The sequence below is a fragment of the Camelus dromedarius genome, chromosome 23 (assembly GCF_036321535.1).
Source record: "Camelus dromedarius isolate mCamDro1 chromosome 23, mCamDro1.pat, whole genome shotgun sequence".
Lineage (NCBI taxonomy): Eukaryota > Metazoa > Chordata > Mammalia > Artiodactyla > Camelidae > Camelus > Camelus dromedarius.
The window spans coordinates 2424749-2547667 of record NC_087458.1 but is presented as its reverse complement, the minus strand read 5'-3'; the positions used below and the strand labels follow the sequence as shown (position 1 = coordinate 2547667).

Below are 122919 nucleotides of genomic sequence, written 5' to 3'. Positions count from 1 at the left end.
CAGAAGAGACGAAGAGGAGGAGCCTACGAGACTGTGAGAAGGAAGAGCGCAGTGTCCCTGAGCCAGATGAAGAGGAATTTCAAAAAGAAATGATGGTGTCAAATGCAGCTGAGAGGAGGGGTAGAGACAGTGGTGGTCATCAACGACCTTGGCAAGAACGATTTCTGTATACTGGAGTGGGTTTTAAAAAGAGAACAAGAGGAAAGAACGTGGAGACAAATGTCTCACACCTTCTTCAGAGCGTTTCACTGCAAAAGGGGACAGAAAACTGGGAGCAGTTAGGAGGGGAAACAGGGTCAAGGGGAGCGGGGCTTTGTTTTCAGATGGGTGGTATTAGAGCATATTGAAAGCTCCTGGGAACGGTCCAGTAGAGAGAAGAGCTGATGCTGCAGGCGTGGTGTCCTTGAGTGAGAGGAGAGGGGACCCGGTGCACAGAAGCGGGGTTGGCCTAGACAGGAGCATGGACACACGGCGCAGTGTAAGCGCAGGCGTGGTGGTGAGAGCGTGCGGATCTCTTCCAATTCTGTTGCTTATGCGGAATAAGAAAGAGGGTCATCAGATGAGCTTGAGGAAGGGGAAAGGGGCTTAGAGGTTTGAGGAGGGAAAGGTGTGAAAGAGTGGTCTGGGGACGTGGGAGAGTGAATTGACTGGAGAAATGCGATAGCCAAGCAGGAGCTCGGGACACTGGTGGTTTATGGTTGTGAGACCCGTCAGCATAGCGCATGTTGGGTACGGGTGAGGGATAAGTATGGGCAGAGAATCGGCTTTTACTAGGCTGGATTTTTGCCAGGTGAGTACTATAGAGAGTGATTATACGGGCCGTATCCCCAGTGTTTAGAGTGGCGGTGAACAAGGCAGAAAATGTCCCTGCACTTACAGCGCTCAGATTCCAGTGAAGGAGACATATAGACAAAATGGGGGAGGGGGTAAAAGCCATCAGGCAGTATCTGTGCTGATGAGACAGGGATGAGATGAAGGGCAGGCTGGGGAGCAGTTCTGTGTAGGAACAGCTGAAGAGCATGTCACTAACAAGATGACATTTGAGCTAATACCTGGCTGACGAGAAACCAGCTATGTGAAATCAGGAAGAAGAGTGTTCGAAGCAGAGAGACCACAAGGGCAAAGACATTGAGGCCAGGTTAGCAAGGGAGCAATGGACTCCCCAAGCTGGTGAGGCTATGCTTGAGAGGGCCTGGTCATCGATTGGGATATGGGGCTGAGGGAAAGAGAAGCACTGAGGCTGCCTCCCAGGGATCCCTGGCATGGACGACTGAGCGGGTGTTGCGGGGAGGGCGCAGCTCAGTGGTAGAGCGTGTGCTTGGCATGCACAAGGTCCTGGGTTCAATCCCATTTAAATAAATAAATAAAATAAATACCTAGTTACCCATCCCCCCAAAAAAGAAAAAGCTTGGTGAGTGGATGCTGATGCCAGAGAGTACAGGAGATAAAAAAGCTGGTCTTGACGCTGGAAAACAGACATGGGGTGTGAGGAGGGCCGAGTCCCAGGTCTCGGCTGAGCCCCTGGGACGTGCCCCATCAAGTGTGGGTCCTTGGCTTCACACAGGATAGAACTCAAGAGCAAGCCACCATTGAGTTAAGGTAGATTTATTTAGAGATACATACTGCATAGAGTATAAGGCAAGAGAAAGGCAAGGAAAGAGGTGTGGGAACTGGGTGCTCAGGTTGAAGTGAAAGTAGGTACACACTCCATGGACAGAGTGCAGGCGTCTCCAAAGGAGAGAGAGTGCAAAGGGCCACTAGGCGTGGTGGTGTCACTTTTTATGGTCTCAGTAGCTTCATACGCCTACAGGTGGGATCAATCCAACTGCCCTGGGGAAAGGGCTGGGATTACCAGGAATTGGGCCCCGTCCATTCTTTGCCTTTCTCGGTCAGCCTTGGGGCTGTCATGGCGCCTGCGGGCATGTCATTTGATCACGCTGTTACGATGAGCATTTGAAGAAGTGCAAGGTCTGCTAGAAGTTAAACCTCTTAATCCTTAAGGCCCACGAGGAGGTGAACCTTCCACCATTTTGGTGTTAACTGCTGTCCTTCCCTGAGTGGCTGCGCCCTGCCCCCCTCCCTCCTGTCTCAGTCTGAGGAAGGGAAGAGAGCGATTTCACTTTTAGGATACGTTGAATTTGTACCTAGAACACTGCCTGACACACAACAGGTATTGTTGAATGTTTGAAGGAGTTGTCTGTAGAACAATTCTAAAGTCCAGGACCTATGGTGGTTGTAATCTTGAGGCACAGAAAAGATATTTCCCAGGTGAGGAGACTAAGGCTTACCTACCTGAAGTGTGGGCAATCTGTCCAACGTTTTCTAGTGAATCCGTGGTAACTGCCAGAATAAAATATAACCCCAACTCCTTTTTCATTCTTGCTCAGGTTAAATAATCGTGGCGTCATGTTAATTTGTTTTATTGCTCCACAGGGAGGGCACACACTCTGACAGCAGCAACCAGTAAGGTTAATGGTAACCAAGTCATGCCATTGACGGGCCTTGGCATCTGCCAAGCGTGACTGAGCACAGGCTAGTAAACAAATCGTGTTTGCTGTCCTTTGGGTAACTGCTCTGTTGGGTAACAGATATGGATCTTGAGCAAAAGTTGTGACCACGGGGGGAACCTCTTTTCGGGTACATGGACTTAGACCTTTGGGCTCAGGTTAGGATCGGGTCAGTGCCCCAGAACAGAAAATCACTGTACCGAGAGGAAAGGGACTGGGTTTTCTTTCTCCCAAGAAAGGAAAAACTGTATTTTTCCTTTTGATACAATTATACATCTTTGGCATCAAATAACATGTAATAGATTTAAAACCCAGAAAGCCGAGGTGGGTCAGGAATTACATCAAAGAGAGTTCACATTTTAGAATATCAACGAAGTGAGTCTGCTTTACAGGATTCTTGCCCAGTCATTTCAGAAATCTCTACTAGCCGTTAACAGCAAAGGTAGCTTGACTATTAGCAAGTAAATCTTTGAGGACAAAGTTCAAAGACCGAAGATGTGCCTCCATGCACCCAAACTTCCCCACAGACCTCTTGTTCGACAAGACTGTGTTTGTTTTCCCTTTTAATTGCACACCTTTGGACTGTCAGTGACTTGTCATCCAATTAGTCACATGCAACTTCACTCTCTGTTCTCCCCCCAGCAGTGTAACGGTTATGCAATCCGTCTAGCTAATCTCAAAAACTTCTCGAGTTTCCTAACTCTGAAATTTAACTTTTGTGACCTATTTCCACAGAAGGAACAAGACATCTCAATAATAAAATCATGAAACCCAGATATTCTCCATGACTCAGCCTTACACTGAGATATCTTTAGACCACGTGAACGTGCTGTCAGGGACCTAACCCTGAGCATTTGCTCCTGCCGCGGCTGACAAAAGCCCAAAGCCGTTCTGTGACCGACCCCTGCAAAGTCTTAGGCTTGAAGAACGAGCACGCCTGTTGTACACGTGTCTGTATTCCTGGGGCACTACTACAACTCTGATGCAAGGGAGCTCTCCTACCTCCATCCCCACAAACTGCTCCAAATTGGCATGCACAATTAATCTTTGTAATCAAAGAGTTAAAACAATATGAGTGTTTCTGGAAGGCCTATGATGCACAGTCATTTATAATGAGGATAAAACAGCTACTGTAGAGTGATGTTGTGAAAATTAAATGAAATAGTTTTTTATGAGGAACTAAACACAAATTTGAATGTCCAGAGGACTGTGAAGGACCAAGACACTTAAGATGGGAGTGAACCTGGTGACACCCAAGTGTCTGTATCTTCCCAGTGGAGACGCAAGAAATCAGGAGTTAGCCCTCACTGTCAAGGTTCCATCGTCACCTCATTTGCTCAGGAAATCCACAGGCACCGTTCCGTAGTGTTGTCCTCATATGTGTGGCCCACAGAGATGGGTTCTGGAAGTAAACAGAAAACGCATGCACACAGAGCGTGGGATATCCACTCAGCCTTCTCGGTGACTGGGTTGTGACAGCCAGCTTTAGTAGACTGCACTCCTGTTCCCAGCTCTTCCCTGTCTCCCTATAAGATGGTTGTACACCCATGCTCTTGGCTGTATGACTCCAGTGTCTGCCAACAAGCAGAGTCTGTATCAGTTGCTTTAGTCAACGGAATGCAAGTGGAGGTGATGTAGTGTAGAACGTGGGCTAAAGCTTTAACGTGCTGGCTTAGACTGTTCCTCCCCTTTGCCACGAGAACTATACAAACCAAACAGGCTGTGCTGGTTAAAATCTTTCCTCATCTTTCCATGTCAGTATAAATTCATCTAATTAAAAATGAATTTTTAAAACCTTTAAATACATGTATGTTAGCCCACAGTGTGATGTTCCACAAGAGTGTCCTTCCCCATCTTAATGAGCATTTGTGACATTATTTCAAATTTTTCACTATTAACGTCAGCTAACACTTGAACTGTGTACCAGACCACGTGCAAGCACTTTACATCTATTATCTCCTTAGTTCCTCACAACAACGTCATAGGGTAGATCATAGTCTATTCCTCATTTTACAAATGAGAAAACTGAGCCACAAAAATGTTAACTTCCCTAGGGTGAGGAAAACAGTTACTGGTGGAGTCCACATCGTCTGGCTCCCACACCTAAGCTGTGCCCCAAACAACTCTGCAATCACATTTTTGTGACTATGCACAACTATTTCTGGAGGAAATCCTGCAAGGGAATTGGTGGTAAAAGGGACTTACAATTTTGGTAAAACTGTTGCACATGAAGGCTTCCTCAACTTACCTTCCACCCACAGGGGGTGAGCGTGCCCATTTCCATTACTTCTCCAGTCCTGAATGTGACCAATTTTTCTGTCTTGTCTTGTTTTCCGATCTGATGAGGAAAACGGATATCACATTGCCTAAAATATCTTTGGTTAGGTGTCTTACTGAAGATTACTTCATCGGCTAATTGGCCAGTTTTTAATTCCTTCTTTTTTAAATGGCTGTTCATGCCTTTTGCTTATTTTTCTATTGTCTTATCTTTTTGTAATAGTCATATGAAGCTCTTCACATTTTGAACTTTAATCTTTTGTTGAATTCCTAGTTTTGAATTCTTTATATAAAAAAGTTTTGAACTTGCATGTGTAAAATTCTCCTTCACTGTTCTTGGATTTTGTAGACTTATAGATGCCTTCCATTTCTCCCAGATTATACAAATATTTTCCCACATTATCTTCTAGTATTTTCTAGTTTTCTTTTTTACATTTATCTCTGAAACTTGTTCTTCCGTACAGTGCAGTCAGGACCTAACTTCGGCTTTTTCCCCTAAATCAATAACATCATTTATCAATAGCTCATACTTTCTTCCAATGATTTGTCTACTTATTTTTTATTTGGGGTTAGGAGGTAATTAGGTTTATTTTGTTTGTTTGTTTGTTTATGATGAAGGTACTGGGGATTGAACCCAGGACTTTGTGCATGCTAAGCTTGTGCTCTGCCACTGAGCTAGGCCCATCCCCTCCTTCCAATGATCTGAAATAGGATCTTTATTGCAAACTAAATTCCTTCGTATATACAGGCTATCTTTTTACCCAGTACCACGGTGTTTCAATCACTATAATGTTACAGTTTGTCTTGAACATTTCTTTTAAATTTTTGTCTCCGTTTTAATTTTTTTCACATATTTTCTTTTCCAGTATTCACTATAAATTTGAGAATCAAGTCATTAAGGTCCATAAAAAATTCAACCAGAATTTTGATTGGATTGCCTTGACATCACTGGTGCTGGGAGACTGGGAGAGTCGATACTTTTACAACACGAAGGCTCCCTGTCTGGGAAGAAGGTATTTATTCAAGTCATATTTTAGGTCTTTCAGTCAGGTTTTATTGCTTTCCTTAAATAGGTCCTACATATTACTTTTTTGTTTACTCTTAGGAAATGTTTAATTTTTTCCTGCTGTTGTTAGTGGGCTCTTTGATTCTATAACTTCTTCTAATCGGTATATAGGAAAACCACTGGTATACAGGGAAACCGCTGGTATACAGGAAAACCACGGGTATACAGGGAAACCGTTGGTATACAGGAAAACCGCTGGTATACAGGGAAACCGTTGGTATACATGGAAACCGTTGGTATACAGGAAAACCGCTGGTATGCAGGGAAACCGTTGGTATGCAGGGAAACCTTTGGTATACAGGGAAACCGCTGGTATACAGGGAAACCGCTGGTACACAGGGAAACCGCTGGTACGCAGGAAAACCGCTGGTATGCAGGGAAACCATTGGTATGCAGGGAAACCATTGGTATGCAGGGAAACCGCTAGTATACAGGAAAACCGCTGGTACACAGGGAAACCATTGGTATACAGGAAAACCATTGATATATAGGAAAAACATTGGTATATAGGAAAAACATTGATTTGTATATGTTGATCTTTTATTCTGCCTCTTTATTGAACTCTCTTTTTAGTACAGCTACTCAGTTGATTCTTTTGGAGTTTTTAAATTTCCACCCATGAAAAAATGTTACTTCATGTTACTGTGATCTTTATCACATGGTTTAAAAAGGTAAAAAAAAAATGTGTTTTCAGAGTGAGAATGAGTCAGTTATGCCAGCACAACCATGAATAATCATTAAAAGATACCGGCATACGTGGGGCCAGAGAGGAAAAAGAGCAAACATCTTGTTTTATGGCCCTACTAGCCATAAAACTGTGGATTCAGTGAACTTCTAATTTGACCCAAGATGATGAGGAGTCCAACCTCTAATATATGTCAACTGATTTATTTACTATTTTAAAGTTTACATATAGCAAATTTACTTTTTTTGGTTTACTATTTTATGAGATTTAATACTGCACAGATTCTTATAACCACCAACACCACAAAGAGGATAAAGAACAATTCTAACCCTCTTAATGGGTCTCTCAACCCATCCCTAACCTCCTAGAAACCACTGATCTGTTCACCAGCACTACCGTTTTGTCTTTCCCACAACATTACAGAAATGGAAATACACAGTATGTGACCTTTGAGACACTGCTTTCACTTAGCATAATGCATTTCATGTTCATCCATGCTGCTTGTGTATTAATAGTTTATTCCTTTTTGCCAATGCGTAGCACTCCCGTGTATGGATACGCCACAGCTGTTTTATCTGTTCATCCACTGAAGGACATTTTGGGTCGTTTGCAGGTTTTGACAGTCGTGAATAGCACTGCTATGACCCTTTGTGTGCAAGTCTTTATGTGGACATGTGCTTTCATTTCTCTACAAGAAGTAGGATTTTACATTGTAGGCATTTGTTTAACTTTATTAAAATTTACCAAACAGTTTTCCAGAATGACTAGTCCATTTTGCATCCTCACAAGCTGTGTAAGAGCTCTGGTGGTGCCAGGCCCTTACCAGCACTGGATAGTGGCGTTATTTTTTATTTTAGCCATTCTAGTAGGTGTGTCCCAGTTTCCCATTTGGTTTTAATTTTCATATCCCTGCTGACCGTTGGGCTCATCACGTGGCTTCTGCCATCCATGTATCCCCTCTGAAGTGTCTGTTCAAATCTTTTGCCCACTTTTTAAAAATAGGGCTTTTATTTTCAAGTTTTAAGAGTTCTCTATGTATTCTAGATGAAAGTTTTCTGTCAGGTATATGATTAAGTCAACTTCTTCCCAGCTAAGGCTGTCTTTTTATTCTCTTAAAGTCTTTTGAGAAGAAAAAGTTTTAACAAAGCCTAACTTATCAATTTGTTCTTCTGTGGATTATGCTTTTGTATCCAAGAAATGTTTGCCCTACCCAGTCATGAAGATTTTCTCCTATATTTTCTTATAATAGTTCTATAGTTGTACATTTTACACTTAGGTCTATTACCCATTGTAAATTAACTTTCTATATGGTGTAAGATATAGGTCAAGTTTCACCTTTTTTTTTTTTTTTTTTTGCCTTGGATTTCGAATTTTTCCAGGATCATTTGTGCAAAAAGACTGTCCTTTCTTCATTGAATTGCCTCTGTACCTTCATTAAAAATCAATAGACTGAATTTATGAAGGTCTAATTCTGGAGTTTATTCTATTCCACTGATACAAACAGAAATTAGAAAATATTTTGAAAGTAATAGTAATGAAAGTACAGCATGCTGAAATTTCTAGGATGCAGCTACAGTAGTTCTTAAATGGAAATTTAATGAATTAAGTAGCTATCTCAACAAGCTACAAAAAAAAAGAGAAGGTAGAGAGAGACAGACATAAAATCAGACATTAACGAAACAGAAAATAGAGAACAGAGAAAGTCAACGAAGCCAAAGACGGTTGGTTAAAAAGATTAATAAAATTGACAGAATTGATTAAGGAAAAAAAAGAGAACAACAAAGAGGCAACATCACCATAGACGGTACACACACTAAAAAAAATAGTATGAGGATTCATGAATACGTCACATCACGACAGTCATTCTACCTCCAAACCATATACCAAATCATCTACTCATGATCTCCATGGTCCCCACCCTAGGCCCAGTCTTGATGGTCTCTGATGTGCATGCCAGAAGAAGGACCCCTTGCCCGAGGAGTGAGTGGGAGGACAAGGACCCGCAGACATCCATCAGATCTGAGCGTTCTTCTCTACATGAGTGAGGTGGAGCCACTACCACAAAACTTCCGTCCCCTACTGATCCAGGATTTTACCTGGTTTTCTTTTGTGCTATTTTAAGGATTCAATAGGGTTTTACATTTCCAGTGCCTTAGCCACGGAAAATGACGTTGTTTCTATGGGAAAATGTATTTTGATGTTCAACAATTGATTAAAATTGTTAAAATTGATTAACTTTGGAACCCAATCATTTCTTCACTGGAGATTTTCCTCTTGCTTTTTATGGTGCTTTAAGTATCTTTAAATCTTTTTAATGGGTTTGTAGTCTGTGTTCCCAATCATGTTTGAAAATCAGGAAGGGCAGGGTCTTTCCTTGCTTGTTGTTGTGTGTGAGCGTGGCAGGCAGCACTGGATCCACAGGAACATAACCAGCAGGGCTGCTTGACTGACATTTCATCGTAAATAAACTGATTCACAGAAGGTGTCTTTCAGGTTCGTTTGCTTTTGAACAAGTCCCTGTATCCTCATCTTGTGCAAGTGTTTATCCTCTCTGAATGGGTTTCTTACAGCTGCTCTAACAAATCACCACAAACTTAGTGGCTTAAAGCAATGTAAATGTATTCTCTTACGTTCCTGGAGACCTGAAGTCCAAAATAGGTCTCTCTGGGTCAAAATTAGTGTCCACAGGGCTGTGCTCCCTCAGAGTTTCTAGGGGTGAGTCTTGTTTCCTTACGGGTTTTGGCTTCTAGAGCTGAATTCCTTGTATTCCTTGGTTCCTGAACCCTTCCTCCATTTTCAAAGCCAACAGGATAGCATCTTGCGTCATTGTTCAAATGTCCTCCCTCAACACTCAAATCTCTCTCACTCTCCCTTTTATAAGGATGCTTGTGATTACATTAGGTCCATCTGGATAACCTCCCCATCTGAAGACCTCCATTTCATCACGTCTACAAAGCCCCTTTGGCCGTAATAAGGTGATGGTCGCAGGTTCTTTGCACTAGGAGATGGATCTCTTTGAGGGCCGTGTTTTCAGCCTGCCATAGTGTCCATGATTTGCTTCCTCTTTCTCTTCAATGTGAGTTTTCCCCTTCCCTCCTCTGTGCCCAGCAGTAACACCTAGCACATAGCAGGCCTGGAAGAGAATCCACACTGTGGGTGGCTCCTGCACGGTCAGGTCTGACTGATGCAGCCTTCACTACTGTAACAAGCACGTCCTCAGATGTTAATTCAACAGAAGCGTAGTTCTCACTCACGCCACGCACGGTGCACGTCAGGCAGCCTTCCTTGGCAGCTCTCCTTCAAACAAGTTTCAAGCTCATTCTCTTATAAACCCGCCATCTTAAAAAAAGGGGGGGGGGAATATTTATTGAATTAATTTTTATTTATTTATTTGTTTGTTTGTTTTAGGCGAAAGGCAGACTTAACAGAAAGAATTAGGAAGCAGGAGAACCCCTGAGCAGAGGTGAGCCTGTGCTGCTCAAAAGCCCCTCCTGGTATGGACCTTTGCAGAAACTCATCCATAAACACAATTAGACATGCCTGTACACTTTGCACGCACGCACACGCGTGCGCACGCACACACACACACACACCCCTTCGAAAGTCTCATATCTACTTCCCTGGAATCAGCCCTCATCATCTGTCGTTTGTCTTAACTGCTCCTCCCCAGTCGCACGAGCAGCTTAGCGGGGTCTGTGTAGTGATTTGTGTGCGCTGTGACAGCCCCATGAAGAAATGACTCACTTGCAAATTTGCAGTTAGCCTAGACAGAGAGAAACTTTGAGTCAAGGCTGCAAACATTTTACAAGTAATCTAAAAACAAAACAAAACATATTTGCCAGATTTAAAAGTAATTAATTATAAAACACAATTAAAGTAGTAGAGCATTAGAATAAAGTGACATTTTGAAAGATGGTTTTAAAAGTGATTCTCGTATTGTTCTGAAACTGTAAACCTGATTCCGCAGGGAGAGGCGAACATTCAGGTTACAAAAGTATTTGTCAGTTTTCCTATAACTAGGCATCTCTAGTACATTCAAAATGATCCAATTCACACATAATTCATTTATAGGTTAAACTTCCAGTACGTAAGATGGTTGCATTGAAACTCTGTTCAGAATTTTACTTTTAAAACATACTATTATAGTATAAGTTCACATTTACGACTGAAAGCTTTTATGAAAGACATCAGCCTTAAAAAAGGTACAGGCCCAAAGAATATTGATACTAATAGTAATTAGAGTTGCCTAAACAGCTGTAGAAAGCAAAATTTAAAATTTAATAGCACCGCAAATAGCAGTTTACTTACCTCTAATACAACAGTCCAAGATTAATAGACCCAGAGGAGAAGATCTAGTCATTTAGGGCCCCAACCTGATGGCAGACCTACCTCTTCAATAGAGTTTCCAAAGGTCTTCTGATTATCATCAGTCTAGGCTACAGGAAAGCAGAATGAGCAGAGGTCTAGGGCAAACCATTGCCTTTTAAATAGGTGAGGCAGAACTTGCCTACTCACCTCTTCTTAGATTCCATGATGAGAACGTAGTCACTTACGTGGCCACGTGTAGCTGCAAGAGAAACTGGAAAATACAGTTACTATTGTAGCCACAGCTACAGTCCAATCATGTTGTAACAGGAGGAAAACAGATTTTAATGAAGAGTCAGCAGTGTCTGACACCCCTCTAGCCTCTGAAATTCCAGTTTCTTCATTCTCCTGATGCGCTCATCCCCACCCCAAGGGAGACAGCTCCAAACCCCGCCCAGGTGCTGCCCACAGCTCAGATTCTGGGGTCTCTGGGCGGCTTGTGATCGTCTTCCTTAGCCGCAGATTGGCTTCTTGCGGCCCAGCAGCTCATTAACTCAAACGAAGTCACCCAGTAAGCCATGGTCTAATAGAAACAGGGTGATTGTGTGAGATGTTCTTGTTCTTTAGTATCCAGTGGCCTTCCTACTACCATAAGTTTTGGTGAGGAATAAGATGAGAAGTTAGTATTTTTGAGGGAGATGCATTTAGGTAACTGAAAAAAAAAACAAAACCTGCTCTTACTTTCTAGGAGAGAGTAGCATTGGACAGGAGGAAAGACATTTGGCAATAAAAGACATTCTCTTTCATGGTATTTGGTGGTGAGGACACTAGTTAAATAAGGGGTTCTGGAGCAAAGGGAGAAGAGAATCCAGAACAAAAGTATTTAGTAGCTTTTTAAAAAAAAGAAAGAACTTTTTTGTTAGACCATCTTGATGTCACTACTGAAAGAGTAATGACACTTTGACAAAGAAGAACCACATCAAAACACTGTTTAAAAAATCGCTGAGAAATTTATAACTCCATCCTTTAGCTTTTTCCCTTTTATTCTCCCATTAGTCTATGTTGATGTTGTGTGTTCCCCACTGTGTGTGTGTGTGTGTGTGTGCGTGTTCATGTAATTCAGATCATATATCGAGCAGTAATCTTCCTGAGGTACCTGAATGATTCCCCTAACCAAAGATCTATTTTTAAACATATTTTGAGATAGTGGTAGAAATAAGGCAAGCTACACTCAGCTAAAATTAGTTCAACCAAAGTGTAAACTGTAAAGGCAGGAGTTAGGCAAAGAAAAGAGATGCAATAGCGGGAGGAGGGTATAGCTCAGTGGCAGAGTGCGTGCCTAGCATGCACCAGGTCCTGGGTTCAACCCCCAGTACCTCCATTAAAAACTAAATGAAATAAATAAGCCTAGTTATCACTTACCCCACCAAAAAAAAAAAAAAAAAAAGATACAATAGAGAGATGGGAAACGGACGAATGACTTGTGGCTAAACAAGATGTAAAAATATCCTCATAAAGGAGCAGTATGTATAGTGATCGGACGCCCAGGTCTGAAGCCAAATTGCCTGGGTTACCTCCCTGCCTTTTCACTTATTTGCAAAATCACTAGTACTTTCTTCACAGGGTTGCTGAGAAGACTGTGTCTATTCCAATGAAGTCTTGCACCATACAAGATAAACTCTTGAGAAGTAACCATTGGCCTGAGGGGTGGGGAGATACTTTTCGGGAGAGGTAAGTCAGTCAAAACCCACGGCTGGTATTCTTGGCATCAGGTCACCTTCAGCGAAGTTGCCTGAGGAGTTCCAGTAGGAGGTGGCAGAAGATGCATGACATGTCACAACCTACCTCTTAAAGAACCCCTTGTTTCTGTCAAAATGCACTTCTGGGTTGGACGCGCCCTGCGTCTGACCCAGTATGTGAAATCCTATATCCATTATATCGGTCTTTTCTGCAGGATATTTGAAAAAAATTGTTACATTTTAAAAGTGGATATTTTTTGCTCCTGATTACACACGTAACTGTGAGAGAAAGCACTTTCTAAAAGTATTTTTATTTCATTGAAATTATCAGTTTGTGTTTGGTCTTCACTGAACTATAACCTCCTCTGAGTAGGAAATTTAATCCATTCCTCACTATCCCCCAGCACCCAGCTCAGGGCACCGGTATTTTAAAGTAAATTTCTACCAGTAGCACAGAACCAAAGATCTGATTTCTGAGGCGGGGATGGGGGTCGAGAGGTGGATGAGGGGGCCAGGATCTGTTTTAACAGAGCTCTTAAAAGGTAAGTGTACTCCACTTTAAGCTTTTGGAGCAAGACTTGCTTTGGGGTTATTGACAGTGCCCCTTCGTCGGCAGGAGTTTGTCACTTTAAGGCAAAAACACACCAGGAAGTTTTAAGTGGATGGGAGGGGCTGGCGACGGAGTGACGGGTTTGCTCTCCGGAGAAAAACAGTTTCGAGTTCGGAGAACTGCAGCGGAAAAAAGTTAAGTTTTTTGCCGGAAGCAGGCTTCCGCCCACGTTTTATTCCTACTGTGCGGGGAGCGGGAGCCGCCCAGTGGGCGGGGCGCTGGCTGAAAGGGGGCGGAGCCGAGCAGCCCAGCCCAATTGGCTGTTGCTGTTGTTTGCACTTTGTGGCTTTATATTTCACCGAAGAGGGCCTAAGGTGCTGCGTGGCCTCCAGATCGCAGCTGAAGGATCTGCAGGTGTCGCCGGGAAGGCGGTAAGGTCCGGCACCCCAGCAGACCTCTCAGCTCTGGGTCTTGCAGGCGTGGGGTTCCCCCATCCAAGGTGTAGTCATTCCCCGTAGCCAAGAGGACACTGGAATCTGACACTGGAATTTGGATGCCATGGCCAAGGTCTTCCCTGAAAGGTGTTAAATGATATGTGTTCTCTGTCTTTTGTCACCTCTTCTTTAGGACGGGTTACACTGACACAGTCGGGTGAAGATCTCCGGAGACCATGACCAACAAAAGAGTTGCGGTGATTGGGTCAGGTGCGAGCGGACTCACGTCCATCAAGTGCTGCCTGGAAGAAGGCTTGGAGCCCGTCTGCTTTGAAAGGTCGGATGACATCGGAGGGCTCTGGAGGTTCCAGGTAAATCTCCTGGTTCCTTAATATTTGGAACCCTCGATGTAACTAGGTGCATGAGATATTCTATCTCGTGTCAGGAAATATGATGGGCTTGACTGTGATTAAACCTCTTAGATTTCAGTCTGCTGACAGCAGCAGCCAATACCTTGCAACACCATGCAGGTTCCTCTTTCCCTAGGCTGGCAGCAAAATGAAACACAGGTATCACTTGTTTTTTCCCTTTATTGATGCCTGTGAAAATGGCACAGAGATCACCTTCATTTACAGAGCTTCCTCAATTTACATTTTGGTAAGCCTATCATAAACTTAAAATATTCTAAGGTGAAAATGCACTTAATACACCTAACCTACCTAACGCTATAGCGAAGCCTCACCTACCTTAAACGTGCTCAAAACACTTAATTAGTCTACAGTCAGGCAAAATCATCTCACACAAAGCCTAGTTTATAATAAAGTGTTGACTATCTCATGTAATTTATTGAATACTGTACTGAAAGTGAAGAACAGAATGTCTGGGTACAGAGTGGTTGTGAGTGTATGGGTTGTTTACCCTCCTGGTGGTGTGGCTGACTGGGAGCTGCTGCTGCCAGGCATCACCAGACTATGGTAACAAATATTGCTAACCCCGCAAAAGATCAAAATTCAAAAGTCTGGGGTGGTGCCAAGAGCCTACAGTTCTAATAAGCCCCAGGTGATGCCAATACTGACCTGATAACTGCACTTCAAGTAGTAAAGTTCTCCAGTGTGTATGTGATACAAAGATACCGTAAGGATACAATATAATGTAAAATGAGGCATGTTGGGTAAGTGTTCATTTAAAATATAAAATTAACTAATAATCACCCTTAAATGAAGAGGTTTTTTAAAAATTCTTATATATATTAATCCCCCCCACCCAAAAACAAAACAACTGAATGGATGCAAAAACACTTAAAAGAGGGTAACTGTAGAGCCATGGCTGTCAGCTTTGGCTGCACCCCTGAAGAATCATCTGAGGAACTTTAACAGACGCTGGTATCAGTCCATCCTGATTCTGGCTTTACTGGCCTGGGACGCCAATAAAGCTGTGCACTAGTTATTTGTAACAGGATGTGCACATGGAAACCCTTGCCCTTTAGCTTTTACCCCAGCTGTCCCAGGTGATAAATGAGGATGACACTGCATCTTTGAAACAAAACCAATAATATTTTATTGAACACACATTTCTGGACCTCAGACTATTAGATATTATATAACCTCCAGCCACCGCCCTCAGTCATTCTGCAGTTTAGCTAAGGATGTGTGGAGAAAGGACTTTGAGTGGACGGGATAAACTCTGGTGCCCTGAGCTTTCTGGGGCCAGCACACTACCTCTTACCAGCAGATCCCAACCTTGTCTACCATTAGATAAGGAGCAATTAAAACAAGGTCTCTGGGAGCAGAGAGCAAGCATTAGTATTTTCTAGAGTTCCCCATTGATTCCATTGTGCAGACAACGTTGAGAACAACCATCCTAAGACAGCTTCTGTCCCGTGGGGTGCTGAGAGTCTGTCAAGGAACAGAAGACCCACACTGTCCTCACTGCTCCCACTGAAGGGGAGTCATGCTTCTCCTTCCTTCTGCCCTCACCACGGCTGCAACCTCTTCAGCTCCAATTACACCACCCTAGGTCCCCTCTTTTATTATATGAACTTCCTACTCTAATGCGAGAGTCGCGTGTTTAAGCAGGAAATACAGCCAAGGCACGTCTGTAGAGGGCAGATTTCTTCACTGACGATAGGAAGTATTCAAATGCAGGAGCAGAAGCTTCTTTTCCCACCCACTTACCCAGTGCTGCCCGGCTCTCGCTCTCGCTCTCTTTCATACAGCAGTGGGTTGACCGTGATAAACCCTATCTCTGATCCAATCAGGTGTTTAGAAGGGCTTGAAGGATCTTGCTGACCCGTGATAACACTTTGTTGTGTTCGTTACTTGGAAAAGAATACAAATATATGAGTATTGTCAGAGGGGTAAGATCTGTGATTCATTTAGCTCAGTGGACCCAGCAGACCTGCCGCGGAAAGCGTGGCTCTACTCCTTGTCTACACTTTGAACCCTGAAAAACCAGGGACAGAGTTGTATTTTTTTAGCATTTAATATAGTTGGTTTTTTTTATTATTATTATTACAGAGGTACTTTGGAGATGTCTGCTGAACAAATAAAGTCAAATTTAGAAGTTAGGAGTGTGTCGACCCCTGCCCCCACAAACAGCTTAATTTCAAAATGACCCTGCCACTCGTTCATTTATTTTAATTAAAAAAAAAGCCATGTACAAACATTTTATTATTTATATATATATACATATACACATGTGTGTATATATATCCTTTTTTCCTTTTTTTAATACAACGGATACTATTGATTTTTATTTTTTTTACTTTACTTTTTTGTGGGGGGAGATAATTAGGTTTATTTATTTTTCAGAGGAGGTACTGGGGATTGAACCCAGGACCTTGTGTGTGCTAAGCATGTGCTCTACCATTTGAACTATACCCTCCCTCTAAACAACATGTTTAAATAACCTTTTAATTGAAGAACAGCATTAGATTTACAGAATTATTAGGAAGACAGTAGAGTTCCCGCATAATCCACGCCCAGTGTGCTCTATTATTCACAACTTACATCACTATAATACATTCGTCATAATTAATGAGCCAATATTGATACATTATTATTGTTGCCGAAAAGCCAGCCTCTGTACCCTGATCGCCGGACTGAGAGTTGGAGGAAGAGTTCTGGGAGGAGAGAAAAGAACAGCTTTATTGCTTTGCCAGGTAAAGGGGGACCCAGCAGGCCGGCGCCTTAGAGACCGCGAGCCCGTCGTGGGGTTGGGGTCTTGAGGTTTCCTAGAAAAGTGATAAGAATCAGGGTGTTTTACAGGGGCTACATTCCTCTTCACCTCAGTGAATCTTCAGCAGGAACTTGGAGGTCTGTACACTCTTCTGAGATTATCGGCCTATTATCTCTGTGCTGGAGCACAGCCTCGGGGTTAAAGTCATTCTCAGTAAACAATCAGTCCGCAGGTAGTTTTAGCATCAGGGAAGTCAGTGTGTTAGTTTTGTTTACACTCCTTCGTTATTAACTGAAGTCCACACTTCATTCAGATTTACTGTTTTTTCCCTAATGGCCTTGACCTGTTCCAGGTGTTCCCATCCAGGACCCCACATTGCATTTAGTTGTCTTGTCTCCTTAGGCTCCTCTTGGCTGTGACAATTTCTCAGACTTCCCTTGTTTTTGATGGCCTTGACAGTATTGAGGATTACTGGTTAGGTATTTTATAGAATGTCCTTCAGTGGGGATTTGTCTGATTTTGTTTTTTAAATCATGGTTAGACTGGGGTGATGAATTTGGGGGAAGAAGACCTTAGCGATAAAGTGCCATTCTTGTCACATTATATCAGTGTTAAAGCTTATCACAATGATGTTAACCTTGATGACTTGGCTGAAGACGGTGTTTGTCAGGGTTGCCACTGTAAAGTTACTCTTTTTTTCCTCCCCTGTCATACTGTACTCTTTGGAAGAAAGTTACTACGCACAGTCGACACTTAAGGACAAAGTTGGCTATTCTAGGTCTTTCGTCTTTCCACATAAATTTTAGAATCAGTTTGTCCACAAAATAGCTAGCTGGGATGTTGATTGGGGTTGCATCGAATCTATAGATCAAGTTGGGAAAACTGACATCTTAACGCTATTGAGTCTTTCAATCTATGAGCACAGAATACCCTTCCCTTTGTTTAGATCTTTGATTTTCTTTATCTGTGTTTTATAGTGTCTCCATGTAAGTCTCCTACATACTTTGTTAGGTTTTTACCTAACCATTTAATTTGGGGGGATGATTATAAATGGGGCTTTTTTTTTTTAATTTCAGAATCCAATTTTTCACTTCTGGTATATTGGAAAGTAACTGACTTTTGTATACTAACCTTGTGTCCTGCAACCCTGCTATAATTGCTTATTAGTTCCAGATTTTTTTTTTTTAATTCTTTGGGATTTTCTACACAGACAGTCATATCATCTGTGAATAAAAATACTTTTATTTATTCCTTCCCAGTCCGGGTACTTTTATTTCCATTTATTATCTTATTACACTAGCTAGGATTTCTAGTAGTCCTGGGTGGAAGTGGTGAGAGAGGATGTCCCAGTCTTGGAAGCCCTTCAGTACCATCCCAGCTGCGTGCTGTTGGTCAGAAGCAAGCCATAAAGACAACTCAGATTTAAGGGGAAGAGACCACGCGAGGGCGCAGATACTGGGAGATGTGAAGGGGTGTGTGTTTGTGTGTGTGTGTCACTTTTTTAAAATTGGTATTTCTTTCAGGAAACTTGTTCAAATGTTTATGGGCTGTTTATAAACCGTGACCTTAATTCTCAAATGGCTATGCAAGCTTTCTATTTACCGCAGGAAAACCCAGAAGAAGGAAGGGCCAGCATTTACAAGTCTGTGATCATTAACACTTCTAAGGAGATGATGTGCTTCAGTGACTACCCCATCCCAGACAGCTACCCTAACTTCATGCACAACTCCCAAGTCCTGGCGTACTTCAGGATGTATGCCAAAGAATTCGACCTTCTAAAGTACATTCGGTTCAAGGTAGGGGATTTTGTGGTTATCTTTGTGTTTGAAGTTGTTTGTCAAGTAAGTGAATGATGTGGCTTCATTTGCCAGTGCTTGCAGGTAGGCTGGCATGCACATGTGTCTGTCCCACCCGGACAGGCTCCACGCCATGTCTTCTCTGTGAAGGAAAAATCTTCATGGAAAGGTCTCTCTTCTATATATTCTGGCTGCAGATCCAGGAAGCTACCTTCATCTCATGGCCTTCACTCTATGTCATTTGATTGCAATAAAACAAATGGGGGGAACTGACAGCGATGGGAGCTTTAAAACCTTCTAGTTCCACAACTTGTCTGCTACCGCTGAGCCCGTTCATGCTTCCTGAAGCACTTTTCAGTGCATTATTTTATGTGATCACAATGATCCCGTGAAGCAGTTACTGAAAAGTTATTGAGGAAGCAAAGAAGATAACTCTGGTGTAGAGAGAAGAACGCTGAATTGGGGAACAAACACTTGAGTTCTAGTCTCTAGTCTTTGCTCTACCACTAGTCAACTTGTGACTGCAGACAACCAAGCTCCTCAGCTTTGCTGTGTCTTAATTTTCTGGTTTGTAAAACAAGATGATTATCGTGGATCACTTCAGTGGTTCTTTCCTGCTGTAAAGTCTTTCGTGATATTTCTATCATTTTAAACCACGACCATAAAAGAATATATATTTCTGACAGCTGGCAAAAAGCCCAAATCTTCTTCTACCTTCTGATCATTCTACTAAATCATGCCTTTTTCTACTTAACAACAGAAATAAAACGGCAATATCCAGTGACGGCTCCCAGAGTCTGTCACGTACAGCCCAGCGGTGCTTCTCTTACTTGTTTAAACGCTTACTGAACAGACTTGTTACCATACCAAGTGGTGAAGAGACAAAGACAAAAAAAAAAAAAAATCTGTGATTTCACAGTCTAGTTAAGGAGATAGAAAAATGAAGCAAATTTCCACTGTAAACATAATCAATAAAAATAGTTACAGGGTGAGAAATATCATAGCGCTGTACACACTGCGGCTCAGAAGAGGGGTGCTAGCCCACCCAGGCACGAGGCATCAGGCACTAGGGACGTTTGCTTAGAGGAGGGAAAACCGAATTAAACGTTGAAGGTTGAGCATCTCTAAATGAAGAAGGTGTAAAAGCGTGACCCAGGCAGAAGCACCAGCCGAGATCCTGACGGAGAGGAACTATGAGCAGTCCAGGATGGCTTGGTCTACCAAGACAGTGTGGTCGTAAACCCTAGAGGCACACAGGGACACATTATTAATGTTTCCTCAGGCTGTAGAGTAACCCATATTTACTATTACTTTTAAAAGCTAAAAATTGTACCACTGACTATCCCATCTCATGCCTTCTTTCTTTATAGTCACTTGTCAAATGGACATTTATAGGTGTCAAAGGGGCTCATTTACATAAAATGGGAGCCACTGAGATGCTTTTCTCCTCTACTGGGAAACGGAGCCCTGTGGCTCCATCACGTGTTTAAGGCTGAGCAGTGAGCGCAGGAGCGGGGGGCAAGAAGACATCAGAGAGTCTCAGGGTGTCTGGGGGTCTGGAGAGGAATAAGCATGTAGTGCGTGGAGTGTCTTAGAGGCACTAGAAAAGCCCAAACTTTGTTCAAGTATCGTGTTGCCTTGGGGTATGGGCCAAGAGAACTGGTCATTTGCGCTCTAGAAGCAGAGGAGAGTGCCACTTCAGCCCACCAAGTCTGCTATATTTAGCTTGCCTCATGAAAGTTTTCTCACTCTGACCACAGCCCCGATCAAAAAAGTTCTTATCTGTGGAGTGCAAAAGTCAAGCATCCTTGTGAGAGCCCTGCGACGCGGCGTCCGTCCTCTGGGTGACGCTCCGCAAGGAGAGTCGTGTCAGGGAAGACATCTGCTGCACGGGCTGTGGCTGCAGTCCCCCATGGCTGTCCCTTTTTTCCTTAGACCACTGTGTGCAGTGTGAAGAGGCAGCCTGATTTCTCCACTTCAGGCCAATGGAAGGTGGTCACGGAGTCTGAGGGGCAAACGGAGACAAACATCTTCGATGCGGTCATGGTTTGCACTGGCCATCACACCGATGCTCACTTACCCTTGGAAAGCTTCCCTGGTGAGTAGCCTACCAGGAAGGAAGGCCCCGATCCCTGCCCGTGACCTGATCCCTGAGGAGTGGGAGGACCGCAGTCCGAGTGGTTCCCTGAGGAGTGGGAGGACCGCAGTCCGAGTGGTTCCCTGAGGAGTGGGGGGACCGCAGTCCGAGTGGTTCCGAGGAGTGGGAGAACCGCGGTCCGAGTGGTTCCGAGGAGTGGGAGGACCGCGGTCCGAGTGGTTCCCTGAGGAGTGGGAGGACCGCAGTCCGAGTGGTTCCCTGAGGAGTGGGAGGACCGCGGTCCGTGTGGTTCCTGCCTTGGGATTAAACAAGGCTTCTATCCCAACTCTGCACACTCCCCTGAACGATGCTGGGGACCTTGTATGACTGCTGTCTGGGAGCAGAGATGACGGTAATTTGGGGGACTAGAGGAAAATTAGAAGGCTCTGTATTTAGTCTCACCATGACCTTGGTTTTTCTAAGAATCAAAAGAAGGAATGTGGAGTTGCTGCATTAGGTTGAATGAGGGCTTTTTTAGCAACTGAGGAAACAAACAGAACTATTAGGTTTCTATAGAAGAAAATAAAGCTTAAAGAAAGTTTAATTATAGTCTTTGGCCTGGATTTTCATTTTGAGGGAAAAAAGCACTCTATACTCTAGATCATAGAAAAACATATATGCTCCAACTAAAATGGAAGTAGGGATTTACAGACGATGCAAGAGAGGGGTGGGGGGTGGGCAAAGTAGGTGAAAGGGATTAAGAGGTACAAACTACCAGCTATGAAATAAATCTGTCACAGGGATGTAATGTACGGCCCAAGGAATGTAGTCAAAATGTTGTAATAACTTTGTTGCATAGTCTATGAAAATGGGCAAGGTATAGCTCAGTGGTAGAGCATGTGCTTAGCGTGCATGAAGCCCTGGGTTCAGTCCCCAGTACCTCCATAAAATAAGTAAATAAATAAACCTAATTACGTCCTCCCTACCAAGTCACTTCAGATGTCGTACATTTGAAACTAATATGATCAGTCAACTCCACTTCAACGTGAAAAAATAAAGACGATGAAGAGACAGAAGAGAATGGAGGTCTTCTGAAGCAGTTTGGACTTATGAGTTCACACGTCCAAAATACAAACAGATCCTGATTTAAGCAGACAGCTTATGATAAGGAAATCACAAGGTTCTAGTCTGAGGCTGTGGGAAAAGAAAGCAGGCAAAAATAACCAGAAAGGCAAGAGTGAGCGCAGCTGAATAAAGGGGGAACATACGGAGAACATGTGCATAAACTCCGCACACTGCAAAACAAGGAAGGATTTAACAAGTGATGTCAGGTGAACCATCGCCCAATAAGCACTTTCCCTTCTCCTGCAGGAATTGAAAAGTTCAAAGGACAATACTTTCACAGCCGAGACTATAAGAATCCAGAGAGTTTCGCCGACAAGAGAGTCATTGTAATTGGCATTGGGAATTCTGGAGGGGATCTGGCTGTGGAACTCAGCCACACGGCTAAGCAGGTTTGAATTAGTAAATTATTTACTTTGCTTCACCAAGGAAGCTGCAGGTAGACCCAACAGAGTGTATGGATGCCTTCACATAGCCCATCAGTGCCAATGGCAAAAGTAGGGCTTGGTTTCACTGCCTCAGTTGGCAACATTGTAACTGATGATGCCATGGAGCTAAGGTTACCAGTTAGAGTCCCATCATTCATCTGGCCTCACACCAAGGATTTGGTCGTGATCACAGGCTGTGCTCATAATCTCACTCAGCTGTCTCTTCAGAGTGTGCCTCTGGCTTTGAAGAAGACCAGGCGATTGCTGAGAGAACTTGTTGGAAGGCAGCATTCGGAGCGTGGACCATCTGCTGGCCAGCAGAACTAACATCGATGCTCTGCTGTGAAGGAAAGCCTACTGTGTCATCGACAGCTTTTCACACATAGGCTGGTGGGGGGGCTTTTCCTCTTCACTCCTTACCACTCCCCAGATGGAAAAAAGAGGCAATGCAATCTTTCCAAAGACAACACACGAGTCAGTGTGAAAAGCGTTCACACCACAGCACACACAGTCACCTCTCCTCAGCCTCTGTGTACAATTAGGTGACACGGAGTGACATTCACTCTAGAGCAGTCTTTATGTCCTTGAGGTTTTTTGTTTGTTTGTTTTGTTTTTAATATCTTAGATTTTGAACTGAGAAGAAAGTATCTTCATTATAAATTCCTAGAAAAGGGATCATTGATATATTTTGCTATTCATGTCTTTATTGAATCATAACTTTGTGGCAATATGTAAATGCCTGGTTGTTCTTCAGTGACTTTAAGTTGCGCTCCTCCACAAATATATTTTAAATTATCTTAAAAAAATAGAAGTTTATTGCCACAACTTTGTTACATGACCTTAGCCAAGAAACCCATTCAAAACCACATCTTCGCAGTACTATCCACATCTATCACCACAAAACTGATTTAATATGTTACTCTGTGAATTAATTCAACAAGCATATATTAGGAAATAAGTATATAAAGAAGAAAGGGTCAAAGTGTGTGTGGGTGTTATGATAAAAGAATGTACAAGGTATGTGGTGGAAACCAAGGCCTGAGCCTTCTTTAATATCAGTGGCTTGTTAAATGGTCAGTTACAGAGGAGCTGGGCCTTACAAGCACTGAGGAGTTGGAGACTGCCAGGGAACAAAGCGGTGAGAAAGGGTGGAGGAGAGGAAGCGGCTGTGTCTGAGGAAGCCTTGTGCTGTGTTTTACTGCCACGACTCTATCCACGGAGAACTTTCAAACTGAGGCTCTGCGCATCTATAATATTCACACACGTACATAACGGAAGCTGTGCAGACTACGCCCAAAGGCCATCTGGTTCCTAGAACCATGCATGCTGTTTCAGCTGTGACATGCAGGAGTCAGCGCTTAAGGTCGCCGCCAGTGAGAGGCACGGACGAAGCACGTGACCATCCTGCGCGGACAGGTCACCTTCTACTGTAAGCGCTTAGACTAAAGCCCACAGAGCAACGTGCTCATGTACCTTGCAACTCCAAGAACCATCTCCAGAGAGTTTTATAATGCAGCTGAAGTGATGCTTTTGCCAGGGAATTGAATATTAAACTTTGATCGGCTCTGAACGTGGACTTCAGCCAGCGGAGGAGCAGCTCCCTGTCGTCCTACTGGCAATCTTCAGTTCTTCCACTAAATCAGTGACGAAACGTTTCTCAAGTACAGACTGTGGAGCTAATCAGACCTAGGCTGGAAATTCAGCTCTACCAGTTAGTGCCTGTGTGCTCTCAGGCAAGTCATTCATACTCTCCGCGCCCCTCATCCATAAAGTGGGCACAACGATAACTTCCTCAACAGGTGGTCGTATTGATTAAATAAAAATATAGAAAAAGGACCTCGTACCGTGGCAGGTTATAATTCTTAATAAATGGAAGTGATGATGATGATGATGATGTGCTGGGGAGACTAAAAGATGTGCTATACCTCCGCCCTTGGAGAAAGCACATTTGGAGAGACAGAAATAAAGAAAAGGAAAGGAAAGGAAAGAAAAGGAAAGAAAAGAAAAAGAGCGTATAGTGTTAAATATCAATATAAATGATTGATAAGTTTTCTTTTTGTATAATAATGCAAATAATGTCAAAGGCAAAAAAAAAATACTGAAGGTTTTGGATTAAATGATCTCCAGTTGCTTTCAAATGTACTGTCCCATGATATTAAGTGAGCTGGAGAGGTGGTAACTGCTAGGGGACTTCAGAAGACGGAGAGGAAATTACCAGCCAGAAAGGTCCGTGGCGCCTTCATGAAGGAGGTAGACTTGATCTAGATTTTAAAAATGAACAGGCTTTGGAGAGTTCAGAGGATAAGAGCTTTTCAGGGAAGCGTCATGACATTAAACAGAAATGCAGTGGTGGTTCAGAGTAAGACATATTCTTGGTCAATGAATAAGTCAATTTAATTGTAAGCTTAAGTGTTTGAGAAGAAAATGGCAGGAAAAAAAAAAGCCAGACTAATGAGTTTGAACTTCACCTTGAAGAAAATGGGGTCCCATTAAAGAACTATGAGCCAGAGCATGACAAAAGCACACGATTTCCCCCCCCCCCCCCCGTGCTCCAGGTTTTCCTCAGCACCAGGAGAGGGGCTTGGATCTTAAATCGTGTAGGAGACTACGGCTATCCCTTTGATGTGGTGCTCTCTTCCCGACTTAAACATTTTCTGCAGAAGATTTTTGGTCAATCAGCAACAAATACATTTTTGGAAAAACAGATGAACCAAAGGTTTGACCATGAAATGTTTGGCCTGAAGCCTAAACACAGGTATGTTCCCAGGATGGGCGCTGGGCAGTAACGGCCAAGGCAAAGAATAAGGACTGTTCACGTAGGCTGGTAGTGGAGCTCCCTCTGCATGTAACATTGAGCAAGTACACGGGATCTGAAGTCAGATTTCTCCTTTGCCCCCAGGGAAGTCCAAGATCTACTATCTATAATTTTCAGCCTGTAATTCTCCTTGGCATTAACCATTTTATCAGTCCCCATCTTTTTACATGATGCCCAACAGCAACAACAAAATGCTAGTAGATGGCAGCACATCATCCATCCATTCATCCAGCAAACACCAAGCATCCTTATGAGCCAGGCATTACACTGGCACGTGAATGCACAGGCTGAAGACCCAACAGTAGCATAACACAAATAATGACAGCCTGCCTTTCTGGGGACTTAGTGCAAGAGAAGTCCTCCGCTGAGTGAGTTACATGCACTATCTCATTTAATCCTCACAACAGCGCTAGGAGGGCACTGTTTTTATCTCCATTTTGCAAATACAAAACCGTTCTTCCCCCACTTCTCTAACATCTTCCTTTCAGTGCCATCCAGGGTCCAGTTTCTACTCTGAGATCCTTATCTGTATCAAGCTGGTATACGTTAGACCTTTCCCAAATTTCATGAAGAGACGAAAAGGGAGACCACTGACATATTGTTTAACCATGTCAATCAAAGCAGAATTTTACTTACATGGTAATGATCTCTCTCTCTCCACCTCCACCCCCCGCCCTCCTTCCCCTCTACCCCATGATCTCTCTTGTTTCTCCTTCTTCACCGTCACTCACAGAGCTCTGAGTCAGCATCCAACGGTAAATGATGATTTGCCAAACCGTATCATTTCTGGCATGGTGAAGGTGAAAACGAACGTGAAGGAGTTCACAGAGACAGCTGCCATATTTGAGGATGGCTCGAGGGAGGAAGACATCGATGCTGTTATCTTTGCTACAGGCTACAGCTTTGACTTTCCTTTTCTGGAAGATTCTGTCAAAGTAGTTAAAAACAAGATATCCCTTTATAAAAAGGTCTTCCCTCCTAACCTAGAAAAGCCAACTCTTGCAATCATAGGCTTGATCCAACCCTTGGGTGCCATTATGCCCGTTTCAGAGCTCCAAGGACGCTGGGCCACTCAAGTATTTAAAGGTAAGTGACCATGCAAATTGACTACCTAATTACTTAGTGGTATGTTTAATTATGTTTATGTTCTTGCTTATAGATAGCCGAGACAGTATGTATGACTGTAACAGTGCCTGGCACAAAATTAGTACTCAAAAATTAATTTGTGAGTGAATATGAAGTAGTAATTTATAACCATGGACATATATCAAAATCTCCTGGGAAATTTTCCCCAAATAGGCATGCTTTGCCTGGTGGTGTGTATTTAATAAGTCTAGGCTGGGGCAGACATAAGATCGTTGTGAAAATGTTCCCCAGGTGATTCCAACATGCACTCCAGATTAGAACCCACTTATCCAGATTTTAGACAACTGATACTATTTGTGAAGCAAAAGAATTGAATCTTCTTGCATTAGAGTTAGAAAAAAGTCAAACAGAGAAATGCTGTGATTTGATTTCAGCCAAAAATTAAGACCTGGTTGAAGATTAGTGCAGAACGTAGATTTAACCACTCAAATTCTCACCTTCCCCCTGTTATATTCCCTCTTTCAGAAGGTTTTGGCTAGGAAAGCATGAGGAGAAACTGTGGGGTTTTGGATAGTAGGCTCAATATGAACCAGCAGAATGACGTAGCTTCCAGAAGACTTAACTCTATCTAGCATCGTTGAGAAACTACAATGTCCTGGAATTTACAACCATTCCTCTCTAAGCTGGGTCAGACTACACCCAATGATATTTTAAAAAGTGAAACTGGAATACATTAAAAGGAGAGGGGCAAGAATGGTTAAGGGATTTGAAAATGAGCCATGTGAAAGTACAATTTAAGCAGCTGGACAGGTTTAGTCTGGAGGAGATAAGATTCAAGTGAGATAGGAAAGTTCCTTTCAGTTATCTGAAGAGATGTCCCATGGCAGAAGGGTTTTATTTGCATAGTATCACTTCCGAGGGTTGAAGCAGAACCAAGGAGTGAAACTTTGAGGGTTGCACAGTATCAGCTTAACATTAAAAACAAACAAGCTTTGGCCAGGCTGGTATGGAGTAGATACAAGCCTCAGAATAGGGAGAAATCAGATGACCTTTAAGGTTCCTTCTAACAAAGAAATTCCTTGATTCTATGCTTGTTATAATAAAATTTGCTACCGTTACTAATGCTTAATTAAAACTATTCAAAGTTCTTGTTCAAATTACAGCTTCCTCTTCCTAGTGAAGATCCTCATGGTAGCAGAGAAAAGAAAAAAAAAAAAGAAGCAATGGTGTTAGAGTTGATAGATAAAAAAACCTTTACAAATTTCCCCAAAGTTCTATCATTTCTTAATTCCTTTTAATTCTGTTCAGTAGATCATGTACTCCTTGAGCACTGGACAGCAATCAAATGCAAGTAACCCGATAAACTGGCTTAATTCCAGCCATATTAAGTGGATCTTTTAATTGGGTCAGTTAAGTAAGAGGGGAAAGTTGCATTTAAATAGGCCACAGCATTTTAGTGTACTTTAAACTACTGAGACTCTTTTCTAGGACCAAGTGAACTATTGAGAGGATAAGAGAAAAATGAGTGTTAGGAAGATTCTGCATCATGGCTGTGGGATTGGGGGATTTTAGGGGGAGTGCACAAAAAAGCCCGGCTTCCTGCGCTAACAAAGCTTAGTGCCAATTCCTCTAGCTTTCTTCTGACACTTGGAAGGAATCATCAGGAGAGTCCCTATAACTTTATCAAACGTCCAACAGGAACCCTGAGGTTTTTGTTCTACTCAGAGCCCTACTGTCTGCCTACCACATTCTTGCCTTTCTCATCTCTGAATTCTACCCTCACTGTGCCAATTTTAAGCTCTTAGGATCAGCTAGTTTCCCCCATTCTTTCACACCCGCCCAACTCAGCCTTTCCTCTTCCCTGGCCTGTCCTTTCCCTGCCAAGCCCCGCTTCCCTTCTTCCTCTGTTCTCCGGAATCACTGTTCTCTTGTCGAGAAAATATTCTATCCTTTTCTAGCACGCTGAGCCCACTTGCTTGCCTTGACTGAAATCTAGTTTTCTTTTATCTTTGCTTCTTTTGTTGCCCTGTAAAGAGCCCTTACAAGTGTTCCACTTTCATTCAGCACTTTCCCAAATTCTATCAATTCTCTGGTTCTCAAGAAGGCATTATGTCACAGCACGGCATTCAAGTTCCTTCACAAATTGGATTCCGGCTGCTTTTCTAGACCTACCTTTTACTAGTCTTCACATAATCCTACCATCTTCTAGATGCACTGAATGACTTACCCACTAAGCGGCCGGCACAGAAGGTACACGTGTAACCCATGCCTTTGCTGTTCTCTCTCCTTGGCATGCCTCCCCTTTACTCCTTTTCTGTGCAGAAAAGGCCTAAGTTTATCTCCTCCCTCCCTTAGTAGTACGGTGAAAGCTCTTTAAATGAAAGATTCATGTTTATTCGCCTTCGTGTTCTGAGGCTAGACCGGTGCCTAGTACACGGGGCGCATCTAATAACTCTCTATTCAATGAATGCAAGTTTACCTTCGGAGGTTTTCTAAACTCTACAGTAGAAACTTCTTATCTGAGGATCTCAGCTTGTGAGCTACCTTCCCAATTTCCAGTGTTGACTGAAATAAAATGTACAACCTAGAAGTTGAGAGTTATGTTTTATTTGATGGACTTCCTGAGGACTTGAGCCTGGGAGGCAGCCTCTCAGATCACTACCAAGAGATTGTTCCAAAGTGGCAAGGTAGAAGGCAGGATATGTAAGTTTTTGCAGCAAAGATCAGATGGTTGGAACATCAAAAAATTACTGTTAACTAAAGGAAACCAGACATCTCAAGTTAAAGAATTCAGTGCTTAGAATCCTAAGCATGGGAAGGTGCAAAGGTAGGGCTCATTGAAAGCATTCCTTTGACAAGCACCTAGTTTTCTAGGGCCAGTATAATGCTCTCCCACATCCTGAGCTGCCTCAGGGTGCACAGTTGGGGGCGGCTGCAGAGGCCAGGCTGCCTGCCTGTCTGCTTCCCAAGTCCCCTCTGCTCAAGCAGAATGGCAGCCACATCTCTTTTCTCTTGTAACATTATCTTTACATTAAAATGTGCAGGGACAAGTCAGAATTACATGAGTACAACCTGCCTGAGGCCTAAGAGCAGAGGGAAGCAGGCTCACCTCTTCTGAACCTTGTCTTGAGACCCTTAGAGAATCTCTGCACTTCAGCTCCTCCCTGTTCTTCAACAACATTCTTCAGCCAGCATTTACTGGTATCAGTGCATGCGAGGCCCTCTGCTAGGTGCTGGAGATGCAACTGTGACCAAACAGAAAATTCCTATCTTTATGGCACTCAGAGTCAAGCAAGGAAGACAGACAAGTAAACAGAGATTTAATGTGTTAATTGTTAATAGGATTATTGTTCCTACTGAGGTAATTTTACATTTAAAATTTTGATTTTTCTCTTTAGGACTAAAGACATTGCCTTCACAAAGTGAAATGGTAAGAGAAATAGCTGAGGCTCAAGAGAAAATTGAAAAAAGGTAAGAAATTCTTCCAGGAAGATATGTAGTCAACCTTTCCACTTAGTTCTTAATAAGAGCAACGTTGTACTGCATTTATTTCCCTCATGTTCGTTTAAGGTTTTAGATTATATTTGGAAGGAAAAGCAAATAATAGTTAATGACAATAGAATGGAAAAGTACCACCAAGTGGTTTGAATATGGATGGAGAAAGAAAGAAAAGCTTATGTTGAGCGCCTACAAGAAAAGTCAAGGATGAGGAAAAATCACATGGAGAGAAAGCCAGGTATATTGTTTTTGCAAGGATTACTTGAAGGGCTAGGAAAGCTGCCAGAGAAAGGAACGGCGACAGTGAATTCATGAGAGCTTAAGTACGGTTGAATCACAGATCTGTGGGTAGATGTAAAACCTGCAGAGGCCCCTCTGTTGGCTGTCATGTGAGGGCATGCGCAGGGCCCAGTGGCTCGTGGTGTGAGTGGGCTGTGTGACCTGGGAGGGTGGGGCTGTCAGCCAGCGGCCGCAGTTACTTAGCAAGCTGAATTTCAGAACCTGAGCTTGTTCACTAGGTGGCTTATTGGACAAAGTCGACATTGATGAAGTTCCCGAATTTCTGTGGAAAAGTCAGAGGCACAATGGTCCCGTGCCCAGAGATGTGGCTTTCTTCAGGTGATTACACCTGCACACCTCTCCCTTCTGGGAGGGGGAGAGAGCAAGTTTTCATTTAACCCTGACACCCTCTCCAGGTGGTTTCCTATTTCCCCTCTTCCCTTCACTGCCAAACTTCTACAATGAATCTTCTACGTTATATGCTCTAAGTTAGCACCCTTCCTCCCTCCACTGTGACTTCTATTCTTACTCCTGCAACTGCTCTCTTAAAAGTCACCCACGACTGACTTGATTTTCCCTCCTCTCACTGCTGCATTTGGTGCTTTTAAACATCTCATCTTCTGGGAGTGCTTCCCTCCTTGCTTTTCTGGCACGAAACTATCCCATTTCAACTTGCCTCCTCTCTTTCCTTTGACTTATTTTCGTCTAGTCATCTTCCCAAGGATACAATTTAACCTCTATTGAGGGTCAACTTTGCATAAATACTGAGTGCTTTATGTGCATGAGTTTATTTAATCCTCAAAACAACCCTACAAGGCAGGCACTCGTGAATCTCTTTGTGAAAACTTCATGAAACCACGGCTCTGGACCCACGACGACAGCACAAATGCTGTAAACCCTCGAGCCAGCATGACATCCATAAGGGAAAGCTCTCAAATTCTTCCGTCTTACCATCTTCTCTTGTAAACTTTAGTTCCACTTCAATAAATTCCTATTTGACCATCTGTCAGTTCCTCTGGAATTCCATCTCACCAGTTGTACCTCCAATTTATTTTCTATCATTTTTTTCCTATCCTTCTTTTTGGATTCCTCTAGTAAACCCATCTAATCTCAGTTAGCTTGACTTGGCTTTTCTCTTATTCCCTTTCTGTCCCACTGTTCTTTCTTTTATTTTCATTGTAGAAAGCAAAACGAGAAAGTCACCAGTCAGCTCTTTAAATCCCGATCCTTCCACGCAGGTATTACATTGTTCCCGTATTTTCCCTCTGACAAGTCCTTTTAGCTCTGTCAGGCCTGCACTTGGGACAGTCGGTCCATCCAGCTCCATCCTCCTCCCTTCAGGGTTCCAAACTAACACTGGCCCTGGGAAGTCCTGCTCCTAGGACCCCACCCCCACTGCCCGCATAAGGCAGGTGAGGATCCCAAACTCGAGAATTTTTGTGGTGGGTTCTCTCTTTCTGGTAACATCAGAATCCTCTGTGTGGGGTCCGCCGTGCTTGCCTTCTTATACCCGTCCTTGTCTTCCGCAGCGCCCTCTGCGGGAGGGAGGCCGTGCCCCCCGGGGCTCCGGACGCTGCGGGTCCCAGGCTTGTCATACTTTCCGCTTTCTTCTCAGCTCGTCTATTTCTTCCACATCCTTCCAGGGCTTATTACAGCTCTATTTTAACTACCCTTTTCTACATTTACTATTTAGCAATCTAAAACCACATGATTTTACCCAAAGTCTTCCATTCTCCTCCGTTTCACGTGTATCTATCTTATCTACTCCAGCAGGTTATAAGGCCTTAAGGACAGAGACAGTGTCTTTTCTTCCTTTTCTATTTTCTACAGCTCCTAGCCCAACCCGGAGCCAACACCCTGTACTCAGAGAGCACTGCTTAACTGACTGATTGTCTGAACTGTTAAGAGGCCACAGCTTCTGTCTTTGCTGCAGGTATGTGGGCAGCCCGCGCCACACCATCCAGGGGGACTACGTGAACACCATGGAAGAGCTCGCTGAGCTGGTGGGCGTCAGGCCCAACCTGCTGTCTCTGGCCTTCACCGACCCCAAGCTGGCACTGAAGTTGTTATGGGGACCCTGCACCCCAATCCACTATCGTCTCCAAGGCCCCGGGAAGTGGGATGGAGCTCGGAAAGCCATCCTCAGCACGGAGGAGCGCATCAGGAAGCCGCTGATGACCAGGGCAGTGGCGGGGGGTGACTCCACGGTGTCGGTGGCCACAGTGACCAAGTGTGTGCTGGCCGTTGCTTTCTTTGCTATGATCATGGCCTATTTTTAGCTGTCCCATTGTCACTGCCCCAGTGTTCTTTGGAAGCTGGATCTAGAGATGCCTTCTAGAAACCCGACGAGATTAAGCACTGCTCAGCTCCAAGTTGCCTAGAGATCTGCTTTTATTTCTCTTTCCAAAGCATTCATCCTCTTTCTTCTTTTCCCTACAGAGAAATCACGGCTTTTCACTTGTGTTGGCTTACCTCCCTTCCTCTCACGCCCCATTGCTTTTTCCTCCCAGTAATCCCCAGACCGGTGAGCTCAGATGCCCTTTTAGTCATTTTGTATGTCCCTAGCACACTTCTTGACAGGTGGAAGGTGCTTAGTGTTTGCTGTCATTTATCAGATATTATGGTGGGGAGCAGAAGCCAATATTTGTATGAGAAAGGGGTGATCAATGTAACTGTGCTTCTGGCAGGATTTGGTTTTCTACTAGAGGTTCACTCTTTTGTTTGTTTTCAATATTGTAACTAAATGTATTTTTCCTGAGAGGTAAGAGAAATGATGGTCTTATAACAGTTGGAGAGACCTAAGACAAGATACATGGGTACTTAAGCATTTTGTTTCACTAGCTATTCACTCGTGTCTCCAATACCTGGTCATTTTCTCTTTCCCCCTAAGCAACATGTCTTTATTTTTTTAACTGCCTTCAAATTTCTAGGCTCATGGATCATTCTCACAGTCTAGCAGCTGCCAATAGGTTCAACCTGGTTGAAAAAATGGGGATTATAAATTAGCCGTCCAGTCTTTTTTTCTCTCTTCGTTCCCGTATTAGGACACAGCAAGACTTCATGCCAGGAACTGTGACAATTAGCCGTGCACCGCTGCAGTGGGGCCTATAAGTGTGACTGGGTTTTCTCCCCCACTGCTACTGTCTCTCCTCCACCCCCTCCCACACAGAGAGCCTAAGGAATAAGTATTTGAAGAGGTCATTTATGTAATTAATTAGGACTGGTAATCACTAAACATAGGGGGTACTCCATGTGTAACAGTTCTTTTTATGTCATACGCTGTAGTTATGAAAAACAAAGCAAATGAGATGAAAACCAGGGCCGCCAGTTTCTGTCCAGCGCTGCTGTTGACTGTTTTCTCATCTGTAGATGTTTTGCTCTGTTCTTGTCTCTCAGAGAAGTTAACTAAGAGTTAGCTGTCAGGGACACTGAGTTCCATGAAGAAAGGTCCTGGATGGGCCAGCTAGGTGTGTACTCATAAATGAGCTGCTGTGCAAGACATTTTGGGATTGTTGACAAAAGAATATATTTGCATAATGGAAAGAACACCCTTCGAAATGATTATCTTTCCTGGTATAAACAAGAGAACCAGAAATGTGAGGACTGCAGCTGCCTTCCGTCACATAAGTGTTTGCACCATCCCCCGCTCTTTGGCAGAGTTTCCCTGGGGAAGTGCCTTTTGAGAATTAGGTCTTGGACTTCTTCCTTCCATAATCCTTGTGCTACTGTGATTTATCCTCTGCTAAAATGGATCTAGTATCTTTTAATCTACATATTACTCTAGTTAAAAAGTAAATTGAAAGCCACTTCTTTTTCATTTCCTTCTTTTAACGTACAGGTTTGCCTCTTTTAGCATACAAATTTGTTGAATTAACAGTCCTTTGACAATATAATTCATAGCTATCAGTTATAAGTATACCAGTTTCCTCTTTAAATAAAAAGTATGTAATTCTAAATTCATGGACTCTCTTATTCTACTTATAATATGCAAGGTTACAAAAAATATCATTGATTAAATTCCAAACCAAGCTAAAAGTAAGATGTGCAAAGGAAAGTAAACTCAAAATAACTCAAGATACAAAGGCCAAGTTACCGATGAATGTGTATTAATATTCATCAATTTATCATATCTTGCCTTTGTAATTATATTAAAAGGTTATATCATTTTCCCAATTATATTATACAAAAAAAAAAAAAAAGCTTTCCTGTAGTGCCAGAAAGTAAGGAAGTGCTCAAAAAGCAAACTGGGGGACACAGGGACCAACTGAAAGTGGCCCCAGCGGCCAAGGATGCAACAATTTGCGCAACGGTATAAATGACTTAGTATCGGATTACAATATAAAGTATAAAAAATACCCATGAATCCATACTGATATAAGTAAGTGACTGAGTAATAAGAATTCCATACAGAAGAATTCCAAACAATTTATTTACATAAGTACTCTGTCCTCAAGGAGTTGGAGCATAACTCCCCACTCCTTAAGTGTAGGCTGCAAAGAGTGACTTCCTTCCCCCAAAAAACAGCATGGAAAGGGGGAAAAATAGCTTCACAGTGGAGAAATCTGGCAAATATTATCTCAGCTGGGTGATCAAGATTAACATCAAGAGTGAGGTCACGCTGACAGTAAGTACTCTTAATATAAGGTGATGAGAAGGACACTTTACCTCTGGGGTCTTCCTCCCAAAAACCATAACCCAGTCTAACTGGAACTGAGCAGAACCCTGCAGCTATTCACCCCACCCCCCGCCCCCAGCCAAGTACAAAACTAAGCAGTTAATGATGAGGACAACAGAGTCAGAGACGCAGTCAGTGTCCGACGCACATTCCTGAGTTGTTTTACAGATACTATAGCTACCACCAGAGGGGAAAAAAGCTAACTGCGTGATGACCAGCCTGCAGCCATGACATAAGCTGCTCCACCTTGAACAGTACTCAGTCTATGACTAGCACAATTCCAAGAACTGGCCTCAAATGAATGGTATTAACATTATCGCTCATAATAACTTATATCTCTTTGGGCATCAAAATAATTGTAGTCTTCTTTGCCTGTGTATGTAAGGGGGCAACTAAAATTGTCAGCAAAGAGATGCTACAGACCCATGTCAGTATCTTCCACTCTGAGAATATGGCACCCTATGTCAGCATGAAGAAGTTACAGAAGATGGGCCTTTGCCCCTAATCCAGTAGAAATGGAATGACGTTTAACAGTGGGGAACTGAAAGCAGCTTTTTTGCCCCTTTCCTGTTCTCCCACTTCTGTTCCCCTCTAACCTGGAGGGAACCTAATTATAGGAATGAGACCACTAAGCAGTTTAAAGTAACTCCTGGCTTGTGCTCTCCCAAATGCACATCACACCTCGTCTAACCTGCTGATTCTTTTCCTAGATCAAAAGAAGTAAGAAGGACGAATCAAGTAGTTAAAGAGCGATTAGCTCTGTACCCTCAGCGCCCCCTTAACAACCCTGCAGCAGGTCACACAGGCGAGATAACGTCTGAAGAGTCAGCCAGTCTGCACACAACGGAGAACGACTCAGAACCCAAACCCCTGCCTCCACAATTCACTGAGATTCTTCATCTCCCCACCCAACCCCTCTTCCCCTTTAAAAACTGTCATGGACTAAAGCAGAATCTTTGGAGGTGCTCTCTGGACACAAGTCCACCTTCTCTTCAGATTGCCATCTTTTCTGATTAAAGTACCTTTCCTTTCTATTGACACTTGCTTCTTGGTCACTGGCCATGAGTGGCCAGCAGCCAAGTGTGAGTTCAGTAACGTAACCACGAGGAAAACATCAGACAGACCCACATTTAGGCATCTCTTACAAAATACCTGACCATCTCAGACGGTCAAGATCATCAAAAGCAAGGGAAGTCCGAGACATTGTAATAGTATAGAGGAGCCTTTGGAGACCTGATGTCTAAATGTAATGCATCTTGGATAGGACCTGGAATGTAAAGAGGATATTAAGGAAAACTTGAAGAAATGTTCATAAAGTGGGTTAGTAACAATGTACCAATTGGCTTATTAGCTGTGACAAATGCACGACAGGAATGTACGGCATTAACAACCAAGGAACTTGGGGGTGGGATATACAGGGACTCCTGTACTGTCTCTGCAAGTTTTCTTAAATCTAAAACTATTCTAAAATTTAAGATTTTTTTTTTTAAAGATGTATTCTTGTGGTTCAGGATTTGACCCACAGGGGATAGTCTAGTGGGATTTTCTCAGAGGAGGAAGAATATTGGATAACCATTCACTTAAATTACTATCTTTTCCCTTGATTCCTCTACAGGTTAAGTTGTTCTAATAAAGCATCCTGTAACTTCCTGTAGCAATTTTGTTCCTTTGCTGAGTAAGTACAGACTACAATTGTAGATGGGGAGAAAGTGGTAATTTAAGGCTAAAGACACATCTTCTTAAAACACTTAGGCAAGTTCTTTCTTGTATCTGAGCCAATAGTCTTCACAAGCAAAATGTATGGTATATTAATGACAAGTGTATTCGTGAATGAGATCGTTTTACTCAATACTGGGTCTGTGCCTGGTTACTTTTGTCAATAGTAATATAATATATAACACTATGTAAACATTTTCCGCACTGCCTACTTGAAATTTCCCAAAGGGCTGTTTCTCCATGCATATTCTCCATGAACATTCACATTCTCATGCTGCACCCTCCTCTTGGCTTATTTTTCATTTGCCCAAGATCTGGCCCCACCCAACAGCCTATATGCTTAAGTGCTGGGAAGCCTCCCTCCATACAACGTACTGGGTGGGAACACAGCCCCACCCATCAGCAGACTTCCTAAGCCCACAGCTGCCTCTAGACATGCCCCTACGCATGCTCACCAGAGGGCCAGGACCCAGCTCCAGCCAGCAGTGGGCAGGCACCAACCCCTCCTGCCAGGAAACCTGCGTAAGACTCTAGTCCAGCCTCACCCACCAGGGGGCAGATACCAGAAGTAAGAAAACAACAGTCCTACAGCCTGAGGAAGGAGTCTGTGAAGGCAGGCCAGACTTTGCCCTGGGACCAGCTGGGCCCTGGCTTTTGGGTCAGCAGAGGAGAGTGCACTGCTGTGATGTATAAGACATCTCGTGCAAAGGGCCACTTCTCCAAGGCTGAGAAATGTAACTAACATATAACAATACAGATAAAAATTTAGCCAAAATGAGGTGAGAGAGGAACATGTTCCAGGCAAAGGCACAAGATAAAACCCTAGAAGAAGAAATAAGTGATGAGGAGACAGGCAATCTACCTAAGAAAAGAGTTCACAGTAATGACTGAGAAGATAATCAGAGAACCTTGGAGGAGAATAGATGCACAGAGTGAAGTTTTCAGCAAAGAGTTAGAAAATATAACGAACACCCAAGTAGAGTTGAAGAATACAATCACCAAAATGAACAATACACTAGAAGGAACCAAGAATAGACTAAATGAGGCAGAAGACTGGATCAGTGAACTCGAAGACAGATCAGTGGAAATCACTACCACAGAATAGAAAAAAGAATGTAAAGAAATAAGGAAAGTTAGAGGCCTCTGGGACAACATGAAGCACACTAATATTCTCCTCATAGGGGTCCCAGAAAGGGAAGATAGAAAGGACCTGAGAAAACATTCAGAGAGATAATAGCTGAAAACTTCCCTAACTCGGGAAAGGAAACAGTCACCCAAGTCCAGGAAGCAGAGAGAGTTCCATTCAGGATTAACCCAAAGAGGAGCACACTGAGGCACAAAGTCATCAAGTTGACAAAAATTAAACATAAGGAGAAAATATGAAAACCAGCAAGAGAAAAGCAACAAGTAACATATAAGGGAACTCCCATAAGGTTGTCAGCTAATTTTTCAGCAGAAACTCCACAGGCCAGAAGAGGGTGGCACAACATACTTAAAGTGCTGAAAAGGAAAACCCACAGCCAAGAATACTCCACCCAGCAGGACTCTCGTCCAGATGGGATGGAGAAGGCAAAAGCTTCATAGGTGAGCAAAAGCTACAAGAACTCAGAACCGCCAAGTCAGCTCTACAGCAAACGTTAAAGGAACGCCTCTAGGTAGAAAAGGAAAAGGTACAACTAGAAACAAGAAAAGTAATAGTGAGAGGAGGAGGGTATGAATGCAGGGCATCTAAAATGCATTTGAAATTAAGAGATCAGCAACTTGAAACAATCATGTGCATAGACAGACTTCCACACCAAAACCTCATGGTAACCACAAACCAAAAAGCTGTAATAGATATACACATAAAAAAGAAAGAGGAATCCAAACGTAACTCTATAGTCATCAAACCACAAAAGAAGAGAAAAACAGAATAGAAAAAGGCCTAAAAAACCAAACCCATAACAGTTAACAAAATGGCACTTGTCAATTTGTTCAACTCTTTGCAGAGCAAGATAGCACTGTGAATCACAAAAATATAGGTGCACCTACCCTTTGACCCAGCAGTTCCACTCAGGAATTTATCCTACAGACTCACCCATGTACACAAAGATGTTTGCACTTGAGTATTTACAGTAGTATGTTTGTAGAAGCAAAAAACTGCATCACCCTATCTGCTGTCAATATATTAAATAAAGGGTGTTACGGGTATTACTAAGTCTATGGTGTGAAATTGTGTGTTAGTGTGAAAAAGAAGTGGGGGGATGTATACGCTTATACGTACACAGGATATCCTGGAAACATGCAAGGGAGAGGTCTGTAACTTAAGTTTTTAAACCATGTACCCATTTTTAAATACATAAAAATTAAAAATAAATGAGATGACTCAATAAAACAATTGGCAAAACACTTGAACAGGTAGTTCACAAAAGAATATCCAACACATGAAAGAGGGCTCATTTTCATGAGTCATCAGGGAAATGCAAACTTAAACCACAATGAAATACTCTTGACACACCCACCAGAATGACTCCCATGAAAAAACACCAAGGGTTGGCAAGTTTACGGAGTAACTAGGATTTCCATTCCCTGCTTCGCCGGTGGTGGGAATGTGACTGTTAGACCGCCACGGACAACTGTGAGGAGTATCTGCTGGACCAAAAGACTTGGGCTAGAATGTTCACACGGTATTACCCACAACAGCCCCACCCTGCAAACAACCTAAATCTCCACGAACAGCAGAATGAACAGTGGTGCACCCATTCAATGAAACACTGTGCGGGAGGAACGAACGTGCTCCACACAACAGAACAAATAAATCTCACAAATGTGATGTTGGGTGAAAGAAGACACAAAGGTACACACTATATGATTTTATTAATAAAATGCTCAAAATTGGGCAAAACTGATCTTTGGTGCAGGAAGACAGGGCGGGGCAGTGGTTAGCACAGAGTGGGGATGTTAGGGTCCTAGTAACAGTCTACTTCTTGATCTGGGTGCTGGTTGTACTGTGTTCACTTGGTAAAAATTCATCCAGCCATGTCCACTTGTGATCTGTAGGCTCTACTTCAAGTAAACAGTGGGTGAAAAAGAGACACTTCCAAGGGTTGCACAATGGAAAATGCGAAATTCCTTCAGAAGGGAGTTTGGGTTGTTTCTTGTTTTTTTCCCCACCAAGTTTGAGGTGTCAACTGCATCAGCCAGGGAGGAAAGCCACCAGGCTGCAAAGCCACACCCCAAAGCTGAATGATGTGTGCCTGAATTCCTTTGCACTGGGCCACCTCACCTCCAGCTGTGGGGAAGGGTCTGCTGGGGCCACGGGGCCGTGCTTGGCGGGGAGAGTGCATGGCTAGGGGACATGTCTGGAGCTTCAGTGAGTGCAGAGCTCTGGGCGTGGTGCCTGCATCCCCTGGGTATCCCAAGCTTGCTCCCGTGTCCTTCTTGTCTCGGATACATCTCCCTCCCTGGCCCCCTGTCTAAAATTTCTCCCTCTCTCCCATTCCTGCAACATTTCACTTCCCCCTCTCTGCTTTGTTCCTTGTCCCAGCTCATCCTCTGTCTTTCACCTACTTATCCTATCGTTTATCCCTCACTGCAGTGCAAGCCTCAGGAAAGGCAGGGAGTTTTGCTGGTCTTGTTCCCTGGCGAGATGTAGGCACTCGATGACTACTCATTGAATGTGTGAATGAACACGCTCTGGTCGGCCCCATTCTCAGAGGAAGAAACGGGCCCAAGGGGTTTCAGTAGTGCGCGGCAGGTCACACAGCTGGGGGTGGGTGCCTCACAGACTCGCTTCGCCCTCCCGTCCCTGTGACAGTGGCATGATACTTTTGTACAGCTGAGAAAAGAGGCTCAGAGTAAAGTGATCGCCCCAAAGAAGCAGAGCACAGCCAGCCTCCAGACCTCACTCTGCCTGGTTCTGAAGATCCTGCTTTTTGTCCTTAACACCCTCACTCTCTAAGGAGCCAGAGGCCATCCCCTCTACCATCCCAGCTCTCTACCAAGTCCCGAAGGCAGGCTGGGATGTGACTCCCCTGCTTCTGCTGCCAGGACCCGATCCACCGAGTGGCCTGGAAGCAAGTCCCTGCCCATTTGCGCTCTGACTCCAATAACTCAGTCCTCTTCTTGTCCTCCACTCTCCCCTCCATCCTTATCTTAAACCTATATTGGTTCATTCAACAAGTATTTAATGATTACTCTCGGCTTGGCACCATGTTAGGTGCTGCAAACATAAGTGAGCAAAACCAGACAAAGTTCTCTGCCTGTTACGGAGCTCAGAGCTTAACTGAACAAATACGTGTACAGTTACAAACTGGGGTGCTCCTCTAAAGGGGAAGGACGTGTGCGGTGAGGGAGTATACCTGGGAATCTGACCTGGTCTACGGGTCAGACAGAAGGCTTCCCTTAGGATGTGATATGTGAAGGACACGTGGGGATTTGATGAGTAAGGAATGCAGGGGATGAAGGACGAGAGTTCCAGACAAAGGGGTGGGTGGGGAGGCCCTATGGTGGAAAGCAGCATGGACTGTTTGAAGTTCCGTAAGGAGCCCAGTGCAGTGGGCGTCGGGGGAGTGGCTGGAGACCAGGCTGGAGACCAGCGTGGAAGGGTTCAGGTCATGGAAGTTCCCAACAACCATAAGAGGGAGTCTGGCCACATCTGATGGCAGTGGGAAACCACTGGAGAGTCTGATCACATTTGTGGTTTTAGAAGGTCATTCCAGCTGCTTACTAGAGAACAGACTGGAGAAGGGCAAGGATAAATGCAGGGAAATGTCAGCTAATAAATGCTGATGGAGGAACCGAATTACAACACTCAACATTTTGCAAACATCATCGCATTATCATTAATGGATGCTAAACCACTGGGTGAAAGTTCATTGGAAAATAGGATATTTACATAATCTTGAAGCATCTTCCCCACAGATAACTGATTACTTCCAAAGGGAAAGAAGTACCTTTGCAATGGAGAAACATATCACCATCTCAACCTTTGGTTAAATAAAGTGTCAGGAATAATGAGACAAACTGATGTTTGTGCCTCATGGTAGGATGCACGGAGGACACACATCTGTTACACGGCACCGCTACCCAAAATATGTGACCTGATTCTACACAGGAGCAGGCTGAAAAACATAACTGAGACACACAACACCAGCCTGGACTCTAAATACATGTCCATGTCTTGAAGGACGAAAAAGCTGAAAACTACTCCAGATTAAAGGACACTTACTTTGAAGTTGAAGGAAGAGATCTCAAGCCAAGGAAAAGGCAGTCTCTAGAAGCTGGAAAAGGCAAGGAAATCATTCTGTCCTGAATGTTTCCCAGGCCCAAAGTCAAGTTCACTGCTCTGTGGTTTGCAGAACTTACTTTCTTCTTTTTAAAAATGGCCATGTCATCTGCCTCTCTCCAACGATTTGGCAAGTTCAGTAGATCTGTTATGAGATATGGAGAGACAGCATCCATAGGACTCTCTTGAAGAGAAATGGTATTTCCCCCAGTGGAGTCTTGCCCTGAATGAGCTCTCATTTTCCAGTTTTCCTGAGTAGCTGGTATCACCAGAGTCAGAGTAAGGCTGCAAGACTCCATGCCTGGAACCAACTTCACTTGCTGAACCGAGGGAGGATTTCCTCCAGCTGCAGATGCAATTCTTTGTCCCTGTAAAATCTTCAGGATGGGCTTTTATTCTGCTGGACACAGGGCATAACTTCACTTCACAGGGACCAAGGGCATGCCCACCTGTCTGTAGTGCCCACAGAAGGAAATGAACACCACGTTCACTCCTTCCCTTCCTGAGTTCCCACCAACCTTGAAACACCGAGAGATCCAGTTGCTCACACATGATGGCTACACCAAGCTGGTCAAGCGAATCTGGAATGGACCAGAAGCAGCTGTGGTTTTGAAGGCCCCATGACTCTCATGGAACTGCACTCCCAGCTTTTCCCTTCAGGTTGTTCCCTTAAACTTTTCCAAACAAGTCTAAAGTGCAATAGGCCATCTCCCCAGGGACAAGCAGCTCCATGCTTGGGGCACAGGAAAGACACTCGATCATCAGTCCATATGTCATCTTTTCTCCTAAGTTGCAGGATGCCAGTTCCTCCTACATAACTCCTAGGACTTCAGAGAACCCCGTTTTCTAAAATTGACACTCTGCCCTAGTTCAGATACCAGGGCATTTATTTAAAGGTAGACCTTTATTATTTCATACAGGCAACCACCAGAAGGAACACTATAGCTCTGCAGTGTTGCTCTGAAAATGTCTTTAAATAATCAGTTCTCTATTTTGCTAGGTGCTGGAACCAAGTTCGCCATAACCCTAAAATTATTGGGAGAGAGTGTGTGTCACTTTATGTTCCTATACTTGCTCTAAAACTGAAAAAGCTTTCATAGGAGACACATATTTTTCACCTTTTGTGGGGTTTTTTTTTTTTGCTTGTTTTTTAAAGAAAAACCGAAACCGGATGGCCTGAATGTTGTGTTTATTGCATTTGGTGAAAAGATGCTGACTGGCCTAGAACTTTTGGAGCAGAAAGTGGACTCTATCAGCTTTTAAGACGCCCCCTTTCAAAAAAGCATGTTGCCCTTCTGTTCCGTATATCCTTGCCTGCCTTGTTTTACAGGTATTTTCGTTAATGTCAAGACTTCATCCTAACTCTGGAGGAGGCGAGCAGGAAATGTGAAACGGCATCCTTGTTCTAAAGGTGCGGACACCTGGGCGGGGACGCAATCAGAATCAGGCTGTATTTCCTGGCTCCTTGCAGGGGCTCCCCACACCTTCCCACCCAAATCACCGAACCACTCACTCATGTGCTCGCGGAACGGCCTGCCCCACCCAGCTCTTCCCTGCCCGGGAGAACACCCTCGTTTTGAGCAGATCCAGGAAACGGGTTCCCGGGACCTTCTGCTACAGCAACCCACCAGAAGTCCCCACGCGTGCTCCTGGGGGCTGGGGGCCGGGGGCCGAGGGCCGAGACATCCCGCCGAGGGGCGGCCCTCGCGCGGGGGAACCCGGGCCCTAGCAGAGACCGCCGGAAACGAGCGGCCGCCCCGCCCCTTCACGTGACGCGACTCCCGGGCCGCCCTGCGCCTGCGCAGACGGGGCCGTGTTTGGGGGCCGGGCACGGCTGCTGACTGACAGCTCGCGCGGGCCGGCGCCTCTGAAGGACCCGGCTCTGGGGCCGGCGCAGTGGCCGCGCCACCGAGCCCGACCGCGTCGGTTCGCTCCCCGGTCCCCGCGGCCGGCCGGCCCCCGCCGCGGTGAGAAGGGTCCCGCCGGCCCCCGTGAGGGGAGGGCGTGTCCAGGTTCTCCTGGCCGCGCGAGGGCTCTCCGAGGGGCGACAGCTGGAGCGCCCGGAGACCGGCGGGTGAGGGGCCGTGGAGTGGGTGGGGGTCGGGAGATCAGGGCTTTCTGCGGGGCCCGCGCGTGCCGGGGCTGAGGAGATGGGAAGGGGGGCCCGGAGCCCACGGTGTGGGGAGCAGCGCGATGCCTGAGTGGCGGGGCTGGACAAGGTGTCCCCAACCCCCGGTGGCTGACTATGTCGCCAGGTGGCTTTGGGATGGAGCTGGTTCCTCAGTTTGGGGGAGGAAGAACCCCCCCTCCCCCGACTCCTGGAGGGCATGCCGGGGAGGGGTGCCTGGGACTGGGCGGGGAGAGACGTTTGCCAAGTTGTGCTGTGTGTCGCGTTTTAAGTTTGCTGCCTCTCTGCTCCTGGGGTGGCAGCGGGTGGGGGGGAAGGTGTGGGGACCAGGGAGAAGGGGCGCTGCCTGTGCCTTCCCAGGGCCCCCTCCACCCACGATCAGGAAGGAAGCGGAGCTTTGCAGAGCGGACAGCGGTACAAACGCAGGGTTAGAATCTGTTTAGGGTGGCCTGGACCGTCCAGAGTCTTTGAATGGACAAGATGTGGTCTCCCTGGAGCCGGGTGTGCGTCTTCTCTTGGGTGAGGTTTGTACTTCCCTAGGTTGCTCGTTGATTAGATTTGAGGAGAACAAGACTTGGCAGCGGGCGCTGGCCAGCTCCTCTAACTCTGGTTAAGTGTGAGGTGAGGGTGGCAGCCTGCAGACTGGGCAGGAACTCGCCTCTGAGCTGGCACAGGTAAGGCGCCCTGATGTGGAGGTTGTTGCGAATCAGTGTTAGAGGCAATTTGACAGCTGTCAGGGACCAGGCTGCTGTAGCCAGGCTGCCTTCCAGACCACTGTCACCTACTGCTAAGGTTTCAGTTCATTTGACTAGAGGCACCCCCTCCCTAATGCTAAACCACAGCAGCCAAGATGCCTAACACTGAATTAAGCAAAGAAAAAAAAATTCAGTTGTATTAATACGTGAGCGCTTCCTCCTGTCGTTTCACATTTCTAAGTGTATGTTCCCCCATTGTTCAGTCTCTGCCTTCGGCTGTCACCGTTTTTATTTCCACTTTGTTCAGAAATAGGACTGCTTATGCATTTGAAGCTCAGGGCGATAGGCTATTGAGATCAGCTCACAATTGAAAAGTTGACTCATGAGATCCTCTTTTTCCATGGAAGAAACAAAGATCCTGAGGACACAGGCAGGGGCACTATATCTCTAGCCTCTCATTTGGTTTGGAGTACATTCCCATGGTTTGTTCGTTTGGTGTTTTGTTTTTTGGGGGTTTTTTGCAGTGTTTTTCTTTTGTATGGCATGTGCCTGTTAATGTGAGGATAGTTTGTGTGATCTGAGGACAGTGAAAAGCTCCCAGGTGATGTGAGTAAATCATGAACCTTAAATAACTTGCTATGGAATTCCAGAGAGTGGAGAATAGCCGTAGGTATTAGATGTGGTCCTTTTTTTCATGACAATAGCTTTGGTTCTTCGGAGGCAAATTGCTTTACGGTGACTCCACATGGCTCTGAGGGCACTTCTTTTAGGACAGTCTTTAGGAAAGGTTTAGGGTGGGATGAGTCATGCCTCTGTCTCTCTCCCTCCCGCCTCCCTCAAAAAAGAAAATAATTGGGTTAAAAGAAACATCAAAGGTGGCCTGGGGAGACAAAAAGTCAGGAAAAGTCAACTAGCAGCAGGAAGGACATGCAAAGGGGAGAGTAAAAATTCTTATCACCAGTGATAACCGCTCAGTTTTACATGACAGAGTAATTTGCAAAGGGCTTCACACACAAAATCTTAATTGATGTTCCCAATAAACGTGGAGTGTAGGCAGTGTTGTCATTCCCATGTCACAGATGAGGAAACTGAGGCTGACTTGCTCAAAGCCACTTAGATACTAGAGGCCAGAGCCAAGTGGTAAGCCTCACTGTCTGACCCCAGATGCAGCAGCCCATCACCCATCTGGAGAATGGGATGTGGGAAGGATGTGGGTGGATTACACACACACCACAGGGCCCTAGTGCTTTCCCAGCATCCTTCTCTCCCACTGCTTCCTCCACCTAAGTCAGCATAGCGTGCAGGTGTAGACTCGCCTTCACCATTTCCCCTACCCCAGGCTTGAGAGAGGCTGTGACAACTCAGATTTGTTTATAAGACTTTGAGAAATCTAGGAAGTGTGATTGCAGGGAGTGTCTTTTTGCTCAAGCACTCAGGGTTTCCTAATAGTCTAAGTGTCTTCAGCTGTGTGATGCAAGCGGCCAAGGCAGTGCTAGGGAAACTTGCCATAATAACTTTCCTTGTTCTCCACCCGGAAGAGAAATGTAGTGGTTGTGAAACCTAAGGAGTTGACCCAGTAGTTTTGTTTTATCCAGTTTTTCATACATGGCATTGTTTGGATTATGGTGACACTTTTTTAAAAAAAAAGAAAAAACAGGGCACAGCTGTTCTCATTAGGGAGAAACAAGCTTTAATCCTGTTTTCTAGATCTGAGCATCTAGGTCTGAAAAAGGACATCAGGGGAAGTTGGCTGAGATGTGTTTCAGCAGGTCCATGGTGCAAAACAGAATTAAAAGCCAAGGCAGTCCTGGCACACATCAGTACATGTATAGATCTGGAATGAGAAAGTGAAAGTTCCAGTCTATTTCGTGCTTGGAAGATGGAGTTCATTTTCTGGGCATTGTGTTTGATGAAGAACACAGAAAAAAATCAAGCATATTTGTTGAAAATTGCTACAATGGGGAATGAGTTAGAGCTGGTGAGCCTGAGAATCTTGGGAGCCATGATTCCAGAAGGTTCAGGAATGTCGTTGATTAAACTTGTCCTGTGGAGGCGTAGGAGCCCAAGAATGAAAGGACAAATGTAATACTTAGAAAGATTTCGGTTTTAAGAACTTGACTGTGCCAGAGTGACCTTTTAAAACCTACAGATCAAATCATGTCTCTCCCCAGTGACTTCTCAGTAGTCTTGGGATCAGAGTCAAACATCTTACTTGGGTCTCCTCTGTGAGTACTGGCCAACCTTCCTCGTTTCTTCAGCTTTATCGGTGACCATTCTCTCACGAAAACCTCTCCTTCTTTCTGTGCCTGGAGTGTGTCTAACTTGCTCTGCCTCAGAGCCTTTGCACTGGCTGTTCCTCCTACCAGATTTTCCCATGGCTGAATCCCTGTCACTCAAGTCACTGATCCAGTATCACACGCTTAGTGGGACCTTCCCTAACAATCTAAATGATGTCTTCCTGGTCCCCAGCACGCTCACGCATATCACATTGTCTTGCTTTCTTCATCACGGTGTCAGAAACGGCCTTGCTTGTGAATGCCTTTATGGTCCGCTCCCCTTTTACCATTGTATCAGCAGTGCCCCAGGCAGTGCCTAGCATACAGTAGGTGCTCAATAAATATTCGTTGAATGAATGATTGTTAGGACAGACGTGTTCAAAGATGGGAGGGATTGCTCCATTGGCAGATACCAAGTGAGTCGTCTTTTACTACAGACAGTCATGCAGAGGCTGGCTCGCCGACCATCGGGCAAGAGAATTCAAGCATCAGACGGTAAAGCCAGGTGACTTTCTGTATTAGCTTCCTAAGGCTGCTATAACAAAGCACCACAACCTGGGAGGCTCAAAACAACAGATTTTTATTCTCTTACAGTTCTGGAGATCAGACATGCAAAACCAAGGTGTCGGCCGGGTTGGTTCCGACCTGGGGGCTTGGAGGGAGAATCTGTGCGTGCCCCCTCTCACATCTGGGGCTTTGCAGCCATCCTTGCTGTTCCTCGGCTTGTAGCTGCATCCCTCCCCTCCCCACCCCCAAGGTCACATGGCCGCCCCGTGTGCATGTGTTTTCTCATTATTGTCCCTCTGCGTGTGTCTCTCCGTCTCTCACAAGGACTCCAGTCAAAGTGGATTTGGGGCCCACCCCCATTCCACTATGACTTTATCTTAGCTAACTGCATCTGCAGCCACCTTGTTTCCAAATAAGGTCCCATTCTCAGGTTCCAGGGCTTAGAACTTCACCGTATCTGTTTCAGTGTTCACTTCAATGCATAACACCTTCTAACTGCAAGGTCCAGTGACATTTTAAAGGGAAAAACTGGCAGGAGAGGCTGGATTGTTTTTAGACATAATGCCATGGATTTGGATGTTTGTGCCTAAAGCACCTGTGATCCTTACAACTTGCAGGGTAAGTGGGGATCTGTATGTGTTCCAGGTGAGGAGAGTGAGGGTCCGAGTGACTGAGTGACATGCCCAAGGTCGGGCAGGACCAGACGAGCCTCCTGACTGTGACTGCAGAGCGCACGGCCTCTCCACCCCTCCCCTGCCTGCTAGTGGACAGGTCTTCCTCGTGGCTCAAACCCAGGGCAGGACGCGGGGTTTCTCCGACAGTCCTGTGGGGCCCTGGAGGGGTTGTCTCCTTCCCCAGCATCTTGCCTTATGCTGTCCTCGTGGTGGAGGGGCCATGGCGCAGCCCTTGTAGCTGACGTCCGCCAGTGACATAAACAGTGCAGCTGGGCGCGAGGTTCCAGCGTCAGACCTCGCGCGGCCAGCTTTGACCCGGGGCCACAGAATTAGAGAAGTTGCATTTTCCCTTCGTTGGGCTTTTCCAGTGATTCCAAAGAGCTTTTAAGTAAGGTTTTGAGACTTCTGAGTTTCAATGTCTCAGATTTTGACCCTGAAAAAGTACTGCTGATGTTCCAGGAGTGAGCCGTGCAGGAGTTCGTAGAGAAACTTTCCTGATTTAGGGGTGGCAGGGTGAGAGCAGGGCAGGCTGCCGGCCAGATAGCCAATGTGACTTACTCCTTCGCCTTTAGGGACCTTTTTATTTCTGGCTCTGTCTCACCCAGGTCCCCCTTATCCCCCCATCTCCTCCAGTTTCTCATGTCTCCTTCCAGAGACCTGGTGTCCTTGAATGTCCTCTGGATGCCAGCCCCCACGGGCTGTGCTTCCGTCCCTGCTTTCCATTCTTCCTTCCTCCTGCCTTTTCAGACCCTTTTCTGGGAGGACCTGATAGGCTGGTCTGTTCCCAGGTCCTCAGAGCTGATGACAACACCTCTGCCAAGGGCTTTATATTTAGAAGGAAGGTGCTCGGAAGAAATGAGTCTATAATGGTGAAATGTGGGGCTTTGAGGCTAGGGTGTGGGGAAAGCTTTTATTTATGGCCTGATTTTCAGGTCAGGTTCCTTAAACTTCAGGGTTAGCCGTGATAAGGAGGCGAAGACAGAGCGCTCAGGGAAGAAAGGCGGCAGGGACAGTAGATGTTGTGTTCCTGAGGGCATCAAGGTGGTGGTGTTGCAGCTCCTGTTTATTGTGTGAGGTGCTCTGAGGGGGTTGTCACTAGCCCTCACAAGAACAGTGATGGGGTTGCTACTGTTGCCCTCCCCATTTCACAGATGAGAAAGCCGAGGCAGGGAGAGGCTGAGAGACATGCCTCCTGTCCCAGCTTGTAAGGGCAGGGCTGGCGCACAGACCCAGGCAGATCCAGTCCAGGTACCACGCTGTACTCCCGTGCCGTCTCCCCACCTCCTGATCCAGGACGGCTCTCATCCTTCCTTGTTTCATGTGTGGTTTGGTGGCATCTTCGTAGCTCTCAAAAGGCAGCGTGATCCCAGTGCCCAGTGTGGGGCGCTGGGGATGCTCCACGTTGTACGAGAGAGAAGAACCTCATGGAAGAAAAGCCTTCAACCCTGGGGCTCCCTGGGCTCCTTCCCCTGCCTTTCAGGGTCCAAACAAAGGACCCAGACATTCCACCAAAGGAATCATCTCCAACAGAAGCTGAGAGAAATGGTAGGCTTGGAGGGGAAAGAAGCGGAGAGCAGGGGATTATTTTTCCTCCTCATCACCGAATCCACATGGGGAAGCCTGTGAGTGTCCCCCTTAGTGACAGCCTTTTGTAGACCAGGTGTGCGCTGAGGCGTCATCCTGGCCTTTGCATCACAGCCAGGCATGACTCAGAGCCAGTGACTCACCAGTGACAAAAATGACCAGTGAGCTGGGGGAAAATGAGACTCTAGAAACAGCAGAGCAAACGGAAAATGCCAGAGTAAATGAGCTGGGAGGGCTGCTGTTCCGCTGACGTCCTTGAGTGAGTGAGGGGCTTGGGGGCGGGGGCGAGCTGGGAAACTAAGATACAAAAACAGGGCCCAAGAAAAGTGAGTGAAAACCTCACGAGAGAAGAAAACTGAACTGGGAGTTGATAGTAAATACCAAGAATGAAGTAAAAGAATTAAATGGGAACAGAACAGCGACAAACCTCAGGCCCCTGCCCCCTGATTTTAAACTTAATTTGGGCGGTTGTACAAAGGAAATAGGAAGCCAGTTAATGGAGGAAAGCTGCTCTGACCCCCTGAACTTGATCAGGCAGCAGAATCACTCAGCATCCTGAGGCCCGATTTGGGTAATCAAAAAAAATACTTACCTGCCCTCGTGGGGGAAAGAGGTCTTCTACATAATCAAAGTGTAACGTAAGGGGAACTGACGAGGCTCCCATACCCCACGGGGAAAGGCAGCATCTCGGACTTCACCTCTGAGGACACCTGGAGTGGCTGACAGCTGAGGGGTCCCTCAGGGCTGACGCCTCCTGCCCAGGGGTCCTGCTCTGTCCGTGCCTGCATGCCTGCCTTCTCTCCAGACAGCCACCAGAGCGCAGCATCTCTGTAAAGTCTAAGTCTGGTCATGGTGTTCCCATGATGCAGACCCTCCGGTGCTCTCCCAGTTGCTCCTGGGAAGAAATCTCAACTCCTTAACTTGGCCTCCAAGCCCCTGCTTAGTGCACAGCCCTCAGCCCTGCCGTCCTCAGCTGGGCCGAGTTCATTCCCACCGCAGAGCCCGGGAACTTGCCATTTCCCCGGGGCCGGGCGCTGGTGGTGGAGGTCTCTCAGGACGAGGGAACAGGAGGACGGGCTGAGCCACGTGCATGGGCTGAAGCTTCTAGCAGCCACAGTGAATGAGTAAGCAGGCCCAATGATCAGTATAAACATGGTTCACGAGGCAGCTTACTTTCTCCTTCTGCACCAAGTCTGGGATTGTGGTCAGCACGTTGCCATTTGGATGAGCCACGTTTCCTGGCTCAGTAGGCACACGGGGCGGGTGGCTATGGAGGGACAGCGCAGCGCTAACCCGCACGTGCCGTGGCTTCACTCAGAGCCTCTACGACAGACTGCAGCGATGTCCGCTTTCCTCTGTTCTCCGACGAGAACACACACTCCCTGGAGCCTGGACTTCTGTTTGTCCTGTTCACCAGGCGCAGCGCCTGACACACTGTATATCCAGAATATTTGCTGGGTGATCACACGAACATCTCACCAAACAAACGAAACGCACCTCCATCCTCTCCACGTCCTGGAGACAGCTGAGTACTAGTGCCGTTTGGAGCGTCCTCTCATCAAGGGAATTCCATGCACAAGGTTCCCTGTTTCCTGTAGGTCCCTAACTCTCTCACATCGGGACTCGTGTGTTGTCAGAGACCCATTGTGACTATTCTTTTTTGGGCTTCTTTTGGGAGGTAGCAGCAATACTAGCAAGAAGGATTTTCAAAAGGAAGCAGTTAGCAGGATTGAGATGCTGGTGGTGGTACTGCTCGAAGCTAATCCAGATCAGGGATTTTCAACCGGGAGCACCATCTAGGGACAGTTTGGGGTCACGACTGGGAGGTGCTTCCCGCCTCTGTGCTGCTAACCGAGCTGCAGTTGGCACGCGGGACAGCCCTCCCTGCAGAGAAGCATCAGCCCCGCCGTGGGTCTGCCTGACTCACGTTGGCAGCTAGCTGCCTTTCTGATCTGCCTCTGGTAACGTCAGGGAGCTTGTTAGTTTCCGGAAACTTGACAGGTTCTGTGTCGGCCCCATCTTTTCATTCCCTTCTCTCTGTCCTGTAAACCTGCTCCTACTTACCATTTCCTCTCCTCAAAGAATGGGCCAAACAGGGGCTGCCTCTGGCTGAGCATTTGAGATGAAAGAAAATCAGCTCCGCTTTCACACCGTAGATTAGAATTCTGCAGAGAAGCCATCTGGAGCAGCCGGCACCTGAGAGCCGTGGGGCGGTACACCTGAAGCAGCCCTGGGACGCTGTTCAGATGCCTTTGAAGCAAAGCAACAGCAGAAACCCATTTCTCTTCACTTACATTCAGGTAAACATCTGTCAGCTACGCTTTTTAAAAAACCACGTATTTATACTAAAAAGCAGGATTGGAGTGAAGAATTACATATTTCAATCCTTGTTAAATATTAACCCCCTGCCCCAAGTATTAGAGAATTCAGCTCCCATTTTATTGAGGGTAGAAAAGGGACTGGTTTTGTGTTTTAGTTTTAGGGTTTTAGGGACTACTTTCAAATACAAAGCGAAGTTGTGCGCAACTTGGCACTGTTTTTTTTTATCCTTCCCAACCTTCCACCGAGGTCAGAATAGGCCTGAACTAGCTGGACTAGGGTCGGGGGTGTCGACCGCCTCTTGCCTGCTGCTTCATGCCGTTTTCTCCAGAATAGCTCCCCCTTGTCTGACTGGCAGGCTCCTACCAGATTTGACCCAAACCAGGCAATCTTTAAAGTTTCCCCAGGCAGGACTGAGTACTCCTACTTCTGGGCTCCCGTTAGCATCTGCATCCTGGAATTACAGCACTTGTCACTTGCTATAATCATTTACTTGTGTCTGTCTCTTAGATGGTGTTTGGGAAAGGAAGGCCTGGCTCCTATTTATCTTTGTGTCCCCAGGACTTAATCACAGTTCCCAGGACACAGTAGTGGCTCAATAAATGTTTGTCAAATGAGTGACCTGAACTCTACAAAATAACACCTTTTATCTGTCCACGTCAGCACAGCCTCCTTCAGAGAAGGAAAGAGAGGCAGCAGCTCCGTTCTTTGGCCTTGGAGTGGTAAAATGCTAGGCCTTGGCACTGAGCGGAGAGAGGACTAACCAGTCCAGGGGCAGGAGTGGTCCTGCATTGTCCCTGGTTCTCCGGTTTGCTCATTGTGGGCAGGAAGTGTGGGTTCCAGGCGAGGTTCTGTATGAACCAACGTGCGGCTTTGCAGACACGCCACCCCTGTCACTTCTCTGCTCTGGGTCTCAGTTTCTCATCTCAGATCTCCTTCCGTGAGTCTGTGCCTTTCCCCTGAGCTCCTTGTCTGCTTCCCCTGGCCCTTTCTTGTCTACCTTCTGGCCCGCACCGTCTTCTGGACCCTGACATCTTGGGATTTTACTCGAGTAAAACAAAGTCTAGAATTATTTAGTGTGTAACAGTTTTGTTCCCATTCCTGGGCAGACATCTCCTTTACTCTTTTGTTATTATTTTAAAATCATTCCTTTTTCCCTTAAGGGAAATATTATATTTTATATTACTGAAAAAGTAATATAAAAACCTAGCATTTGTGAGTTAAAAGGGCTCAGCCCTCCCTGTTTGTCTGTCTCTACCAAAACAGAAATTAGGAAACATCTTTAAATGCTTTGGAATAAATGTCAGGTGGCTAAAGCAGACCTTGCTTGCATCACTTCCAAACAGGAAGACCTATAGACTGCTGTCTGCAGTAGGGAAGTGTTCATCGACTCCAGTCTTTGGCAGCTCTTGGAGCATCCTTCTCCGGGCCCGAATGAGCACGGTCAGCTCCTTACATCACAGCGAGGCTGCGCGGTCAGACTGCGTGAGCTTATCTAGTCCGTTCATTTAGCTCCGTGGTTTAGACAGCTATGTAAAACTCTCTCTCTAAAAAGCTACTTAAAGAGCTTTTCTAAGCCTTAATATTTCTTCAGCCATAAAATGGAGATGATGATGACCTAGCTCCTGTGTTACGAGAATTAAATCAGGTTATCAGCATGGAGTGCTAGTGCAGTGCCTGGTGTGTGGTGAGCATACAGTGAGTGTTGGTTGTAATTATCATTTAATTATTCAAAAGTACTAAATCATGGAAATAGTTAACCTTATGGAAAAGAACAGCCCAGACCAGCCCAGCTCTCTCCCAGGATTGTTGTTGGCTGAAGCAGCAGTAGGGAGCGGTGGCTTTGACCTTCTAAAGAGCACGTCATACCAGGAACCACGGCCACGCTCAGGGGTGGCAGAAGGCCTCAGGCGAGTATGTGGGAGGAGGGAGCAGTGACTGTTTTGAGATGTTTGAAAATGTCATCCTTGTATTCAAATCCAAATTTGTAAGGGGGGGAAATGTTTAGAAAAATGTGATTGAATGTGGCTCCTGCAATGAGTGGCATAAAAGTCTTTAAAATGTTTGATAAAACACCTCATTTCACACCTCAGAGCACTTTGTAGACTTGATGGTGCTCTGTCATTGGACCTGGCAGTGAGTTTTCCCCCGACCCCATGTCTCTTTTTCTGTCTCCGTCTTTCTCGCTTTCCCTCCTTCTGCCCCTCTCTCTGTCCCTCCATCTTTCCCCCTCTGTCTCCCAGGGAGCTAGGACAACCGAGCAGGTACGGTCTGATCAGAGGCACTTGGTGAGATGACACTCACTCCCATGGGGGAGTAATGTTTTGGGGGATTCTGAGTCCAAGAAGCATATGTGATCTCATGCTCACACTGAGAGTCTGGAATGGGATCTTAGGAAGGTATTCGCATTTGCTCAGTCAAGGGAAAGCAGTGGGGAACTGGGGTAAATCACTGTAGGACAAACTCACAAATCCAGCCATGGAGGTGGCGGCCTGGGAGCCAGTCCCCCAGAGGACCCAGAGCCATCACCCTTGGTTCTCCTGAGCCTCGGGGTGCGACTCTCTCCAGCCCCGATGACTGGCAGAGGTTTGGGTCAGGCGGTGGCTGAGCATGGGGAGCGTGGTGCCTCCCTGCCGGCCACATCCTTCCGGAGAACAGCGCGCTGCCCGCGTGACTTGCCTTCTGGCCTCTTCTTTTCTCTGCTTGGGTTGTTCTGCTCTGTATGTTGAGTTGCCTGGAATGCTTCACATGGACCTTGCTGTCCTTAGAGAGGTGTGAGCTTTCCCACCTCCGTTTCCTAAAAACCAGCATGGCTCAGAAAGAAGGAAGCCTCAGTTACAGAGGGATACTTGGCGAGGTCTCCGCGGCTCAGAGCCTTTGTCCAGTCAGTGTGTGCATAGTGTGAGTTGGAAGGAAGGAGGTGACCTGTGCCAGAGTGCCTGTCAGGGGCCAAGGGTCCCCAGGAAGGGGTGGGGGTGGTCTCCTCTGTCACCCAGGGAGGTGACTCAGAAGCCAGCCCTTGCCCTGGTGGCCCCAAAGGAGGTTTAAAGAAAATTTTTTTTTATTGCAGTATAGTTGACTTAACCATGTTTTGAGTGTACAGCAAAGTGATTCAGTTATACATAAATATATCCTTTTTCAGATTCTTTTCTAAGTTATTACAAGATATTGAATGTAGTTCCCTGTGCTATACAGTAGGTCCTTGTTGTTTATCTGTTTTATATATAGTAGTGTATATCTGTTAATCCCAAATTCTTAATTTACCCCTCCCTCCCTTTCCCCTTCGGTAACTATAAATTTGTTTCCTGTGTCTGTGAGTCTGTTTTTGTTTTGTAAAAAAGTTCATTTATATCATTTCTTTAGACTCCACATGTAAGCAATCCTATGTGGAATCTGTCTCTGTCTGACACACTTCACTTAGTATGATAACCTCGAGGTCCATCCAGGTTGCTGCCAATGGCATTATTTCATTCTTTTTTCGGAGGGGGAGCTCTGACTGCAGTTACTTTCACTGGTATGGAAGAGGGAAATCCCAGATCTCCCACAGTTCGGGAAACAGTCTCTCTCCTCCCACCACCAAAAGGCGGTGCTGCCCTTAAAGGAGGAGGTGTCTGTCCCTTGTCACGTCCATGGTCTGTAATGGACAGATGCGTATCTGGACATTTCCTTGGCAGGGAAGAGCGGGAGGAGAGGAGGTCAGGGCTGCACACGTGGCTGTTCTGCCGGCAGCTTCTTACCTGGTTAGCTTTAAAACACAACTAACTGGATCCAGGGCACTTCCTGCCTGTGTGACCCCTCCCTCCACATGGGCAAAGGAGGACAAAAAATCTCAGAAAACCTGGGGACTCTGGTACCGAGGACTCCCTCAGTTCCCCACCTCCTTCCCCGTGTGTCTGATGCTCAGCCCAGTCTAATAGGAGTTCGGACGCCCGCCCACCGGAGGCCCTTCTTCTCTGCGTTCATCATTTCTAGCCGCTTTCTGTCTACTGGACTCTTGATTGGTTTCTGTTTTCTTTGTCTCCGGGAGCAGTAATTCTTTCCCCAGGGGAGTGGCTATTGGCGAGTAAACTGTGGAGGAAGGAGGGCCTGTCCGTAGGCGGGGGCCGTCCTTTAAGGTTGGCTGGGACGGAGATTGAAGTGACCTGTTTGGTGGCCCTTGTTCTCCAGGGATTCAGGCTCAGGACCTGTTTGTCAGGAAGGGTGTGTGATTCCAAATGGACACTGGTACCGGCCAAACCAAGAAATCTGGGATGCAGCTGGGGAGTCTGGGTCCCTGGGGCCCCACTTTTTATAAGAGAAGGGAGCTACTGTTGACTTAGCCGCTGTTCTGGGCACCTTAGCACCACATAGGCCCCTTTATTCTCTCCCCTTTGTGTGTAGTTTTCATATGTATTACATCGTTTAATGTTGAAAACCTCATCAGCCAGTATAACTTTGGCTTTGAACTGTCAAACACATGTTAAAGAACTCAAGAGGAGGAGGATGGCCCACTTTATTTACCCAGAGTTTTTCCCTTTTCGCTTGCACCTCCCTCATTACTGGTGTTCCGTTTCCTTCTGGTATTACTTCTCTCTAAGGAAGTTTCCTTAACGCTTCTTGCAGAACACGTCCACTGGCAGCAGATTCTCTTGAGAATGTTTTCACCTTCATTCCTGAAGGTTGTTTTGTTTTGTTTTGTTTTTTTGTTTGGTTTGGTTTGGTGCATATAGAATTCTAGACTGGCAGCTCTCTTCTTTCAGCACTTAAAAAGTGTTTTACACTTCATTCTGGCTGCCATGATTTTTTTTTTAACATTTTTTATTGATTTATAATCATTTTACAATGTTGTGTCAAATTCCAGTGTTCAGCACAATTTTTCAGTTATTCATGGACATATACACACTCATTGTCACATTTTTTTCTCTGTGAGTTATCATAACATTTTGTGTATATTTCCCTGTGCTATACAGTGTAGTCTATTCTACAATTTTGAAATCCCAGTCTATCCCTTCCCACCCTCCACCCCCCTGGTAACCACAAGTCTGTATTCTTTGTCTGTGAGTCTATTTCTGTCCTTTATTTACGCTTTGTTTTTGTTTTTGTTTTTTAGATTCCACATATGAGCGATCTCATATGGTATTTTTCTTTCTCTTTCTGGCTTACTTCACTTAGAATGACATTCTCCAGGAGCATCCATGTTGCTGCAAATGGCGTTATGTTGTCGGTTTTTATGGCTGAGTAGTATTCCATTGTATAAATATACCACATCTTCTTTATCCAGTCACCTGTTGATGGACATTTAGACTGTTTCCATGTTTTGGCTATTGTAAATAGTGCTGCTATGAACATTGGGGTGCAGGTGTCATCCTGAAGTAGATTTCCTTCTGGATACAAGCCCAGGAGTGGGATTCCTGGGTCATATGGTAAGTCTATTCCTAGTCTTTTGAGGAATCTCCACACTGTTTTCCATAGTGGCTGCACCAAACTGCATTCCCACCAGCAGTGTAGGAGGGTTCCCCTTTCTCCACAGCCTCTCCAGCATTTGTCATTTGTGGATTTTTGAATGATGGCCATTCTGACTGGTGTGAGGTGATACCTCATTGTAGTTTGATTTGCATTTCTCTGATAATTAGTGATATTGAGCATTTTTTTATGTGCTTTTTGATCATTTGTATGTCTTCCTTGGAGAATTGCTTGTTTAGGTCTTCTGCCCATTTTTGGATTGGGTTGTTTATTTTTTTCTTATTGAGTCGTATGAGCTGCTTATATATTCTGGAGATCAAGCCTTTGTCGGTTTCACTTGCAAAAATTTTCTCCCATTCTGTAGGTTTTCTTCTTGTTTTACTTCTGGTTTCCTTTGCTGTGCAGAAGCTTGTAAGTTTCATTAGGTCCCATTTGTTTATTCTTGCTTTTATTTCTTCTAGGAGAAAATTTTTGAGATGTATGTCAGATAATGTTTTGCCTATGTTTTCCTCTAGGAGGTTTATTGTATCTTGTCTTATGTTTAAGTCTTTAATCCATTTTGAGTTGATTTTTGTATATGGTGTAAGGGAGTGTTCTAGCTTCATTGTTTTACATGCTGCTGTCCAGTTTTCCCAACACCATTTGCTGAAGAGACTGTCTTTATTCCAATGTATATTCTTGCCTCCTTTGTCGAAGATGAGTTGACCAAAAGTTTGTGGGTTCATTTCTGGGCTCTCTCTTCTGTTCCATTGGTCTATATGTCTGTTTTGGTACCAATACCATGCTGTCTTGATGACTGTAGCTCTATAGTATTGTCTGAAGTCTGGGAGAGTTATTCCTCCAGCCTCTTTCTTTCTCTTCAGTAATGTTTTGGCAATTCTAGGTCTTTGATGGTTCCATATGAATTTTATTATGATTTTTTCTAGTTCTGTGAAATATGTCCTGGGTAATTGGATAGGGATTGCATTAAATCTGTAGATTGCCTTGGGCAGTGTGACCATTTTAACAATATTGATTCTTCCAATCCAAGAGCATGGAATATCTTTCCATTTTTTAAAGTCTTCTTTAATTTCCTTCATCAATGGTTTATAGTTTTCTGTGTATAATTCTTTCACCTCCTTGGTTAGATTTATTCCCAGATATTTTATTACTTTGGGTGCTATTTTAAAGGGGATTGTTTCTTTACTTTCTTCTTCTGTTGATTTATCGTTAGTGTAAAGAAATGCAAGTGATTTTTGAACGTTAATTTTGTAACCTGCTACCTTGCTGAATTCTTCAATCAGCTCTAGTAGCTTTTGTGTGGACCTTTTAGGGTTTTCTATATATAGTAACATGTCATCAGCGTATAATGACACTTTTACCTCTTCTTTTCCAATTTGGATCCCTTTTATTTCTTTCTCTTGCCTGACTGCTGTGGCTAGGACTTCCAGGACTATGTTGAATAGGAGTGGTGATAGTGGGCATCCTTGTCTTGTCCCAGATTTTAGTGGGAAGCTTTTGAGTTTTTCACCGTTGAGTACTATGCTGGCTGTAGGTTTGTCATATATAGCTTTTATTATGTTGAGATATGTTCCCTCTATACCCACTTTGGTGAGAGTTTTTATCATAAATGGGTGTTGAATTTTATCAAATGCTTTTTCTGCATCGATTGAGATGATCATGTGGTTTTTGTCCTTTCTCTTGTTGATGTGATGTATTACACTGATTGATTTGCGTATGTTGAACCAGCCTTGTGTCCCTGGGATGAACCCCACTTGGTCATGATGTATAATCTTTTTTATGTGTTGTTGGATTCTATTTGCTAAAATTTTGGTGAGGATTTTGGCATCTATGTTCATCAGTGATATTGGCCTATAATTCTCTTTTTTTGTAGTGTCTTTGCCTGGTTTTGGTATCAGGGTGATGGTGGCTTCATAGAATGAGTTTGGGAGTATTCCCTCCTTTTCAATCATCTGGAAGAGTTTGAGAAGGACTGGTATGAGTTCTTCTTTGTATGTTTGGTAGAATTCCCCAGTGAAGCCGTCCGGTCCTGGACTTTCACTTGTAGGGAGATTTTTAATTGCTATTTCTATTTCCTTTCTAGTGATCGGATTGTTCAAGTGTTCAGGTTCTTCTTGATTCAGTTTTGGTGGACAGTATGTTTCCAGAAACTTGTCCATCTCCTCTAGGTTATCCAGTTTGGTTTCATATAGTTTTTCATAATATTCTCGTATGATATTCTGTATTTCTATTTTGTTTGTTGTAATTTCTCCATTTTCCTTTCTTATTTTGCTAATTTGTGCTCTCTCTTCTTCTTTGTGAGTTTGGCCAGAGGTTTGTCGATTTTATTTACTTTTTCAAAAAACCAGCTTTTGGTTTGGTTGATTTTTTCTATGGTCTTGTTAATCTCTATTGTATTTAATTCCTCTCTGATCTTTATTATTTCCTTCCTTCTGCTGCTTTTTGGGGCTTTTTGTTCTTCTTTTTCTAATTCATTCAGGTGGTGGGTTAAATTGTTTATTTGAGATTGTTCTTCTTTTTTGAGGAAGGCCTGTATCGCTATAAACTTCCCTCTTAGCACTGCCTTTGCTGTGTCCCGTAGGTTTTGAGTGGTTGTGCTTTCATTATCATTTGTCTCAAGGTATTTTTTAATTTCAGCTTTGATTTCCTCATTGATCCATTGTTTTTTCAATAACATATTGTTTAATCTCCATGCTTTCCTTTTTTTCTCCTTTGTTTCTCTGTTGTTGATTTCCAGTTTCATGGCATTGTGGTCAGTAAAGATGCTTGAGATAATTTCTATCTTCTTAAAATTGTTGAGGTTTCTTTTGTGCCCAAGTACATGATCGATCCTGGAAAATGTTCCATGTGCACTTGAAAAGAATGTATATCCTATTTTTTGGGGGTGTAATGCTCTGAAAATATCCACCAAATCTAGTTTTTCTATTGTAGTATTTAATTTCTCTGTTGCCTTGTTTATTTTCTGTCTGGAAGATCTGTCTAGTGATGTTAATGCAGTGTTAAAATCTCCAACTATGATTGTATTCCCATCAATATCCCCCTTTATCTCTGTTAGTAATTCTTGTATGTACTTAGGTGCTCCTATATTGGGTGCATATATATTAACGAGTGTAATATCCTCATCTTGTATCACTCCTTTAATCATTATAAAATGTCCTTCTTTATCTTTCTTTATGGCCTTTGTTTTAAAGTCTATTTTGTCTGAAATCAGTACTGCAACACCTGCTTTTTTGGCTTTTCCATTTGCATGGAATATACTTTTCCATCCTTTCACTCTCAATCTATATGTGTCCTTCTCCCTAAAGTGGGTCTCTTGTATGCAGCATATTGAAGGTTCTTGCTTTATTATCCAGTCTGCCACTCTGTGTCTTTTGACTGGAGCATTTAGTCCATTAACATTTACAATAATTAATGATAGATGTGTGTTTATTGCCATTTTGAACTTATCTTTGCAGTTGAATTGGTATATCCTCTTTGTTCCTTTCTTCTTCCTTTTGTGGTTTGGTAATTTTCCTTTGTATTATCATGGATTTTATTTAATTTTTGTGACTCCTTTGTAAATTTTTGGCTTGTGGTTACCCTTTTTTGTAAATCTATCAACCCATTACTATAACTGTTTTTATTAAACTGATAGTAACATGATCTCAAACCCATCCTACTGTTAAAAAAATTTAAAAAAGAAAGAAAAAAATATTCTATATTTCCCTGCCTCCCTCTCCCATTCTCAGTGATTTGTATGTCTTCTTTTATAATTTCATGTTTACTTTATTTGTAATTCATGAGTTATCACCTTTCCAGTTGTGTGTTTCTCATTTCTGTAGCATCCTGCTGCTTTTCTATTTAGAATAGCCCTTTCAATATTTCTTTTAGCATGGGTTTAGTGTTGCTAAATTCCTGCAGCTTTTTTTTTTGTCTGTGAAACTCTTTATTTCTCCTTCTATCCTCAAGGATAGCCTTGCTGGATAAAGGATCCTAGGCTGCATCTTTTTTTCATTCAGGGCTTTGAATATATCTTGCCACTCCCTTCTGGCCTGTAGTGTTTGTGTAGAGAAATCAGCTGAGAGCCTTATGGGGGTTCCCTTGTAACTTACTCTTTGCTTTTCTCTTGCTGCCTTTAGAATCATTTCTTTATCCTTGACTCTGGCCATCTTGATTATGATTTGTCTTGGTGTGGGTCTATTTGGGTTCTTCCTGTTTGGGACCCTCTGAGCTTCCTGTACTTGGATATCTGATTCCTTCTTTAAGTTTGGGAGGTTTTCAGTCATGATTTCTTCAAAAACCTTTTCAATCCCCTTTGATCTTTCTTCTCCTTCTGGGACCCCTATTATGCGAAGATGGGGACGCTTTATATTATCCCATAGGTCCCTTATGCTATTTTCATTATTTTTTATTTGCTTCTCTTGTAGTTCTTCTGAATGGGTGCTTTCTATTGCCCTGTCTTCTAGATCACTAATTCATTCCTCTGCATTATCTAGTCGGCTTTGCACAGCTATTAGATCATTCCTCATCTCTGTCAATGAGTTTACCCATTCTACTTGGCTCTTCTTTATAGCTTCAATTTCATTTTTGACATATTTTATATCTCTAAACACTATCTCTTTTAATTCCTTCAGCAATTCGATCACTCCTTTTTTGAAATCTTGATCTAGTAGGCTATCGATGTCTATTTCGTTGATCTTTCTTTCAGGGGATTTCTCTTGTTCTTTTAATTGGGAAAGGTTTTTCTGCTTCTTCATCTTGCTCATACCTCTTTGGCACTGTGGTTTATGGAGTATCAGTTGTTTATTTTGGTTCTTAAGGATTTTATCTATCTAATGCCTATTTAGGAATAGAACTTAGGAAAAAAAGAAAAAAAAATAAGAGAGAGAGAGAAAGAATTTTAAAAGAAGGGAGAAAGAGGGTTTGAAAACAGTGTATAATGAATAATAGAAGAGTGAGTTGAAGCAGAGTATTAATCAGGTTGAGACGTCCTTTTAAAACCTTTACAAAAAAAGGGGGGTGGAGATGAATAGATGTATTTGAAACCTGTGTCTAATCAATAGCAGGACATCAAAACCCAAGAGAAATAGAAATGAATTAAGAAGTAAAGATTAAGAGAGTAATAGAACAGGTAAAAACAGATTTAAAAAAAAAGGGGGGGGGGTTGTCGGTGTTCTCCTGGAGTCTGTGTGCTTTTAATGTGAAGTCTTTCTGTCTTCGTCCTGTTTTGGAAGCTCAGCTTGCTGTTTTCAGAGGCCCTCCGTTGGCGCCCACTTCTGTGCTGCTCCCAGCACCTGTCGGCAAGCAGATCGCGCCTCCTCCTAACACTGGGTCAGGTGCAGCTCTCTGCTGTGGGCGGGCGGGTCGCTGCCCCTCCGGATGCCGCAGTCAGATATTGCAGACTGGCCGGGTAGGAGGGCAGGTCGTGCCCCCTCCCAGCACCTCGGTCAGGGGCTGTGTTCCTGCCCGAAAGGCGGGGGGCCGCTCTCGCTCTACCTGCGCCGCCGCCGGTAGCTCCGCTGCTCTGTGCGGCTGCGCGCTCCGCCCTGGTCGGCGCTCCGCCCTGCGGCGCTCCGCAGGTGGGCTCGGGGAAGACCCAGGGGCAGCCCTGTCCCTGCTCTGAGCCAAAACCCAGCTCCTTGTCTGTCTTTGTGGAGCAAGTTCTATGAGGGACCAGGATGGAAGGATCCTATCTGCCCCGGGCTGCAGGCCAGTCTCAGTCTGGCCTTTGAGGCTGCTAAGCCCTTTGGTGCGGATGCAGGTTTCGCCCCCGCCCCCGCCTGAGTGCTCAGCGCGGAGGATATGGCGGCTGTGCCTAAGCCCCGCCTCTCTTCCCCCAAAAACTTCCCGCGGGTTTTCAGAGATGGGGGTGTGCACCCTTCCCCCAGAGCACATCAACCTTGCTGTTTTATGGAGGGCCCAGGTTGTTCTGCCCTGTGCACCCACAGCCACGGCGCGCAGCCCCTTGCGTTCCCCCGGGGCTGCCTCCGTGCAGCCACTTCCGTCCTCCGCCCGGCTTGTGCAGCCTGGCCATGCCCGCCGCTGCCCGCCCGCGTCTCAGGCTGGGTGTCGGGGGGGACGCTCTGTGCCCGTTTAACTTAGTTCTGTTAGTCAAGGGCTGCTCTGTACAGATCCGAGCCTCGGAGGCTCCCCCTCCGTCCTGCTGGCCTCTCAGTTGGAGAGGGGAGACCCAGCGAGAGAGCGCCAGTCCTCCTTTGCTGTTCCCTCCCCGCGGGACCCGTCCCGCGCTGCTTTGCCTTTTGTTCTTTCTTTTTTCCTTTTCTCCTACCAGATTTTTGGCGTCTTTATCTTTTGAAGAGGGCGATGTTCTGTCGGAGTTCCACAGGTGCTCTGGTTGGCTGAGTGGGTCTGTAGATGTAGGTCTTGGTGTATTTGTGGGAGAGGGTGACCTGCGAGCTTCCTTCTACTCCGCCATCTTCTGCGTTCCAACCTGGCTGCCATGATTTTTGTTGATTATAGTCATTTGAATCCTTATTTCCCCGAGAGTAATAGATGTTTCCCTGGTTGCTTTCAAGATTTGTCCTTTGTCTTTAGTTTTCAGCAGTTTCGTTACGATGAGTGTGGGTGTGGGTTCTTTGGATTTATCTTTTTGGCATTCGCTGAGCTGCTGAGATCTGTAGGTTTATGTCCTTCACCAAATTAGAGGAGTTTCAGTCATTATTTCCTCAGATGTATTCTTTGCACTGTCTTCTTTCTCCTCTCCTTGTAGGACTCTAATGACACAAATGGTAGATCGCTTAAGATTGTCCCACAAGCCCCCAAGGCTCTGTTCACTTTTTTAAAACCTATTTCCCTCTCTATTGTTCAGAATGGACCATTTTTATTGATCTGTTTTCATGCTTACTTATCTTTCCTTTGTCGTGTTCATTCTGCTTTTGATCCTATTTACGGCTTTTAAATGTTTCAGTTACTGTATTTTTTAGTTATAAATTTTTCATTTGATTCTTCTTCATCTCTTCTGTTTCTTTCCTCAGACTTCTTAGTTTTCCCTTTATTTCAAGAATGTTCTCCCTTACTTATTGGAGTGTTTCTTATAATGACTACTTCAAAGTCAGTTAATTCCAATACTTTGTCATCTTGGCCTTGGTGTAAATTGATTATCTTTCCCTGTGGAGTTGAGGATCTTCCTGGTTCTTTGTATGTTGAGTAATTCTGGATTGCTCCTGAATGTTTGAATGTTACATCACGAGACTCTGGGCCTTGTTTAAATCGTGAGAATGTTGTTATCTTTGTTGTAGCAGGCACTTGACTGGTTTAAGTTCAGGTTCTAAGTCCCCAGCGGCCTTCTCTGGATTTCAGTATCAGCTGTGTTCTCAAAGCCTTCGTGGTGCTCTTCAGATCTGCCCCCGTGTGTCACCGTGTGGCCAGCATGGGACCTGGGCAGTGTTCTCTGCTGACGTTCAGGACTCACCGTCTGCAGTCTGCTGGTTAGGATCATGTCTACACGGCCAGTGGGGAGCCCGGGAGCTCATACACAGCTTTATGGGCTTATTCCCTGGAGCCTGCCTCTCTTTGCAGTCTCTGTTTTTTCAGCCGGAAAACAGGGGCGTTATTCCTGCTGCTCTGCTCTACTGTTCCTGCAACTTAGCTCACAACCATGACTAAGCAAGAGGACGACCAGGAGAGAAGAATCCAACAGGGTTTTCACTCTCTCAGACCACAGCTCGTCCAACCAGAAAGGAAAGTTCCCTCCCTCCAGGTTTGAGGCATCTGTGGGCCCCTCTGCTGCTGTGGAATTGCTGGGTCTGGGGCATGAGAGAGCCAAGAAGACAAGCAGGAAGAAAGGAGACCCCTGGGTCTTGGCTCAATGTCTCTGAGAATTGGGCGGCCTCTTCCCTGCTCCTCGGCTTGGGCCAGCTTCTCCTGGAGCTCTGCGGATGCCTATGGCTTGGGTCTCAGGCTGTATTCAGTCCCGGCTGGGGGTCTTGGAGGCGGGGATGGCAGGACCACTACCACTTTGGTGATGCTTCGGACCCTGGGTATCTTCCCTCACCTGCCTGCTGCTGCGTACCCTTCAGAGTCCTCAAGGAGCTGCTCTGTCCATCCTGTCAGGTTTTATAGCCACATTCAGTGGGTAAGACAGGACAGAGGGTGCTCACTCCAACTTTCTCAGAACCCGAAGGAAGCCAGAAGATGTGTGTTTTAGAGGCATTCAACAAAGAAATCCGATCAAAGGAAGTCAGGCTGTCTCTGGTGCCGGAGAACTGTGGTTGGTTTGCATCAGGAAGGAGGGAAATTAAAGAAGGTGGGAGGATTAGGTGGATAGTAACAGAAGTGCCTGGCACGCAGCATCACGCAGAGGGCCTACCGAACCCTCTCGCTGGAACTTCTCTCACCCCGTCCTTACAGGCCTGGCCTTGCGGAGTGAGAAGGAGCTCCAGGCGGGCAGGTTGAAGGGACTGCTTTCTCTGTCAGCAGATGGGCTTTATCCCTTTCCATCAGGGATGTCAGGAAACGTATGTGTGGAGAGTCAGGAGTCTTTAATTTAGGATGTTGAGCATTTGTATCCAGGTAGTCACTGCCGCGTGCAGCCTCAGGCCGCAGAGCCTGGTCTGGACCTGACAAGGGAGCTAATCTCTTACAGCAGATCTCCCTCTCCCTCAAGTAAAGCGGAGCCTTCAGCCTTCGCTGCGAGAATGCTCTTGCCTTGCTCAGAGGTTTTCTGGCTGAGAAGAGACCGTTGATCCCAGTGGCTGCTGCTTTCCATCTGCACACGTTGAAGCAAATGCAAGCAAAGCCCGCCTGAAAGCCCTAAAGCAGGACTTGCCAAGCGGCCGTCTTCTCCGGGCTCTCTGGCGCCGATGTGACCGTTAAAGCTCCCGTCGCCCAGTGGGTTTGTGGCCTGAACGTTCTTCGAATGCCTGGTATTAGCACCGTTCAGAATTCGTGCAGTGCTTTCACCTTCTGGCTTTTTCTTCCTGGCTTGTTCCCTCAGCTCACCTGGTCCTCACAGCGGCGGTGCGGGGCAGGCGAGTGGCCGTGGCGCCGTCCTTCCTGGGCTGTTTTTATGTTGTAGTTACAGGGGGAGTAGGAGTTGACGTCTTGGTTTTCATTTTCACTTTATTTCCATTTAACATAAACATCTTCACGATGCCATGCTGTCGTTATTGCTCTGGTGTTTCAGTGACGCGCTGGAATTATGTAGCAGAATTTACGTAACTCTCTTCTTGTTGAGACTTTAGTTTGTTACCACGTTTTTTGCTGTTGTAAGGCAGGCTGCATATAGGTGTTTTGTTCATGTCTTGGATTATTTCCCTAGGATGGATTAATTCGATAGACTAAAAATATTGTTAAACACGTTTCAACATTAGGGAGGATTTCAAAAGACCACAAATGACCTAGAGAAAACACCAGCTTTCACACAGTAAGAATTTCCAGATTTCTCCATTTTGCAGGGCAGGTTTTGGATGTGCCGAGAGATCTAGTCAGAGGGAGGCGGGAGTGTGCACAGGGAAATGAAGAGAGCAGCAGCAGAGGCCCAGCAGGTGTCAGAGAGGGGGTGCTGGCCGGCGCGGGCAGACGTTCTGTCTTGAGGAAACCAACAACCCAATGCTCATGTGAGGCTCCTTCTGAATGACAGCAGTGCCCGCTCTGCATGTGGCCGTTGGAAAGCTGCGTGGGCAGCCTTACCAGCTGCACCTTGGCCACCAGCCAGAGATGACAGTGTCCTGGCTAACTGGTGACGGACACTGGTGGTTTTAGGCAGAGGGCTTACTGTGGCCTCCAGGTGATCCCACGTCCAGGAGGAGTCGTCCAGAGCCTTCCCTCCCGCGGAGGCGCAGGTGTCCCATGTGCGTGGCTTTTGTTCTGGCCCTGCGTTGGGCGGAGGGGAGCAAAGCGCCAAGCCCGAAGAGGATGGACGTTTGTTCAGCTCCGTCCCTCACTGCCTTGGGTTCTCAGAGGAGGACCAAGTCCCGGCTCTTTGAGGGAGCCTGTCCCAACCCAGGGAGGCATGGCTGTCTCTGAACAGTGGTCAGGGGCAGTATGCCATTATTTTGCCAAATTACCCGAAAGGCTGGAAGGCCAAGCCGGTCTCTGTCCAGATTGACTCCAGCTGTCCCCAAATTGTCAGCTGTGTCCTTCTTATACTAAAGCAGAGTAACTGCTCACCAAGGGAGGCTGTGCCCAGCGGTCAGTTCTGACGTTTGGTTAAAGCACAGCCAACACAGTGAGTTGTGGTGAGACTTAATGGGGAGCACCTGTCACCAGATACCCCCTTATTGCCTTTAACTCGAGGGCTCACCAAGTCGCCGAGGGACTACCTGGGACGAATTAAACATCAGTAGAGTGCAAAAGGTATAAAAGCATCCAGGTGCTTGTGGGAGGTGATTTTTGCATTGAGACTTGGAACAGCTTTTGAAAAGCTAAGCAATTTCAGAGACTTAGTCTGGGGAGGACCAATGATTTGTCATCATACTGTATCTTTCCCTTCCTCCCTGATCCCCTCGGAGCTGGGTAAAACCCTGGACCCCTCTGATTTGGGCAACGTGGTGAAATGGGGTTTGTTCTGGAGCTTTCTCTGCTGCAGCTGAACAAGGGAGGCAGAGCCACTAAGTTGTAGGGAACCTGTCTCTTCCACGGCCCTATTTCCTGCCCTGAGCACAGCACTTGGCCCCTTGTCGTGGTTTTAAAATTGATGCAGCAGGTGGGGAGGGTACAGCTTAAGGGATAGAGCACATGCTTAGCATACACAAGGTCCTGGGTCCATTCCCCAGGACCTCCTCTAAAAAAATAAATAAAAAGTCAAACCTAATCATCTTCCCCCCTCCAAAAAATTTTTTTTAATAAAACTGAGCCAGCGAGGTCACAGATTTGTTAGGAAGTCTTTGTGGAGAACCTGTCAGTCTTACCCTTTCACTGCGTGGGGGAACAAGCAGATGGTCCCTTATCTCTTTTTCCTGGGAACTGTGAATATTTTAGACATTTCCTTCTTCCCGGAGGTCATAAAATAGGAGTCATCGTCGGGTATAACCATCCTGACAGCTGCAGTGGAGAAAATCCTGCATTAAGTGTCATAAAATGTTATCGGGATAGAAATGGCATGAAAGCCTAGAGGTCCAGCGGCCTCGCCCACTAATGACCTGCCCACATCTGCGTCCGGCTTCCCTATAAAGGGGAAGCTCAAGGGACCCTCCTGGTGGGTGGAGATGGCCACCTTGCTGGGACTCTGCCGTTGGACTTGGTTCTTCCCTCTGGAGCCGTAGAGAACAATCTGATCCCTCGGTCCCATGGCCACGCCTCACAAATTTGAGCCCACTCTCCCATCTTCCAAGTTACTCACCCCTCAGCAAACCCCCTCAACTTACTCAGTATTGCTCATGTGACCAGTTACAGGTGGCTGTTTGTTCTCGTGTTTCTTTCTTTGGATGTTCTCCAGGTTCTCAGCAGCTCTCTCCTTTTTCCTCTCCTTTTTAAAAAGTCTTATAAGCATTTATGAAATTAAAATACTTTTGCCAGTTTAATAGTTTTTCTGAAGCAATGGATCCCACTGGGTTGCCTCGGGCCTCACGACTGGGGAGATCTACGCCTGGGTTCTTGGGCGTGTTTACCCAGATCTGCTGCCATCAGAGGAGGTGGCTCCTTCCTTCCAAGGTGTGGGCTTGGACAGGATGTTCCAGGAGCGCCTGGCCAGCAGAAGCAGAGTGGAGTGAAACCACCCCTCCTGCTTTGCATCAGGTCCTTCTGTCCGTGCAGCTGAAGGTCAAGTTCTGGTGTATTGTTGTTGTCAGTGTCAAACCCCCTGATTTGCAGCTTGCGTACTGCGAGCAGACAAGCTGCCTCTTGGTATTGACCTTGTCTCTGGACAGTGACAACTGTATCTCCATGGGCCTGGATGGGAGCAACGTTAAGACGTGTCTGATTTCACAGATCTTAAAATGCAAAAAAAGTGCATTTTAGGACAATGAAATACAGTATTTATGAGTCCAGCTAACTATGCTGCATTCGGGCCATATTTTTCTGTCTTGTCCTCAGAGCTGTATTGCATTTGTCTAGGACCTTGCTAAAACCCACGTACGTTTCTACAGTGTCCCCTTGATTGACGAGTCTGTAACAAACACGCAAATGGCTCTAGAGCTTTGACATCAGATTCTGACCTGTCTTCACTGCCTCCTGGTCTGGGTGGTCATCTGTTGGTGACCTCTAGACAGTCCGCAGCGTCGCTCAGGGAATTCCCTCACTCAGTCTGTCTCACCCTCTCCCATCTTCCCTTTTGAAATCTGGCTACACTGGTCCCTCTCCCACCTCTCCCCTGCCTATCATCTCCGCTTCCTCGGAGAGGAGAGATTGTGATTGGGAGACCCCCACCCCTCCACCCCACCCCCTCCCCGCACAGGCCGGGAGTCGTGATTGGTCACCAGGGGCTCAGCTCCCACCTCCTTAACCAGTGCAGGCTCTCCATCCTGATTAAAACCCATGAGCTGGTGGCTTGGGCGTCAGGGCATCATGTGCTTGCTCTTCTTCCCAGAACCTGCTGGGGCTCCTTCCCCGCACTGTTCCAGCTCTTTCAAACCGTTTTGATCAAGAAATCAGAACGTTGGCACCGCACGTGCTCTTCAGAGAGTTCAGCCAGGAACGGGTGGCGGTTGGTGCTAGCCAGAAGCCCTTTGGGACATCTGATATTTGAGGAAGAGGGACCTTCGTGGGCATATTAACTGCAGTGTTCCCAGGTTGTGATGCCCTGTCCCTGCACCACCAGGGAGATCTTATTCTCACCTCATAGCACACTCTCACCAGACAAATCCCTGTTCCAAATGGATTTAACATGTGCCTTCAGATTTTTGGAGACTCATTTTTTAAAATGTATATTTCAACATCTCTATCTTTTACAGAACCTTATTAGAAACTTTCATTATAATAATCAGTGTCTTTTCATATGAAGACCTTCTTGACAAATTAATTTTAAAATTCAGCATCTGGATAAAGTTTATCTGTGGATGAATTTGTCAGAATGAAAAGAATATTTTATGACCAGTGAGATTCCCTTTTTCACTTTGGCTGCCAGGAAACTCCACTACATTCATTGTCCAGCTTTAGGAGTGGGTTTCTTTGATTCCACTGTCCTGAAGTTGCCCTAGATCCACATTGACTGGATATAAATCTATGATGGAACAGCTGCCCAAACACACTGACATCTAAAAGGACAACGGTGACACTTCTTATTTGATACGTATTCATTCATTGGAACGACTGTTGCCTCATAGCCCCAAGTGGCCCCAAATTTCTTCCTGGTTCCAAGGCAGTGTCAGTTATCACCCAGCCAGAAAGTGCTGAGTGGAGTTATCTGTCAGCAGCCATAGGGCTGACAGCTCCGCCGCCGGCAGAGGCGGATGAAAGCCCTTGTTGTGGTCTTGCTGTGGGAGAGGTTCTGAGCAACAGGAAGCCGGTTTTCACGAGGCTCAGCTGGTGGCTGTGGTCTGGCTGGGGTGCAGTCTGGCTGGGGCTCTGCTTCACCCCAGCTGCCCTCGGCCAGCGCACGGGGTCTTTCTGTGACTTGTGACTGCGGGGGGGGGGGTGCCCTTGGGGACCAGATGCCAAGGAGCCGCAGGAGGAGCCTGTGCGCTGTGAGGCTGATCATCTGTGGCAGGCAGGCTGGGGGGTGTGGAATTAGTTCCTGCCCCCCATCATGGTGATGCTGAGAGCCTGCCAGGGCGGCGACGGCTCATGGGGACGGGGAGAGGGTGCTGTGCTGTGGGACCTTGAGGGTTTACAGTTCATCCACCAGGTCCTGCGGTCTCTCCACAGGATGACGGAGCAAGCTGTGTGCTGAAGGGCATCTCTTCTTCCCCGTCTCCTCTCCAACAGCTGTTTCCGTGTGGCACAGTTTTCCTGGAAACTGTTCATTATTTTGTCACTTAATAGCTGACCAGACACAGATAACAGCAATCTACTAATTGAGCCAAGGTCACCCATCTCAAGATAGCCCCAGAGACCAGAAGTCTAAGCCAGGGGTCTGTCTCCCCAGGTCCCTGCAGCCAAACCCAGGCGGCCTGTCGACCTTCCGTTAGGTCCCTTTGAAATAAAACACTCTTCAAAGGACTGGAGAAGACCCTCTCCAGGAAGGTCGCCTGCATGTTGTAGATGTCATAAGAGGGTGACAGACAGACGTTCAGATTTCTCTCAACATTGAAATGGTTAAAAAAAAAAAAAGTTTGCTGGTTGACCAGAGGAGAAGGGAATCCACACAAATGAAGATGAATTTTGTTGGCGCCATGGGACCAAGAGCTTTTTCTCCCCACCTTCTATTTCCGAATATTTCTCTCCCAATACATTTACGATAAAGGGATGTGAGAACTAAGTAATCTCCACAAACTTGACTGAGTGCTGGAGAGAACCCATCTCGCAGATCCATGTGAAGTCTACATCAGGTGGCAGAGAAAGGGTTTATCAGGCATGGCCCTGGCCTGCCTTCTGGGCCAGAGGTTCCCGAACTTCCCAGCACGTTAGCATCTCAGTCATTTTTTCCTGCCCACCCCTCGACCCCAGCCAGGCTAAAACAAACACTGAATAGTCTCAATGACTTAACAGGTATTTATGTCCTGACAACATCCTAGCTGTTTGTATCAGTTTCCTATGGCTGCTATAACAGATTCCCACAAACCCAGTGGCTTACAATGAATATTTATTCTCTTCCAGCTCTGGAGGTAAGAAGATCAAAATCAGCCAGACAGGCTAATGTCAGGGTGTCGGCAGGGCTGGTCCCTTGTGGAGGACCCAGTGGAGAATCTTCCTCCCTGGCCCTTTCCAGCTTCTAGATGTGCCTGCATCCCTTGGCTGTGGCCCCTCCCTCCACTTCAAAGCTGGCATCATAGCATCGACCCATCACCTTCTCTGACTCTGACCCCCCTGCCTCTCTCTCCCGCGGATCCTTGTGATTATGTTGGGCCCACCTGGAGAATCCCAGACCAGGCCCCCATCTCAAGGCCCCGAGCTCAGTTGTATCTGCAGATTCCCTTTTTCCTGTAATGTATGCAAAAGTTCTGGGAATTAGGAAGTGGACATCTTTGGGGGAACACTATTCAGCATACCACACCACTTGAAAACATACTTTTATTTCATTCTCAAATAACCATGATTACTTACTAATGGGACCTCTGCACCTTTTGTGTTCAGTACACCTTCTTGTCCTGGGAATCAGATTGGACTCAGCCACTCTCCTTTCCCGCTCCACGTTGATTTAAAAAAATTTTTTTTGTTTTGTCTTGGGGGAGATAATTAGGTTTATTTATTTATTTTGATGGAAGTACTGGGGATTGAACCGAGGACCCTGTGCATGCTAGGAGCAAGCTCTACCACTAAGCTATGCCCTCTCCCCCCTGTTGGTTTTTGTGCAGTGCTTGATCTCTGTTGTGGTAAACTGCTGAAAATACAGCCTCAGAAACAGGTGAGGTCATCAAAAGGTCTGTAGGCAGACCTTGTTTTACCGCACCTCACAGATACTGTGTTTTTCACAAATTGCAGGTTTGTGGCAGCCCTGCACCAGGCTGGTCTGTCGGTGCTGTTTTTCCAACAGCATTTGCTTGCTTCACGTCTCTGGGTCACATTTGGTAAATCTCATGATATTTCAAACTTTTTCATTATTATCTTATTTGTTATGATGATCTGTGGTCACCGATCTTTGATGTCACTATTGTAGAAAGATTATGACTTGGTGAAACCTCAGATGATGGTTAGCATTTTTTAGCAATAAAGAATTTAAAGTGTGAACATTGTTTTTTTAGACAATGCTGCTGCACACTTACTAGACTACAGTATAGTGTAAACATAACTTACCTGCACCAGAAGACCAAAAAATCTGTGTGACTCGCTTTGTTGCCGTATTTGTTTGATTGCAGTGGCCTTGAACTAAACCTGCAATATCTCCGAGGTCCATATTCCTGTATAGCATGACCTAATGGTGAAACTGTGAAATACTTGGAGCTAGTAGTTCGCTCTGTGTCTGGAAGGTGCCAAATATTGCTGTTTCCTTTGAAAAACTGAAATACCCCACAGCACCCCCTGTGAGTTTGCTCAGGAGTCTGGGGTACCCTGGCACCAGTTTGGGAACCACAACTTTAGGTTAAAAGCATCCTCACTCAGCTCCTTGTGGTGAGGACTGGGGGTTCCCCCTTAGCCAGGCTGCCTCCTCTAGTTGTGGGGAGCAGCCAGCTAAGACCACCAGCTAAGAAGATGCTGTCAGACCCAGAAGTCTGCTCCTGGCTGAGCCCTGGCCCCATTCCTGGCCAGTCAGACCGACGCTTCCCTTCCATCACAGGCCATGCAGAGGGAGTCAGGCTCTTCAGAACACCCTGTGGCCACAACCACTGAGAAGAAAAGACCTAACTTTTCTTGGGTTCTTTGGGCATATTTTCTGAAAGACAATTACTGAAAAGCCATAGAGGGCGTTAAATTGACTAATAACCGTGTTAGTCACAGCAGGTTGCGTGAGTGAAACAGGTGTCACAACAAGGGAGTGAACTGCCCTTCAAGGGTTAAATCTGAGTTCACATGGGTCCGATGACAGCTGGGGGACAATCATTAATACTCCTGCTTCCCCCTGGAGACCCTCACCTTCTCTGTTTGGAAGTACCTTTGCATGGAGTCAGGTGGGGTTGAAAGTCTTATGAACTGGAGTCTCAGGATGGAGGGTGTTTTCCTACAGTAATCCACACCTGGATTACAGGCGTCTGTGCATCTTTGTCACTGACCCTCTACCACATTTCAGCACAGCACGGTAGATTTTCTGTAGGGATGTTGACTCTCGGCTTTACAAGAGGCCCTGCAGAGGATGTTCAAGTTGTGGTTGGAGAGAGGTCACGTGTAGCAGATGCTCAGGCAGCTGGTGTGAGGGACCCTGTGGTCCTGCTCCGCACCCCCGCGGGGTACCCTCCCCGGCACATGCCTCCCTCCCCCAGGCCAGACTTCTCTCTAAAGTAGGAGTGAAAACGCAGCACTGCCCCAGCAGCTTGACAGAGTGGTAGAGAAGGAAGTGTCTTGATGTATTTTTGTGCCTTGGGAAGCACCAACTGCTCTGTTCATATTGCCTCACGTGGCCACAGCAGGCGCCTCGTTCAGCTCATACCACAGTGTGTCATCTCCTTTATCTCGATCATAATCCAGATGATTAGGGACAACGAAAATTCAAATTCACCTTTTCCAAAGACAGGAGACCAGTACAGATATCAGGTATTTTCCCAGTCTGAGTCTGGTTGGAGCTGAAACTCAAGGGAGGAGGCTGGTTTTTCTTTGGGCAAGTCGTTGGCAAAGCTGTCACACCAGATGCCATAGTCAGAGGCTGGGGAAGGGCACTTCTGGCCTCAGGGGTCCTGGTTCCTCGTCTGCAGGACGAACCTGCACTTTCTCACGTGGTGCTGCCACTCCACCCGAGGGACAAACGGGTCTGGGTTCTGGACTGGGGGGGTCAGACTGTGTTTTGACCTTTCTGTTGCAATAGAGATGCCCCCATAAAACCCCTAAGTGCAAGGGGCCACAGGACAGACTTTGGGAACGGTGATCTGGCAGTGCCATCTTGGCCTCAATGACGTGCAGGCCTCTGACCCTGAAGCACTGGAAACGGGCCCTCAGGACTGAGGATCAGAGAGGCTCCCTGTTGACCTGGATTCTGTGCCCCGTTACTTCCTAGCTGTGTGCAAACCCCCTGCTTCCTCACCCGAGCCTCGATTCTCTGATGCTGCGAGAGGGGCGAGCGGATGGAGAGGACCGGAAGCCGGCATGCCGGGCGTGCCGTGCGTGCCGTGCATGTCTCAGTGCTGTGCGTGCGTGCCGTGTGGGCTGCGCGTGCTGTGTGTCATGCGTGTCTGCGTGCCAGGCGTGCCTGTGTGCCATGCGTGCTGGGAGTGCCTGCGTACCATGCATGGCACGCATGCTGGTCCAGCAAGGTCTCTTCTTTTAATGGTAGGAGCAGCACATGTGGTGGCTCGGGGACACTGAAGAAACAGGAGCTGAGATGGATGGCAGAGGGCAGAGTTACAGAACTTTCTGGAGTCTCTCCAGGGGCCTGTCTGATCGCCCAAGGTCAGCCTGCTAAAGAAGTGCTCACTCTGGGTGCGCTGGGTGCTGGGGAAATCAGGGTTTGAGCAAAGCCCCTGGAGACATGGCCCGGCAGCCACAGAAGGTAATGTCCTTCCGACTTCCTGCCGCAGCTGGGGCCGCGTCGGGGTTGGGGGAGGAAGTCAGGAAACCTCCCACCAGATGTGCCCATCTGGCCACCTCCACTGGCCCCCTCGCTCTTGTCCCGTTCTTCTACCTGCTGCCAGGGCTGCCTGCCTGTCACCCTAGGAACCCAGCCCGGGCTCCTAGTGCTGGCCCTGCCTGCCTTGCCAACCTCTTCCCGTGAGCAGTCCCTGAACTCTACAGTCACAGCTGCTGAGGGCCTCTGTGCTGGCTGAGCCTCCACCTAGACCTCTGTCCTCGAGTCTTCTGGGCTGGTCGTCCCTCCATTTGTCTCGGCTCACATATCTGCCTCCCTGACCCTCAGGCCAAAGAAGCTGCCTCTCAGTGCTGGGAGCTGTCGCCGTGAGACTATCTATGTAGCACTCAGTGCCCCTGAAGTTCTGGCTAGGGTTTTTATTTTATTAACTGTCCTTTACCCTCCCACTGTCTTCCAGCGCGCGCGCACACACACACACACGACCAGTTTGCCGCATACGGTCTTATTCAGGTCTGTATTTCAACTCCTAGTTGGTGCATAGGAGCTGCTTATTAGTAAATAACTTGTATGAATGAGTGGTTAAGAGCTTTGGAAGTTATAGACTGACTTCGAATTTTGTCTAATTGTGTTGGTAGAAACTTCTGCCATAGGGCCCAGGAGGTGAATTGTAGAGATGTGGTCGCAGGAAGGTCTGTTTTGCTGCAAGTCTGTAGAAGTGCACTTTTAACATCCACTCTCTGTATTTGGAGAGATTCCACCATGATTTAAAACCCTGAGTCTCAGAGTCTGCAGACCTTGCAGTGGCTCTGGAGACCTCCTTGTACACAGAGGAACTGGGTGTAATCCACAGACAGTTTTTCTTTGTCCTATGATGTGTTTTGAAATAAATTTAAATTAGTTGCCAATGTTGAAGAATTGGATTTCATGTTGTAGATTTCAGTGCCCTTTAGAAAGCTCTTTAGATTGGGACCCACTGGGCCCTTGATCCTGAGTGGCAGCATGTGGTCAGTCCCCACTGGGCCCACTTCCTCTGTGTTCTCCAGCTGCTAGAACACAGGTGGTCATGTGAGGTGTGTGATCCTGGTGTGTTGAGAGCGACCGTCACCTTGTCCAGTGTAGAAGCCTGTAATTACGTTTCCTTCCTGGAGGAAAAGGCTGGGGTCACTTCCAAGGCCCTTAGCACAAGTGGCCACTTCACACTGGCATCTTGGCTCCACAAATGGGCTTGGCTATGCCACCTTTCTCCTGAGAGGGGAGGTCCCTGGGCTGAGGGGCCTGCATGCCCAGGACTGGGCCCTCCTGCCATTTCTACTTCCTCTCCTGCAGTACTAGGCCTGTCGCTCTGTCCCCCTCCTCCTGAGCCCACAGAGGAGGCTTCTGGGAAAGGATGACTCATGCACGCCCCAAATTTCCGAGCTGGAAAGGCGCTGGGAGAGCTTCCTGCCAGCCTCTGAGAGCGCCTCAGGCCGAACCAGAAATAGCCATGATGGTTTTCTCTGATCTGGAATCTCCTGTGTTGTTGTGTTCTGCTCTGGTAAATAGATGCAGCCCTTCAGACCAGCCACCTGAAATGTTTCCAGATACAGTAACTCGTTTTCTCTTCCTCTGGATTTTTATTTACTGCAAACTACATTGTTATGATAAAGGATAAAACAGAAAGAGGAAATTCTCTCAGTGCCAGCACTGTAGTACATTTCTGTCTTCTTTTTCAGTCCTTTTTCATATGTACACATAACTGTAATTACAGTAAAATTAAAATTCATTCACTTCAGTGTTTCCGGCACCCAGAACAGAGGATAGCTTGCAGTAGAATGATTCAGTAAACATCTGTCGATTGTAGAATATTTGTTTACTTAACTATGAAGTGAACATTTTTCTAATTGCATCATACACTGATTGCTCTTACATCAAATTGTTAGAATCTGTTTGCCACTTTACTATATTTAGATTTTTTCCCCCAATTTATCAAGATTGTCAATACTGTTGCAGTGAGCATTTTTCTCCATATAACTGTTTTTGAGTGTTTTGAATTTTCTTAGGATAAATTCCAAGCATTTGAATTCCTAGGTCAGAGGAGAGAAAAGTAGGAATTATAGAAATTGATTTCTAAAGTCTTATTTATCCTTCTTGCTGGGATTGTTTGAGAATATTAGCTTTACCATAATCTCATCTACACGTAGGTTATAGTGTTTAAGTTTTTGCTTATTGCATAGTGTAAGCTGGTACTTAATTGTTTTAATTTGCATGTCTCTATGTGTGGTTATTAGTGTGGATTGAAGAATTGCCTAGGCACTTAATAATATTTCCTGTTGTCTGTGTTGCCTATTTGAGTAGTTTGAATATCTATTAGAATATAGATTTTTTTTAGTTGAATTTGGGCGAATTTACCATATAGACATGGTTAACTCAATTTTCCTATCGTAGTGACTATGAACAATGTCCTGGTGTGTGATTTTCCGTTTTTAATATCAGGTGAGTCATTATAGGTGTGATTTTCTGTTCTTTAGAGAGCCTGAGAGCGTGTTTGCCAGAAGGACCTTAGAGATCCAACCTGACCTCGGTGTCTCAGACGGGGTCCCCAGCCCAGAGCACAGAGGCCATAGCCCACCACCCCTGCTGGCAAGAGGGGAGCCAGGGCTGGCCCCAACCACGACCCTTTCATCTCGAGCTCTCTGAGCACCTGAGCTCCTGCACGCCCCAATTGCTTTCCTGGCCCAGAAAGTTCTTTTGAGCTGAGGTTAGTGCTTCTCTGGTTTGGACCAAGCCAGGCTTCGTAGGACTGTCTCTCCTGAAGATGGGCTGTTGCCACTCCAAATGATGTGGAGCCAGCTGTTGCACCTTTCTGACTCAGGGCATTTAAAAATATCCCAGGCTGGGGAATTTGGAGGCGCCCATGATCAATTCATGAACATTAAGCTCTCAGGAGGCAGTAAATGCAGTTCTGATACTGAATCACCATCAGAAGATGCGCTAGTTCCACAGTATCAGCGACTAGCTGCCCACCAAGTGTTGTCCTAGATATTTGAGGTCCGTGGAGGTAGAGGAGAGGGACATGGCCCGGGATCAAGACGTGCCCCTGCCTGGAGGAGCTGATGCATCCTGCTTAGCTGTGTGCCCCTCGTCGCTGGGGAGGGAGCCCCACATCTGGCATGTCACCCCCAAACTGACCAGGAGACCTGGTTTAGAAGGGAGGAGCCTAATCCAGCTCTGCCTACGTCGTCAGCGCCCTAGACCCTTAGAGCAAGTTCACGGTCAGGTCTGGTCGTCCCTCAGCAGTAACACCGTGGACACTTAGGCTCTGCGCTGGGCGCTCAGGTCGCTACAGAGGGGGCTATGGTGTGGTCCACTCCTCAGGGGATTACACTTCACTGGGATGAACAGAAACGCTAACATCTACCCATCACACAAGCAGACTTAGAAATGCGTATAAACAAAATGCCACTGGGGCCACAGAAGAATCAGTAAATGGTCTGCATAGCATGGAGCAAAGCTTCTCAGAAGAGCTGGTGCTAAGCTAAGCCTTGAGGGGCGAATAGAACTCCAAGTGGGGCTGAGGGAGGAAGATGGGGGAGAAGGGAGAGGACTGCCCTGCCTTCAGAGCAGAGAAACAGGGTGCCGTCACGCAGGGTGGCCATGGTGCGGGGAGAGGGCAGGGAGGAGAAAGTGGGTCCAACCGCAGATGTCACTTAGAAACCATTGGCCATCAGGAGTTGGAGGGAGTGGTGAGAGGGGACACATATTGGACAGCCGGGAAGGTTCTGGGTCTTGAGTGGGAGAAGGCTAAGAAAGGAACCAGGAAGGAAGAGATGTGAGCCACGTGCCTGACAACACAGTCTTCCAGGTCTGCTGATCTCAGTGACAGTGGGTGGCGGGTGGCCATCCTGGTGATTTTCTGTTTCCAGTAGCCTCAGTCTTTAGGCCAGAGTGGGAAGAGGTCCTTCGGATGCAGCCCTCTTAAAGTCTGTTTGCTTAGTTTGGAGAAATCCTCATTGATGGTGTTTGTTCATTTATTCGACAAATATTTACTGGCTGCCCACGACATACAGGGTATTTAGCAGTCAGGTAGACACAGGAGGACCGTGTTGGCATAGATTCTGGAAGTTTGGAGCCTCTTCTCTTTACAGGGGGTTTGTGCCCTACTTCATTCAGCTAAGTCTGGATCTTGGTGCCAAACTTTCCTTATGTGAGGAGTTGCTCTCGTGGTGGGAACGATAATGTGTCTCTGCTTCCATTCCAGAAGCCTTAGGGCCACGTGAGCAGCCCCAGAGGACTCCTCCCCAGTGGCCAGCAGCAACCAAGCAGCTCACACGCGCTCAGCCGCAGGCTCCCTCTGACTTGCCTGGGAACCCCATCTGCCTGCCTCCCCACCCGCCCGGCGTCCTCGTAGCCTGCCCACCCGAGCCATGGAGGCCCCTGAGGTCCCTGTGGGCTCGCTGATTGACTTTGGGGCTGAGCCATCCTCCTCCTCGCCCCTGGAGGTGCTGCCCCCAAAGCTGCAGGATGGGGACAGCTCCCCGGGTGAGGGCGCATCAGAGAGCGAGACCACGGAGTCCGCGGACAGCGAGAACGACATGGGCGAGTCGCCCTCGCACCCGTCTTGGGGCCAGTACCGCCGCTCCTCCTCCAACGAGTCCTTCTCCTCCAACCAGAGCGCTGACTCGGCCAAGGACGAGGAGCCGCTGGAGCTCCGGGAGTTCATGCGCAGCTACGTGGAGAAGATCTTCTCCGGAGGGTAAGCCTGGCTGCGGTCCCCCTGCTCCCCTCACAGGGCGCCACCCGCCTGGCGCCACCTCTCACCAGCCTGCAGCGGCCACCTCGTGGTCTCGGTCCACCCTCTGCCCATGGACCCCCCTGGGGAGTTTCCCCGACTCCTGCCCTCCACTCACCAGCACTCAGACCTCGTCAGCACTAAATCCAGGCCACTGGCTTTGCTCCCATAGCACCCAAGCCCCCGTCAGGTCCGAACTACTAGGTGACAGTGAATTAGGGCCATGTTAGGCAAGGAGGTTTCAGTTACCCACACTCTTTGGGATGCTCACGGGCAACTGAGCCTTAAGCAGGACAGGGACCACCTCCCCTTGCACCTCTTTCTGGCCTCTCTTTGGTGGTTCTTGATGGGGTGAATAAGAAGCAGTGAAAATTGCAGCAGGAAGTGGAGGATGGAGTCGAAACGCGGACCGAGGAGCCAGGAGTCTGTCTCACCGCTGTTAACGTCTCTGCAGTGGAAGGGAAACCTGCGACCACAGATGCAGTCCATGGCCTCAGGTCTTGACAGCTGGTCCTGTGTCACTCACAGCAGCAGGTTAAGTGGTGCTGGTCAGGTCATCTCTGCCACTGGCAGCTTCAGCATCAGGGGGAGCTCGTTAGAAATGCAGAGTCCTAGGCCCCACCAGAACCACTGAGTCAGAATCTGCATCTGAACGAGGCCCCTGGGTGTGCACATACTGCATTCTGCCTGAGAGGACACTCTTCCATTTTCATTAAAGTGTGAGAAGAATTTCTGCCAGTTGACACCATACAAGGAGTATGTTGTTTCTGCCATGGTTTAGGTCCCTCGTTTGCTAAGTGGCAGGGCTGATTTCCACCTTTTTCAGGTGCACTTCAGTTTTCTATGTGGTTAGAGAGGGGAGGAGTCCTAGGACCCAAATAGCTGGCTATCCCCAAAACGCTTTTACGTTTGGTCCTGTGCACTCTGGGAGAGCAGTAGATGTGGCTTCCTACTTATTTTGTTTGACAAGCACTGAAATTAGCTTTCTCTGCGCACACCCAGTTAATAAAAAGGGGAGAAAGCCCAGAAGCTCGCTAATTTGCCAGGGAGGCCAGTCTGCATTTGTGGCAGCCAGTTGACGATATGGATCACGGACAGCCGAGTTGGAAGCATTTTCAGGAGCTTTCCAGAAATCCCTGCAAATGGCTGGCAAATTATCACATTTCATCTGGTGTTGGTATTTTGGGATAAATGAGACCAAGATGTTTTCTGCAAAACCTTAAATAAATGAAATTGCACAAGCCAATTAATCTTCAGCCTTCTGCTTCCCCTTTTCTGCCGTTAAATCTGGGGTAGAGTATTGGCTTCCTTGGGAAGGTGATCGGAAGTGGTTTGAGATCAGGTGAGCATTTTGTCCACCCTGGCAGTGGTGACCCCCAGGTCTGGGGCCCCCATAGTCTTCACCCCCCACACACACAGCTGGGGATCATCAGGGAGGTGGGCAGACTGGCTCTTCAGAAGGGCAGAGGAAGACGCAACCATGCCCTCCTTCTGATGGGTGGAGGTGGTGTCAGACCCCTCAGTGTTCCTTGGCCTCGCTGGGTCCTGCTGAGACTGAGCAAATTAGGAATTCTTGAATCCAGTGGGTGCCTCCTTGCCGACCTCAGCAGCAAAGATTAGCAGGAAGTTGGATGAGCTGGAGAACCAAGCCCTTGGAGGGTCGTGGAACCCTTGTTAGTGCCCGGACCTCGCTGGGGCAGGAGGACGAGCGTGCAGGGAGGTGAAGGCATGTGGGCCTTGGAGCTGGGAAGTCTGGCTGGAGCGCCGGTTCTCCACTCCCGGGCTGTGTCTGATCCTCCTAGCCAGTCTCCTTACCTTTGAAACAGAGATAATACCATTTCCTCACAGTCTGCCCGGAGGGTGAGATGAGCTGCTAGAAGTCAGGTGTCTATACCTGGCGGGGGAGCAGGACCCAGGGATGGACACACTGTGGCCACTGAACCCCAATGGTCCTGCACCCACGGACACCGACCCACTGCACTCAGGAGTTCCTCTCCTTCCTCTTCCCCGACTCTGAGCTTTTTGGTTCCAGAGGATTGAAGGTTTCTGCTTTTCCCCCCTGCCCTCTCTCTCAGGGAGGACTTGGACCAGGAGGAGAAGGCCCGGTTTGGAGAGTACTGCAGCAGTGAGGACGGGAAAGGCCGGGAATGGTTCGCCCGGTATGTGAGTGCCCAGGTGAGGAAGGCGGTGAGGTGGGGGCTGGCTGTGTGGCCATTCACCTGCCCTGGGGAGCGAGTCAGGGAAACGCCCCTGGAGAGGTTCCGGAAAGGCCTGTTTAGAATAGTGGACAGTGCCTCCCAGAAGGGAAGGCGTCTGTCCTCCACATGGAACTCCAGAAAAGTTCGTCTTGTTTGAGACAAGCACGTGGGCTCTGTCCATGGATATTTTTATTAAATAACCCACAATGTTCAGTTTTCATAAAGGTAGAATGTTCAAGACGATGACAGCCAAGTAAGTTCAGATAAGAACCAAGTTTTGTAAATAGCCAGCAGGTTCTTTTTCTTTTTTTTCTGTAAAGTGTATTAAATTCTTGGTTTTTAAAGTATTTTTGTCACAAATAATTAATTCTTCAAAGAAAAATTAGAAAATGCAGATAAGCAAAATTAGAGGAAGTGTCCAGAAACCTACAGTCTAGGAGATAGCCGGCATTGTCACCGTGGGGTCCTGTCCCCCCACACTTTCCCGTGCGGGGGTGAGCATGTGACATGGCTGGTTTTTAAGATCTCCTAAGGAGACACAGGAAGCACCTGCTTGCGCTCCACTGAGTGATGCTCGTGTGCAGGGGGCCAGCCCTCTGCTCGGTCCTGGGTCTGTGGAGTGGGGCCGTCCTGGGCTCGCATCCCGGCTGCGCCCAGTGATGCTCGGCGGGGCCCGCCCGCCGGCCACCTATGACGTGCCTGCCTCTCCCCGGACAGCGCTGCAACGCCAGGTGCGTCTCGGAGCCGGCTTTCTACCGCCTGGTGCAGTCCTTTGCGGTGGTCCTGTTCGAGTAAGTGACGCTGTCGCACAGAGCCTCTGTCCTCACAGCTGGCCCTCCCTCCCTTCCCGCCTGCGACACCCCAGTTGTGAGTAATGGCCACAGGCGTCATCAGCTCCGATGGCTCCGACGCCCCCGGCATCAGCTAAAAGAAGTCGTGACCAACATGTCACGAGAGAGTTGGCAGTCCCCACCTGGCAGTGGAGATGAGAGGCCCACAGCTGGGTGTGAGTAAAGCCTTCCATGCGGGTCCCGGGACAGGCTGTGATGACACACGGCCCCCGCCCTCCTCCTGGAGATCTGGAGTCCTCTTGGTTTCCTGTTGGGAAGTACTTCACACTAAGTCACCGCCCACTTAATGGTAGGGTGGGGTGACGTAGCCCGCCCTGAGTACCAGTTAGGCACTGCGGGAGCCTTTCATCACGGAGGGCGTTCTGGACAGTGTGGGGTGGGCGAACGGGCCCTCCCCTCGGTGTGGCCGTGGGAGGCAGGCCATGTGACCAGCAGGGCTCCTGCAGCCGTGGCTCTAGGACTGCCAGGCCCACTTGAGATGTCCTGACTTGCATTGGAGCTGGACACGCCCTCCAAAGTATGACCCAGAGGGGCTGTGTCTTCCTGGGGGGAGCTGAGCAGTGGCTTTCACGGTGGGGATGGTGTGCGTGGGAAAGGGAGTGCGGAGGGAAGCCCTGACCCTGATCTGACTGTCGTTTGTGCCCACTTGCCCCCATCACCTCCATGTGGCCTCGAGCAGGTCCTGGTCGTGTGGCTTATGCCATGGCCACTTCACCATGTCCCCATGGTCATTGTGTCCTTCCAGGATGGAAAACTCCTCCCTTACTGTCCCTTCCCCGTCTTCTCCAAACAGAAATGTGGCTGCTCCCTTGACCTTAATTCCTTGTGTCTTAGTGTCTCCCCACCTTTCTCTGTCCCCCCATGAATGGGGGGCATGTCCTGGAGGAAAATGACCAAAAGAGAGGAGCTCCTGTACTTCCGGCTCAGAATGTCCCAAGTTCAGGCTGCGCCCAGCAGGAAATCTGGGTCTGGGAGCCAGCTCAGGTGGACGGGTGAGCCCTCACCGGGGGAGGTGGAGCGTGCCCACGCTGGCTGGGGCACGTCGGGAGCTGCTCCGAAGTCCCCCCGGGTGGCAGGGCCAGCGTGCTCTCTTGCCCGGAAGACATCTGCATCCACTGGGATTTTCACGAACCCGTATTCGGGTAGGTGGTGCCTGTCCCACGTGATAACGTACTTTCCTAACTCTAAGTTTTTCTTTCAATTTGTCCTTAAATAAGTAAAACTTGGCGGTGGAGAGGGCAGTTAAATTCAAGGTCCAACTCTTTCACACTCTTGCCTCTCACTTCCGGTCCATCTCCCAGTGACAGCCACTCTTAGTGATGCACATGCCCACAAGTACATGCATTTTCAAAACAGGCAGCACCATGCATTTGCGTACAGTGCTGCGTCTGTAACAGCTGCGAGGCGGGCTAGTGACCGTGTGAATGGGCCATTGTTTATCCAGCACGTGCCCTGTTGACCCTCGTTTGGCTGACTCCCCATTTCCTCGCTCTCACAGTGCTGCACTGGACATCACTGTAGCCTTTGCAACTGTAACAGGAGAAATTCCTAGTGGCAGACAGGCCCTCTTTTTGAAGTTTTTCCCCCTTTTTTGTTTGCGGATGTGAATGGACCCACGTGCATCTCATAACCGTAATGTAGTAAGTGCAACGTATGTAGCGAGTATCGCCCTTCACGTTGTGGAGCATTCTTTAGCCTATCGGAGTATGGAATCATTTAATTTGATTTTCAGCAAATGACATAGGGAAGTAGGTACTTGCATTCCCTCGTTCTCAAAGTGCGGTCCTCGGGCCGGGAGCAGCAGAACCTCAGTGTCACAAGGCAGTTTGTTAGAAACGCACATTCTCGGGCCCTGTCCCAGACCTGCGGCCCCAGAGACTCGGGGGTGGGCCCGGGGACACCCTTCCTAACAGGCCCTCGAGGTGACCCAGCTGCTGCGCCCGTCTGGGGTGTGTCACCTGAGTCACTGCTCGCTCCTGAAAAGCAGGGGCTAGAAGGTGGCCTGGGGCCTGCGCCCGACCCCCAGCTTAGTGCAGCTTCTCGCTGTGGGGCTGAGCTTCCTGGGCCCTGGCTGTTCCACCTTGAAGGTAAAAGAAGCCCAGCTGACGGACGGCGAGCTCCTTCCCGTCCGGAACCAGACGCTCTCCCAGGCCGTGTGCCTGCTGATGACCCAGTTGTTGGACCCTGGGAGGAATTTCTGTTGCTTCTCCCACGTGGCCCCTGGGCAGCGAGGTGTCCTGGTCTCGCAGCACGGTGCTCGCGCAAGGTGGGCATCAGGTGGGTGCCTCTCCAGCCTGTCACCTTGCCCCTGCCAGGTGCCACCAGATGGACGACTTCGGGCCGGCCAGGAACCTCATGACCATGTGCTTCACCTACTACCACATCGGTAAGCCCCGGCATGGCTCACGGTGCGGGGCACACACTCAGGGCCTGAAGCTCAGCTTCTGAGGCCACATCAAATGAGGATTTCTTCCTGGTCCAGAAAACAAAGGGGTCTGCTGTCAGGGAGGGAGCCCACGAGCAGTGAGTCCCCTAGAGCAGGAGGACAGGAGTGGTCCACGGCGCCAGTCAGGAGGCTGGCGGTCCTGGCTGTGGACACACAGGGCAGGACGTTTCAGGGTCGACACACGGATTGCTGGGTGTGAGGACATCGGTCTCATGTTTTAGCCAAATGGAACACAGGATTGGCTGTGGAAGGGGGCGAGGAGGGGCCGTCCAGGGTTTTGGACGGGCTGGGGGTGCCTTGGTGGGGCATGTGGATTGAGATCTCCTGGCTCATTGCACCAGAACCTCCTGGTGCATCACATGTTCCGCTCCTTGGGCTGTGATGACAAAGACGCGTTCTGGCACCACAGGGACAGGGCTGCTGGGGGCCGGCATGGGCCGGGGCCAGGGCTGGGTCAGGGCATTGTGAGCCCCGGCCTCCCTTCCCACCGGTGGGTGCACTCTCGTGGTGCATCCCCTTCCTCTGCAACCAGGCTTCGTCCTCTCCTCGCCCCAGCAGCCTGCCCTCTCCGTACTCCTCTGTGCAGAAGCCCTTTGCCCTGAAGGGTGCCCTTTGGCCCGTAGGGGTGCTGGGCCTGCTCCACACACTGCCCTGAGGAAGAGATGTTCCTCCTTCTCGTGGGGGCCCTCCTCCCACTGTCTCCCTCGTCCAACACCCTCCTTATTCAGGACCAGTCCAGGGGCCATGAATCTGGAAACTGCAGGCCCCTCCCTCCACCGGGAAAGACTCCCCTCTTCCTCCATTTGTGTGCTGCGCTGTCCCCGTGCACTACTCACCTCGCTCCGGCCTCACTGCTTCCTTACTGTTGGGTCCCTGCCTGTTTCCTCTTTACCTCCTGTGGCACCTGGCTCACTTCTTGTGCACAGTGGGTGCTTAGTGACTGCCCTCTGTCTGCTCTCGGGCATCCTTGGGCCTCTTGCTCCTGCTGTGGTATCTGGCGACTGCAGGAGGGGGCGGCCCCACCATCCAAGCAGCTCTTCCTGCTCTCTCCTGCGCCCTCCAGGTAAACCACACCTACTCCGCTCAGAATCCAAGGAGAAGCCGGCTGGGAGCATCGACTCCTACTTGAAGTCGGCCAACAGCTGGTTAGCTGAGAAGAAGGACATCGCGGAGCGGCTGCTGAAGAGCACATCGGGCAAGACAGAGAGTGTCAAGGGCTTCTTTGGGCTGGAGACCAAGGCGAAGGGGCCCTTGGCCAGGAGAAACGAGTAAGTATCGCCTTGGCCTGCATCCCTCCCTGACTGTAGGACTGACAAAGGGCAGAAGCCAAGTTAGCCTGCGGGTGGTGGTGACAAGGAGGCCGCTGCCTGGCCTGGCGATGGGCCCTCGGCCATCCCTGAGGCTGGAGCACACTCCCGGGAAGCACAGCCTCCAGCCCAGCCTGCTCCCTGGCCCCAGAGTTTTCCAGGGTTTCCCAGCACTGTTCGGTTGGCTGACATGCAGGGATATTCCCCGTGGGTCCATGTTTCTAGGGCTGATGAGGAGCGTGTGGAAGTTGTCAGTAGGCGGGAGGGAAATTATAAACCCTCCCTCCTGCTCCTCCTCTAAGTGCGGTGCGAGCTTGTGTCACGGAGCAGGTGCAGATGCAGGAGAAATCATGTCCCCAGGATGGCATTGCTCCGGCAGTAGCTCGGGAACCTCTGGGGGCTGGGCACTTTAGAACAGTGTAGAAACTAGGACTTCCATGCAGCAAGAGAGAGCCCTGAGCCCTGGATGGTCCCTGCCATCACCTCCGATGACCTGGCTACAACCGGGTGACTTGGCTATATTCCTTCTCTGGTCCAGACAGTATTAGATTCAGAGAAAATGGCACAAAGAAGCTTAAACACCACATCTGTTCAATTCTAAAAGACCGGCAATTGGTAAATAAAGCCTTGAGTTCATAAACATGTTCCCAGAGAAAACCCCATTAAATGTACATATTGGTTACGAGTCATAATCCCATTTCAGCAGCGTAGAAGGGTTTCTTTGATTAACCGTGGGGGTCGTTTTGTCACTGCTGCGGTTTCTCTCCCCAAGGGAGGATGAGGGCAAGCCCCAGGAGAAGCCGCGGAAGACAGGTGAGTGCCTCCCTGTGCTGTTGGGCCCGGGGGCGCCAGGCCGGCACCCCAGCAGCCCCACTGGGGTCTGGCTCAGCCCACGACTAACTAGCAGCACCTCCAAGCAGGTTCCCCGGCGTCAAGGGCTCCAGCTCCCCTGAGGCACAAGGCGCTGCCGTACGTGATTCCAGGGTCCTCTCAGCTCTGGCCTATAATCTCTTCTTGAATTTCCATGAAAACCCACTCCTCTAGGGGCAAACGCCTCACCCCAGGGAGGCCGAGGGAAGTATCACCAGAGGTGGGGGAGCCATTACCCCGTCCTTCCCTCGAAAGGAGCCCTCCTAGCCAGGCGTGGGCATCACCACGGGCAGCAGAGCAGATGCCGAGGAACTTCAGCCTCGTGTCTGTGTGACCCCCGGGGGGACACAGAGCTGGCCGGGGGCAGTGCCGAGGGTTTGCCGACACCTGATGCAGGCAGCGCCCCCTCAGTCTCCTCCCCCTCCCGCAGTGACTGTGTGCAGCCCGGAAGAGGAGAGCAGGGGGGAGAAGATCTACCTGTACACGCACCTGAAGCAGCAACCCATCTGGTAAGGCCACCCTTACGGTAGCGAGTGCTGGCGGGGATGTGGAGACACTGGAACCTTGCCCACAGCTGGTGGGAGTGTCATATAGGGGGCAGCCACTGTGAGCAAGGGCCTGACAGTTCCTCAGAGGCTGAACAGAGTCCCCCTGGGACTCTGCAGTTTTGCTCCTGAGTAGATACTCGAAAGAGTGGAAAACAGGTACTCAGAGAAAAACTTGTGCACAAATGTTCATAGCAGCATGATTTTTAGGAGCTAAAAAGTAGAAATAACCTGAATGTCCATCTCCATGGGCATTTGATGTCTGGATACACAAAATGCAGGCTATTACTCAGCCATCTAAAGGAACAATGCACCCACACCTGCCACAACATGGGGGTGAAACATTCTGCTAAGTGACTGCAACCAGACACCAAGGACCACACAGTGTATTTATGTGAAGTGTTCAGGATGGGCAAACCCCGGGAGACAAGAAGGTTAGTGGTTGCCAGGGGCTGGGGGAGTGAAAATGTTCCATGAGATGGATGGTGGTGATGGTTGCACAATTCCACGAGTAGACTAAAAGCCATTGAATTTACTTTTAATCTTTTAGAATTATAGTTGGTTTAAAACGTTGTGTTAGTTTCAGGTGTACAGCAAAGTGCCTTAGTTACATGTGCGTGTGTGTGTGTGTATATTTGTATATGCTGTTTCAGATTCTTTCCCACTACAGGTTATTAGATGATATTGAATACAGTTCCCTGTGCTGGGCTGTAGGTCCTTGTTGTTTATCTGTTCTGTATATAGTAGTTTGTATCTGCAAATCCCAAACTCCTAATTTATCCCTCCCCACCCTCTTTTTTGGTAACTGTAATTTGTTTTCTATGTCTGTGAGTCTCTTTCTGGTTTATAAATAAGTTTATTTATATCTTTTTTTTTAAGATTCCACATATAAGTGGCATCATATGATACGTCTTTCTTTGCTGACTTACTTCACTTAGTATAATAATCTCTAGGCCCATCCATATTGCTGCAAATGGCATTATTTTATTCTTTTTTATGGCTGAGTAACATTCCTGATATTCCATTTTGTGTGTACACACACACACACACACACACACACCCCACATCACCTTTATCCGGTCATCTACCAGTGGACATTTAGGTTGCCTCCATGTCTTCACTGTTGTAAATAGTGCTGTTGTGAACACTGGGGTGCATGTATCTTTTCAAATTAGAGTTCTCTCCAGATAGCTGCCCAGGAGTGAAGTGTATACTTTAACAGAGTGAATTTTATGGTGTGCAAATGATATCCTAATTAAAGCCATTTCACGTATGTGTATAAATAATGTATACACATGAAGGCCGTAGTGAAGCAAGAGACCAGCGGTCGGGGAGCTCCCGCCCTCTGTCTTGCTCGGAGGATGCCCACTCGTGCTGCTACCATCCCTCCGAAGCCTCTCCATCAGCATGCTTTATTTACCCACAAGTAGGCAGCGTACTAGCCCCTGAAACCCAAAGGGTCTCAGGCGTGCCCCTCCCTTGAAGATCACAGTTGAGCAGTAGGAGAACTTGGCCACGGCAGAGCAGGGCACATGAGGTGTGTGGCCAGCAGGGGCTGGGGTGCAGCTGTCCGGAAGCCTCTGAGAGGGGCCCCACCTTGCAGGGCCGGGCTCAGTGGAAGCAGGGAGAAGAAGCCGAGCAGCCCGGTCCCACCAGGCCAAGATTTAGCTCTGCCCCTCTGGGCCGGGCCTTGGCGGCTGTCTTTGCATCTGCAACAGCACTCAGCACACTTCCCTGTAAAGAGCTGGGTGATAAACATTTTAGGCTTTGCAGGCAACCACTCTACTCTGCTGCTGGAGTGCAAAAGCCACCTTAGACAGGACGTCAGGGAATGGGCGTGGCTGTGAGCCCATAAAACCTGATTTACACAAACGGGCAGCAGGCCGAGTTTGGCCCACATGCCGTAAATTTGCTGACCCTGGTCTTTGGGAAGAATGATTCTGTCTTGTGTGTCCCTATAAATGTGTTTTCTCTCTGCATATGGCCTGTCCCCACCAGGCCCCCATTTATGTTTCTAGACCCAGCTCTAGAAAAATAGGTCTCCCAAAGCCTCCGATTCCCTTTGGGGGCCTCAGCAGGAGATGCAGCAGAGGAAATGGTCCCTGCCCGCATCCTGCAGGTGGCGGCTTCAGCTTTGACCTGATGAGTCGGGCTGACCCAGCTCCACCCTCCCCTTCACGCCTGCACATCCCCAGTGATGCTCTTCCCTCCTCGGGAGCCCAGGGACCCAGTTCCAGTGGGATAAAGGCGCATGCTCGTCTGTGTCCTCCGTCTCTGCTCTCTGAGGCTCCCCATCCCTATCCCTCAGGCGGACCTGAGACCGTCTCTCCCACCTGCTCTGTCCGGCAGGCACACGCTGAGGTTCTGGAATGCGGCCTTTTTTGACGCTGTCCACTGTGAGAGGAGGAAGCGGTCCCCCACGACCAGGTAGGGGCAAAGTCCGGGCCTGCGCTGCCTCAGGGACGAGGCCCAGGGAGAGGCTTCCTTTTCCCGTTTCTGATGAGGAGAATGGAAGAACAGAACGGCTGAGTCGATGCGTCTGTGTTTCTTCCTCCATCCCTTCCGGTCCCGGTGCCCTGCAAGCTGCCTGAAGGGTCCTGGGCACACAGCTTCGTGGGTGGGGGGCTCAGCCTGCATGAGCGCTTCCTGCCCTGGGGCTCTGGCATGACTTGGCCTGACCCTTCTAAAAAATGCAGACTCCCACTGAATGAAACCATCGGGACCTCCTGAGACCCCCTCTGCCTGTCTCTCTAAGAAGCCAGACTCCTGGGTTGGGGCCATGGCAGTGCGGTCTTGGGGTGCGGGGCTCACGTCTAGGGAAAGGCAGTTGCTACGTTCAACTTACTGCTCTGTGCTGCAGTCTGAACAGGCCTTTCCAGCTCCTTACGGGCAGTCTTGCCACCTTGGAAGCCCTTTTGTAAACCATTCCACAGAGCACGTAGTGGCCGCCGGCGGGGGCGCCAGGCCCAGCTCTCTCTGGCCACCGCGAGCTGAGGTTGCCGCCCGCTGTGAGCGGCGGCTGCGCGGGGAAGAGGCAGCAGCCACCAGGCCTGGGTCGCCGTGTTGGCCCCTCCAGTCCCGGGACTTTGACGTCTCTGAATCTCTCCTCGTTCATGAAACGAGTCCTCTCCTTCTCCAACTCGGGGAGACCCCTTCCACTTTCTCCGGGCAGGGGAGTAGGCAGGCACCTGCTGCTGAAGACTTTAGTCCCCAGCACGTGGCGGAGCTCAAGCGAAAGCTTTCTTTCTCGGGGGCAGTAGACCCTAACCGGGGCGGGAGGGCCTGCCTCGCACCCCGCTGCAGCCTGCTGTGGCTACGTTTCCTTGGGAGTCGGGAGCATGTGAAGGGGGGGAGTCGTTGGTACATTCCTGAGGATTCTAGAGAGAGAGTTCTCCGCTCTGCCAAGAGACACAGAAAGGAAGTGCCTGCAGGCGAGCCGGGTTTCCTCAGACTCCTAGGCAGCTGTCCCCTGGCGCCCCGTCTCCACCTCCGTTTCTGCTGGGATAGCCCTCTTTCCCGCTTGTTCTCTTGTCCGTCCACACATCTTGCATGACTTTGACATGTTCCTCTGTTTACCTGTTTCTGCTGCCGCTCCAGAGGGGATGCTGGAGAGGAGGAGAAGAAGAGGTGTGTGTCCACGTGGCTGTCCGCGGGCAGTGCGGGGCCCTTCTGGGGCCACTGGGGTGGGGGCGGGTCGCACCCAGACACGCGGGGACAGGCTGGTGACGGTGGGAGCTCACCCAGGATAGAGACCTGTAGTGGTCAGGGGGCAAACACCGCACCCGAGACCCCCACGGGGCCCGGTGTGCATTCCCAGAGGAGAGAGCAGTGAGGTCCAGAAAGTTAGCTCTGACCGTGAGCGAGTCTAGCCTCCACTGGCCGCTCCGGCTTCTCCGAACAGAGCCTGGAACCACACATTTGACCCCGACTCGGAAGCTACGGGTTGGGGCAGAGGACCTGTCTCTGCAATCATGCCCGGAGGCACGTGGGCTCTGGCAGACCCTCACCTGCTCTGACAGGTTTGGGGGTGGGATCCCGGAGAAAGGACAGCTGCTCCCTCCTCCCAGCTGCTGTGTGACGTGGAGCCTGTGTGTGTGAGGGGGTCTCTTGGAGAGAAGGGTCTAGAACAGGCTGTTTCCTGTGAGCCCATGGTGGGGGTCTGACTTTAACTGTTTGAACTTTATATTTGTTAGATACCTTTGTAAGATATTTTTAGAGTTAAAGGCTTGCTGATTCAAAATATAGTTTCTGATACAGTGAGTTTTTTTCCCAAAAGCATGTTTCCTTTAATCAGTGGTATATTTTTAGCTCTTATTGTTTTATGAGAAGTCTTGTTTTTTTAATGCAGCCTTATTATGGCTTTAAAAGGCCTGTTTAGGCACAGCAGATACCTCCATCTGTAGAAAGCCCCCACGCTCCCACAGCCTCTCTGAGGGGGAGGGTGATGAATCAGCCTTCCTGGAGCAAGGCTTCCCAGCACCACAGCCGAGGCCCGAGCGGGCTGGAGCATCACGGCCTCTGAGCTGGTCCGTGCTGAGCCCCGCGAGGGGAAGTGAGTCTCTGGGCCTCACAGGCCATCTCACCCAGAGCAGATGTGGTCTGGCCATGCACATCCCAGACCTGCCCCCCGGGACACCCTACATGACCCAGCAGGAGGGCAAGTGTTTGAGATTGGGGACTAGGGGCGTTGGCTCTGGGTCCTTGGCAACTTTGTGCCTCCAACATTATTGCCCTTTGGTAAACTCTGCTGCAACACCATTAGTACCCTCTCTGTTCTCAGAGGCGGAAATGTCCCCATTTCAGGAGGCTTCCTGTTCTGTAAGCTGTTGGTCACATCCCAGTTCCCACTGTGGCAATTTAGACACATGTTCTGCTCTCTTGTGTTATTAGACATTGACTGGTATTCGGCACTGAACTCAATTTTAAGGAATGGATTTGATCGTAGGCAGCCTGTGATCGCTGATGACCTTCTACCTGTTTCTTCAGAGGTCAGATTAAATGTCCCAATTTTAGTCCTAACCCCAGCAAAACGAATCACCTCCTCCGGAGGAGTAGGGGTCAAAGCTGCTGTGCTACATGATGGCAAGGGAGCCATTTCCATGTGGTCTGGGGTTGTGCAGTACACAACCTGCACAACTGTACACAGCAAGCCTGGTACTGGTGTGGGGATTTCTGTGCTTGGATACCTAAGGGTGACCCCTAGGGGAAAGAGGATGGGAAGGAAGATGGGATGGGATCGACGCAGTACCTGGAAGCACAGTCTGGGTCTCTTTGTGGGTGTCCTGTCGTTAGTACAAGGAGGCTGGGAGTGACGTTTCCACTCTCCTCTGTCGTGCCCTGGCGTCCCACAGCTCCCGCTCAGCTGCAGCGGCACCAGTGGCCTCCCTGGGCCAGGAGGGTAGAGAGGAGTTAAGAGTTGATGTTCATGGTTCTGTGCTGTTCCCTCGGCTTCTCCATCACCCTGACCCCGCTCCTAACACTGCCTCTTCTCTCCCTTTTATCTTTTCTTTCAACCCTGTTTTAGTCAGACTTCTCATCCAGAGTGTAATTTTTAAGGGGAAATAGGCTAAAACGAGCTTCTCTTCCATGTCTGCATCTGCTCACTTCTTAGTCGCACAGCCCTGTGCCCTGAGGCGGGGGTGGAGTGGTACAGGGGCAATGCCCCGGCCCCCTGGGACAAGGATGCTCTGCCATAGGGGAGGGGCCGATGCCCTCCAGGAGCTGGTAGAATCAGTCCACTCAGGGACACAGAGCAATTACAGCTCAAAAGAGAACCCTCCCCCTGAGCCTGTTTCTGCCCAGAGAACACAGCCCTGGAGCCCACGGGCCAGGTCCTTCCTCGTCGGGTTTCTGAGCTTTGCTTAGAAGCTTTGTGCTGTCCTGATGGCGGGTCACGGGTTGCAGTAACAGGTCCTATCCATGCACTCTGGGAGGGAGCAAGCAGGATGAGCCTGGAAGGAGAGTGACGGTGGCAGAGCCAGGCCGGCCTGGTAGGCAGTGTGTGGTCAGAGCATTTCCAGCCCCACAGCCGGGTGGGCCTCGCCAAGGAGCCGTGAGGCCTGGGGACAAGCAGAGGTCCTGGGACCTCCTCACTGGGTCTGCAACACTCACTCCCCACAGATGGCCTCCTGTGGGGCCTTGCCCTCTCCGCGGGTCTCCGGGCGGTCACATGGGCCCTGTGACCTCCTATCCTTGAACTGTAAAGGATGGCGTGGTGGCGGAGGGATGGGCAGCATTCCTGTCTCCTAAAGAATGTTCTGGGAACCACTCAGCACACATCATCTCTGGGTCCCAGACCTCCTATCTCCAGCAGGACCGTGTGATGAGTTTGTGTCTCGGCCCTCGGGCAGGCAGCAGGCCTTGGGCAGCTTCTCTGGAAGCAGAGCCAACAGCTCCTCCGCGGAGGTGCCCTTGTGTCAGAGAGGCCACACCCGTGCTGCCAATACCTGTAGTCAGAACAGGGGAGGCGCACGGCGGGGACATGGCCCAGGCTCTGAGGACCCCCTGCTGCTCCTTCTGTGCTTGCAGGGAGAGGTGGAGCCACATGACCCAGGAGGAGCGGGATGACAGCCTGCGCTTCAACGAGAACATCACCTTCGGGCAGCTGGGGTGAGAGCAGCGGCTGGTCTCCCCCCACCCCCACCCTGCGTGGGTGCTGATGGGGGCCCCGCTCCCCACATCAGGCCACCTGGGGATGAGAAAGCGGGGCGGGGGCACTGACACTGATGCCCAGACTCAGTGAGGAGGGGCTGCTGGGTGAGATGCTCCTGCCACCATACGATGTCACACGGCCGTGACTCAGGGCCAGACACTGTGCGCTCTCAGCTCAGAAGCACACGATTAACTGCTTTCGGCCTCAACTCCAGTTCCTAATCAACCCGCCCCTCAGCACCACCCCTGCCGGGGGCAGTGTCACAGGAAGAGTTGCCGGCTGGCTGGTGAGGCCCTCCCTCTTTCCTTCTCTCTAATGAGTCCCCGCAGGCTGCGTGTGGGGCCCCGGCTCCCTTTCCCCAGGAAGGCAGCACGGGCGCCAGCTCACGGCTGTTTTCCCGCAGCACGTTCACACACAACATGCTGGCGTTCGGGCTGAACAAGAAGCTGTGCACTGACTTCCTGAAGAAGCAGGCAGTGATCGGCAGCCTGGACGAGGGTGAGTGGCGGCGAGGCCGGCAGGGCTGCGGTCTTAAGAACAAGTGTGCTGCATGTGGGCCTTCCCACCCTGCTCTGAGGGTCATCCCTACTGTGGTTAGAAATGTGACTTTAAACGTTCCTGCCTGCCTCTGTGCTTTTCCTCCCGTTTGGAACTCCATTTCTACCAGTAGGATTTGCCCAGGGCTGGGGCAGCCTGCCAGGTCAGTGCCCACAGACAGGGCCAAGTAAAGGTGTACCTTGGCACTCAGACCCTGACCTTGAAAAGGGGCGAACTCTGGCCATGAATTGCCCCTTCTTGTAAACGGCCACCATATGGCCTGCCTTTGTTTCCTGGACCACCCTGCCGTGGGAGGTCCAGGAGCAGGGAGAGGGGGCAGTCTTGAGGTGTTTCCAGAATCTCTGACTTCTGTAATCGAAGGGGACACATTGCTGGTGGCCTTCCTAATCTACACCTGCCCCTGATCCCACCTGCTACAAGATAGTTCTTCTTCGTGGCCTAGAAAGCCTTCCACTCAGACATGTAATTGGACAGATCAATACTGTTTAAAAATAAAACTCCATCTTGCACCAAGTTAAAGAGGGTGGTGGACAGGTGGCCTCAGGAGGAACCCCCGGACGATCTCAAAGTCCTGCCACCAGCCCCCCACCTGGCAGAGGGCAAGGACACTGTCCCCTACCATGTGCCCCTCCATGGTCTCCAGGACGCAAGCCTGGCTCCTGTGATGTGGTTCATCTGACCACACCAGCCCTTCTCGGGGTCCCCAGGGGGCCTGTGGGGCTGCCCTCCAGAGCATCATTTCCACGGTAAGATGCATCTGGTTCCGAGGAGCCTACTTCTGGTACGTGTCTGAGGCCAGCATGCAGCACGCTAGCAGCTGAGGGCTCTGTGTCACCACGTGCTCACCCTTCCCTGGGAGGTCCTACTTTGTCATTGCCCCAAATGAGAAGAGCGTGACCGGCCTGTCTGCATCGCCCTCTCTTCCAAAAAGTCACGCTGTGTTCTCTTGCAGAGCAGTACAAGCTGCTGAGCGACCACATCGAGCAGACGGCCACTGAGTAGCCGCGAGAGGTGGCCCAAGACACCCTCAGGACTGTGGCGCACGCCACTCTCCTGGGCCAGCGGCTGGCCGTCACTCCCCTGCATGGCATCGGCAGCACCTGGAGCCGCTCCACGCCGCCCTAGAACTAGCGGTTAGAAGATTCTGGTCGCCCGTCCTCCCCGCCTCCCCTCTGCCTGTGTCTGCTCCCCCGTCCACGTGCCAAAGTGTCCCTGGGATTACACGGCTAAAACCGAGGTGACTGTCCACACCTCTGGCATCAGGCCTGTGGCCGAGACAGAGGAGGAGAGAGGATGCCTGGTCCAGGGCAGGCGCAGTGTCAGTCACAGCCTCCTGGGGGAGAGGGTGGGGCGTCCGTGGGAAGGAGGGGTGAAGGCAGCCGTGAGCCAGCACATGCTGGTGACTCGGGGCAGTCGCGGGTGACGATCCGGGGTCCTCCCCTGCAGGGATCTGGGGTTCTTCTCACAGTCAGGGCTCATGCAGAGGCGGCAGTGGGCCTCTCTGCATCAGTCTAGGGCTGGTGCTGGCTCTTCCCCGGCTCCCCCCTCCATGTGACAGGGACTGGAGTGACAGGATCCTCAAGGAGGAGAGAGATGGGGACAGAGGACACTTTTTCCTGTCTACAGAAGGCCCGGCCGCAGTTGGGTGTGTGTGAGTGCTTTGGAGACGTCACAGGGAACCTAGGGGCCTGTGTCAGGCCATCTGAGAGGTTCCTGGGCTCCTGGTAGCTTCCTTCTGAGCAGAGGAACTTCTGCCATTCGATCCTGGGGGTACCCTGGGGCTGTGCACCCCTTGACGAAGCACAGAAAAGTTTTTTCAGCAACTTCAAGACAGCCGCCCTTTATGAAGCACACAGTGCTGCTCTTGATTTCAAAAAAGACAGAAAGGTCTGTGTCAGTGCTACAGATGGCGGGGCAGGGGCGGCTTCTGGCGGCGACCGCTTGAGATGGGTTAGTAAGCGCTTGGGAGCCTCCGCCCCCCGCCCGGCGGCCCAGGGCCCGGAGGCTCTGAGGACTCTGCGGATGCCCCTGGCCGGCTTGTGCCGGTGCCCGGGAGCCGGAGCTTTGCTCCCTGGGGTTGCACCGGGCACAGCCACCAGTCTGAGGGCGCTGGGTCTGACAGACAGGCTTCCAGCATGCCGGCTGCCCTGCTGTGGATACTCCATCTGCCTGGGTCCCTCTGTCCGCCCCCAGCTCGTGCTGTCCCTCTTGCCTTTGTCCCCGTCCTGTTCTCCCTCCCACCTCCCCCGGCTCGCCGTCCAGTCGCTGTGTCCTCTGGAGCACAACAGACCATGCCTGGTCCTCAGCTGTCTCCAGTGCTCAAGGTCTCCCTCGTGCCCCGCTGGACTGTTCCTGGGTGTTGAATGAGCTGTAGGACGTGTGTCTTGGTGATCACAAGAGAGGCGACATGAAGCATGGGTGTGACGTGCTTCTCCAGGAGGACTGGGGGGCTGGGGCTTCAGAAGCTCCACTGTTTTTATGATGATGTGTGCGTGTGTGTGTGTGTGTGTGCGCACGTGTGTGACGTCAGCCTCTCTGGCCCTGTCACTAAACAAAGCACAACTGTGTCACCAGTTTGCCAGTCCCGCGCGGGGGCAGGTCACGCAGGGAGGGCACCCCCACCCTGATGTCTGGCCCAGGGATAGTGCATGTCTCCAGTGAATGCATTTCAGAGAAATCCCATCCAGTGGCCAGGCGTGCAGGCCTGCATGCCTCCTGCAGGTAACACAGCCCCTCCTGAGACCTTCAGCTGTAACCCCTGGGTGCGCTGTGTTCCCTCCAGCACCCCAGCAAGCCCCTCGGGGGGCGCTCTCCCCGGCTTTCCTCGTCATTTCTTAGTGGTTAGTTGAAATGCATTAAGACTTTATTCTAAGGTGCCCAAAAGACTTATCCTTGTATATATCAGATTTTTGTATGGATATTTGATTCGGTCTGATTTCTCGGGGAAGGGATTCGGTTCTGAGAGTCTTTGCAGGAGTGCTGGGGGGTGCAGGGCAGCTCTCTCCCCCCTGGGGGCGGGGGCTGGGAGGGCCCCCACAGCCTTGGAAGGAAATGCAGCTTTGATGTCTTCAGTTTTTTCCAAGCACTTTAACTTCACAATGATCTTGAGACTTTTTTTCCATATAGGCCTCTTGAAATAGCAATTAAAGTAGAAGTAAGGGTTGCCATGGGTTCTGCCCCCTCCCCTTGTTTGTGTAGATCTAGCTGCTCAGAGTGGAATTAGTCTGACCTCTGAGGTGCTACCTGTCATGCTCAGCCCCACGAGGGGACACTACAGAGTGACGATGTCGAGGTGGCTTGGAGGCTGCTCTGCTGTCTGTCTCCTGTTGGCAGCTGCCATTGGCTGGACATTTCACTTTGGAGTGTCTGGCCAGTGTCACCAGAGGGGACACGACATCCCGAGTGGAGGCCAGCAGCTTGCTCACTGAGATTTCCTCTCTGTGACACAGTCTCTTCCCCCCGGACCTGCCAGAGCAGACCCGGAGCATGCTTTCCAAGGTCCCAGTGCGCAGAGAAGTCTCACCTCGCCAGACACACAGGAGGCTTTACAGAAATAGCTCAGAACTCTGAGACTCGGTGCAGGATGTGTTGGGTCGTATTCAAGAAGAGAGTTTCCAGTCCCAGCAGGTTCGGTGTCCCAAGCCAGGAGTTTCGAAGGTCTGCATTAGCAATGGAATTTCGGGTTTCCTGCTGTCTGTCCTTCAGGGCAGTGTGAGTCGTAGGGAGCCAAAAACAGTTCACTCTTCCAAGTAAAAAGTCCCCTACTTTGGAAACAGGGTGATATTGAGATGTGGCTTTGTATGTTTTAGGCCATTATTAACAGTTTTAGCAATACTGATAGATGTTTAAGAGACCACGTTAATGTTCAGATTGTATCTACGGGGTGTGTGTGTGTGTGTGTGTGTGTGTGTGTGTGTGTGCGCGCCTTTAACCAAAGGCAGAAGAGAGCCAAGTTCCAATATTGTGAGTTACTCGTAAAGTGAAATGGAGTAGACCATGATTTTCCATTTGCCAAAAAACAAAGCAGGCCCAGGAGCCCTTACCAAAAGGAGGACTAGGAAGAGTCCAGTTGCTGAGTTTTGTGTCCAAATAAACCCTGAGATGGTCCGGGTAATGGGCAAGCCCCTGGGGTTTAGGACAGAGACCCTGGGTGGGTGTCAGAGAAGCCACCTGGCCTTTCTCTTCCCTCCTTCCTGGGAGTGGAGGCCAGGGGAGCCCACACCCTCCTGCCCTCCCCGGTTGGACGGCAGGGTTCACTGCTGTGCAGAGAAGGCGACAGCCCCGAGGTTTGCTTTTCTGTGAACTGTTTCCTGTGGGTTAAGCTATCATCCCGAGCACCTGGTATCCCAGCCTCCCGGTGCGAGCAGCACGGCGCCCACACCACAGAGGGGTTTGGCACGGGTTTTGTTTAACCATAACCAGAGGTCAGGCAGCTACAAGCCTGACCCTCCTGGCCCTGACTGCACCCTGACTAGTTGGCTTTTTAATTAGAGGGGATCTGGACAGAGCCGCATGGTTAGATAGCTGTATTTACCTGATTTAGATAGTGTACCAAATCACCTTGAGACAGCTGAGCAGCCAGGGGGCCGAGTCATTTGCCAGAACAGCGGGGAGTTCGGGGAGCAGGGGCCGAAGACAGGAGGTCGGCGAGGCCCAGTCCCCACCGCGGGAGAGGATCCAGCTGGGGGTCCCAGGGCGGTCTCTCGTCTCGTCTTCCTCAGTTCTTCTCAGCCCCCGAGTCCTTCTCGACCTCCCCTCCCCAACCTTCCAGTTCCCTTGAACCACTGCCTGTCCGACTTGGCCGTCTCACCCCACCTTCCTGTAAATCATTTCTTCCTTTTTATGACTCTCGAGGGTGGGTTTCACTTGGAAGGCTTTCAGCTGAGCTCCCCCAGGAAGGGGACTGTACTGGTGAGAAGCAGCCCTGATTGACTGGTGTGCAGGGTGCAGACCTGGGGCGGAGCCAGGTCTACCCAAGCCACACAGGCTGCACATCCCATGTACTTGAACTTGTCCTGGTTGCCGTGTGGCCTGAAGCAGGACTGTAGGCCCTCCAGATAACAAACGGGAGAAGCATCTCCAGATGGTTCATGTCCAGGAGTCCCCTCGATGCTGAGGCTCTCCCGGGGGCAGAGTTCCCCAGGCCTCGTTCTGTGCCAGGCCTCCCTGCTGTCCTCGGGGAGGGAGGCACCCACAGTGCGCACCCAGCCTGCCTGGGCCCCTGGGTGACCTGGCACAGGCCTGTGCCCCCAGGTGGCTGATCCGTCTGAGCTCTGAGCTTGAGGTGAGCAAAGGGCTCAGGAGGGGACCCTCCCCCTGGCTGTGTCCTGGGAGTTCAAGGAGGGCAGTGCTCCCACCAAAGAGTTCTTGATTACTGTTGAAAGGGGGAGCCTCATCATTTCCAGGAGAGAGCCAGAGGGTCTGGCTTTGCCAGTCTCCCATCACTCCCCGCAGGACCTCTGGCCTGTGCTGCAGGGTCAGACCCAGGTGCTCTCCCGAGCAGGACTGGGGTGGGGGCTGAACTGGAAGCAGGGCTCCTGATGGTGAAGCCCCTTGGACCGCAGTCCACCCTCGCCCTGGGGGCTGCGATGTTCCCTCCTTGGTCTTGGATGATGTGCTTGTGAAAACGAAAGGGTAGCGTGCGGCGGGCTCAGTTCCCACACACATTGCTGTGCTGGAGGCTTCAGTTCTCCTCCCCGCAGAGCCGCCAGCCAGCCTGGGGCCGCCCCTTCCGTGGACGCCTGGAGGAGGACAGGTCAACACTAGGAGATGCTAGAAACCCAGACAGCAGACACACATCCCCTTAAAACGCGTGAGCATGGGAGAGCTTTGCCACCCTCAACTGAGGCTTCTGGCACTTTCTGCAGGGCTCTCCTGCGCGCGTCCTCTGTTTCTTTCCTGTCATCTGTCTCGGACCTGAACCTGCCGTTGCCACACCCACGGTTGCCCTTAGTGGCCCAGAAGTAGGGGTCAGTGATACAGGTACGTGATGTGTTATGTGGACAGTTATGCAATTCCGTGTCCCATAGGGTGGTGTGCTACAGACTATATTTTAAGGTGGAGAAAGTGTCAAGGTTGAAGATCTCAGAACAGTGCTAAAATCAAAGCTGTCTCCTGTGAAGAAAAAAAGTATGTCTATATATTGCACCTCAGATTGTCAGAAGGTGGAAACTGAAATAAATTATCTTTAAAAAAAGAAGTCAGCCTGTTTAATTTTTGTTTTCACATATCCTTGAGGGCTTTAAAAAAAAAAAGAATTTGCAGTCTTAGTGACAGCGGTGGCTTTTCAGAAGAAAACATCTTTTTCTGGGGTCACATAGATGCTTCCTCACTTAGGCTGAGCGGCCAGGTCTTGTGCAGACGTGTGTGTGTCTTGTGGGAAATCTGGAAAGGGAGTGCCCCCGATCAGCAGAGTCCCCTGAGCTGCCGCCAGGGCCGGGCCTCCAGGAGGCTCTCACCTCTTTCAGCTGGGACCCTGATCCTGCCCCTCCTCTGGGCCCCGCTGCCTAGCTTCTTGCTTTTGGGGGCTGCGGGTGGGCTTTAAGTAGAACTAGATTACCGCTCCCGCCAGACACAAACAGGACACCTTTATCAGTCCTTCCTAACTTGGTTGATAGGCAGCTTTTGTGAAATGCTGGCTTTCTCTTTTTCTGATGATAAGAGGTCAGTGGCCCCACGGTCATCCCTGCACCTCATGTCCCTATGTTGTGGGTAAACTGAGTACCCCCAACACTCACATGTTAAAGTCCTAACTCCCCGGACCTCAGAATGTAGCCTTATTTGGAAATAGTCTTTGCAGATATATTCAGTTAGGATGAATGGGGTGGACCCTAATCCAATATGACTGGTGTCCTTATAAAAAGGGGACATTTGGACACAGACATGGGGAGACACCATGTAAGGATGAAGACAGATCAAGGTGATGTGTGTACAAACCAGGGAGCACCGAGGATGTCTGGGAAACACCCAGAGGTCCTCCTCACAGACCCAGAAGGACCCAGCCCTGCCAGAGCCCTGATCTCGGGCTTGGGGCCTCCAGACTGTAGGGGAATAGATTTCTGTTGTTTGAAGCGCCCAGTGTGTGGTGATTTGCTAAGGCGGCCCTGGAGACTGATCCACTGAGCTCTCAACGTTAACACAGGCTTAAACACCCGGAGCCCCGGTCATAAGACAGGAAGCGAGACCCGGCACGAGTCAGGGTGAGATGCACCCACATTTATTGAGCACCAGCTATACACCAGGCACCCGGCTGGCACCTTGATCCCCAGAGCGTCCTGAGAGTGATACTCTCCCTGTCGTACGGATGAGGAAACAGAGGCTCAGAGACACAGCAGAGCCCCCAAGCAACCAGCGTCAGCCCCGTTCCCCCGTCTCGGGAGTTCTCGTCCTAGTGGTGGAGGCCCTGCCCCTGCCCCCTGAGGTCCTCCACGGGGTCCTCGGCAGAGCTGTCCTCGCTCTCTGCTTCTTTTCTCTGGCTTCGCATGGTGCTCTGAGCACTCTAAACAACAACAACAACAATATCACAGCACTAATCATAATGATGGTGACAAGTATGGATTTCTAAGTGCTTCGGGAAGGTCTGTTCACCTACCACCACGATGCTTTGAGGGGTTACTATCATTCGCCTCACTTTGCAGGTGAGGCATCTAAGGCACAGAGAAATTAAGGAACTTTCCCAGAGTCACCCAGCTTGGGAGCAGTGGGTTTGGACTCAGGCAGTCTGGCTGGGGACCATACTTCCTTCACTGCCTTTAGAGAGAATTATCCAGAAAGCATGAGACACCCCTTGCCCCCTATTCGCTGGGTGACTAAATCTACCCTGACTGGCATGATGCTGCTTAGCGCCCTGATTTATCCCACCTGGTTGAGCACTCAAGGGTTTCCCTGCAGGAATATAAACGTGCCTGACCACAGGCCTTGCTGGGGCTCATCAGGTAGCAGGTAGTTCGTGCACCGCATTTCTTTCCGAAAAGCTGAGACGTTCTGAGCTCTGAACACGCGGGCGGGGCCCTGGGAGGCAGGAGTGCACACGCCCCCAGACGCCTCTAGGGGGCGCTCGGGAGCCGCGGCGGCCACAGGCACGGGGGCGTGGCTTCCTGAGTCCGGTTCTGGCCGGTTCAGTCCGCCTCAGGCCGGTCCTCTCAGCAGCTCTTTGGATTCCGGCTCTTTGGTGGCCTCTGGACCCTTCACTTTGTCACAGGCCTGACGCCCCACTGCCAGTGCTCACCTGGGCGAGAGACCACGGAGCAGCCGCGGCCGGGCCGGTGTCCGTGAGCGGCCGAGCGTCGCGAGGCCCGTAAGGCCTGTGAACTCCATGCATCTTGGCTCTAAAATCCTGCCGGGAGGGTTGAATCCGCTCAGGAAACAGAAAGGAGTGTGAACGGGAAGGAAAGAGGGCTGGACAGGATGGCGGGCGCACAGGTGACTGCCGGGCCCCCCACCCGCACTGGGAGCCTCCGGTTCCTCAGTCTGTTTGAGCTACAGCAGCCTTGTAAGTGGGCGTTATCACCCCATTTTACAGATGGGAAAGCTGAGGCCCAGAGAGGCTAGGTAACACGTCCATCGTCACATAGGAAGATTAGAAATCACCCTCCTGCCCCCCAAAATAGGGTAGAGATGAGTGACTGCACCGCAGCTTATCCAATCTGCATTTAACGTCTTATGGTGGTTTTAAAGCTCATCCACAAATTCTTTGACACTTTCTCCCATCAGGAGCTGGACTGTAATTCTCCCCTTGAATATGGTCTTTGTGAAGCTCAGATACTTCTGAGGTTAGGTCACAAAAGGTGACACAGTATTTCCGCCTGGCTCTGTCTCTGATGCTCGCTCTTGGAGCAGCTGCCACGGTGGGAGAGGCCGTGGTCAGTTACTCCGGGTGCAAACCCCACTACGGACCCAGACGGGGCGGGCCTCGTCGGGGTACATCTCATACCACTGCCCAGGGCCCCCAGCTCGGAAGGACTCTGCCGTCTTGGAATTCTTAGTAATTGTTGAACAGAGGGCCCATGTTTTCATTTTGAACTCTGAATCACATCGCCTACTGGCTACCCAGATGACAGCCTTCATCAACGAGACACGAGTGGGAAGCCTTGGAAAAGACTCAGCCCCAGCTACAGGCTGGCTGAAGGACCCAGATGAGGATGGCGCCGCTGAACCCTCCAACCCCAGAACCAAAGAAGACAAACACGGTGATGTTGGCTGACTTACACCACCAGGCTTGGCGCGTCGCGTCAGAGGTAACTCAGACAGCTTACTCTAGATCGCGCTCAGATCAGAGGAGGAGGATGAGCACCTTGTCTATATGCAGAGTGCAGCGAGCATCTCCCTGGACGTGCTTGTTGTTGTTGATTCATTTGTTTTTAAACACCCAGGTGACAGTGAACATGGTGATATCCCAGAGAGACAGTGCGGGGGCCATTACCTGCCCCTGGTCTGGCGCCAAGGGCCAGCTATTTAATGCACTTCAAGAGAATGAGCCTTCAAAGTTAGAGAAACTGCAAAATGTTGCCAACAAAAACTGCTTCTATCAAGACACAACCAACTTCAAGGTCAACCCCACACCCCAAATAAAAGATGGGGTGTACATGACCCACCTCCAGATCTCTCTCCAGATCGTACCTCTCCAGAGTCTGGAAGGCGCTGGAATATACCTCCACCGCTTTGGCATGGAAGACCATCTCAATGGTCACGAAATCCGACAAAATTTTCTATGGGGAGACAAGCCCGGATCAGCAACGCTGTCAGGACAGCCCTGGGGTCACCTCAGGCATGGACAAACCAGGAGGTGGGGGCTCAGTTGTCCTTGTGGGGCAGGTCCTTGGCAGGGAATTTCAATGTATTATTTCAAATTAGTTTATTTTTGTTTGAACACATAATGCATCTCCATAGTTCAAATGCTGCCTTGCACAGGGATTGTTCCAGAAATGTGTGAGGCCTTGTTTCTTGGCAAGGACTTTCTGAAGGGCATCCTGCTCTCAGCTCTGTCATCCTGGGCTCATCCACTCAGCCTTTGCTTGTCTCACTCTGCGGACAAGTGTTTGCAGGCTGATGCCTACAAACCTTCAGCCTCTGTCACCCACAAGCTGGAAGTGGGTCTTACCAGAGAGGGAGGGGTTACTGCTGGTAGACATTGCTCGGCCCAGAGGCCCCACGACCTGATCAGCCAGCTTGTCAAAACATTAGTGATAGAGAGGTAGGCTTCTCTTGATCAGATGGTTCAGCATGGCTTAGTAAACTCTTACAGAGATCCTACTGCATGCCTGCCTCCAGTGGGGGGCTTCTACTGTGTGCAAGGTCTAGCACAAGCTCCTACTGTGTGCCAGACCTGAGAGGAGATCCTACTGTGTGTCAGGTCCAGCACAGGCTCCTGTTGTGTGTCCCGCCCCAGTGTGGACTTCTTCTGTGTGCTGGACACAGCACAAGCTCCTACTGTGTGGGGAGCCTTAGCAGGACACAGGCTTGGTGCTAGGGGAGGATCCTGCAGTTTGGAAACGCCCTCTTCACGTCACATGGGAAGTGCCTGGGTAAGGTGGGCCGAGGAGGTCTGTAAGCTGACCTGGGAGAGGGAGTCCAAGGCTGTGATGGAAATCCCTGCCTCCCCGCTCCTCCCCGCCTGCCCTGGGAGGCGGTGCTGGCAGTAACACCTGTGAAACAAGGCCTCATCCTGCCCTTTACTGGCGTGTGGCCCGAGTCAATGACTTATCCCTTCAAGCCTCAGTTTACTCATCTGCACAGCAGAGACCAGAGCGGTCCCAGTTCACAAGGCCCTCCGAGATTCAGTTACTTCAACACCAGCCTCACCCGGGAGCTTATCAGAAATGCAGGTTCTCCGGCCCACCCGGGCCCACGGGATGGGACTCCACGGCAGGCTGGTCATCTCCATTGTAAGGAGCCTTCGAGGGGACTTCTGATGCCTGCTCAGGTAGGGGAACCCCTGCATGAGAGTATTGCTTACATTCTTTTATAGGAGTCAGAGAGTTGTTTTGTAAATGTGATCATTTTCTTAGAATTGCGATCTAAAACCAATATAATGATAATCATTATTTCAAGTTCTGGTTTTTATTTCTTTTAAAAATTTGGAGGTTTGGATAAGTGTCTCTTATCAGTTTAACCCCTGGATGTTAAAAGATGCTGGTTTTAAACTGCATGTTCTGTTGGCCCCTGACCGTAGAGAATGTTGGGTGCTCTCGCTGACCCCCCAGGAGTCCTGCTTTTAGTCCTCATGAACATCAGGTGTTGGACACTGGTCTGCTGTTGGACACTGGTTTTAGGTTCTGCCTGGACATAACAGCTCGGGCACTAATTACCACTGTTTCACTCACTTCATTCGTTCGTTCATTCTTTTGTTCATTTCTCAAATATTTACTGCATGTCTGCTGAGTGCCAGGCCTGGGGCCTGGTACCCAGGACTCAGTGGGGAACAAGACAGGCAGGGGTCTGCCCTGTGATGCTGACATGCAGCGTGGGAGCCAGGCAGGGAACAGTGAGCTCTGTCCCTGCTCTTATGGGGTCTGCGTGATCTGTCTCCCCCAAGGGTGTCAGCTCTATGAGGACAGGGCCTTGCTTTGTTGGCTATGGTGTCTCCAGCCTCAGACATAGCTCCTGGCACATAGTTGGTGTGTATTTAAACATCTGTTAGATTCAAGAGTGAATTAAAGATACAATGAATCCACCTTCTAGGATAACTGTCCCCCGAGGGAGCAGGGCAATGTGTGCTAACAGTGGGGTGGACCAGGTCTGGGGGTCCAGGCGAGTCTCCCTGAAGGACAAGGAGGTATTAATTTGATGCAGAGTAAGGGCAGAGCCCTGCTGGTAGAAGGCACAGCTTGTGCAAAGGCCCTGAGGTATGAAACGGCTTGGTGCGCTTGAGCTTGGAGGGGTATGTCCAGATGAGGCTGGAGGGCTGGGCTGGGGCTTCTGGAGACTTGGGGGGAATTTCAGCCTTTATCCTTGGAATGAGAGAAACCACGGGATGGTGTTAAACCTAGGAGTAACAAATCAGAGCTGTCTTTTGTGAGATCCCTGGGGCTGCAACTTGGAAAATGGACTAAAGGGGGAGTCAAGAGGGGGTACAGGGGCCTCTGTGACCATCTTGCCCTTAAAGACCCTGACTCCCTGAGGCCTCTTGTAAGAGAGGGGCTCTGGGCCCAGGATTCTGGGGGCATCGGGTTGGGGTCTGGGTGACTGGGGCTTCACAGAGGGGAAGAGGCAGTCAGGGCTAGTCCTATGCAGACAGGAAGGGGGCTAGGGAAGACAGACCCTGCCCAGGTCTCCTGGATGGTGGGGAGCCGTGCTGGGTGTTGAGAGGGCTGGGCTGCCAATGCTGGCTTCCAGGCAGGACAGCTGTGCAGGACAGCTGCCCAAGCAGCCGGCCTCTTAACCCCCGCGGCCAGGATGAAGCCAGGATTAACTGTCCTAGGAGCCTGGGCTCACACACACACGCACACACACACACACCATGTGCACACACACACACCATGTGCACACACACATGGGCACACTCACCAGTTCTCACACAAGAGGCAGCCCAGAAGACTTCCGCCTGGGGACCTCCCACCTCTACCTGTAGGTCCTTTAGCTTCTGCTTCTGGAAGGCATTGACCGTCTCCTCCAGCTGGTGGGTGGTACGGCCGGCATCCACCGAGGCTCTCTGCACACAGGTCTCCGCCTGGCCCCGGAGATAGAGGGTGTCATGGGGGCTCCATTCTCGATCATTTTCTGTCCCTTCACCCTACTTTGGGGCCAGCTTTCCTGTGTCATGGGCATCTCTTGCCAATTTAGTCATTGACCATGGCAAAAGGGGCAGGTGCCGCTTGGACAGACTCACTTGTCAGCTGTGTGACCTCGGGCAAGTCACTTAACCTCTCTGAGCCCCAATTCCTGCAAACAAGGGACAGTGATGAGGCCTGCTTCTGCAGGATCGTTGCAAGAATTAGAGTGGGCACCACCGAGATATTATTATAACAGGTACTCCACATTCACTGATCATGAATTCCTGCAGGTAGAAAGGTTTTAGGTAACTAATTTATTGGTTCCTTTGATTGACATCTGTATGACCGACTCCACGGTAGGCCGGCAGATGAAGGAGCTGGATTTCAGAGCCAGGCGCCCTCAGGGCTGAGTTCCAGGTTTGTCACTCAGCTCCCTGCGTGACCTAGGGTGAGTCACCTCTCTTGGTTCCCTCACCTAGACGGCCCGCCTCGTGTGAGCAGTGAGCACGTTACAGACCCGCGGAGGGGAGTGACTCCCTGACTTGCTGCGTGGTGTTGCTGTGGGGAGGGAACCCAGTTCTCTCAGACCCCAACCAACCGCTTTCCCAGCACCTCAGACTCCCGGCTCGAACTCAGGGCCCCGCACACACCTGCCTGGGTGAAGCTCACCTCACCATTTTGCGAGGCCATTCATTACCTTCCCCAGACAGACGTGTCCTGCTCACCTGGGACTGAGAAAGGTGCTGTTAAGGAGCCAGGTTAACCCGCAGCCCCTGGGGTGGCCCCTGCAGCCCCCCTCCTCCCCGGGAGCACGCGGTGCCCGGCCTCATGGAAGGATACGATCATCTGTCTGTCCGAAGGGGACTTCTGTCTCAGCTTCTCCAGTTTTTCCAGTTGTTTGATCTCATGGTTCCGGACATGTTTGAATTTCTTGATCTCAGCCTAAGGCAGGAGTTGGGCTGTTTCCTGGGGTCCCAGCCTGGCCAGCCTCTGATGCGGCCCACCCGCAATGCTGGGCCCTCACTCACCTGGGTCTGCTTTATCTGTGTCCCGTAGAGTTTCAGGGGGTTGACGACCTTGAACTCCAGCCTCTCCACCTGGGGGACCATGGACACACAGAGAGTCAGAATGGGCAGAGCCACGGAGGTGCTGGGAGACTTCGCGGCCTCTGACCTGCATTTATAGTGTGCCATCTGCATACCCGGAGCTGCACCATGGGCCCATGGGGGACAAGGCCAGGACCGGTTACCCTTCCCCTACCTTAGGGTTGAGAGCACCAACCTGGGCTCAGGGTGCTGCCTCCCAAGGGCTGGGGCGACACATTTCATATCACTGAGCCCTGTTTCCTTGCCTGTAAAATGGGTATGACTGTGCCCAGGGTTCATGGCAGCTCAAGGGGACCCAGCACTATTTCAGTTCTCGAAACTGCCTTAAGGCCTTCCAGGGGAGGGTGACACACCCGCCTGGAACGTGGACTAACACGGAATTCAGAGGTGACTGCTCTGTGCGGCCCCTGGGACACGGCAGGGTCGGCCAAGGCAATGCCTCGGGCCCCTGCATCAGTGCCCAAATGCCCAGCCTAAGGCTAGACACTCGAGTAAGCATGTCAGTAACAATAACAATGGTCACAATGACAGCTGGTGTGGATCACACACTTACCCTGTGGGGGTCACACTAGAGCAGGTGTAGGGGTGCCCCCAAGGGTTCCTTCAATCACCCATCGCCAGGCCCCACCCCAGAGGTTCTGACTCAGCAGGTCCAGGGAACCTGCATTCCTAACAAGTTCCCAGGTAAGGCTGATGCTGGAGGATGGTCTGGCCTGCCAGATGGGTCAGGGGGGCCAAAGTCCCCACGCAGTCCCAGCCTCCTCCTTCATCAGCACTTATGGTGCTTGTAAATGCAGATCTAAAACTCATGAGAATAATAGCTTTCCCAGGTACGGAAAGGGAAGGGGACTTGCTCCCTCCCTTTGCTGGCAGCGTTTCCTTTAGAAAACTTAAAATTGTAAATCCTTTCTCTGTCCCTTTGGGATGGATGTCAACCTTTTGACAAAGACGGAAAAGCCTCTGGCTGGTTTTACACCAGGAAAGATCAGTCATCTCTGCAAACGTCAAGGATAAGAGCGTCTCCTGGGGGTCTGCCTGGCGCCGGGCTCCTCACCTGCCTGCCTGCTTGTTGAGGGAGACAAGGAGTGTTCATTTTCTTTGGATAAAGACAGCCAGCACAGGTGGCCACCCAGTCACCAGGTGGAATTAGGAAGCCCTGTGTGACAAAGGGTGCTGTCCCCTTCCCAGTCCTCGGGGAGGCCCCGTCCCGGAGGACAGTTACCTCCCGGCTCCAGAACGTGCCCACAGCGGCTTCCTCCTGTGTGGCTGTCAGAGGAGCGCGGTTTCTGCCTTTGCCGTCACTTGTCTGATCCCTGTGACGTGCACTGCCTTGTGGTTTGATGCTTATTCAGTAGAAAAGGTGTTTCATTCTTTTCTGCCATCACAGAGAGGATTTTTCTGGGCTGGCTGGAGGTTTTTATTTTTCATTGTTTCCCTAACTCCCTGCAGCCCCCTTTCCCCCTGCTAAGCCTTCGGGCTCTCAGTCCTATAAACCGAGGTGTGGCCCTGGGGAGGGAGTGGTGTGAGTGTCCTCCCTCGGGGACACCTTTGCAGGAGACATGTCCACTGACTGTGGTCCCCACCAGTCGGCTCCATCCCTCAGACCCAGTCAGGCGATGGGGTCTGGCTCCTCTGGGGCAACCCACTCACCTCAGCCTGCCGGTAATCCTGTACTTTGGCCAGGTCCTCTGCGAAGTTCCTCAGGGTGGTCCGCATCTCCAGGTTCTCAGTGTTGGCGAAGTCGATGAGCTGTTTGACCAGCTTGTCGGCCTTGTCTCGCAGACGGGCCGTCTTGCGGGTGTAGGCAGCCAGCAGCAAGCAGAACTGGCCGAAGTACTTCTCGGCATTGGTCACCGTTTCCTCCATCACCCTCACCTGGCAGTCCCTGGGGAGTCGGGGGCCTGAGGGCCCGTTCTGGGCAGTGACGCTCAGCCAGATCAGGACAATGACGCAGGGGTCACCCACCTATCGCCCCCCTCCTGAGTGGCAAGCCCTAGGCCAGGTGTCTCTTCCCCGGGTTAACGCTCAGTTCTTGGGTCAGATGCGGGAGACTGGCAGGGTCACAGGGCTGGTCAGTGGCCAGACAGGAATGCAAACGTGGGTTTGACTCCTCACCCAACCTCTTCCACCCTGGGACCCTTTAGAGGGGCTTTATCGTCCCCACGGAGTTGGGCCAGATTGCAGCCATCCTGGCGGCCGCAGTGTCTTCCGTCTGAAACCCCCCGATTCTGTCTTTACCCCCAGCTGTTGAAATTCTCTCCTTTCTCTAAACTGTAAAGCTATTTTTTTTTAATTAAAAATTGGGGGGGGGGGGGGGCGGGGGAACCGGTTTTAGGTTTACAGAGAAACTGAGTGGAAAAGACAGAGAGTCCCCAGATATCCTCTCCCCAGCACCTGTGGTTCCCCTGTTATTAACAGCTGCCCTCAGGGGCAGTGCCTTTGTTACAAAAGAGAAGCCAGTTGTGATATGTTCTTACTAACTAAAGTCCCTCCTTGACATGACGATTCCATCTCTGTGTTTTACGTTCCATGGGTTTTGACAAGTGCTTGAGGCCCTGTCTCCATCGTCACAGCGTCACAGAGAGAAGTCTCATGGCCCCAAAGACCCTGTGCTCCACCTGTTTGTCCCTCCTCCCTCCCCCAGCCCTGAACCTTTAGCTTGTCCCCCTGGCTCGAAGCTTATCACTTCCTGCCGAGCTTGGTTTTTTCGGGGTAAGGTGGGCTGGAGCTGGCTGACACATCTTTATGTGCTGCGAACCCAGTGCCTGCCTGCCCATCGGAGGTGTTCCATGAAATAAGATAGAGTGAGCGTAGGGCCTGTTGGATTTCATCTTCCCGAGACAGCAAAGGGAGCGCAGCCTCAGGCCCTCACTTCCCTCCCACCCCACTGCACCTCCTTCCAGGTGGTCACTGCCCCTGCCTGTCTCCATTTGACCAGGGCGCCATCCCCCTGCCCTCTAACCATACCTCTAAAGCTGGAAGCTGGAAGGAGGGCCCTTGTCCTCCCCCTGACAAACCCTAACTGCCCTTCATGGTTTGCAATGCACACGGCAAGCGTTACTCTGCAAGCAAAGTAAACGGAGGCCAGAGAGGTAAAGCGTATTGATCCAGGTCACATAGCCGGCCGCAGTCTCTGTCCCTCCAGCTGGGGTCCTGGGACCCTTCAATCAGAATCACCCTGGGGCACAAGTTAAACCTGCAGATTCCCAGTACACCCGCCCCCAGACTTGTGAACCATACTCCCTATGAGTAAGGCCCAGGGGGGTGCATTTTTAAAGAAGCACATTGGGTGGTTCAGAGGTGCCCTTGGTATTGCAACCTCCCAGAAGAACCAGGCATGGAAACAGCCAGGTAAAAAGCCGATGAGATGAGAGGTAGAATCAGGCTGCAGGCAGTGGGGTCAGGGATGATTCCACAGAAGGGTGGTGCCTGATGCGGCTTTGAGGCATGAAGAGAGGTTTCCCAGGTAGAGGTGAGCAAGGAAAGTTGGATACCCCAGAGCTGTGGGCAATAATGCTGGAAAAGCAGTCAGAGGCCAGATTCTGGAAGCCTCCATGGTCCCGGGCCCTGTCCTCCCTAGACCTTGAGGTGGGCTTGGTGTAAGTGAGAGAGCACCCTTACCACCGCCCCCTAGCAGTCCAGGCTGCCCCATCTGTCTTGGTGCATCCGGCCCTAAATACCTGGCCGCCACCTCCCTCCCAGCCGGGATCAGCGCAGGGCCACTCACCTGAAGAGAACAATGTTCATTGTGACCAGAGCTGGCAGCTGTCCTGGTCTTAGGGAATAAGGACAGAGCCCCAGGGGTCCTTCCCAAAAGCCTGGGAGAAGCCGCACAGGGCTGGGCGCAGCTCTGTGGTCCTGGCTCCAGAGACGCTGCCACCTGGTTGCCAGGCAATGTGGCCACCCACAGTCACCCTGGGAGGAGCCTTGGCTGGTTGCCTGGGCAGCCTCTCTCAGGGCCAGCCCCCGAGCAAGCGGGTTAGGAGGCTACCCCAGGTGGGGTCCCAGAGGCTCCTACTTTCCACATGGAGGTGGAGGTGCTTGTGAACTTGGCAGTGTTGGGGTTCGCCAGGAGGTGCAAGGACTGGATTTTGGGCTGCTCTCCTGGGACTCAGCCCCGGGCCCAGATGTGCTGGTGGATCTATCGCTGAGTCTCCTTCTCCCACAAGGAGGTGGCCTGGCCTCCCCAGGCTCCTCGGAGAGCTGGCTGTGCGGGGCAGGTTTGTGAAGAAGCACAGAGTGAACCTGGGGGGTCCCGAGGCCTTGTGACTGATGGAGGGGATGGCACTCACCCACAGGAACATCTTAAACATTTTTATCATCATCTTATTGGTTTTGTCCCCTTATGATAAAAACTGTCTGCTCATTATTAGAAAAAAAAAACCAAAGAGAACACAAAAAGGAGGAAATATAACAGCACGTATAAAACTGTACTAACTTAAGATTAAGTACAATCCATTTTGCTAATTGTAAGATTTGTGCAATTCAGTGTGCCTCCACTTTACCTAAAGAAAAGAATATGAAACTCACAAGCACAGCAAGCATGAGAGATGGGGTGGGAAGAGGGGGAGGTAGAACAGCAGAATGTTGGTAACTGTAGCCTCTGATACAAATCTGATACAAATTTAAATAACCTATAACGAAAAACTGTGTGTGTGTGTGTGTGTGTTTGTGTGTGTGTGTGTGTGTGTGTATAACTAAATCACTATGCTGTACACCAGGAACTGACACATTTAAATCAACTCTACTTCAATTAAAAAAAAAAAAAAGTGGGAGTTGGGAATCAGGAGGACAACAGAATCTGAGACATTTCACTTTCAAACCTAACCTTTCCAGTGAGCCAACTGCAATGGTCAGTTTTCCATGTTAACTCAGCTGGGCCAGGGTATCCAACCATTTCATCCAACGCAAACTCACGTGTGTGCATTTGGGAGATGTGGTAGCATCTGCAGTCAGTTGGTTTTAAGTAAAGAGGCTGCCCCTCAGTAATAGGGTCGGGGGAGGCTTCACTCAATCACTGGAAGATCCTAAGAGCAAAACAGAGGAGGGTTCCTGGAGATGAAGAAATTCCGCCTCAAGCCAACAGCGTGAGCTCCTGCCAGAGTTTCCAGCCCGCCCTGTGGATTTGGGACTTGCCAGCCCCCACATTGCATGAGCCAATTCCTTAAAATACATCTCTTCATGTATCCGATTAATTGATTCTGTTTCTCTGGAGCCCCCAGCTCTTCTAGGACCCCGAGGGGCTGCAAAGCCATTTCAGGTTTCTGCCGCTCTGGGAGGGTGGGCTTGGCATTACAGGCAATGGCCACGAGAGGGCAGCAGAGACCACCTAATGGGGAATCCCCGAGTGGCGGGCCGAGGGGACTGTGTGACCTCAGGAAGCACATCCCAGAGAAAACTGCCTTTACCCATGAGGGGAGAAAGAGCAGCGGGTTGGAGAGGAAGGGCAACGGGTAATTCACATCTTGAAACTTAAAGAACTAAGGAATGGAAACCACCTTTTGTAGGGCCACGTGGAGACATCTTGTGGCCAGAGAGGGAAAAGCTGAGGTAGTGGGGAGAGGGGAAAGTCGGGGAGAGGGATAGGGTGCAGGGGCTGAGTGAGGACAGAACTGGCCCTCCCTCCCCCTCACCCACCCCAGGCCCCTTCACTGCCCTTGGCCACAGGGGCAGGCAGGTCTGTGTCCTTGAGAAAAACTGCACAAACCATGTGCACCCCTCATTTAGAGCCCATGACTCTCTCTCTTTCCTACAAGTTAATTTTGCTGAACCACGAGAGAGACAATTGCAGACATCCTGACCTTTTCTCCTTGCAGGAGAAAGTTCATTCTCCTGCAAGACCTCAAGTGACTACACACCCAGGAAGGGACAGGGACGCAGTGCTGGCATCCAGTACTCTCTCCACTGTCAAGTTTTCCCATCAGGTGCTCACTGAGTGTCTCTCCCACCCCCAGGCCTGGGCTGCTGGTGGGGACGTGTCTCTACATAGGCAGACAGGTCCCTGCCATGTGAAGCTTTTGCCCAGGGGCCCAGTCCAGGCTCTTCCCTCCTAGCTAGACCCCAGGGCAGGCCAGGACTCCTCTGAGTGTTGATTTTTTTCATCTGTGAGGTGGGGACAGTAGTCATCCACCCTCATAGGGTCCCCTCAGGAAGGAAACGAGATGGGGCTGGGGAGGGACCCTTGGTGTCCGGCCTCCGTAGGATGAGGCCGGATGGGTAGGATGGGCAGGATGAGGGTGGCTACCAGTGCCTGGAGGGACCCCATCCCCACCTGGGGGTCTGCTCCCAGATCCAATGCACCAACATTTTTTGTGTAGCTCAGAAATGAATTAGCTTTTTTTTAGCAGCTGCATCACAGCGAGCTGGCATTCTACAGGCTTCGCGAAGCCAGCAGGCGGGCAGGTGAACTCCAAAAGGGGCACTGAGTTGGGGCTTCTGCAGACCCCACAGTTGGCAGTGGCTTTGCAGCCCTGTCGGTCCCCAGGGTTTCTTGTAATTCAGAGCCCGGCTTGGGGGATGTGCTCAGGCCCCACTGGGACTGGGGTCAGGCAGGTGAGTCTCAAGTGGTGGAAGCGGTGGGGTGGACTCTGTCCTAGATGGGCCCGCACAGGGGGCATCAGGGCAGCCGGAGAGGTAAGGCTGGAGGGGGCGATGGGGAAGGTTCCTCAGTCGTGCCAGGCCTTGAATTGGCAAAGAGCCCCTCACACCCCAGATTCTGCTTTGGCTGACTTCTGACCTCCAAAATACGAGATAATAAATGTGTGCTTTTTCTAAGTGGACCAGAGGACTCATGGGCCCACTGATTGTGGAGCCCTCTGCCCCCCTATTGGTCTTTCTCACGCTCCTCACTCCTGGGCCTGGGGCCTAAGCTCCAGACGGGACCCCTGGTGCCTTCCTGAGTGGCCTCTGCTCCTACTCTTCCCACTGCCTGAGCCCACAGACCCCCAGACAGGAGGACCCCAGAGCCAGAGTGCAGAGTCCAAATCCGGCTCTGTTGGGTGATCTTGGCGGCGGGGTTGAGGGTGGGGCACCACCCTCCCCGAGGCTCAGCACCCTCCCCGGGTAACGAGGGTGGCGTGCATCTACCCTACTGGGTTCCGAGGGCGTTATGAGAAATAATGTCCGTAAAACTATCCAAATAATGTCTTCGTCACGGTGTCTGATGGTGTCAATGCTTACCAGTCGTCCTCTTCTGATTCCTATCTTTGGGTCATGTTCAAATGCCTCCTCCATCTGAGCTGTGCCCTCTGGCCCCAGACAGCCCTGGTATCCCATGGACCAAGGTGGATGGTGTGATCACCTGTGATGACAGCGTAGTCACTGACATTCACTGGGCTCTTATTCTGAGCCAGGTGCTGGGCTGAGTGTTTTATGCAGACACACAGCGACTGTCAGTCTCACCTCCGAGCCCCCCAGCCTCTCTCATACAGCAGGCGCCCTACAGCCCCTCTGCAAACGACTGCAAGCCACTCTCCAACCAAAGGATGGTGCATTTCTTAGGAATAGTTTGGCCACAAATCAAAGGAAACCTCAAATAACCATGGCTTTAAGAAGATGGAAATTTCTTTCTCACTGTAGGAGGCTTCATGATGCTAGGGCCCAGGTCTCTCCTATCTTGTTTTTCCTATTTCTAGAGTTGCCCCTGTGTTCCAAAGTGGCAGCTGGAACTCCAGTCATCACATCTACCATCCAGCAAAAAGAGGTGGGGCAAAGAAGGGCATGCCCCCTTCTTTACTTAAGTTGTACACATCACTTTGTGTTCGCATCCCACTGGCCAGAACTTAGTCACATGGCCACGCTTAGCTGCAAGGGAGGCTAGGAAATGTAGTTTAGGCTGCAGAGCCCACATCTGGCAGGGTACACCTCCACCAACTCCCCATGGATTCACAGCCACTAAACCTCAGCCTCGGGAGACTCGATGTGGACTCCCTCAGACTTTCCTGGCAGGGCCCTGACATCGGGGATCTGGGGAACTTGGCAAACACCCAACCCTGTGTCTCCTAGAACTCAGGGCTCATGTGCTGAGCAAGCACCAAGGACAGACCTGATGTCCCATCTTTCTCCAAGCTGGCGGTGGCCTCGGGTTCCTCGGGCTCAAGATCATGTTTGTGGCATGCCTCGCTGCCTGTCTGCAGTCTTGACCAAACAATTAGAAAAGGGCTCTCAGATTTCTTCAAATGAGCAGAAGGAAAGAAAGAATCAAAACTAAAATATGTTTCTCTTGGAAAACCCAGGGGTGATTTCGAAACCGGGTGATGTAGGAAGTCAGGAAGGGGTTGGAGTAGTTGCTATCTGAGTCTACCAAACGGAGAAAAACTCAGGAGCACTACTGAGAGAGGGCCCTGGAGGATGGTAAGAGGGGTTCTGGGGAGGAGGACTCATGAGTCACGGGGTCAAGTCCTGCCTTGGCTGCAGGATGCTGTGTGACCTTGGGCAGGTCACTTCCCCTCTCTGAATCTCAGATTCTTATCTGTATAATGAGAGGGTGGGACCAAGTGTCCTCCCATTTCTGCTGCCCTGGGGATCAATTCCACATCCCGGAACACCCTGCGCTCTGACCCTGTGTAGCTTTCTGATAAGCAGAAAGTCCTCAGCCTGTAGCTCAGGCTGCCTGGGGAACCGTGGCTCCTGGAGCCCAGCCCCAGCTCCACGTGAAGGGGCCTCTCTCCTCTATTCTTTCTCATCTGCTGGACTCCTGGCAGCACAAATGTTTCCTGAACAGGAAAGCCTTGTTCCCTCCCAGGCAAGGAGAAGACAATTTAGGAGCAATTAGCAGCTCCCCAGGAGAAGAGACACAGGGAAGGATGGTGGGAAAGTAAAACCCTAAGATGCATCTTATTCATATATTTTACACAGCTTTTCCCCCCTAATTACAGAAAGTCCAAAAACATAGGTAGAAAGTGTGGATGGAAAAGCCAATAACCCGCATCCAGAGATGCCCCTTAGCTACACCGGGGTGCATGTCCTTACCATCCGTTTGGTAAATAATTTATACCATTTCGTGATTTCTACATATCACAGGCATGCCTGGTTTCTTACCAACTCTGTATTGGTCTAATTTTTGTTATTTTTTTCGGCTTTTCGTTAAGAAAGATTTCAAGTACACAGAACAATGGGAAATATAGGACATTATAAATTGTGTACCCACAGTCTCAGTTCAAATACCACGAACGTTTGCCAGTCGTCAGCCTTATTCTTGTGGTTGTATACATTCCATGACAGCACTTGTACTCGGACCTGGTCAGTTACCGAGCAAACATTTATGAAGTGGCTACTCTGTGCGCAGCGGTCTCCTAGGCACGGGGACCACACCAGGGAGCAATAGTCCGGCATTTGCCGAGTGGATATTCAGTGGGGAATCTTTGAGATCACGGAGCCATCAGCCAGCAGGTGAAGTGGAATTTCTAACATGCAACCAGCCTTCCTGGGAGCTCAGGGCACCCTCGAGATGGGTGAAGGTTCCCTCTGGGGACTTTTGACCCATCAGTTTGAGGCCCATTTCCTCAGTAGGAGGGAGTCGCCAGGGCCTCCCCCAGCCAGTGGGAAACCAGTGCCAAGTGGTCCAAGGCTTTTATCAGCCATGTCTCCCCAACAGCCACCAGCCATGGGTAGGATGTGACCACAGCAGGACCCAGCCCAGTGGCCCCCCAAGGCTGACCACATGGCTTAGCATTTCACAGTCCAAAGCCAACAAACAGGAAGGGCCACAGGAGAGGCAAAAATGAACTCACAAAGTGGGGTTGATCCCATTAAGAAAAAAGTGCCGGACTGTTGATTTTCTTTATTTTGGTGCTCAAGTGTCTCTTGTGCAAAACGTCAGTGGTTGTAAGTGGCATTTTTTAAAATGTCCTCACTTGGCAAAACGAAGAGTTGGCAACCCTTTGTTGGTTCCCAAAATGGGGAAAGAGAAAAACGACTAACCTGTGACATCGAAGAGCTGGGAACCACCATCTGGTGCACCTCTCACACTCGCAGAGGGTGGGAACAGCCAAGGCCTACATCAGGGTGTGGTGACCGTTTGCACCTCTCTGACCTGCAGCTTGACTTTCTCCCTGTCCAGACTGTCCCCGTGTCCAAAGGCCCCAGGCTCGAGGGAGAGGGGCAGCATCACCTGGGAGAAGGTGAGCCACTGGCGTCAGTGAGGGAGACGGCTCAGGACGCTCAGGGCTGCTGGGGGTACGGTTCCCTGGGACGTGTGACATGTGCACCTATCTCCCAGCCCTCTAAACAAGGAAACGAAGGCACAGAACGGGGTGGGGTCTGTGCCCAAGGAGATTGGAGCTGGGCCCCAAAGTCTCTGCCTTCCATCTGCTCAGTCCTGATTTCACCCATTAGGAAAATTTAAACATAGTTATTTGGGGGAACTGATGCAGATAAAATGCCTTTTTATTTGGCCAAGCCAGAAACATTTTTAAAAAGCCTCCAAAATGAAGAGCTCCCTGTCACAGCATTTTATTCCAGGAAAAACACTGTAACACACACACACACAGATGACCTCGGGGGTGGGTGCCAGCTGTCCCCTCACGCTGACACATTCTAAACGCTCAGCATCCTTATTTTGCTTTTCTGTTGAGTTCCCGTTGGCCTAGGACTCCTAGCCTACCTTTGGGGGACAACCTCAGCCAAACTGCTTGGTTTGAATCTCAGCTCCTCTGCGCCCCAGCCCAGAGGCTGTGGCAAAGGTCTTACCTGCCGCGGCCTCAGTTTTCTCATCTGTGAAGTGGGAACAGTAAGACAGAGCTTCGACAGGGCCTGGTGCATGGTGACTAGTCCGGAAATGACAGCCGCTTTGCTTCCCGGTCCTGGAGCAGGGGCCTGGCTGGGCTCAGCACCGCGGGGAGGAGGGGGAGCGAGAGCGAGGAAAGTGGGAGGGCGTCCAAGATCAACTCTGCTGACTTCAGGCTCCACTGAGGCCGCGGCCACCGTCCAAGCCGCCTCCATCAGAGGCACCGAAGGGTGACCGCCCCTCGGGCTCCCTGATTCCACAAGGACAACTCAGCCTCTTCCCTGGGGCTGCACAGAACTTTTTCCTCTAAACAATAAGCGTGGAGCTCCTGTGCTTCCTCCCTCACAGGGCGGCATCGCACATCCGCTGCGTTTGGCGGAGGTGGACACTGCAGAGGCCAAGGTGCGGGGGCCGGGCCCGTCTGGGAGCAGAGAACTGCAGTGGTGGGGCGGGGGAACTGAGACCAGGTCCCTCCCAGGGCAGTCACTTTGAGTGCGCCACCCAGCCCGGCGGGGCCTGCGGTGACACGTTAATCAGAACGTGACGAGAACATGGAAATTTCCACTGGATGCCAGTTTGGGTTTGGTTCCTTGGACTTCTGAGTGATAAAAAGTCTTTAAAGCAGTTGTGCAGTCAGGATTTGTGTTCACATGTGGGTGCTGAGGGTGGTCATAAAGTCATCCATTCATTCAACACAATTCTTATTGAGCGACTGCTCTGGGTTGTGGGCCAGGGGACCACGATGGACAAGTCAGGTGTGTGCCCTGACTTCCTAGAGTCTCAGTCTAGAGGGAGCCCCCAGTTACACAGGGGCATGGCAGGCCCGTGGGCAGTGAAGACTGTGTTCAGATGATCTGGCAGAAGAGGGAATTAAGAGTTAAGAGCCCCCACTGGGATGGCTACTAGCAAAAAGATGGACAGTCACAAGTGTTGGCGAGGATGCAGAGAAATCAGAACCCAGGGAATGGAAACTGGTGCAGCTGCTTGGGGAGATGGCCTGGCAGTTCCTCAAAAGGTTAAACATAGAGTGAGCATGTGACCCAGTCATTCCACTCTAGGTCTCTCCCCAAGACAAATGAAAACGCCCACACAAAAATGAGTACACAAATGTTCACAGCAGCACTATTCACAACAGCCAAAAAGTGGAAACCCAAATGTCCATCAACGGATGAATGAATAAACAAAATGTGTCCCTCCGTGCACTGGGAGATTATTCAGCCCTAAAAAGGAATGAAGCCCAGGCTAGGACGTGGATGAACCTTGAAACATTGTACTTGTGAGAGAAGCCAGTCGCAAAAGACCCACATATTGTATGATTCCACTCAGATGAAATGTCAAAAGTAGGAAGGTTCATGGAGACGGCAAGTAGATTGGTGTTTGCCGAGGTGGGGGGTAGGGAGTATTGGGGTGACACTAAAGGAAATAGGGTTTCTTTTGGGGGTGGTGAAAATGCTCTGGAATTATACCGTGGTGATGGTTACATACCCTTGCGAATATGTTTTTTTTTTTAAACTGCTGAATTGTACATTTTAAAATTGTGGATTGTGTTGTATATGAATTCTGTCTCCATTTAAAAAGAAGCATAGAGAAGGGCCAGGAAATGGGAGATTTCAATCTTTCATGGATCTCTCCACCTGTAAGTCCTGGAAAGTATATAGAATATTCATTCCTTTTAAATTTTCTGGGTTTTCAAAGGCCACATAGCTGTGGCCCCTTCTTCAAGATCTCTTTTGCTCTGGGTTATTTCTGTGGCCTGGGCTGTCCAGGGAAGGTACTGGCACATTCTGAGCACTTACTGTGCTCAGAAAAGACAGGTACATTAGAAGCAGCAAGGATGTCTGTCTTTCCTTTGGAGATCTAAACACCATTCAAATCCTCTGCGCTTCAAAGCCAGCCCTTGTTGGACCTTCTCAGTTTAAATGTATAGCCTTTGAATGAAAAGGAACAGAGAGGGGACTGCCAGGTACTGTTGGGCAGGTTGTTCACTGTGCAAGCAGCATTTATTGAACATTTACTATACACCAGAAACCATACTGAGCTTATTTTCTATAATGAACTTTGTTTAATTTTCACACTCAACCTTGGGTGAGAGTTGTTATCCTCAGTTTATGAAGGCAGGAGCCTTGGGAAGATTCGTGATTCCCCCGAATTCATGCTCTTTTCACGGTTGTGCCAGGAGGGATGCAACTCTGGCAGGAGCCTGGCCTTCCTGCAAAGCAGGGCCTACCTGACTCCTGGGAGGAGCCAGGAGTTCTCCACCACCCAGGGAGTGCAGGGAGCCTGAGGTCTGTCCAGAGCTGGCCTTGGCCGGCGGAAGTGCAGTGGTTAGACATGCGCATCAGAGGTCAGCAGGACCTGGGTTCAACCTTGCCGGTTCTGTTCTTGTGCAAGTTGTTTAATGTCTCTGGTCCAGAATCCTGTGCTGGTCCATTAGTCCATCGGGGCAGGGGCCCAGCTGTCCTGTTTGTAGCAGTACCTGGCGCCTGGGACAATGCCTGGTAGGGATAATATTTTTAATATTTTTTTGAACAAATGAGTGAATGAATGAATGAATGAATGAGTGCTACTTAGTGCCAGGGTCTGGGCTGAGACTGCAGGATGGGCCTCTGGAATTCACCAGACCCCTCATAGAGGAGGCCATAGCCCCCAGGTGCCCCATCCTGGCAGAGGTCGGATTCTCCATGGGTGGTCCTGCGCTGGGGTGTGATCAGCACAAAACCCAGAAAACACTGCTGGAGGGGCCCCTACGTGGCGGGGGAGTGCTGGCCTCTCCCCTTTCGGCCTTGCCGGCGCCGTGACCTTCCGCACCTGGCCCCGTCCATCTCACTGGCTGCCCTGGGCCGCCAGGGAGCTCGTGGCTGCCTGGCTTGCCTTTCACACTGAGAGGGGACCTTCTCCGTCTGCTCAGCCT

General features: G+C 49.1%; 3 protein-coding genes and 1 long non-coding RNA gene across 11 annotated transcripts; 2 read left to right on the top strand and 2 right to left on the bottom strand.

Moving 5' to 3' along the window:
• The first annotated feature begins 13442 nt into the window (after nt 1-13442).
• Nucleotides 13443-33797, top strand: FMO5 (flavin containing dimethylaniline monoxygenase 5). The gene is made up of 9 exons (XM_064477675.1): nt 13443-13560; nt 13757-13934; nt 18348-18536; nt 20472-20634; nt 21985-22127; nt 24719-24918; nt 25712-26064; nt 29463-29535; nt 31775-33797. Exons 2-9 carry the CDS (start codon nt 13800-13802, stop codon nt 32118-32120), a joined length of 1602 nt encoding a protein of 533 aa, XP_064333745.1. The 5' UTR covers nt 13443-13560; nt 13757-13799; the 3' UTR covers nt 32121-33797.
• Nucleotides 33798-39069: 5272 nt separating this feature from the next.
• LOC135318957 (uncharacterized) lies at nt 39070-43232 on the bottom strand. The gene is made up of 2 exons (XR_010377427.1): nt 43127-43232; nt 39070-42079 (listed from the first exon to the last, which is right to left on the bottom strand). It is a non-coding gene; the product is annotated as an uncharacterized LOC135318957 (long non-coding RNA).
• An 89-nt stretch (nt 43233-43321) lies between these two features.
• On the top strand, nt 43322-97625 carry KIAA0513 (KIAA0513 ortholog). Of its 8 annotated transcripts, none has more exons than XM_064477673.1 (15): nt 43322-43572; nt 51519-51662; nt 77779-78008; nt 79509-80003; nt 82115-82214; nt 82955-83028; nt 85404-85474; nt 86598-86802; nt 87614-87654; nt 88142-88220; nt 90606-90683; nt 91854-91883; nt 94785-94865; nt 95312-95406; nt 96419-97625. In XM_064477673.1, exons 4-15 carry the CDS (start codon nt 79675-79677, stop codon nt 96466-96468), a joined length of 1233 nt encoding a protein of 410 aa, XP_064333743.1. In that variant the 5' UTR covers nt 43322-43572; nt 51519-51662; nt 77779-78008; nt 79509-79674; the 3' UTR covers nt 96469-97625. The 8 variants fall into 8 exon arrangements, with proteins under 8 accessions (XP_064333743.1, XP_031292443.1, XP_031292442.1 ...); XM_031436583.2 differs by lacking the exon at nt 77779-78008 and adding an exon at nt 75020-75135; XM_031436582.2 differs by lacking the exons at nt 51519-51662; nt 77779-78008 and adding an exon at nt 75020-75135.
• Nucleotides 97626-102662: 5037 nt separating this feature from the next.
• Nucleotides 102663-120298, bottom strand: CIBAR2 (CBY1 interacting BAR domain containing 2). Its single transcript, XM_010986329.3, has 11 exons — nt 119972-120298; nt 119204-119393; nt 114200-114309; nt 110933-111167; nt 109205-109273; nt 109017-109118; nt 108902-108907; nt 108029-108133; nt 105060-105173; nt 103694-103801; nt 102663-102964 (listed from the first exon to the last, which is right to left on the bottom strand). Exons 3-11 carry the CDS (start codon nt 114226-114228, stop codon nt 102854-102856), a joined length of 879 nt encoding a protein of 292 aa, XP_010984631.1. The 5' UTR covers nt 114229-114309; nt 119204-119393; nt 119972-120298; the 3' UTR covers nt 102663-102853.
• Between the last annotated feature and the right edge of the window lie 2621 nt (nt 120299-122919).

Excerpts from the sequence above, each read along its gene's own strand:
- CIBAR2 (XM_010986329.3), bottom strand. The coding sequence starts at position 114,228 with ATGCTACCACATCTCCCAAATGCACACAC. Across the intron at positions 105,174-108,028 it reads AGAAGCTAAAGGACCTACAG|AAAATTTTGTCGGATTTCGT; the intron begins GTAGAGGTGGGA and ends GTCTCCCCATAG. Across the intron at positions 103,802-105,059 it reads ATCTGGAGAGAGATCTGGAG|GATTTTAGAGCCAAGATGCA; the intron begins GTGGGTCATGTA and ends CCCTCCCGGCAG.
- FMO5 (XM_064477675.1), top strand. The coding sequence starts at position 13,800 with ATGACCAACAAAAGAGTTGCGGTGATTGGGTCAGGTGCGAGCGGACTC. Across the intron at positions 18,537-20,471 it reads TAAAGTACATTCGGTTCAAG|ACCACTGTGTGCAGTGTGAA; the intron begins GTAGGGGATTTT and ends TTTTTTCCTTAG. Across the intron at positions 26,065-29,462 it reads GGCCACTCAAGTATTTAAAG|GACTAAAGACATTGCCTTCA; the intron begins GTAAGTGACCAT and ends TTTTCTCTTTAG.
- KIAA0513 (XM_031436587.2), top strand. The coding sequence starts at position 79,675 with ATGGAGGCCCCTGAGGTCCCTGTGGGCTCGCTGATTGACTTTGGGGCT. Across the intron at positions 83,029-85,403 it reads TTTGCGGTGGTCCTGTTCGA|GTGCCACCAGATGGACGACT; the intron begins GTAAGTGACGCT and ends TGCCCCTGCCAG. Across the intron at positions 95,407-96,418 it reads GATCGGCAGCCTGGACGAGG|AGCAGTACAAGCTGCTGAGC; the intron begins GTGAGTGGCGGC and ends GTTCTCTTGCAG.